The 123,006-nt window shown below is 38.2% G+C and overlaps 4 protein-coding genes across 5 annotated transcripts; 2 read left to right on the top strand and 2 right to left on the bottom strand.

Annotated features, from left to right (window-relative positions):
- Positions 1 to 4,518: 4,518 nt before the first annotated feature.
- LOC148855253 (uncharacterized) lies at positions 4,519 to 5,232 on the top strand. The gene has a single exon (XM_088984891.1). It carries the CDS (start codon positions 4,519 to 4,521, stop codon positions 5,230 to 5,232), a length of 714 nt encoding a protein of 237 aa, XP_088841017.1.
- A 30,677-nt stretch (positions 5,233 to 35,909) lies between these two features.
- LOC148855252 (adagio protein 3-like) lies at positions 35,910 to 41,063 on the top strand. Its single transcript, XM_088986343.1, has 2 exons — positions 35,910 to 36,223; positions 39,274 to 41,063. The coding sequence occupies exons 1-2, from the start codon at positions 36,000 to 36,002 to the stop codon at positions 40,856 to 40,858; spliced, it is 1,809 nt and encodes a 602-aa protein (XP_088842469.1). The 5' UTR covers positions 35,910 to 35,999; the 3' UTR covers positions 40,859 to 41,063.
- A 12,260-nt stretch (positions 41,064 to 53,323) lies between these two features.
- LOC148855251 (uncharacterized) lies at positions 53,324 to 71,898 on the bottom strand. Its single transcript, XM_088986342.1, has 6 exons — positions 71,173 to 71,898; positions 70,480 to 70,614; positions 70,132 to 70,219; positions 69,677 to 69,771; positions 53,947 to 54,114; positions 53,324 to 53,834 (listed from the first exon to the last, which is right to left on the bottom strand). Exons 1-6 carry the CDS (start codon positions 71,543 to 71,545, stop codon positions 53,674 to 53,676), a joined length of 1,020 nt encoding a protein of 339 aa, XP_088842468.1. The 5' UTR covers positions 71,546 to 71,898; the 3' UTR covers positions 53,324 to 53,673.
- A 24,714-nt stretch (positions 71,899 to 96,612) lies between these two features.
- Positions 96,613 to 108,071, bottom strand: LOC148855250 (microtubule-associated protein 70-2-like). Of its 2 annotated transcripts, none has more exons than XM_088985388.1 (11): positions 107,316 to 108,071; positions 107,114 to 107,199; positions 106,043 to 106,108; positions 105,754 to 105,924; positions 105,507 to 105,677; positions 105,243 to 105,398; positions 104,965 to 105,111; positions 104,751 to 104,822; positions 104,015 to 104,644; positions 103,633 to 103,820; positions 96,613 to 97,083 (listed from the first exon to the last, which is right to left on the bottom strand). In XM_088985388.1, the coding sequence occupies exons 1-11, from the start codon at positions 107,608 to 107,610 to the stop codon at positions 97,044 to 97,046; spliced, it is 2,022 nt and encodes a 673-aa protein (XP_088841514.1). In that variant the 5' UTR covers positions 107,611 to 108,071; the 3' UTR covers positions 96,613 to 97,043. The 2 variants fall into 2 exon arrangements, with proteins under 2 accessions (XP_088841514.1, XP_088841513.1); XM_088985387.1 differs by having other exon boundaries at positions 103,624 to 103,820; positions 107,316 to 108,060.
- Positions 108,072 to 123,006: the final 14,935 nt, after the last annotated feature.

The raw sequence follows: 123,006 nt of genomic DNA, 5'->3' as shown, positions 1-123,006 counted from the left end.
AAGGGATGCATTGGGGACTATTCTATAGCCGCAAAGGGAACATGCCTACCACCTTCGAAGAGTTAGTTACTCGAGTTCATGATTTGGAGATCCAGATAGCCAAGCATGGGAATCCCCAACGAAATGATCATTGTGAAAAGAAAAAAGGTAAGAAAGAAGTCCAGGACCTTAAGACCTCCTCCTCCAAAGGAAAGGAAATCATGAATACTACCACTGCACTAGTTAAGATCTTTGGTAAGAAGAAGACGAAGACCAAAGTGAATTCTTTTACAAACCAAGGCCAAGAGAAGTCTAGGCCTACTCTAAAGGAACTAGAAGAGGAGTATCCATTCCCTGACTCCGATGTTCTAGAAATGCTCAACCATGAGCTTCTACCGCTCAAGCGACCTAAAGAGTAAGGACGTGTGACAGACCCCAAGTATTGTAAGTACTGTTGAATGATAAGTCATCCAACTAAAAAGTATTTTGTCTTGAGGGACAACTCACAAAACAAGGAAAGATCGAGTTAGATCTTGGTTTTCACTACTATTATTGTCACCATGGTGACTTTTGGGTCTTTTAACCTAGTACCACTGCAACCCTTTACAAGTTCTTCCTCCTCTACTTAAGCTACAGTGAGTGTCCAGACCTCAAGGAACTCTGCACTTGCAAAAGGGAAGTCAACAACATAGCACAACTCAGTGGATTCTCTTCAAATTATGGAGATTGGGGGCAAAGTAGTTGGACCCTCAATGACATCTTTTCCTATGGTATCCCTCCCACAAGGGGCAGTTCCTGTCCAATTTATTGTTGATCAAGAGGTGACCACTATCTATGCCTATCCTGACATGCCAATGTTCAGGAATCCCAATATCCCAACTCTCTATGAGTTGATGACTGATGACTTGGACTATTGGGAAGAGTCATTTGTTTCAAAAGATGAGATAGAAGATGGGTGGTCCACCTTCACCAGCAAGAAACCCAAGGAGAAGGTATACCACCAACATGAAGGAATCATTTCGAATGGGGGTAAGGCTATCCCTGTCTACTCTAGTGACTCAAAAACATCTCCTCAAGACAAGATCAGATGGACCATTGTCTCTCAGCATAAGATCAAGGCTCTTCGTCCCGTCGTCCCTACGCTAACCAGTCCAAAGCAAACTAGAAGATGGAAAGTACACAATGCCTCTAAAAGAAGAAAGTTTCAAAGAATAAAGCACCTCAGGTATAACTAGCTAGTGAGGAGGAAGTGCTTCAACAGGCTCATCTAACTCTAATAACCCTTTGGGAGTTCATGCCAAGAGAACTTTTTCCAGAAGAGTGTGTAACAACATACATGGTGACAGTTGATGAAGAGAAAACATCATCATTAGTAGAAGAAGCTTCGTCCGACGAGGACAAAGACATGACAAAGCTTCTTCAAGAGCACCCAATGTGTGACGACGAAGCAACAAAGCAATTGAAGGAAGTGCCATCCCACTTGAGCCTTATCCAAGCACTAAAACTACCACAGAAGGTTCGCTTTGCAATGGCGAAGACCCTGATTCTCCCCAACAAGTACCAAAGCAAAGTACCAAAGGGGGTGACTGCGTGGATTGCATGGCACAATTACCTTCACAGATGAGGATTTACAACTTAGGTCACATCCACATAACAAACCCTTGTATGTTGTTGGCTATGTTTGTGAATAGAAGATGCCACACATTCTCATTGATTGTGGATCTGCCATCAACATCATGTTAGTGTCCACTATGAAACAACTTGGGATTGACAAGGATGAATTGCTAAAGAGCAAGTCAACAATCCAAGGCTTCAATCAAAAGGGACAATGTGTCGTGGGCATGGTGCGTCTCGAGATAGAAATAGGGGACTTAACATCTTTGGCCCTTCTACATTTCTTTAATGCCAAGACATCCTACCAACTACTTTTGGGACGTCCTTGGTTGCATGAGACAGGATTGGTTCCTTTAACATGACACCAATGCTTCAAATACTACCACAATGGAACACAGAGGAAAGTAGTTGTCGAGCCAGAACCTTTCAATAAAGCCAAAGCACATTTTGTTGATACAAAGTTCTATGCTGACAAGGTCATTTCAGAAGCTCTTCCAGTCTCTATGCCGAAATCTTCCACAATGAAGGCTTGGAAGGAAAAGGAAGACATAACACATGAAGAAGAAAATGCACCTTCAACTGGTGACAAGAAGCATCTACAAAACTAGCATGCATCTGCTACCTTTCTAATAACAACACCATCAACTTCCTCTTCTTGTAACCAACTAGCCCCCGTGCTTCGTTACACACCAAAGTTAAAGAAAAGGGAAGGGAAACTACCTTTTGAGGTCATGGCTGCACAAAGCATTCAACCAATATTAAGGAGTGATATTGGAGTTCTTGAGAAGGATCTAGTGCTTCCAATCTAAAAGGATTTGTTAGAGCTTCATCAGCTAGTAAAGTAGGACAACATCAAGAAGTGTAGTTTGACCCCAACGCTGAGGAGCTCCTCGAGAAGGTAGGTTACAAAGAAGGTGAAAATTGTCAATTAGGGAACCTTGAGCCAGTCCTTACAAGTGAACAAGTTTATGGCCTAACAAAGACGCAAAGAGCTTTACAAAGTGGAGGCTCCCACATCCCTCAGCAAAATGTTGGCTTAGGATACCATCGGATTCCACCAACTCAAATTTCATGAAGGAAAGCGTTATCCAACCACATCACTATAAAAGTGGTGGACAAGAAAGAAAAAAAGTATAGACAATAGAGTTTAGTCTTCAGTCGGCTAGGAGAACCGAGAGAAAGACAATTAGTGTTCAACAGGCTTGGAGGACAACATGCTACTCCAGTGTCATCTGCTCAACTATAAAGGACAACATGCTATTCCCGCATAGGACCACAAAACACCATTGCTATAAAGGAGAAGTTAGAGCCTGAAGTGTTGCTCCTTCTCAGATGAAGAGGGTGGCCAACTTGGAAGTTTCCTCTAATGAGACCTTGACAGTTAGACAATAGACTATTGTCATTACATCTCCATCATCTTCTCAATCAAAGTTCAACCTTCAACCAAGACGAATAATGAAAGAACAAAGTGAAGAGATAACTAAAGATGAAGACATTGTCTTAGTTAATCATATCACCATCAAGGAAGATGATGAAGATCTATCAAACTCTTCTTCAGATGAAGAACTTGAGCCTGCCCCACCTACCTTTAAAGGAGGCCAAGCTATAGTGGATGACTAGAATGAGTTGAACCTTGGCATTGAAGAATAACATAGACCTATTTACATCAGTGCACTCCTTAGCCCTGAAGAAGAAGCCAAACATTTCAAACTACTTTAGGAGCACAAGGATGTCTTTATTTGGACATACAAGGAAATGCTTGGGTTAGACCCAAAGGTTGCTGTCCACCAACTCTCTATTAGGCATGGGTATGACCGATCAAGCAATCACAATGTAAATTCTGGCCCAAGTTGATTCCACAAATTGAAGTAGAAATCAACAAGCTCATTGAAGGTAGTTTCATTCGAGAAGTTAAGTATCCAACTTGGATTGCAAATAGCCCCTGTGAGGAAGAAGAATGGTCAAATTTGGGTCTGTGATGACTTTCGAGACCTAAATCAAGCTTGCACAAAAGATGAATTTCCTTTGCCTATCACTGAACTTATGGTAGATGCAACTACAAGTCACAAGACATTATCCTTCATTGACGGTTCATCTGGATACAATAAAATTTGCATGGTGCCTAAGAATGAAGAACTCATGGCCTTCCGAACACCAAAGGGGATCTACTGTTACAAAGTGATGCCTTTTGGGCTTAAGAATGCCAGTGCCACGTACCATCACGTGATGCAACAAATCTTCAATGACATTCTTTACAAGAAGGTCGAGCGCTACGTCAATGACTTGGTTGTCAAGTCTAAGAAGAGAGAAGACCATCTCGATGATTTGCATAGCATCTTTAGTAAGTTAAGGAAATATCAACTAAAGATGAATCCTCTCAAGTGTGCATATAGAGTCACCTCAGGCAAGTTCCTCAGGTTCATTGTTTGCCAATGAGGCATTGAGATTGACAAGTCAAAGACTGACGCCATCCAAAACATGCCAGAGCCGCAGAATCTATAAGAGTTTAAGAGTCTCCAAGGATGACTGACTTATATTTGATGGTTCATCTCCAACTTGGCAGGACATTGTCAACCATTCAATAAGCTAATGGAAAAGGATGTTCCATTTGAGTGGGATGAGGCTTGCAAAAATGCCTTAGAGAGAATAAAATAATACCTCCTCAAACCCCAGTACTTGTTGCACCAATCCTTAAGAAGCCACTCATCTTATACATCACTGCACAAGACCAGTCATTGGGAGCCTTGTTGGCACAAGTCAATGAGGAAGGGAAAGAAAATGCACTCTATTACCTTAATCAGACACTAATACTCACCCATAGAGAAGACTTGTCTTGCTCTCATCTTTGTTATGAAGAAATTATGACATTACATGTTGGCACATTCTATCCACCTCATCTCAAGGACAAACCTCCTAAAGTACATCATGACACGGCTTGTACTTTCAGAGAGACTGGCTAAATGGGCTCTCTTCTTGTTAGAATTTGACATCACCTATGTCTCACAGAAGGCTATAAAAGGACATACACTAGCAGACTTTCTTGTAGATCACCCCATTCCAGTAGATTGGGAACTCTCTGAAGACCTTCCTGATGAAGAGATTTTCTACATGGACATCTTACCAGCATGGGTGATGTTTTTTGATGGAGCAACATGCAAAGATGGTGCAGGTGCTGGTGTTGTATTTGTCTCGCTACAAAGAGAAATCCTCTCATTCTTATTTGTCTTAACTGAGCTTTGCTCTAACAACATGGCAGAGTACCAAGCTTTAATCATTGGCTTAGAAATGACTCTTGACTTGGAAATCCACGACCTCACAGTCTATGGGGACTCGAAATTGGTAATCAACCAATTGAAGATAGAGCATGAGGTGCACAAGGACGACTTAGTTCCCTATTACCATTATGCAATCCAATTACAGAAGGAGTTCAAGCATGTTACCATTGAACATGTACGTAGAAGCGAAAACAAGCAAGCAGATGCCTTTGCTAATCTAGCAGTGGTCTTAGCACTCACGAGTGATGAAGCAATAGCAATACCTATTTGTGCAAAAAGGGTTCTCCCCCTTAAGTCACCTCGGGAAGAGATAGAGCAAGAAAGCAATGTGGCTTTTGTATTTTCTATAGATGTTAAGGACTAGAGACAACCCTTCATCAACTATTTGCAGCATGGGAAGTTGCCCGAAGATCCCAAGCATAGAGATGAGATACGGCATTGAGCACCTCGTTTCCTATACTACAATGACAGCTTCTATAGACACTCCTTCAATGATGTCTACATGAGGTGTATCCATGGAGACGAAGTCCATAGTGCACTCGAATAAGCACACTCTAGAGTTTGTGGTGCTCATTAATTAGGACCTAAGCTCCATGATCGCCTTAAGCGAATGGGCTTCTATTGGCCAACAATGGTACAAGACTCAATTGAATATACCAAAAGATGTTAGGCATGTCAAATTCATGGAGATTTTATTCGCCAACCACCAAAATCTTTATATCCTACAGTTGCATCATGGCCATTTGATGCATGGGAACTTGATGTGGTTGGTCCCTTGCCTAATTCATCATAACAGCAATGGATTACTTTTTCAAATGGGTTGAAGTGGTTCCTCTTTGAAAAGTAAATAAGAAGATGTTGTCAACTTTCTCTGGACTCACATTGTTTACTGCTAAGGTGTTTCATGTTACATAATCACGGATAACGTGAAGCCATTCTCAGCAGCATTGGTAACACAATTTTGTAATAAGTTTGGCATTAAATAGAGGTTTTCAACCATGTATAATGCAGTGGTCAATGAACTTACAGAGGTTTTTAACAAAACTCTGTGTAAATTACTTGAGAAAATTGTGTCCAAGTCCAAGAGAGATTGGCATGAATGCTTGGATGATGCCTTATGGGCATATCAGACATCTTACCGCACCACTACAAATGTAACTCCTTTTGCTTTAGTATATGGTGTAGAAACTGTACTTCCCCTAGAGAGACAAATGGACTCCCTAAGGATGGCTATCCAAGAGGGATTACATAAGATGTGAATGAAAAGCTACGACTAGTTGAGCTCAAAGCGCTAGACGAGAAAATGTTAGAAGTTCAACAAAGAATAGAGTGCTACCAAGCTTGTTTGGTTTGTACATTCAACAAGACGGTTCATCTTCGCTCATTTTAGAAAGGAGATCTTGTCCTTGTTGTTCGATGACCTATCATTCTCTCACACCGTTCAAGGAGGAAAGTTGACCTCAAATGGGATGGGCCTCACGTGGTGGAAGAAGTCTACACTAATGGTGCTTGTTTCCTTTTCATGCCAGAGGGTTTACGTCTTGCGCCCATTAATGGAAAGTACGTTAAGACGTACTACCCCTAATCTTTTGCATTGTAATGCTCTTGGCCTGCATGAGCCTAAAACTATGAACGACAAAACAAAAAAAAAACAAGTCTTTTTCATTGTAACACTCTTAACCTGCATGAGCCTAAACTCTAAATGATAAAACAAAAAAATAGGACTTTTTCATTTTAATGTTCCTGGTCCGCATGAGCCTAAACTCTAAATGATAAAAAAAAAAAAAAGGTCCTTTTCATTTTAATGCTCCTGGCCTGCATGAGCCTAAACTATGAACGAAAAAAAAAACAAGTCTTTTGTATTGTAACACTCCTTGCCCACATGAGCCAAATTATGAATGGCAAAACAAAAATTTCAAATGTGAGAATTTATTTCTCGGAAGAAAAAGAAGGAAATATCAAAGCCATTTCCAACATCATTTGATTACAATGTAGAATTTGTTTCATTTACAAGAGAAAGACCACTTCTTAGAGTTTTACATAATTAAATACACTCTTACAAAGAGCAATGGACGCTTCTACAAGTTGTATTGTCACTTAACATTGGCTTGCATTCCTACTTGTTGGTTGCCTTCAATTGTTTCAACTCATCATGCTGAGCCTTTCCACTACAAGTGCTTTACTATCTTCATATTACTTCTTGCTAGAGTATTGTCTATGGAGGTTAAGGAAAATTGTTGTTCCACATGCTTTTATTATTGCTCCTCTATTTCTTGCCGTTTCTCCTCAAATGTACAAGACATTACATCAATGTGGAGTTTCTTATTGTCAATGGAAGACATGTCAACTGATCTTTACCCATTTGTTTGTGTGGGTAAAGATCTTAACAACAAGCTTCCTTAGAAGGGGTACAAAGAATCTTCTCCCTCCCATGTAAAAGGAATACTCTCATCCCATATGATCTCATAGAAGTCAAACAAACTCTCTAAAAGCAACAGAGGACTCTAGCACTATGTGAACCATGACAACTCCTCTATGTTGAAGAGGTAGAGATGAATCTAGAGAAATTAAAAAGCCGATACTATGAGAATAGCGAATGATTGTTCCTCAAGTGACGCATGCCCAAGCATCACATAATATAGGAGAGAAATTATCATTGTTGTCTTTCGACACATATTTTATACCTTCATGAGGTTCAAAGAGTTACTCCTACTCAACTTTGTGTTGACAATAAGAACTTGTCAAAAGTTCATCAATTACAACCATAAGTATGTTGATCATTCTGCAAGGAAAGTAGAGATATCACCCCTTCATAGTTAGGTCTTTAGGCTTTTCTATTCTTCTTTCTTGAGGCAATTTCTTCTTTGGTAGAGGATGTATCAAAGATGGTGATGAAGCTTCAAAACCAAATGAACCAGAGGAAGACATCACCTGCATAAGCAAAAGAGAAGTATTAATACAATGAAAAAAATAAAAATACATTACCTCAAAGAAGATAAAGCTTTGTGCATCAAGTCCTCTGGTGAAAAAACCTTTTGCAAGCCAATCCCTAGATCCAAGAGACCTCAGACTCAAAAGTCTATGAAGCCTTGGACCTAGGGACTTGGACTATTGAAAGTCTGTGGGGGCTTGCTATCGATGAAGATCCGCATGTTGTGACTCTCTGTGGAAGAAGAAAGTTGTGTTCATCATGCTTTCCAGTGGAGAATCTTTGTGCAAGATAATCCTTAAATCCAAGAGGCTTCAAAAAGTCTATGAAGCTCTGGACTTAGGGGCCCCGGACCAATGAAGGTCTGTGAGGGCCTATTGCTAATGAAGCTCTACATACTATGCTCTCTGGTGAAGAAGGAAGCTCTGCGCACCATGCTCTATAGTGAAAAAGATTTGTGCAAGATAACCCCTAAATTCAAGAAGCCTCAAACCTAAAAGTCTACAAAGCTCTGGACGTAGGGACCCCGAACCATAAAAGGTTTGCAAGGGCCAGTTATTGATGAATCTCCGCATGTTGTGCTCTCTGGTGAAGAAGGAAGCTTTATGCACCGTGCTCTCGGGTGAAAAATCTCTATGCATCATGTTCTCTGGTGAAAAAGCTCCATGCAAGCTAATCCTTAAATCCAAGAAGCTCTGGACCCAAAAGTCTATGAAGCTCTGGACCTAGGGACCCCTGACCATTGAAGGTCTATGAGGGCCTACTACTGATGAATCTATGCATGATGCAACTCTTTGGTGAAGAAGCTTTGTGCAAGCTAATCCCTAAATCCAAGAGACCTCAGACCCAAAAGTCTATGAAGCTCTGGACCTAGGGACCCCGGACCATTGAAGGTCTGTGAGGTCCTGTTGCTGATGAAGCTCTGCATGCTATAACTCTCTGGTGAAGAAGCTCTATGGAAGGTAATCCCTAAATCTAAAAGACTTCGGACCCGAAATCCTACGAAATTCTGGAACTAGGGACCCTCGACCATTGAAGGTCTACGAAGGCCTGCTGTTGATGAAGCCATACAAATGTTCCAAGTTGTGAAGCTCTGACTCAACATGTTCTGTGGAAACAAATGAATTTCATGAGTACCAGGAATGAATTGTGTCTCTCCACCAAATAGAGTGCTCTCCAAGTATCTGTGCAACAAAACATGTCAAATTAATTACAGCCATGACATGATAGAAATTTAAGAGAAAAAGTAATCACAATGATACGCCATTGTATACGGAGCCCGAGAAAATCCATAGCCTCATTTTCAATTGTTTGGTTGTTATTGATAAGCAAATAAGTGCATAGGAAAGGTCGTCTTATTTGTCTCCAAACGCATACAGAAACAACTTTTGAATTGACTTAAAAAAAGGGGCGTCACAACCATTCGGTCATTGGTTAGAGCTATCACAATATTGGATTTTATTAAAATCATGACAATCCTCTCTCTCGAAATTCTTGGACATGGAAGCCACGACATAATAAAAAATTCAGATTACTACAAAATGATCATGGCATTTAACCCAAATCAAAGCTGTGAATCCATCGAAACTAGGCTTCACTACAAGTGTTACCATGGAATTTAACCCAAAAGTCGTGTGTTTCGATTAATTGAGTGAAAGTTTCATGAAGAATTATTTGATTGTACTTCTTTGAATGAACTCATTAAATATTAAAGGCTACCTCTATACCAATGAAGAGTTTCAAGCTTTGCAATGTCTGCGGGGCGACAACAAAAGTAACAAGAACCATACAACTATTTGAATATTTGGTGCTGTCTTCAACACAGCCAAGTGGTCCTGGCTCTCGATGCAATTGTGGTCGAACCATAGAAAGCAGCTTCTTAATGTCACCTTATATGCTGAAATGATAAAGAGTTGCAATCCATGCATGAAGACAAGCAAATTGATGTTTTGGCAAGGAGTGTCAAGACCCGATTTCAGCATCCATGGGCTTATTAATGATGAAAAAGATTGGATTCAAGAAAAAAAAAAGGAAAAAACGAATTCACATACCTGAGTTTGTGGGCTTGTTAATCTTCTCAAGGTTCATGAGTTATGCAGAAGTCTTCTCCAATGATTAAGTTAGAAATCGGTAGCATTGAGGACATTTACACTGTATGAAAGCAAGGTTGCAAGTCCCACTACAGGGTTGCAAGAGGTTTGTGAGTCATATGAAAATCATCCTAAATGGCCATGAACAATCATCCATTTTGGAAATCAATATCGTCGAGGATATCAGCATCGTACGGAGCTTCGTCATCTCATCCTCAAGGGGGCATTTGTAGATATATGAATTTTTTAAGCCAAATAAATGAGCTTAATTTACATGACAGCCTCTAAATAGTATGGGCCTCCATGGGCCCAAGACCCAAGTCTACATAAATATGTCTTGGTGGCCTAAGGATCCAAGTGTATTAAGTCCAATTTGGCCCATTTTTTATTGTAATAGGGTAGTCCCATTGGTAAGATCACTAACTCCTACATAATGGTGCATGTATAGGAGTTAATGCTAACTTAACACCCCACTCACATGAAATTGGTTAGCTAAGTGGGTTGAGGTGGCAGCCTTAACCCTTGGTTATAAATAATATTGCCTAGGAAGAAAGATGGTTCATCTTCCTTTTGGAGAATCACATTGCAACAAGCTCTCACACACTAATACTTGAGAATTGCAAGCAACTACAAGCTCATGCAAATTCAAGATCAAGAGAGAAGAAGAAGGACAAAGTTTCTTAGTTCTCTACAATTCACTTGGATTCAAGCTTTCCAAAGAAGATCAAACCACCACAAAAGGGCCATTCTTAGAGAAGCATCTTTCATAGTCGATTAAGCGCGAAGCTCGGAGTGAAGAAATCTACATCAAATTTTTCAAAGCACCAAAATCAAGGGAATTTACATCAACACTTCAAAAAGTACAAGAAACATGCCAATAGCCCTCGTGTTCACCAAATTCGATCGTTAATTAGAAGTTGCTCACATCATTGAGTAGAAATCAAAGAGAATTCATTCTCTTGTTTATTTTTCTTTATTACAAATTTATTTTTGTAAGTTGTCTCCATACTTTAAGTGGGTAGCAGATCCAGAGTGCTCAAACGGTTACCACCCACCAAGTGAAGCAAAAGAAACTCCAACTCTTTAATAAAATAATAAAAAATATAAAAGTTATACAATGTAATTTTTTATGGTTAAATACTTAAAGTACCCCTATGATTTAGCAAATTAACAATAAATTACCCTACTATTTGAAGAATTACATAAAGTATCCTTAAATTTTTTGACAATTAATATTGATTAAAACATTAACAAGGAAATGTCAAAATTTCCCTCCATTATTCCTCAAATTGTCAAAATAAAACCCAACTAACGAAACAAACAATAGCAACATAAGTGAATAAATAATATCAAACCATGTTTTATGTGCATTTTTTTCTTTCAATTCTTGGTGTATGAAAAAAAGTCGCCCTTGGTCAAACCTGATACTGAAATGGTTACAAGCATTTGCTATCGATCACAACCCCTCTCTTTGTTTCTCATGCACCATCTTCCTCTCGTTGATTTCTCAGTTTTCCCAATTAGTAAATAAATCCCCTAACCTAGAGTGATAGTAATAGTCCAACTTCCAACTGCAATGAGCTCACCCAACCCACAAAAACATCTTTTTTGTATGCAGTACCAATACTAGTTATTAAGTAAATAAATCCCCATTCCAAAATGATAGTAATTGTTCAACTGCAACGAGCTCACCCAACCGACAAGTACATCTTTTTTTATGTAGTACTAATACTAGTTATGAAGTCTTAAGCTACATTATCAAACACAATGAATGCCTTAGCCTCCATCCCATCGTCTTTTTTCTTGTCTCCCACCAAATAATTTCCTCTCTTCCTCTCATTTCAACAGGGACATGCTTCATATAACAATAAACTCACTCTACTTATAGCTCTAACATTTTCTTCATTTATTTGTCTAAAATTACCATGAATTTGCATCCATCTCATCTAAAAGAAATCCTAATGCCATTGTAATTTCTTCGTTTGGATATATACAACTTTCCATAGAACCGATCAATCCTCCGCTAGTCCCATTTACCCTTGTTAAGGTCCTTTACTTCCACCGGCATATATCATCATTGTAGCTGAATCATGAAGCCAAGCTCCAATGTGTGTTTGTGTCTATATATATATATATATATATATATAAATAAATTAACTAATGCACAAAACGCATACTTTCCTCCATGATATAACCAAATAAGACTCCGACTTTGAACTATATATATATATATATATATATATATAAATAAATTAACTAATGCACAAAACGCATACTTTCCTCCATGATATAACCAAATAAGACTCCGACTTTGAACTGTGCACAGAACCTCTAAGTTTAAGATTCTAATTTGGATGCTTAATTGGTAGGCTTTAACATCTAGACTTTTAGATTTTTTTTTAATAAATATGTAGACTTCTAGTTATTGTGTCTATACATGCATTTCCACAATAATTTTTACAAACATAGAAAACCTAGCTTCATGAATGTTTATTCCAACTAAAATCCACTATCATCAAGTTCTCCAAACCTGCTAATTATATAGGTTCATCAATATATAGGAGAAATATGAAATGAAAGGTAATAAAAAAGTAGAAAACTTGACTTTATAAATTATATGGTTGAGAGTAAAAGGCAAAAATTGAACATTCCTATAGCAAAAAGTTTCCTTGCATATGACCTTAAGTAGAAGATAGATTCTTAAGGGATTTAAGGGATTACCTCTTTGAATGTTGTAGTTTTGGTGAACTGAATATGACTCAAATCTAACATTGAACATGACAACCCAGAACCTATAGGAATCGACCCAAATAAGCAAATACAAAGCCCTGTTTGATCTCACTTGTAATAAGTACTTCTTTTTATAAGTACTTAATATAAGTGTTGTGACCACAAATTAAGTGGAAAATAAGCACTTATGGGTGTTTGGTAAAAAGTAAGAAAAAAGTGTTTATTTGAAAAAGAAGTGCTTATTGAGAAAGCAACTTGAAAGTGGCTTTTTTTAAGCACTTGTTAAATAAGTGGATATTCAAAATTTTTGGGATGGATCAGTCCTTGGTTATTTTCAAATGACCAAAATACCCTTGCATGTTGTCAAAACCCATTTTCCTCATTAGAACAGGGTCGAGTATACCAACAGTGGCACCTGTTTTGGGAGTGATTGGTGACTGTTGGACAAGCTAGAAACTCACCGGAAACCATATCGGTTTCACTTTTGGATTGATTTTGCACTTGTTTTCATGCATATTTTTGTTTTTTTTGGGTTTTAGTGCCCGAAACCCTCTGCATTGTTCATTACCAGATATAGTTTTTTGGGGGAATTTCATGCCGTTCCTACCGTACAATCACTGGCAACATCAGGTCGGTCATCCTCTTCCTTTGTCTTTGATTTATTATTATTTTTAGAGCAATATTTTTCTCAAAACTGATTTTTTTATCTTTAGAAATAAAAATGACAATGCTATGATTTTTTGAAGTGTATGTGGTTGTGTTAATTAATTTATGTTGGTTATTTTGCATCATCTGAATAATGGTGATGGAATTTTGTGTTAATTATTGTTATTAGTGTTGTTGTTGTTGTTGTTGTTGTTATTATTATTTATCATCATCCTCATCATCTCATTACTATTGTTATAATTCATTATTATTATTTTTTATTTGGGTCCATGTGGGCTCTCATGTGTCACGACGTGGTGATGTGGTGAGTTTCCTTGAAATATATAATATAATATGTGAAAAGCATTGTCTATATGCGTGGGTGACATGATGGTTAAAATTGTCATTTATGTTAAAATAAACACTTGTGGAGAAAGTAGCCCACTAAACATCCTTACCCCAATACGTGGTTAAAAAAACCCAATAAGTGATTTGGCAAATGGGTTACCAAGCAACATTAAGTGGTTGTTAAAATAAGTACTTAGAATAAGCACTTGTGCAACACGTGCTTATTTCTCAAACCACTTAATCACCAATCATAGCCTAAGAATGATAAAAAAACCTGAGGAAAAGTGAAATTGATAGTAAATAGCTTTTCAATGTTCTATGCCTCTTTTGTCTTTATAATATTATTTTATGTTGAGCCAAAGCTTTGCTCACCTGCCCTTGGTGTTTCACATCCTACAATCTATGTAGGTAAAATAGCTCCCCCAATACAAATTATCCATGTTTGTCCCTTCAATAACCAATGCATCTGCTAGTGCATTTGCAGATTATTCTGACCCATGAACAAGTTCACCCTTTTTGAGTTAGAGATTTTGCCTCTTTAAGTGAATACATTGTTGGGCCTTATTATTCAACATCAACCTAATGACTATGAATATCCATTTTCTACATTGCCGTATTCTAAAGGAACAATGGAATCTAAGCCCTTTGAGAAGTGAGCATAGCTCTACTCTTACATGTAGTCTCTGACTCCTATCTAAATCCACAACTATGAAGACCAACCAATTTTTGACTCACTTTAGCTACATATGACCTCTCATCTATCACCTCTCACTCAGGTTGGTTAAAGTTGCCATCAATATTAACTATTATTGGTTTGTCATTTTTAATATTGTGTGGTTTCATTTTATTGTATTTAAGCATTTTTAACTTTTATCTCCTAAGGAAGTAACTTTCACTGTATTTAAACATATCAAAGCTATTTTCTATTTCCACCTGTCTACCATATCCTGAGTAAGGCACTTATAAATCTTAAATGCCAACAGTCATGTATCTTATAATTTCAAATTGTCCCATATCGTTTTCTTGGTGGCTGATGTAAATTTCAATAGCCATACCAACACTTTTATGGAAATAATGATAATAATTACACAAATCAATACAAAAACATAAATTGGCATATTTGACTCACACCCATAACATATGAAAAATGTTGTTTAATCTAATTATAATCTTTCTTCTGTACAGTAGGTAGCATATTATGAAGTTGTTATTAAAGGATTTATTGTTTTCCACGTTTCTTCATCTATGAACAAATTTGGACCATTAAGTTTTCATAGTAAGAGTTTAATTCACAAACACTTACTGAATTATTAAGAATGTCGTAATTCAGAAATTATACAAGAAAATAAAATATTGAACTTTTAATCTTAAAATTTCCTACATTTCATCAAGTTAAATCCCAAAATAGCTTATAACTATACAAAACTTAGCAATCCAAGAGAATAAAATGTTGTTTGAGTTGGTTGGGCTCCATGGGCCTTATTGGGCCTTTGTTTTGTTTTGAGGTAGGATTATCAATTGGTGGTTTTATGGGCCCTTTTATTTTGCTTAACTAGGCCTTTTTTGTTGTGATGTGTTGGGCTGTATGCTGCTTGGATGTCATGGTCGATTTCGTTTTGCGCTATTGACAAGCTGGTTTGGAAGTAGGCAGTTAGACCGGTTTGAATGCTGGAAGCTCGACCATGTTTGGTATTTATCTCTTCTTCTTTGTTTGGTTTGTTTTCCGTTTTCTCTCTTACTCGTTTTTCCTTACCAACCCTGCTAGTAAAGTATAACAAAAATTACAAGAAAACCATGTGAATATAACTAGGTAAATTATATATCCCTTTAATTTAGGGGTAGTGACACTTAGCCTCCTGAACTTTTAATTCCAGCTCTTTGCCTCCACTGTTGGCATTAACTTCAAAGGATAATTCATGAAATATTTCTAACACTCCAAATTACCCTTGCATTATTTTATGAGACCATTTGTCCTTTTACCTTCGTTATTTTAATCCTAACTCTCGCATGTTTTTCTAAACTTCCTTCCAGCAAAACTCATCTTAAGAATGCCTTGAGAACGATTGGTTCTTCAATGCCTCGAAAGCGATTTAAGCTTTAGTGTTCCATCATTTTGATATTTGTTGTTGCCAGCCCATAGAATCTCAAATGGGGTAACTTAGTAATTTTATTTTAACGGTTAACTCCATTAATAAAGGGTGAGGGGGCGATGTATTGAAATTTAGAAATTTAAGGAGCCTTTGTCACTAAACAAAGTTCAGGGAACAAAATGTTACCGCCTCGTAAATACAGGGTGGTTTCTGTAATCTATCCTATTAATCATATAATTTGTTTGTTTGGAACAACAACATCCATTCTCAACCCAATGAATTGGGATGCAAACCACGGACCAGAACCAACATAATCGGTTTGGTCTCAATTCTATTGGGTATATCTGATCCATTGATAGTGGTACATAGTAAATGTTCGGGTTATGGTTGAATTGGTTCTAGATGCCATGTGTCGTCTACATGGTCGTCTTATCTCTTCGGTCATGTCAGTATCATGTCACCTCTGTAACCCAGTTTATCTCTTCGGCCACGTCAGTACGCGTTACTTCCGCGGTCATATCCTATCTCTTCAGCCACGTCGACGCCACGCCATGTGGATAAGCGCAACCAAAACAAGAGATCATTATATGGATGGGGACAATTCCGCTGGGTATTAGGTCTTACCCCAAAGACCTCAGCGGTTAACCTCATCCTGACAATCCTAGAAGCCTCCTCTGACTAGGACATGGATCGTTGACTATAAAAAGGTACCTCCCACTCAAGGTAAATGATCCAACTTTTAACTCCCATACTGTTACGTTGCTCAGACTTGCATCGTTCTCTAACTACTTGCCCCAATCGCTCACTTCTTTCTACTAACTTGAGCGTCAGAGTATCTATCCGGGGATAACTCCTCGGGCCTTTGACCTTTTCTTGGTTTTAGATCCCATTGCGCGGCTTCGTCCTTCCACCTTCGGCTCTACCCAATTGGCAAGGACTATCTGACTATGACCTCGGTTCTTGCGAGTAGCATCAGATTGGCATTGTCTATGGGAAACACACAAAAAGCCTTTCCTGAACATTCTCTTTACTGCACAATCAAGAAAGATGCCAAGAAATACCTCCAAAAGATCGACAAGTTGATTCCCATCTCAGGGATCTCGTTCTCATCGTAGCCCTCTGTGTCACAAAACCCAGCAACCCCAGCAACAAGCTGCGGTCGACCTTGTTCAATTCCAAGTGCAAGAAAAGGTCGACAAGATCTTGGTGATGATGTAGTCACTGGGGTCTACGGCGCCACCCACTCAGACTGTCCTCCCTCTTGCCCCGACTTGTACCACATTCGATCCTCGCCTGGAGGACCCCAAAACACGCCAATCGGACAAAGACAAGGTGTGGCTTGAGAAAGAAAAATCAAGACATCTCAAGAAGATCGAGCTTGTTTGCCAAGTCCCACGAACGCGACAACCACAATAGAACTCATCAGTCTGCTCGGTTTCCAGCCAAAGAATGGCTTGGCAAATGGACACTACACTAGCCAGTCTCCATTGCTAAGTCCAGTTCGGTCAAGGACCGCCCGACATAGCCCAAGAAGGAGAGGGCCACGCATGCTGCAACTCTAAACGACAAGGATGCCAAGATCCAAGAACTTCGACGATGCCTGACCGAGTTGGAGCGTAGCCAAACTCAAAGAAGTACTACCCCTCCTGTGATCTACCTAGTGGAGCTAAACAGTTAGCCCGCCAAGGCGCCCCCCCTTTGCCCAAGAGATCGTGGACAAGCTCCCTCCAGCCACCTGGCGAGCACCGCAGTTTGAGACGTACGATGAGACTGTGGACCCCGGGGACCATGTTGCAGCCTTTAAAGCCCAAATGATGTTGCACGACTCGTCCGAAGGATTGATGTGTAAAGCTTTCGTGGTGACACTCAAAGGAGTAGCCCTAACCTAGTATTCCTCCCTCCCCTTGTGCTCCATATCCTCTTGGGAGCAATTGGAGAAACTCGTATTCCTCCCTCCCCCCCGTGCTCCCTAACTTGGTATTCCTCATTGTGGACCTCAAGGCCTACAGATGCTTAGCCGGATGAGCATCTATGGGCCTCTCACCATCCCTCATACAGCTCAGCTCGTATTAGTCGGGGATGTAATACAAAGTCCAGAATCAAGCCATGTCCCCAGGGTTCAGACAACATGGAGTGGTCCAAAATCAGTGACCAGCCCACACCGAAAACTCAACCTCCATAGTCGACAACCCCGCCTCAACTTCCTCGACCTCAGCAACCCTAGTGGAATCTACCCCCTCAAAGTCTTCGACCTCAGCCCCTGGCCATCAGCCTTAGGAACATCGAGCATGGTAGCCTTGGTGAAAGACCTCGGCTTGGATTCAAAATAGGAAAAAGGGAAGGACGAGACCTGCATTGAACCAACCGGTTCATCTAGAAAAACCGGTCCAACCTTGAGCCATGTAGTCCGAATCAAATGCTCAACCAAACTTCAACTTCAAGTTTCTCTACCGAGAACTAAAGAACTCTTCCACTCCACACCGCGACCAAGCACTTCACTCCTCGACTTGGAACTAGGGGAGTGGTGTTTGGATTATGGTTAAATTGGCTCTGGACACCACGTGTCATCTACGTGGCCGCCTTATCTCTTCGGCCATGTTAATGCTGCATCACCTCGGCAGCCCTACCCTATCTCTTCAGCCACATCGGCACCATGCCATGTGGATAAGCGAGACCAAAATAGGGGATTATCATGTAGATAGGGACAACTCCGCTGGGGATTAGGTCTTATCCCAAAGACCTCGACAGTTAATCTCATCCTAACAACCCTAGAAGCCTCATCTGACCAAGACATGGATCATCGACTATGAAAAGGTACCTCCTGTTCAAGGCAAAGGATCCAGCTTTTGACTCTCATACTGTTATTTTACTTAGACTAGCATCATTTTCTAACTACTCGGCCTGATCGCCCACTTCTTTTTATTAACTTGAGCGTCGGAATATTTACTCAGGGATAACTCCTCGAGCCTTTGACTTTTTCTTGGTTTCAAATCTTATTGCATGGCTTCATCCTTTTAATTGGCAATGACTATCTGACTGTGACCTTTATTTTTGCATTACCTAGAATTGAGCAGCATCAGTAATATCTCATCGACACCAATGTATTTTTACATTGAGATATAAGCAAGTTTAAGTCTTACCAAGTTACCAGCTAACCAAACCTGTACTAAGAACGTGCAAAAATTGCCAATCTTAGCTTTGACAACAAAAGCATTGATATCAACAAGCTAAAATTAGAAAGAAGAATAAAGAGTATAAAGGCTTTCTCTCATTTGTCTTTTGTTCTTCGTTATTTGAAGAATGCTCGTTATTAGTTCTTCATTTTAATTGGGGCTTGGATCTACATCCCACACGCTGTTCCCACATCGGTACATCCAGTCGGGATGTGATGTGGGCCTTTATCCTTAACGACAAAGATATTTTAAACAGTAATGACTGTTGACACCAATTGTGTGAACCAATCCTTCGTGACCAGATATTTTCCATATGTAACTGCCAAGTCTGCAATTGCTGTTGACACCGATTGTTGGGACCAGATCAGGGATTCTATTGTTTAGTGCAGGGTTGGTTATGAAATTTCGACTTTGTAGCAAGAATCCACCCTTCAAGGCTTTCAATAGGAGAAATCTGCTACACCCATTGTTTTCGCCTAAATCATGGCCTTCCATATATTGACGTGGTCCCACCTTAACGTCACATCATCCAACCCAACGTGGTGCCACAGTAATATATCTTGAAAGCCGTGAACGTGATTAACAGTTTTAATCCAAGGTAGCTGATTTGAGTATCGGTTGCTTCTCTTACAACACTCCCCACACCGAGCTCACTGGCACATCCCACTATAACATTTTTTGTAATTTTGTTTAAGAATGGCAATGGGGTGGGGTGGGTCGGGGAGCCTCTCCCATCCTGTTCCCACGAAAATCCCCATCCCCATCCCCGATAAGGTAATCCCCATTCCATCTTTATGGGGATTTCATCTCTGTGGGATCTCAATTCTTCGTGATTTTTCATAATGTTAATCATTTTGTTTTTATTTTTTATTTTATTTAAAAAAATAAAAATTAAATAATTAAAATTTATAATTCTATTAGAAAAGATTCAATCATATTTTTAAAAATATTAATATATAGATGTATGTGAACGTATGCATATATATACATATATATTGAAGAGTGCTCTCCTCGTCCCAGCCCTATCCTCGCTAACGGGGATGAAAATTTCCCCATCCCCGTCCCTACGAGGAGAAATCATCCCCATCCTCGCCCCATTCAAGGTGGATCCCCAGATCCCAAGGATCGGGGAAATGGAGAAATTTGTCATCCCTACTTTTGTGTTATTATTCATGGGAGATGTTTCTAATGCATGGTGGGATGTGCCTATGAGGTCAGTGTGAGGTGCACTCTGTGAGGAGCAGATCCTAATTCGGATAATTTAAATATGGATAAAAATTTTTTGATGATTTTATTTGAAATTTTAAAATGTTATTAAAAAAATTACAGAATAATAATATAAAGATATAAATAATTTATGCCCATATAAATAAGAAATATTGATAAAATAATCAAATTTTAATGAAAAATTTCATATAATTTTTGGAACCATTTTGATCAGGGGTGATTTGACCCTCTAGTGACATCATAACACATGACATTCTAAAACCGATGCATGATACATCAACACCACGTAGGCAACGACCCAACGACTTCGGATACACCTTGGGCACACCTTGCATGCCTTGACTATCCCGGTTGGTGACTTGCATGATGTGGTGGCCGACCTCCATTACGTGTGGGCTATTGTCTCCAAATCCTTCAGGATCACGATGCCTCATCGATGGAGTTGACTCCCGCACCACCAGCTTTGGAGGCAACTGGATAAGCTCTATTGCTTTACACAGAAGTTGTCTCTGAGTGTGAAAGCACCTCCGAATGAGGCGGATTGGTAAGCTATGTCCTCTTGGAGACCTCAGACACACTACGTCATGTCCATGACAATCTACACCTATATAAAGGCGTCCCATTGATCAGAGAAGGTACGCATAATTTAGTTCTTTAAATCCTCTAGCCATTTTGTATTCACAAAACTCTTTACTAACTTAAGCATCAGAGTGCCCACATCAGGTAAAGCATCCTGGGTACTCTGATTATTACCTTCTTACAATTTGGCTAGCCGACCTCGTCTGCTAAACATTCGAGTTATCCTCTAATAGGGAGCACCTAATTGCGCACCATTACATTTCATCTAAAATTTCAAAATCGCAAGGTACCGACCAATGGGTTGGTAAGGTCTCCTACTGATTATAGTAGAGACTTGGAATCGAATCTTGCCTGCACCTGAATTAGGGGATGGAACTAATCTGACCAGCCTGAAGCAAATCACTATGGAACTAATCTGACCCATCCATTCAACCAAGCCTATCTATACTATATTCTAGAATGCAGTTGTATATATCAGATTTCTAATATTATTTCTCAACAGATTTGTTACTTAATAATAATTCTATTCAAGATTCAAATATCAATACGATGCATCCAATAAAGGATTTATCCATAAAGGAAATTGCTATTTTATATTATATAATGATTTATTAGAAAAATAAGTTGCCATCCTTATTTTAAACTAACCTTGGTCTCAGAAAAACCAATTCAAGAGTGGATGCATATTCTAAAAAGGTGCAAGTTATGGAGTTTGAAACAAGCCTTGAGATGCCGTTTAATATCTCTATCAGGGGTTGGGCTGGCCAGGTCGGTTTGGTTTATTATAATCAAATAAATATTATTTTTCTAAAATGGAAAATCATTTAAAAATATTAGACTAGGAAACTAGAAATTTAGCACATCTTTGATTGTACTTTTATTAAATTAATTCTAATATTTTTTTTTGTGCTTAGAGAACGAAATTTAAGTTTAAATATCTAAAAATTAATTTATCCATTTGGGGCATTGTAACTCTACCCACAAACTTTTTATATCCCAACATTATAGTCACACATTGGGAATATTTCCCTTGTAGCATTAACAAAGAGATCTGTCCAATAAGTATAGTAAGTGTATTATCGGTAAGGATGTGGGTAGGAGACCTGGGTCAGGGCGATTTTAACTCTACCCATGTCAACCCACAACACACTATTCCTATGTATTGAAAACATCTTCCCGTACATAATACTATATAGGAGAATGATATATTCTTCATGTATGACTGCGATGCTATATGAATAGATGTATGCAAGAGATCTGAACTCCTTCAGCATAACAAGAAAGAAATCAAGAATACAGGATTAAACTTATCCTTTGTCCCCGTTTAGGATTTAGGCATATAAATTATATTTGGTATTTGGTAAAGCAATTCAGAGAACCCAACTGGTCAGTCATTTGAACTGAAATACCAATTCATTTTACCGTGTGCTTTAATTTCTCTGGCCACTGAGAGACCAACGTGGTATGATCTCTCCCACACGATCATCCATATTTTTTAGGCCAAAGGTGCTTTTCGTATGAAAGTTTTTTCATCTAGCCCGGCTGAAATTGGGAAATAAATAGTCTTATATGTCAAATTCTATGCATGGTCTGTGAAGAAAGATCATAATAACCACATTATTATAAGTACAATTCTGCCTCTCTGAGTTTATCTTACATCCCAAGCCCCCTCAAAAGAAGGTTGCTTTAGATTGGCAGCTGGCATTTAAAACTTCTATCAAACTTTATGATCATGGATGAAAAGATTTATGCAGTTGATTCATAACCACCTCAATTTGTTGAGATTTGAGATTGGTGTGTTAATTGGGTGGGTATGGGTCCAATTGATAATACAAGGGGTGCCATGTCAAAAAATAATGTTGCCCCAGAAAACGATTTCAAGTTTTTTCAGAAAAACATTGCTCCGTATAATGCTTTAGAAATCAGAAAAGTATGATCTGAGGAAACATCAAATTTTACGTTTTTTGATATTCTAACCCATTATTGTCAACAATATAATGATGTGTTATCAATGTGGCATCATCTGAAGCATTGGATAATGTAGACCAATGTTGAAAATGATCATACAGCACTAATATCAAATAAAACCAACGTTTTTCCAAAAAACATCCTATATGGCAGCATCAATACCAAACAAAAAAAGGAATTGTTTTTTGAGAAAACAATGCAATAGACCTTCATTCATACAACACCTTTTTCTCAAAAAATTGCTCTAAAGCAACCACATTAATGCCAAACACCTACGCTTCCTTACATTAGCCCATCTCTCAGCTACCATGTCTTTTTTGCAACGAGGATGCACACTCAGTATTAATAGGTATTGTCTCAGTCATAGAAAAAACCCCACTTGAACAATCAGGAAAAAAGAGAAAATTCTTTAACCATTACGTTTGGAATGACAAGTTAAAGTATAAAGCATAAACCACTATACTTGTCTTAATCCAACTCATCATTCTGTTACTTCTAAAATGTCTTGGAAAGCAAGACATAATACCAATATACATCACTGGTATTTATTAGAAACAGGTACCCAAAAACACTATAGATATTTCTCTTTCTCTCTCTTGCTTTTTCCATTTTCTCTTTAATGGAATGTTATTGAGTGGTGTCACTCAGAAGTTGAGGACCTGGTTCTTCTTTCTTACTTTAGTTTCTCTTATCAAAGCTTTTGTTACCAAAACCCGATTTAGCAATTTACATGTTGTCAATACAGGGTAGGTTGGCTGGCCACTTGACCTTGAAATATTGTGTGGTTAGAACTGATACAGAAACATATTTATTAGTGCTAGAAACTCATATATGCATGGATCATAACTTGGAAATGTGGAACACTTTGGATCAGATCCTTTTTCTTTTTTATTTTTTATTTTTTTATTTTTTAAGATCCTTAAGTTTTACTGTGGATAGAAAAGCGATTGTCTTAAAATTTTATTGACGATTATAAAAAAAGAGGTAAAATAATATAGGGGAGGACGCTGCCCACCTTGTCCCAAAACCCAACAATAAAGCACACCGGACCTTTCCACTAGGATATTCCTATGCGAAAATATCCTATTGGCATGTACGTTTCAACTTTATATAATTTTGGTAGCCATAATTATTAATTTGAAAATTATAAAATAACAAAGTTAATACAACCTTGTTGAATATATAAGAACTATCCCACTATAAGTATTGCTTTTTAACATGTTTGTGACTTGTGTGGATGTGTTGAGTTCTGATCAATTAATCTATAATTCATAGCAGACCCAATTCATAGTGGATTGCTCTAATAGGAGGATAGAGATCTGGGTCAAGGTTGATTGGGAGTACTTTCATTGAATTAATTAATTCCAGTGTTGCTTTTGCCTTCAAGAACGAGATTTAAGCTTGGATCGATATATCTGAAAACCAAGTTTTCATACAGAATTTGTCTTCGTATGAATTAGAATTTATACCAAATAAAACAAACAAACAAAAAACATGATGATCTAAATCTCTAGCTAGTGGATATAAACAATCAAAGGTAATGGATTTTCTGCATGTGCTAGGTAATAACTTTTGTATTTTACATATAAAATTCTAATTTGTATACAAGTTTATTAGCAAGAACAGCCAAAGTTGGACTAAATTTTGAAGATAAAAGATAAATAAATAAATAAGTTTTATTGCGTTTATTAATGGTCCCATTTGGATAAATTTTGCTTTTGAGCTTTGGGCTACAAGAAACAAAGACCAGCAAAAAAAAATGTTATAAGCATTTGATAAGAGATGCTTTGAAAATATAGTGATATAAAAAAATAACACTTTTAAGTTTCAAAGTACAAAAACCTAAAAATTAAGATTTTGTGCTTTTGGGCATTGAAAACACAAATTCGATCTGAAGCTTATCCAAGCACAACATTAGTTTCCATACAAATATGTACAGTACAAATACATACAAGATAATACAAAATACAAGGTTTTGCCCTCTACATATTTGTATTTGTACTCCTTCCGAATGGAGCTTGAATAAACCCAAATGCAGCCATATATATATATATATATATATATATATATATATATATATATATATATATCTATATATATATATGTATGTATGTATGTAGCGGGCCCTCGTGCGATGCATGGGAAAATATGTTTAGGGCTTATAGGGCTTAAAAACTTATTGCTCTACGGGGCTACATAAACCGGGGGTAGGGATGCAATTTTCCCCATCCCTACCATGTACCCGACCATGCGGAGATGGAGGGAGATTACCTTAGCAAGAACAGGGTGGGGATGGGATTAATAGGAATACTCGATTGGAGATAGGGAGTGAAGTCTATGCACTGCCTCGACCCCAATTATATATATTAAATATATGTGTATATATATTATATTAAATAGATAATATTGTTTATGTTATTTATAATAGTATATATATATGTATATATTAAAATATATTTAAAATATTATTTTCATTTTAATTTTTCTTTATTTTAAATAAATACCCTTTTCAAAGCAAACTTTTAATTAAAAAATTTGGGGATTCAGGTCCTTGATGGGGAACTTGTCTTCATCGGGGACTGGGAATGCAGGGTAATTTTTTTTTATAGGTATTAATTTAAAACTCAAGGTCAGGGATGGGGAGTATGATCCCCACCCTGAATCCGTCCATTGCCATTTCTATCTTGGGGTCATCCCCTAGACCATAACACCCCTAAATCCATTAGTATAGTTCTAATAATTATCGAAACAATAATCATTAAAAATTTCCAATTATTTATTTGAATAATTGAAAGTTTTATAATTTAACTTTCACCAAGTTAAATTACCAAAATGAGTAATTTTTAGTAATTAAATTACCAAAGTCACTAATTTGCTAAAAAATTATAGTAAATATCAAAATTACTGAAAATGTAAAAAATAAATTTATATTTATTGAAAATAATTTTCCACTAAAAATTACTGAAGATTTTAATTATTATCTGATAATATCATTACATATTAGTAAATTGACTACAATTACTGAAACTATCAATAACTAATTATTGTTAAAAAATTATTGATAATATCAAAATTACTAAAAATTTAAAAAACTAAGTTTGTATTTATTGAAATAAAATTTCCAATGAAAAATTACTGATAATTTTCAATTATTAAAAATTTAATTAATTATTTTCAAAATTTATTTTTCAAAAATTAAATTACCAAGATCAGTAATTTTCAGCAAGTAAAATTTAGTAATTAAAATTTCCAATTTACCAAAATTATGGAAAATTATAGTTTAGGTATTGATATTTACTGAATAATATTCAATGATATCAGTAATTGTTTAAAATATAAAAAAATATTTCACCAATTAATTTAACTATCCAAATTAATTTAACAACATTTTGGGTTTTCAAATGGTTTATTGGGCATGTAAGATAAATTAAGAGGTACTTTAGGAGGATTAATTTTAGGTGGGAGAAATAGTTTATGAGAAATTTTAGGAGGGAGTTGGCTAAGTGATTGGGAACATGAGAGAGAGGGAGTTAGAGTACCGGGACTCTAGTGAAGAGGAAAGGGCTGGGAAGGGATAGGGGAGAAAGAAGAGAGTGTTAAAGCTATGTTTGGTTTGAAGGAAAATGTAGGGAAACCTTTACAAACCTTGTATTGGTTTACTTGTCTTTCCCTTCCTTTGCCTACCTTTTCCTTCAAACTAAACATAGCCTAAGGAGAAATGAAAGAAGGGAAAATGGGAGAAGGAGAGGGCTGCTAACATGGACCATTTCGCTATAATATAAAAATATATGCTAAATCCTATATAGTAGCAAGTCTACTAAGTCATATGAGTTGAATTAAAATTTGAATCTCCACTATGTTTCTAGAAAAACACTTGACTCTCACCTATATATTGATATATGCAAAAATCATGTTTCAAAAAAAAAAAAAAAAGAAAAAGCCATACACAAACGTTGACAATGGACAATATGGGTCCAAATGACAAGAAGGATGAAGATGTGAATTCTAAGCTAGAATGTTAGGGGGCCGGATGACCCCGACTTAGGTGGCATGTGAAAGAACTTATAAACTACGTATCTGTTTTTTAATAGAAACTAGCGTGTGTCCAACCAATGCAAAGAAAATAGTCGTCTTTCTCTTTTAATGGTGCACATATCGTGGATTCCATAACATTTTATGGGGGCTTGTGGATTCTATGGGATTCTAGTAAGTATAATATGAATATTAAGAGGCTTGTTCGTACAAAAATTACAGAACTTGCATCAAACCAATCTTATTTTTGCACCTTTATTTATGCGCCTCCTATTAAACAAGAACAACTATTTGTTTGGAATAAAATCAGAGACATTCTTGCTAATACCAGTGAAGCATGGTGCCGTACTGGCGATTAAACCTGTTCATGGGTTAGGCCGGGTCGGGTTTGGGTTGGGCTTTCATTCTGTATTAATAGAAATTTTTAAAGCTCGAGCCCGAGCCCGGCCTGTCCATCGGGTCTACAACTTGGGTTCGAGCCTGAAATTTAGCCCATACTGTTAGTGACTGAATAGAGAGAGAGAGATTATAAATAAAAGAATAAAAAATGTATATATTAAATTAAAATATATATTTTAATGAATATTATATTATTTATATAATATATAAAATACATATTATATATTTTATAAAATATATAATGCTGAGTCGGGCCGAGCCGAATTTTTTTGACAAATCCTGAACCCGGCCCGAAACACAATTGGGCTTACTGTGTTAGGCCCAAGGTCAAAACCGCAGGCCTAATTAGATGACCAAGCCCGACTGAGGTGCGAGCCGGGCTGGGCCATCGGGCTACCCGGCCCATGAAGAGTTCTACTGGCGACTTCAATTCCATGACTGAGGGAGTCTAATAAAAGTGGTAGGAGAAAAGTCCGCCCTATCAAATCACGACTTAATGATTGTAACCTGATGGAGCTGAATGTGACGAAAGAGCAATTGGCTGGACACTTGTCAATGACATGTGGAAGTGTGAATTCCCTAAGGGAAAACTTTCGAATCTCCCTTTTCTATCCTCAAATCACACTCCATTATTGCTTGAAACCAATCCCTTCCAAGGATTGTGAAGCAAATGACTCAAGGGCCATGCAATTTGTAAAAAAAAAAAAAAAAAGGAAATAATGTTGTTCTTAAGCTTAAGGTTTGGAATATTCATCAGTTTGGTAATATTAAAAATTGAAGATATCATGAGCCGTGCATGTGAAGATCCCAATAATCGAACCCTCTTAAATTTGGAAACCTTCAAAAACAATTGGGCAGCATCCTCTATAGAGAGAGAGGAAATAGTCTGGGCTAAAAAATCAATCGAATGACTAAAATGAGGAGATAAGAATAGCAAATTTTTTTAAACTAGCACTTTGATAAGGATGGACAATAACAGAATTGTAAATATTAAAAATAATGAGGGGGGAGTGGATCCAAGATAAAGATGAGATTGCTAATCTTTTGCGTAGAGCTTGAGACCAGATTTAAAACCGAAGGTACCAGAGGAGTTGAGGAATTTATCAGTGATGTCTCTCAATGCATATCTGAGAATATCAATCAAAACTAGAGATGTTACTGACAGAGAAATCTGGAAGGTGGTTAAATTTATGCAGGATCTTAAGGGATGGCCTTAATGTTCCATTTTTTTAAGAATAATCGAATATAGTGGCCTGGTGAATCCTTGTGCAGAACTGTAAAAGCATTTTCCCATTCAGAAAATTTTGAATAAAACCTTTATCACTCTCATCCCCAAAACTAAAAATTCGGAGAGCCAACAATTTCAGGCCTACTAGACTCTGCAATGTGAGTATAAAATTATTGTCAAAATCCTTGTTAACAGAATCGAATCATACTTCCTTTTTTTTTTTCTTTTCTTTTTTTTTTTTCATTTAGGCAAATTATGGATAATATCCTCATTGCCCATGAGATGTATTATACAATGAAAAAGGAAAAAAAAGGAAGTAAGAGTATGTTAGCATGTAAAGTTGATATGGAAAAGGCTTACGATAAAATTGAATGGACATTTATTGAATACGTTTTAAAAATATTTGGATTCAATCATAAATGAATTGCTTGAGTTATGGAATGCATTAAATCTGTATCCCTCCAAATTCTCATAAATGGATCTCCTTTTAGGGAAATTACTATCTCGGAGATATTAGGCAAAGAGATTTTCTATCTCCCTATATTTTTTGTTATGTATGTGCTGAAGCCCTAGCCAGAAAGCTGAATAAAGAGGCTTCTAATGTGGAAGAAGAAATTGGTTGCAAAGCATCTAAAATTGGGTCCACCATTCCCTTCCTGCAATTTTCAGATGACTGCATTATTTTTGTCAAAATATCAATTAATGTTTTCCTAAAAATCAAAGATATTTTGGACAATTTTGTTGCGGCTTCGGGACAATGCCTTAATTACTCAAAGTCAACTTTGGGTTTCTCTAAGAATGTTCCCCCCAAACTATAAAAAAATCATGTCTAGAATGCTCAAAATTCCTCTAGGCAACAAAATAGATACATATCTTAGATTGTTCCTATGCTAAACAAATTTGTAATATCATCGGGTCAAACTTGGTCTGCTCAGGGAGTGAGGATGATTCGATGTGGGATTGGTGGTATAGGCTTGGAAATCACAAAGATAGATTGGGAGATGATGGTTCTAAGCTTCTCAGTGAAAAAAGTATAGTTGTTCAATGGTTTATTTAGAAAAATAAAAATGATAAAGTCTTCAATGACAAAGTAACCCCTCCTCCCATCTTATTGGAGAAAGCTCTCCATCTGTTTATGGAAATTAAAAAGACCTCCTCTTCTAGTGGCAATAACAAGAGGAATAAATCCATAATTCATATTCGATGGAAATGCCCCTAGTGGGGAGTTATTAAGATAAATTCCGGTGCTTCTAGTGGCCCTAATGGTGTTTGCTCTATAGCCTATATAGCCAGAAATCACCATGGGGAGGTTCTTGAATTGAAGGCTATTTATTGGGATACACTTCTATAAATTTTGCTGAAGTGTGGGCAGCATAGGAGGCTCACAACCTTGCTCTATCTATTTATGTAGTCATCCTATCATCATTGAGGGAGATTCGAAACTGGTTAATTAACTGTCTTAAGAACCTAGTAGTGCCGCTGCCGTGGAGATTGAAGAGTGTGATTGAGGATTGCTGGTGGATTGGGAGTCTTTTGGATTGCGGGATCTGCTATTAATTGTCATGTTTATCGTGAAGTAAACCAAGCTACCAACTGGTTATCTCACCTACCTTCTAGTGGAGATGGTTCCGGTTCTCTTTCTATGGATTTGCCAAGAGAACTTTCTGTAATTTGTTTTTTTTTTTTTATTATTATTCTTGGGGTTGTACCACGCCTTGCCTTGTGCAACACACTTCGGATTCACCAAATAAATGCTTTGAACTTTTAAAATCTTTTACATTTCTTAGAAAGGCAGAATTTAGTCCGGAACTCCTACACTCGTTGTCAGGACTGTCAATGGATTGGCTCTACTCAGTCAGTTGAATCAAACCAAATCGATTACATTGATTCTAGTTTTGTGATTTTTGTCCCGATTGATAATTGGGTCAGTTCTGGTTCTTATCTATATATTTTGAACTGATTATTTTGTTAACGATATATGAAGGTTTCCAATTTTTCTGGGATAAATCTAATAGATAATCCGAGAAGACCCTTTTACCCAATGTTGAGGCAAACTGTCAACGGTGTAAAACCCTCTAGCCAGTGGAACACCCTTGTGAATAAAATGGGTTTCTCCACCAAAATGTTTTGCTTTTTTTTTTTGTTGTTTCAATGTATTTTGTTTTATTTTACAATTTAAATATACAAATGAAAAAAAAGGGGAATCTCTCGTTTCATTTGTTTGCATTAGGGGTGGATTCAAGCTGAGCTGAGCCGAATAGTTAGCTATTTGAGCTCGGATCGCTAAGATAGTACAAGGCTCAAGCTCAAGTTCGATTCGAGCTAGAACCTTGAGCTCAAGCTCGGCTTGAGAAAAATGTTTTATAAAAATAAAAAAATTATATATAAAAATATTTTTTATTTGATATTTAAAAAATTAAGAATTATAATAATTAATTATTATTATATATAAAAATACAAATATTATATATATGTATGATATATATAGTATAAAATAAACATATTATATGTTATATATACGATATGTATAATATTTTTATTATATATATTATTTTCTATAATAATAATAATAATAATAATAATAATAATTTATTATTATTATTATTATTATTATTATTATTATGTATGCATGCATGCATGCATGCCTGTATGTAGTTATTCGAGCCGGCTCGTGAACCTCATGAGCCAAACTTTATTATGCTCGAGCTCGGCTTGAAGCTCGATCGAATTCAAGACAAGCTGAACTTTTCACAAGCTGAGCTCGAATAACTCGTGAAGAGCTCGACTTGTGGCCACCCCTAGTTTGTATGAATAAATTGTTCAACTTGAATGATATTGATGTGTAACATTTTAATTGGGCGTGTAATAACAACATACAATTAGAAATACGTTCGAGATGTATATGGGATGTATATGGGAAGATGATTATCTCTTTTACTCATGTGTTGTATCATTAACATGGGACGATGCTATATAGTAGAGTACGTAACTAGACCCTGTGTCAGATTGCATTGACAGGCACTCGAAGAGTCTCCGTCTCTCTCCCCCGTCACTTATAGTTATTCTCTGGGTTTACATAGGTTCCCTCTCTCTTCTCTGAGAGAGTTTTCATCTCGGGGTTATCCTCGGGTTCTCTTCTTTCCATTTCAGTCATTCCTTTTCTTTCCACTCTCTCATTTTCTTCTCAGTTTTCTTCTTCCCTTCTCCCTTTTCCTCACTCATCTCTCTTTTTTTTTATTAACTCGGTCCAATCCTTCACTCTCTTTTGTTCCTTCTCCTTTTTTCTTTTTCCTTGTTTTTTCTTTTGTTTTTTGTTTTGTTTTGTTTTGTTCTGTTTTTCTTTGCAGGGATTTTAGTACAAGAGGCGGAGTGATGGACGGTGGGCCTTAGTTGCTACTTTGATTCACCGTGGGTGACTATTTTCCTTAGTTTACTTCACTAGCACTTACAGTTCCGGGTGGATCTAGTTCCAATGATAACAAATCCAAGGGTTGTATCGGGTCAGACCACAGTTCAGAGGGTAGTCGGGCTTAAACAACCCCTTTAAACTGGTTTTGAAAAAAATAAATAAAACAAAAAAAAGTACCGGTATAGGATAATACCAACGTATCGACCTATGCTGATACTTTGAACCTTGCTGGCAACAACAGTTCCGACAGCTTATGTTCTGAGTGGTTAAAGTTCTAGTTGATTCCACTTCCAGCGGTAACAGTTCCAGGTGATTAAAGTTTCAGTTGGATCCAGTTCTGGTGATAACAGTTCTAGCAAATACTTTTTTCGAGTGGTTAAACTTCCAATTGGTTATAGTTTCGGTGATAACAGTTCTAGCGGTTATGGTTCTAGACTTTTAAAGTTCTAGTTAGTTCCAATTCGTTAAGGTTCTGGATGGTTAAAGTTATGATGAATTGCTGTTGTATTTATCCCTCTCTTTCGATGGTTGGAGATACACTTATTTATCTCTTCTGTTGGTGATTCTGCCTCACCTTTTATCTCTTGTAGAAATTTCTTCATTTTCTCCTTTAATATTTTGTTCTTTTAGAGATTTGTATTCTTGCTTGATACCGTTACCACTTCTCTATTTTCATACAATGTTTCTGTACTTTTTGTTTGGTATTCCTACTATTATACAAATTTCATAGTTGAATAAAATATTGTGTTTTGCCTTAAAAACTACAGAGAAATACGGACAGACCCAATGTAGATTTATGATTTTCATTGCAGAGCTATAAACATCCAAAATGTCAAAAACGCCACTCTATACACCAATCCATACCTATGAATTGGCATTAATTCCGAGTTGGCACCCACCTCAATTGTACTTTGGGCCTAAAAATTCTGATCCTAGGCTGAACCGTCATTCTCCCAAAAAAATAAGATGGGATGATGTTGGGGTTGGTATAGCTGTACATGGGCCGCTATTCATTAAGAATGGCAATGGGGGAGGGATTACATTCCCCATCCCTGACCTCGACCCCCAAATCACACCCCGTCCCCATCCCTGATCCCCGTCGGGGAAAGAAATCCCCCTCCATCCCCGACCCCGATGAGGATTGGAGACCCGAATCCCTGAGAAAGTTGATGGCTTTTCAGCAAAGGAGTTGAAACCTTGTAAGCCGGAGATGGCTTTTCAAGGCGCTAGGAACCTTTTCCCATATGAATTCATGGAGTTGTTGTTTTTACAAAATACTAGAAAGTTCCCAAGATTAAACCGAAAATGAAATTAAAAAAGAGAAGAAAGCAGAAACCCTAATTACCTCGCAAGCTTCTCCTTCTTCAACTCCATGCTGTCGTACCCAAAAGAAGAACTACAGTGGCGACAGATGTCCGATGTTTGTCAAGCAAGTGGCGACAGTGATGGCGGTCGGCGAATTGGCGACGAAGACAAAGGAAGAAGAAGACTAGGGTAGGGATTGCATTTCCCATTCCCGTCCCCGTTGGGTCGGGGAGCCCGAGTACCCATCGGGGACGGGAAAAATTGCCACCCCTACCATTCATAACGGGTTAGGATGTAGTAGGCACATTACGTAAGCACTATGAGTGAACACCTAATAACTGTATGACACCTGTCCAATCTAATGCTCCTTCTATCTTAACGTTTTTGTGCCATTTAGGAATTACCTATTATTTTATTATTTGCATAAAAAAACCTATCCCAACGCCTTTCTCTCCAACTTTCTACCGTTTACGTTTCTCTTTCCAATTCCGACTTTCAATTAGAAAGAGGGTTTATCTCTCATTGAAATCATCTTCTTTCACATTTGTTGTATTTGCAATTATAATAGTTTATGTCTTTCTCATTAAACAAAAAATGAGAAGACAAATATACCATAAGCATTAAAATTCTTCTATGCTAATTATATCATAAAATAAACAATTTATGCAAAAACTAGTAATTTACTCAAAAGTTTTTTATTTTTATTGAATGCTCTAATTTTAGAGAATTAATATATAATAAAGCATTACATGTTATAATCTTAGAGAATATTTCTTATGCCTAGACTGAATTCTCTAATTTGCCATTCTTCCTCAACGTAGAGGTGTAAATCAGGCCGTGTTTGGACCAGCTTGGCATGGCATGACACGATGGCACACAGGTCGTGCCAGGCCCAACCAAATGGTCTGTGTCGTACTGGGCTTAGGGTTTTAGGTCCGTGGGTCGGGTCGGCATGGCATGACCAAGCTGGTCATGCCTTCCGCAGCCCTCGTACCATCACGACCCATATATATTATTTATATGTATAATATTTATATATAAAATATAATATATTATATAAATTTATAATTATATATTAATATATTAATAAAACAATTATTTTCAATTTTATTATACTAACTTATTTAATTATTGTATATATAAGCAATTGTATACATCAAAATTCATATTTCAATTTTTTAAATAAATAGGCAAAAGTAGCTTTGACTTGGTGGGCCGTGCCGGGCTAACCCCCTGAGTTATCCTAGGGGAGGGTTGCACGACCCAAGATGGACCATGGGTTGTGTCGTGCTGGCTCGACACAACCCGTTTTACACCTCTATCTCAACATAACTGACATAATGATAAAACCAATTTTTACTTTATATCATACTTATTAAACTATGTACTTGAATTTATAATTTTCAAACAAAATGTTCAAGAAAAAACATTCCCATAGTAGTCTAGACTGAATTCTCTAATTTGCCATTAGTCCTTAACGTAGAGGTGTAAATCGGGTTGAATTTGGATTAGCACGGCACGACACGATGGCACGCGGGTCGTGCCAGGCCCAACCAGATGGTCCATGTCGTGCTGGGCTTGGGGTTTTAGGTCCGTAGGCTGCGGAAGACACGACCCGCTCGGGTCATGCTAGGCCCGACCAAAAAATGTTGATTTTGGTCAATGAACCGTTGAATCGGGCGGTTAATCGTTTGAACCATTCAAACCATTCTTATGGTTTTGACCATTTTTTATTTTATTTTTATTTTTTTAAAATATTCATTTTTTTGTTAAAACGATCCAAGCATTCGGTTTGAACGATCAGACCATTCGACCTGGTAACCGAACCCCTGATCGGTTCGGTCACTAGGTCGGTTTTAAAAACCATGATAATTAGCATAAAAGATTTTTAATGCCTATTGTATATTTGTAGGGGTGTCAACGATATTGGAAAATTTGATTTTGAATTCGATATTCGACATAATCAAATCGAATTCAGATAATTCAAATATCTAATCGGTAAAATTCAGATATCCTATTCTTATCGAATAGTTAATCGGATTCAAATTCGGATATGACTTAATTCGATTCGATAAATATTAGAATTCGACCGATTATTTAATTATTATATAAAATATTTTATATAAATTATATATAATAATAAAGTTATATAAATAGTTTATATATTTATATACTTTATATTAATAAAATATTTATTTTATATATTTATTAATTATCTAATAATTAATTAACCGAATTGGAATTGAATTGAATATTTAAATATTTAATCAAATTTGAATTCGGATATTAATTTTCAATACTCGTAGGATATCGAATTGAATTCGAATATCAGATTTTCTAATTGGATTTGAATTCGAATATTGCCTGATTCGATTCGAATTCGATCCGTTTACACCTTTATATATTTGTCTTGTCGTTTTCGTTTATTGAGAAAGACATAAACTATTATAATTGCAAATACAACAAAGAAAGAAGATGATTTCAATAAGACATAAACCCTCTTGTGGGACAGGTTTTCCTTTTTTGTTGTTTTTTATTTTTAATTATTTTAATACAAATAATAAAATAATAATTAATTCCTAAACGGCACATTCGACACAAAAACGTTAAAATGAAACATTAGCTGTGACAGGTGTCACACGGCTAGCTATTACGTGCTTACTTATATTAGTTATCTAACGTGCCTACTACATCCGGATCCATTCATAACTCGTAACTAAAAATAGTATACACTTTTTTTTTTTCTTTTCTTGTCAAAAACGAACAAAAACGAAATACATTTATTTTTCCTCCATGCATACATGATTCGTATTTTTGTAAATTTACAAAAAACTTACAAAAATTTCGCCTTTTTTTTCTCTATATATACATGACTCCCATAGTACCAACTTCAGGCAGTTTCATATTTCCATCTTCTGTTAGCGAGAGAGAGAGAGAGAGAGAGAGAGAGAGAGAGGTGAATTTGTTTCAGTAGTTCCCATGGACGAGGAGCATCAAAGCTGTGTGCAGGGGGTAAAATGCACTGAGGCGGAGAAAAAGCAAAGCGAGCTTCAATTGAAGCCAGACAGATTCTTCTATCCCGGGACTCCGCCCTCCATTGTCGTATCAGACGCTCTGGAAGCCGACTTTCCGATCATTTACGTCAACACCGTCTTTGAGAGCTCCACCGGCTACTATGCCAACGAAGTCATTGGCAGAAACTGGTACCAACCCATTTACTTGTCCAAATACCATTTCTTTACTTCATGCATTTCTGTATTACTCTTCGTACTCAACACCATTGCACGATTTCTTCTGTTTAATCCGTTGTTTTCCTCGTTTATTTTATTGGGTTCATCAGTAAACCAGTCTCGGGTTTCATGAAATTGTGAAAGCTCTGCTTCAAATTATAAGCGTAAATTCTTTCCATTAGTTGGTTCTGAATGCCAATTTTCGTTTGTGGAATAAATAATAAGGAAGCTTTAATTTACAGAATTAGAGGTATAAGTAGAATCTATACTTAAATAATATCTAAAGACGAAACCTTTGTACGTTGAAGTTCAATTGGATTGCAAACACTAAAATGTATAAACAGAAAAGAAGAAACAAAACAGAGGCAATGAAGCAGAAGGTAAAATCAAATTTAATGACATCAAGTTAATATTTTCTGATTATAAGTTGTGCCTGTTGATTTTGGTTGAGTTTCTGAAAGTTTACCTCTGGGTATATAGAAGGCTATGCATGTCTTTGTAGCAGTTAATTGTTCTGCTATCTTTTATGCTGTTTTCTTTGGTTTGAATCCCGTCAATTGGAATATTGGCAGAGCATACGAGTTGAATGGTTTTTGCAGAGGTTTCACAGTATTTGAAAGATAATTCATTATCTGAAAAGGAATTAAAAAAGAACAGAAATTAGTGGGTGGCTTCATCAAAGTGTAAAAAATGACTACAGCAAATTATTTTTCTTGCATGCGGTTTCTCAGAAACCCTATTATTGTTTGAATACAAGTAATTAGCACAACTCCTGCTTGTTATTCTTTTTCCCCTCTCTTTCACTAGTGGCTCTAACCGGGTAATTGTATGATTGGACTGAATTAAGGCTCAGTTTGGAAGGACTACAAATACAAATATGTAGAGAGCAAAACCTTATATTTTGTATTGTCTTGTATGTATTTGCACGGTACATATTTGTATTTGTACTCTTTCCAAAGGAAGGAGTACAAATACAAATATGTAGAGTTTAAAACCTTGTGTTTTGTATTATTTTGAATGTATTTGCACTCTACATATTTGTATTTGTACTCCTTCCAAACTGAGCTTAAATAATCATCCATACCACTCTGGTTGCTGAAGAAAGGGAGGATGAGAGGGGTGTTTCTTCAAAAAACAAAACAAAGCAGAGTACTGCTAGAAGAGTGAGGAAGGGTAAGAGAGGTTTTCTTGATGTCTTTTGGGAGTAAGATGTCCTGTTAATGGGTGTTTGCAAATTGATTTGTGTAAGCATGGGTAGAAAGTAAATCAATTAGATGTATATCCAGTGGGAGTAAGATGTCCTGCTTTCTATATGTCTAGGTTGATTTCCTTGTTTATAATTCAATTAGATGCATAAACTAGAAAGGATAGGTATAAAAATGAACTTATTCCAAGGATCCTACAGAGTAGCGCGCATAAATGATAAAATGAGGGAATGTAGACTAAGATGGTTTGATCACATGTAGAGAAGACCATCTACCATACCAGAAAGAAAAAGTGATCAGTAATGTTGAAGAGTCTAGAAGAGCCGGGGGCAGATAAAAAAAGGCATGAGCTGAAGTAGTGAGAAATGATTTTAGGGCCAATGAAACAATAAGTATGGCACTGATCAGAGTGTAATTGTGAAGCAGTATTTGCGTAGCTAATCTGACATTGTTGGAACAAGTTTTAGTTAAGTTGAGTTTGGCTGTATGCATATGAACTGCAAAAGTAGCAATGCTCATATATGTCTTGGGAGGAGTAAAATTTGTTTTGATATATCATCTAAACATACCTTGAATATTTTATCTGTCTTGGTTTTTTCCCCCCTTTCTATGGGAAAGGTGGATTAATGTATGTAATGCAGTTGCTTCTTCGTTGTTGATAGTTGCATATTGTCCAAGTATCATAGTTTGCAGCAACCTTGTTCTCAGTTCTTTACTTTGCCCTGTTTATATATGTAATATATAGGCTGCCTTTATTGTATCCCACATTGTAAAAACTCATATTATGTTCTGCTTAGTGATCTGTCCTTTGGCTCAGTTTGGAAAGGGTACAAATACATAGAAAGTTATACAAAATACAAGGTTTTACACTCTACATATTTGTATTTGTACTCCTTCCAAACTGAGCCTTCATGACAAAGTAGTTCAGAGTGTTACTAGAATTCTGTATTGGTAGATTGAAAGATAGTGTGACAAATAAATCAACTGTCTTTACCTAGTCCACTGGTTAAACTTCAATGGAAACCTTGGATGAGCCTAATGAGAGTAAAGCTGGAGTGCATTATGTGCTTCTCCCCAATACACTCTACACAATCAATTGTTTGTGAAGAAAGCCTATATGCTACTTGCAGTAGTGCGCTCTGTAGTGCTCTTGCCATAATCTCATTGACAACTTATCAAAATTCTCCTTTGCTTGATCCTCACCAAAATCAAGTGTGTATTTCTTTTATTTTTTTTTTTTGGTATTTTTTTGAAGAGCTCATTCAATAACTGATAAAGTGTCACACTAAGTCTTTGTCATGCAATTTCAGGTATTTCAAATTTTCAACAGCTGTGAGAAGGTTTCTTTATTCGTTTTTATTTTTCTGGATTTAATAAGCTAGTCTTAATGACATATACCTTTCTTTAAGATTTTCATGATATATATTAATGTTAAAATGAAGTTTGATCATTTGTAACTTGTACTAGTTAATTTTGTGATGCCATATTATTAGTTTCGCCTGAAGTTGAGCTGATGGGACGACATAATATGACACAAAAACTATTATTTGTCTGTACAAATTTAAGTCCTTTTGGAGAAAACTTGAGATCAATGTCTTCATAAAGATTGTTTTTATGTATTAATCTCAAGTAATAGAATTTTACTTATTTATAATATTGAAAATCTGTTTGTTGAGTTATCCAACCTGGTATGACTTCCTCTGTACTTCCACCATGGAGAGTAATTTGTCTGGTATGATTCTAATGAACATCTTAGTTAGATATTCATTTTATTCGAATCCACCTTTGCTGGCTCATTATGGAAACCTTCCTTTTCAGCCGGTTCTTACAGAATAGGATACCACGTGTACAAAGGCCGCATCTTATGGTGGATCCTGTAGTTTCAGAAATTCATAGATGTCTTGAGGAAAGAGTGGAATTCCAAGGTGAGCTCCTCAATTTCAGGAAGGATGGTACTCCCTTGATTAACAAGCTACAGCTGAAGTTCATACATGATGATGATGGCATTGTAACACACATAATGGGCATTCAGTTCTTTTCTGAAGCAAATATGGATCTTAATCGTGTACCATATCCACTTTTCAAAAAGACTACCACCCAGAAGAGTGGCCAGCCATTTCTTAAGTCTTCTATGAATGGGCATACACTGGCTATAACATGTGCGATTCTTCAGCTCTCTGATGAAGTTTTAACCCATGGTATCTTATCACGCTTGACACCAAGAGATGTTGCATCCTTAGGGTCTGTCTGTAGAAGGTTCAGACAACTGACAAAGAATGAGCATGTGGGTAAAATGGTTTGTCAAAATGCATGGGGAAGAGAAGTCACAAGTACTTTGGAGTCGATGACAAAGAAATTAGGATGGGATCGTCTAGCTAGGGAGCTGACCACACTTGAGGCAGGTCATTGGAAAATACTCAAGGTTGGGGGTTCTGTGGAACCTTCACGTTGCAATTTTAGTGCTTGTGCTGCAGGGAATCGACTTGTTCTTTTTGGAGGGGAAGGAGTTAATATGCAGCCTATGAATGATACATTTATCCTCAATCTTGATGTAGAAAACCCTGAGTGGCTCCGGTTGAGTATGGCATCGTCCCCACCTGGGCGTTGGGGACACACTCTCTCATGCCTTAATGGGTCTTTGATGGTGGTGTTTGGTGGATGTGGTCGACAAGGATTACTTAATGATGTATTTGTGCTTGATTTAGATGCCCAAAAGCCAAATTGGAAACAAGTTTCAGCTGAAAATCCTCCCCTCCCCAGATCTTGGCACAGCTCTTGTACAGTGGAAGGCACAAAATTGGTAGTCACAGGTGGATGCACGGATGGAGGTGTACTTCTAATTGACACGTGTCTACTGGATTTCACTACAGACAAGCCTATGTGGAAGGAGATTACTACATTGTGGGCTCCTCCCCCTAGTTTGGGACATTCACTTTCAGTCTATGGAAGGACTAAGATTCTTATGCTTGGTGGACTTGCCGAGAGAGGCAGTCATCTACGATTACGATCAGGTGAAGCTTACACAATTGATTTGGAGGATGATGAGCCACAGTGGATGCAACTGGATTGTAGTAATGTTGGCAACGAAAGAGCGGTGGCTCCTCCAGCTAGACTTGATCATGTTGCCGTAAGCATGCCTTGTGGGAGGATCATTATCTTTGGCGGATCGATTAGTGGTCTGCACTCTCCTTGTCAGACATTCCTTCTGGATCCTTATGAAGAGAAACCATCGTGGAAAGTTCTTAACGTTCCTGGGCAACCTCCCAAATTTTCTTGGGGTCACAGCACTTGTGTAGTTGGAGGGACTAGAGTGCTGGTGTTGGGTGGGCAAACTGACGAGGAGTCGATACTGCAGGAATTGCATGAACTGTGCTTGACAAGCATTCCGGGCTATGATACATGATTAATAAAATCTGTAACAGCCAAAATAATATGCAAAAGTTTTTGCATCAACTGTGAATCTGTTATTATGCGCACTTCCAGTTCCAGGGTTCGTGCTTTGTGCTACTTAAGGTTCTTTGTACTTTTTAGAATTCCTTGGCTGGTTCTTCTGTGTGTTTTATTGAGTTGGAAGTGTTTTGTAATGCTTGATTATGCTATTTGGACTCTCTTTCTCTCTCTCTCTATATATATATATATCGGCCGGCAGGGCTTTGCATCTGTGAAAACCCAGGCAAATTCGCACAACTTTTGGGCTGGGCCAGGCTGAAAATGATCACCGCTACAGGGGGGGTGTTAAGAAATTTAGAAATTTAAAAAATAACTGTGCTAATTACTTAAACTACCCTTGAACTATCTGATAATTATTTAAAGTATCCCTAAAGTTTAAAATCCTACTTAAAGTACCCCTGATGCTTTGGAAATATGACATACTATCCCTCTGTTAATTGGCCCTTGGTGGTTCTAACGTCGGTTCTAGCGTCTACTTTTGGAACCTATTCTTTCTTTACTCTCCCTCTTCAAGAAAAAAAATGAAATATGTCCTTCAAAAACTTAATTTTCAATAATGATGATATATATTTTAAAATTTATTTTATCTTTATCAATTAAAATGAGTAATTTAATAAGTAGATTATATTAATATATGGTTCAAAATTTGTCATTATAATTTAAATTTTGTAAATATTACTTTTTACATTATTTAGTATATACAAATATTAAAATCAAAACAAATGATCAAATCACTTAAATAACTTGATGGTTAAAAGAGATCATGGTTTTTGTAACCATGAGTGCTTCGGTTCAAATCTTCACATCCTTAAAAATATTTTGAGGTTTACTTCAAGACAAGTTTGATTTCATGACTGGTTCCACCAAGGTCAGTTCATCAGGTTGGTTCGGGTAGGGTAAAGCCCAGGACCTTGGAACCAACCTGGGTGGGGGGGTCAGTTCCAATAATTTGAAACCAGACCCTACCTTGTAATAGGTCAGATAGGGTCAGTTCAAGGTCGATTCCATTCGGTTCCTAGTTTGCTCACCCCCTAACCGTGAGACTGTTTAAATAACTAAGGTAAATTGCTAAAATCTCCCCGGAAGTTTCTCGTTGTTGCTGAAACCTTTTCTGAACTTTTTAACATAGTTGCAAGAAATGTTCAAAGTATCGGAAACGCAAGGTGTATCAGAAAGGTAATTTTAAGTGACGTATTGAGATACACTTTGGAAACGTATAAATATAGACGAAAAATCAAGATACACATGTATACACTAGAAAATCTAAAAAAATCCTTAAAAATATAAACAATAATAAAAATGAGTTTTATGTGAGTATAACCAATTTATTTAAACATAAAAACCATTCTTTAATGATTTATATAAAGTATTGGGATATAATTAGTAACTATTGAAAAATAATAGAAGAACTAAAATGTTTGTATATATACTAATATTTATTAGTTAATATTTTTTTGAAATCATTTATTAGTTAATATATATAGAATTAGATAATATTTATTATGTATACAAGTTAATATATACCTTAATTTTTAATGAATCAATATAACTTGTATTCATCTTATTATTATATAAATATTAATAATCAAATTTATAGCATTTGTCGGGAAACATCCACCAAGTCAATAAAGATTACTTTAAGTATAAAAAAGCATGTCTTTCTAAAAAGTAATTAATGTTGGCATAATGGTCAATTAATTATTGTTATAAGCAAATGACTTGGGTTAGAAACTTGTTACATTTGGTTTGTGATTTTTAACAAGTTATTTCACTTAAATAACATTTAATGACATTATTAAATGCTACAATCAAATGTAACTTAAATGATCATTTAATTAAATTATATTAGCATTTAGTGGTGTCTCAAACTTTAAGACAATTAAAATTGATATTTATGAGAGAGAAGAACTTAAATTTGATATAAATGAGAGAGAGGAGATAAATTAAATTTAAATTTAAAAAGAAGAGGGAAATTAAATTCAACTGATACATAATGCGTATCAGTCCGTTTCGGGTATGTATTGGCGCATTTTGGATTGTATCGGCCGATACATACCCGAAACGGCCCGATACAAAGTCGATATGGACTCGTATTGGTCCGATACAGACGAAAAAATACGAAACCCTGTAATTAGACATGTTCCATGTATCGGAACCTTTCTGAAACGATACGTATCGGGTCATATCAGCTGATATGTTGCGAAATTTAAAACCTTGGTTGCAAGTAGAATCCTCTAAAAAGAAGCATGAAAATGCCCAAAATACCCATACAATTGGTAAGACCAAAATGTTTATTTTTCAAGTTTTCTCTACATATGAATTGCTACCCCAAACCCTTCCAATCTCATACCAAAAAAAATCTTCCAATCTCTTTCTAAAATTGATTTATTTTCCAAATTTTCCCTTCATATCAATCACTCACATCTAAAGCTACAACTTTAAATTCTCTCTCTGTTTTTTTTTTTCATAAAGTTTGTATTATTTTTTTTTCCTGAAGAAACTAGCCTCAATAGTAACTGCATGAGTATTTTGGACACTTCATGCCTCTTTTTAGAGGATTCTAATAAAGGGGTCTATTTGCAACTGAGTCAGAAAATTCAGGGAAAGTGATTGCACTTACCAAACTTCAAGGAAGGTTTTAGCAATGGTCCTAAACTTTAGGAGAGCCCTTTGTCTCTGACATGCATGCGTAGCTTCCAGTGGTTGGGTTCCGCTATAAAACAGAGGACATCACTGTCATGCTTGTGACTTTTGCTCCTAAGATAGCGTTTAGTTGCAATGCAAATTTTGACTAGTTGCAAAATATGTACCCGGTTCAAGTTTGCACCTGTTTGTTTGGTAATATCATTTACCATCCTTTCAAAAGCAAAATTCGTTTCCTATCGATTTTTGTATTCCATTCGGATGCAAAGTTAGTTTAAAAAAATCTAATGAACATGGATTAATTGTTTGTTAATCTATCGATTTTTCCGTCAAAATTATATTTTGTTTCGGTTTTGTATTTTCTTCTTTTTTAGTTGGTGTATAGATTGCATGTACATGTAAGGATTAATTGTTTGTTTTATTGTTGGTTTCTATTGTCCAAAATTTTTCTTATGCCATGCTAATCAGATTTCATCAAAGGCATACCTTTTTTTGTAACAGGAAGAAAATTTATTAAACCAAAAACAGAATACAGAGAAAGAGAGTTTTAGCAATAGCAATAAGAAAATCCATGTGTTTGATGGAGTCATCTCCCTGTTCTTGCTCCGGATTCCTTCTGAACTTGTGTGATCAACTTTTAGCGTTTTCTATGTTTTCTAGCCATGATAACATGCCAAGAGCCGAGCTATTAGAGCCCACTTGTTGCCATGAATTCAATGAGCTGCAAGTAGTCTTTCTTCTTCTGAAAATGGCCTTCTGTTAATTCTTGGGTCAAGTTAGTTAAACCGTCTTAATCTACACCTCTTACCTGCAAATAGAGAGAAAGTATGATTTAGAAGATACAATTAAAACCCATCTGTAACTGTATGTGATCTTCATAATTTATCATGTAAATTGATTAATAAAAGACAAAACAAACTATAATTACCTGTTGTATCATGGTGCAATTTCAATTCTACCAGATTGATCTTCAGAGCTCATCTGAAAAAGTTGAAATTATGTTCAAGTTAGCCTAAGAGAAATTATAATTTCTAATTTGGAATTCCAATTTAACATCAACGTTTCAGCTTTCTAGAAATAGATTAGAGGGGGAGAGGACCATCTTTATCCCATATCTTACCTGTTCTCCCTTGATGTTTCTTTGCAATAGAGTTCCAATTCTTGGGGACATATTGCTCAACAAGCTGCTGGAGTTTCTCATCCTCAACAGGTGATAGAATCTTACATAGGAGAAACAAGTGGGTGTTCTCATAGACGAGTGAGTCTTAAATAACCCAACATAGCATACTAGGATATTCTTGTGTGGATTGAATATTCAAAGTCTTAGGGTAAGGATGAACAAAAGCATTGATCCACTAGCATGGAAAATCTGAAGGAGTGTTTGAGGAGTTTTCTCATTTTCCTACAATGCTTATTCTTCAAGTTGGTTTTTTTTTTTTTTTTGTAACTTAGTGCCCTTTTGGGACAGCTGAAGTGCATATGAAAAAGGGCAGAAAGAAGATTATACCTGCTCAATCGATATATACTATAAAATCTTGAAACCATAATTGGATGGTTGAAATGGTTTATTTATTTATTTTTAGAATTGTTGCCTTCTCTGCTATTACTAATTTTCTTTTATTGGTTATGTTAGGAGGTTTCTAATTAGGTCCACCCAAGTTTCTTTCCAACAAGTGAGAATCGCTAGTAGAAGATATTTGATTCTTTTGATACGCTCAAGTTATCTAACAAGAGGGAGAAGGATCTAGAATAAGGAGAAGAGAGAGAGAGAGAGTTTGTTTGTAGAAAAGCCAATGCCAACTCCATTCATTCAGGCTATATTTATAGCCTTATGGTGCTACAAACTGGGAGTAGAAATAGGAACTACTGCCCCTTAATCTTAGGAGCTTATCAACAAAAAAACAGAATGCACTTATATAGGAACAGAAATTGAAGACTTATCTAGGAAACAGAATGCACTTATCTAGGAGCAGAATTGAAGACTTATCTATTCTAACAGAATTAAAACTGAATGGATAAGGCTTATCCCAACTAAGAGCTAACATGACCGGGTCTTCTGCTGCTATCCACTTTGACCGGGTCTTCGGCTGCTGCATGCATGCACGTATCATTCTCCTCCCCCCCTGAAGGACCCTTGTCCGAAAGGAAGTCGGGATAAGCTTTTCTGAAGCGCCATTCATTCTCCCAGGTTTCATCCTCAGCTGGCGCCCCAATCCATTTGACCAAGACTTCGGATTTTGGGCAGTATTTGCCCTTGTGAATAATACGGCGATCCAGGATTGCTTCCGGTTGGGGTAGGATGGTCGAAGTATCCGAGATTGGAGGAAGCTGAGTGGAAGTAGGGGTGATGGGTCCCAAGTGCTTCCGCAGCAAACTGACATGAAACATTGTGGATTTGAGAGCCGGGGGGCAAGGCTAAGCGGTAGGCTACTGGACCAATCTTCTCAATGATTGGGTACGGCCCAAAATAACGTGGGGCGAGCTTCATGGAACGCCGAAACGCCACCGAGGTCTGCCGGTAAGGCTGTAGCTTCACATACACGAAGTCACCTGCTACGAACGAGACTTCTCGTTGGTGCTGGTCCGCTTGACATTTCATCCGGTTCTGGGCTACCTGGAGGTTATGTTGTAGCTCACGTAGGATGATGTCCCGGTCACGCAAGTATTCGTCAACTGCCCCTACTCGAGCTGTACCCGGTACATAGGTCAGGAGACTAGGGGGTGGGACTCCGTAGACTGCTTCGAAGGGTGTCATTTTGGTGGAAGAGTGAGTGGAGGTGTTGTAGCTGTATTCTGCCCAAGGAACCCACTCTACCCATTTTCGCGGCTGGTCACCTGCAAAGCACCGTAGATATTGCTCCAACGTCTGGTTAACAACTTCGGTTTGCCCATCGGTTTGGGGGTGGTAACTGGAGCTCATACACAATTTCGTCCCATGCATCTGAAAAAGTGTCTGCCAGAATGAGCTGATGAATACCTTGTCACGGTCGCTAACAATGGATGTTGGTACTCCGTGTAGGCGGACAACGTTGGCAACAAATGCCTTCGCGACTGTGGTGGCAGTGAATGGGTGTTTTAAGGGAATGAAGTGGGCATATTTTGTCAACCGATCCACAATTACCATGATAACCGTGTACCCATTGGAGGAAGGCAATCCTTCGATGAAGTCCATGGAGATGTCTGTCCACATTTGAGTAGGAATTGGTAATGGCTGAAGCAATCCCGTTGGTCTCTTGCAATCTGTTTTGAAGCGCTGACATACGTCACATTGTTGCAAGAACTCCTTCACCGTCCGACGCATGTGGGGCCAAAGGAAGCTGTGCTTGATGCGAGAGAGGGTCTTATGAAACCCAAAGTGTCCCCCTACAGGGGATGAGTGGCAGTCCGCCACCACCTTTGAAATCAAGGTGGAGGTGGGGCTCAAATAAATCTTGTCCCCCTTGAACCATACCCCATCCCGTTGAAGCAACTTGTGGGAGGGTCGCTTTTTCATCAATTCCCCATAAAAGGTGTCTTGTTTGACCTCTTCTTGTAGCGTCGGCCACCAGTCTGCGTGTGGTATAGAGATGGAAAGAAACTGAAATTCAGCCATACGTGACAAGGAATCCGCACCTTGGTTCTCAGCCCCTTTTTTATACTCGATCTCATAGTCGTAGCCCAGTATCTTTGGCAGCCACCGCGTTTGTGCCGGTGTGGTTATCCTCTGCTCGAGTAAATATTTAAAACTTTTTTGGTCGGTGCGGACTGTGAATGGTTTCCCAAGCAGATATGGGCGCCATTTCTTAACGGCTTTGACAATAGCTAACATCTCCTTCTCATAGGTGGATAATGCCAAGGCTGAACCTTTCAATGCTTCACTGAAGTAGGCCACCGGTCGGTTTTGCTGGATGAGGATGGCGCCAATCCCGGTTCCACTCGCATCGCATTCAATCACAAACCGTTGGGAGAAATCTGGTAGACGTAGGATTGGCGGTGAAGTGAGTGCCTTCTCCAATTGCTGAAAGGCCAGCTCTGCTGCCTCGTTCCATTGAAATCCCCCTTTGGTCAACAGTTGGGTTAAGGGAGCTGCAATGCTTTCGAAGTCACGGATGAACTTCCGGTAATATCCTGCTAACCCGAGGAAGCCACGGACCCCCTTTGCTGATGTCGGTGTAGGCCATGCGAGAACAGCTTGTATTTTGGCTGGATCAACGGACACGCCTTGTTCTGAAATCACATGACCCAAGTACTCGACCTGCGAAACCCCAAATTGACATTTTGACATTTTTGCAAATAATTTGTTAGAGGATAATACAGTTAGAACAACTCTCAAATGAGATAGGTGGTCTTCCCATGATTTAGAATAAACCAGAATGTCGTCGAAGAAGACCAAAATAAATTTCCGGAGGTATGGGCGGAAGAGGTCGTTCATGAGGCTTTGAAAAGTTGCAGGTGCATTCGTCAAGCCGAACGGCATCACTAAGAACTCGTAATGCCCTTCATGTGTTCGGAAAGCCGTTTTAGGAACGTCTTCTTCTTGCACTCAAATCTGATGGTATCCCGACCGTAGATCTAGTTTGGAGTAAAATTTGGTGCCATAGAGCTCATCTAATAATTCATCAATCACGGGAATGGGATACTTGTTTTTAATAGTGATTTCGTTCAGTGCTCGGTAATCCACGCAAAACCGCCAAGCTCCATCAGCCTTCTTCACTAGCAAAACCGGCGATAAGAATGGGCTATTGCTTGGTCTTATCAGCCCTGTCTGCAAAAGCTCCTTCACCATCTTCTCTATTTCGGTCTTCTGGTAATACGGGTATCGATATGGCCTCACACTCACCGGTCCTTTGTCGGGAAGCAGTGCAATCCGGTGGTCATGTGGTCGTTTAGGAGGCAGGCTTGTGGGCGGCTCAAACACATGGGAAAATTCGGTGAGAAGGTGGTCCATCTCGGGTGGAAGAAAACCTGGTTGGCCGCTGCTATGTGAAGGAACTATTTGAAAAAAAAATCCCGTACCTTGTAACCCATTGCATTCCTTGTTGGTTAAGGCTTCGATGCTGGCTCGTCCCAATCCTTGGAAGGTGCAAGAGAGTCCCTCCTTTTTGAACGTCAAGGTTAGTTGTTTGTAATCCATCTCGACGGGTCCAAGCGTCTCTAACCACTGTACTCCCAACACCAACTGGCATGTTGCGACGGGAAGAACATAATAGTCAGCGGTAACGGGGTGTCCTTGAATGGCGAGGGTGAGAGATCAGCACTGCCCCATACACTCGATCTTTTCACGGTTGGCCACCATAACTTGAAATTTCTTGTCTTGGTTCACTAGCAACCTGAGCTTGGAGACGATGGCTTGGTCAATGAAGTTGTGGGTGCTGCCGCCATCAATTAATACGGTCACGTTCTTGTTTTTCAGTTTCCCAAGAACACGTATGGTTTGCGGGTGCTCAACTCCTGCAATAGCGTGGAAGGAGATTTCAGGGATGGCTTCTTGGTTTTCCTCCTCTGATTCGACAGTCTCCGTGTCCGCCGGTTCCGGATCCTCAATCATGAACAGTTGTGAACGTGCACAACGGTGGTCGGAGGTGAACTTCTCATCACAGTAGTAACACAGCCCCTTCTCACGACGTTCTCGCGCCTCTTGGTTGGTGAGTCGCCGGAATGTTGAGGAAGGAGCACTGGAAACCTGGTTCGCGCGCGAGCTTGGTGGAGGCCCAAGTACACCGGCCATGGGGTTGGGCGACGCTTTCTGGGTTGTCATGGCTGATGGGGATCGAATCGGTTGGCTAGCTCTCCGCTGTAAGTGATTTCATTCCTCAATTAACCGGGCCACTCCAATCGCCTCTATCAAAGTTCGAGGCTGCTTGATCTTCACATCTAAACGAACGTCATCACGAAGTCCTGCAATGAAACAGCCAATGAGAAAGCTCTCGGGCAGGCTGTCAACTTGGTGAGAGAGCCTCTCGAAGGCTTCTTGATAAGCCGTCACAGTGGTGGTTTGCTTTAGGCGGGTTAATGCCTCTGATGGGTCCTCGTAGTCGGTGGGGCCGAACCGTTGTAACACCGCTTTGGAGAGTTCTTCCCATGTGAGCGGTCCGCGATGCTTGGTCAACCACCTGTGCCACTGTAAGGCGATGCCTTCCAAATGGAAGGAAGCTAGCTGCACCTGTTGGTCCGGAACAATATTTTGAAATTCAAAATACTGCTCCGCCTTGTAAATCCAACCGCTCGGATCATCCCCATTAAATTTTGGGAATGACAACTTGACGTGTTGATGAGGGTGGTCATGGGTGGAGCTTGAACGGGAAGTATGGGGCTGTGAGGATTCTTCATGGGCGAAGGGGTTGGTCTCGGGAGTGGTATTGGGAGTGGTTCGTGAGGCTCGAAGGGCATGGAGTTCAGTTAACACTGCTTGCAAGACAGTGTTCATTTGGTCAAAGCTCGACTCATGTCGTGCTAAGGTTTCATTGACCTCATTGCGGAACTCCGCGTTCGTCTTTCCACGGGTGTCCATGGTCGAACCGGCTCTGATACCAATGATACGCTCAAGTTATCTAACAAGAGGGAGAAAGATCTAGAATAAGGAGAAGAGAGAGAGAGAGAGTTTGTTTGTAGAAAAGCCAATTCAACTCCATTCATTCAGGCTATATTTATAGCCTTATGGTGCTACAAACTGGGAGTAGAAATAGGAACTACTGCCCCTTAATCTTAGGAGCTTATCAACAAAAAAACAGAATGCACTTATCTAGGAACAGAAATTGAAGACTTATCTAATGCACTTATCTAGGAGCAAAATTGAAGACTTATCTATTCTAACAGAATTAAAACTGAATGGATAAGGCTTATCCCAACTAAGAGCTAACATGACCGGGTCTTCTGCTGCTATCCACTTTGACCGGGTCTTCGGCTGCTGCATGCATGCACGTATCATCTTTTTCCTCTAAAGACAATAGATAGGGGGGTGGGATCATCTTTGTCCCCCAATTCAAAAATTCTGTATTTCAATCAACAATTGAATAAAATGAAATTCAGAGAATTTCATCCACACTAAAACCATGTTGTCTATAAGTTCTTTGGATTTACAGGTGGGGCCCACATTGAAATGTTATCGTGAATCAATGCTTTGATGCCTATGTAAGTTCTAGACATGGTACATATGCATATGTCAATTTATATCTTGGTAGAGCAAAAAAAATTAATAAGAATCTAAGCTTTGCATTTTATTTGCTACATTTATTTTTTATAACTCAAACAAACAAATGAAAAATTGTTTTATTGATTGTACCACCTTCAACCAAACAAGAAAAGTGCAAATGCCAATGCAAAACTAAACCAGATTTGCACTACCATACATTTGCGTTAGTGCAAATATGATTTGCACTGCAACCAAACGCAGCCCAAAGGATTATTATCTATTACAATCTTGTTACTGCCAAGAAGACATAGTTTAGTAGCTACTAATTAGCTATTCAATACAGCTAACATAATTTTTTGACAAATCATTCAAAGCGAAAGAAGAGGAGTTCGCGAGCTGTAAGCTTCAAGGTGCTCCGAATTTCGACCACGGTGATAGAAAAACTGGTTGGGTTGGAAAGTGTCAGTTCTCGTTGTGACAAGATTGGGGGATGTAGTTGTGGATCTGCACTCGGACCGGTGCCCCTTAACCACCAAAAACTTTTTGAAGCTTTGCAAGTAAATAGTCATGTTCCCTTGGGTCTCTTCTTTTGTTTTTCTCTATTGCGGTTTCTTCATTTTGTCTAAACTTTGATATCTAGCTACTGCTATTTGAAATAGTTGGGTTTGGTTCAATGTTGTTGCTGAAGAAAAGGCTAGATGTTGAGGATTTTTGTTATTTACTGGTGTTTTAAGTATGTCTTAAAACTGTCTTTTAATTTAGTATCCTGATATGTACGTCGAGCTCATTAAAGTTAGCTTCCAATCTTTAAAATCATGGGATTTGTATGCATTGTGATATTTTCTATGATGAGTTAGATGTTCTTGGACCAGGGGTCCCTTTTCTCTTCTCTTTAAACAATCATAACATGGCTTATAACATGCTAATGGCTTATGATCAATGCACAGTTTACTTGGTCCAAATATTTTTGGATGAAAAGTAGATAACATAATAAAATTAATGACGCTTGGATGATAAGTATTTGGGGGGTTAAGGAATAAGGATTGGGTTTTCACCCTCTCTGTTGACACTTCGGGCTGCACTTTGGTAGTTTGGGAGGAGAGTCAGGTAGAGTTTGTTGAGGAAAAGAGGGTAATTTTATGTTGACAGTGAAATTTAGAGAAAAAAAGATGGTTTTGAATGGTGGCTGACTCTTCTCATTGATCCTTTCTAACTCCTACTGCATTAATCTCAGTACTCTGGTCTGCAACCACCTCTCCGCCTTTTTTGTCAACATCCCTACAGCTCCAACTGACCACCGTCCATCTTGTGCATCTTCAGCCCATAACTTAAGACCATCCTCTTCTAAATTCACTTTATCACAAGTACTCCATATACTATACTTAAGACCATCCCTACAGCCGCAGCCACCTCTCTGTTTTCAATGGTTTGTCTGAGTTAGTAGCAGAAAGTTAATTAACGGGCTAGTGTTAGTTGCCTTTGTACAAGTGCTTGTTAAAGTTATCGATCCAAGTCCATATATTATACTTGTTTTTGAGTATCAATAAGCCTAATACAATTACAAATGATAAAGGTAATCAATCCATATAGGTTCTCACAGATTTACAATAAACAAAAGCAAATCGATCTTCACTATAAATTAGAAAATAAAGAAAAAAAAGAATGCAGATCAGTAAATATAAATTGAAAGAAAAAAAAAAACACAAATCTACAAAACATACAGTATATACAAGAAAGTAGGAAAAACAGCATAAATAAAAAAAATATTGATTTATTCACAGATTGATCTGCACGAAAGGTATTAACAACCAAAGTTAATAAAATATTGATTTATTCACCTACCCTAGACCCTGGGCTGAACCGTCATTTTCCCAAAAAAAAGAATCACTGAAGCAAGCTATTCACCGACCTAGTCTTTAACTTTCAACGAGACTAACGGAGCAAATGCTAGAGATCCGACCGCTGGGACATGTAAAGGTCGATGGAGACATTCCCTCGAGGCTCAGCTCTGACAAGCCCGATAAGTTTTCTCAAGAGAATCTTTATTTTCCTTTTCTCAATGAAGTCGCATAAAACCCGCTTGCCTGTTTTTGAGATCCCGCATCCCACGATTTTTTCGTCCCAAAACACTGTATTCTTACAAACAAACGCTAAAAAGAGGGAATTATTCGGAAACATTCCATTTTCTCATCAGCAATCAAATAGACCCCAAGAGTCAAAACCATATCAGTTGTTATGTTCTTAATGATAGGAATACTCGTATTATTCCAATTATTTGAATAAATACTTAGTTGCGTTTTCCCAATAAGCCCAAAATAAGAACTTATTTTTAAGTACTTAAAAAATAAACAAGACTTAGTTGAACTAACAGGGGTAAAAGTGTCCCTAAAACTGTACATTATTTCCAAAACATCTTCATGCCTGCAGTTGCGACAAATGTGCTGTTTCTCTCCCTTTCAAGTTCAATCTTACCCCATATTCTCTCTTTTTTTTTCTTTCTTTTTCGTTTTTTTTTTATTTATCACCAAACACATATAGTTAGGGCTATAATTATCATTTTCACAAAAATAAATACACCAAACACTTTAACACAAATAAATACTTATTTTAAGTTAACTAAGGGGTTGGTAAAAAAAACTCCCAAACATTAATAAATAATTAAAATACTTAAAAATACTTATTGAATAAATATTTATTCCACCAACCACTTATGTCCCAAAACATAACGTAAGAAATTCAAACAAGTTAGAACATATTGTCGAGTAATAAATTGTTATAGCACAACTTAAAACATATCTAGGAAAAACATTACCTCAATCAATCGATCGAAACATTTGTTTTATTGAGGGGGGGGGGGGAGAGAGAGAGAGAGAGAGAGAGAGAGAGAGACAGAGAGAGGGAGAGAGAACAAAATTTCTTTATTCCCCTGTTCTGGGGTTCTTAAGAGGACACCATTAATGCTACTCAAAGTTGGAACAAATGACAGCCATGGATGCAATGGGAAGATTCTCTAATCAGGCATTTATCCTTGAAGACTCTCCAACAGTTTCTTCCATTTTTGTATACCAATCACCAATGCGTGTATTCTCCATCATATCTCTACCTGACCTCAAGTGTCTGATGGGTCTTAGGACACCAAAGACGGCAAGATCTGCTAAATTAGGTTTGGAACCCCCTGTAGGCATGAGGAACACCCAGGTTAACTAAGCTGGATCTAGAGCAAGAAGATTTTTGTATTTATCTGCATCCCAACAGAAAAACTAAATGGTGAGATTAAGTACACATACCAAGAAAATCCCGGCCATCTAAAGCATCCACCCATGTTTCAGCAGCTTCATATAATGCTGCACGTTCATCAGTTATGTTATATTTCTTCTTCAGATTCTTAGAAACAAAGTACATAGCTGCAGCTCCTGCATATTTAACTGACAATCTTTCTGTGAAGCTGAAATTTCCTGCATGTGATGGGCAACATTAAAGCAATTAGTCTTTTTTTTTAATTGTCAAACTCAAGTATTAGCAAATAGTCTAATTAGCTTGGTGTATGATATGCACGATACACAACAAAAACATTCTTCTTAATGTATGCTAAGGATCTTTCATCAAGTACATCAATAAATACACAACAACCTCACAACATATGACAAATGGTATTGTCACAATTGTCTGACTGGGATGGTAGAACCCCAAAATGGAGCACTTCAGAGTGCAGGTTATTTTGGACTAATAGGAAAGAGACCCCATGCCATGTCATTTTCACCTTATACCAATGTTGTTAAAATCATACGATTTATGATAGATTCATGATTTGAATCATGAATCCCAAGAGTTCCGATTCAAATCTTATGTCTGAATCCTTTTCTGCAAAAATCTTATGATTTTTTGTTTAAATCCTACAGTTTGATTCATAAATCATACGATTTATACAATTCATTGTGGTCCAAATCAAATCAATTAAAAATTAGTTCTCTGCTTTTTCATTTTGTTTTGTCAAGGATGACTTGCTTTAAAGACCTTACTAGAAACTGATATATTTATGTTATTTAAGATATATTGAGTTTATTTTCTATCATGTGTTGGATAAAGAGCCATTGTATGCGGATAATTTGAGTTTCAAGCCAAACTAGATTACATCATCTTAGACTTCTATTGCATAAGTGGTAAGCTCTATTGTTTTAGGTACATACATATATGGTAAGTATGACTTAAAATAACACTTTTCTAATATATATATATATATATATTTAATCTTTTAGCATATGCATATTTAATTATTGACAAGTTTGTGAAAAGTAGAAATAATCTTATGATTTACGATAGGATTCACATATACTAACTACCATTGCTGAGTGGCCAACCAGTCTGACTTAACCATCAAAAAACTATCTCCACTAACAGAAAAAAAAAAATGAAAAGAAAAGAAATCAGACAACCCTGCCCAGTTGGCCTCTCCTGGAGTCCCAGACCATGTGGCAATCAAGGCCTCTTCAAATTATAAAATCAAAGAAATTTTTCCAAAAACTTCTCTCCCCCACCCCCTCTTTAAGGATTTGCACATTTTCTGACAAGTGCATAAAACAAAAATAAGCCTTACAGTGCTTTGTCATGCCATATTGCAGCAATGCGACAAAAACAGCCTGGCAGAAGGAATATTGGGCAGGTAAAAGCAAATGTAGATCAAATAAATGTAGGCTGACATTAGATGAACAGGTGACAGTACTAAGGATTGATTGCATTCGTTGGATCTGTTGGGTTAGGAAGTTTGTACTTGCCTATAGCTTCTTGAGGAGTGCCTGGCATTTTCTTTGCATACCATACCATTCTTTCTAATGAGTGCCTTCTTGTGAACCTAGGCTTGCATTGAATAGAATTATAATGTTGTTTAAGGTGGTTTTAGCGTACCAATGGCTTCAACAAGTTAAAGGCTTTTAAAGGACATAGAGAAGACTGAAGTAACATATGTTGTAGTAGCAGGAAAGAGTTGAGGAACTGCAACTCAACAGAAAACAGAGTCCCAGATGGAGGGGTATGGCAAAGCAGAATAGCTAAAACAATTATTCTGAAGGCTGATAAGACCCATCCTGTATCTCCAGGTAACAAATCCAATCCCTCAGTTTAGCTATGTATCCTATGGAATGCAAAAGATGAAGAAGATTCACATAGTCAATAGATTTATAATGTTGATAATGCAGGAAGTCTGGAGTAATTGGTAATCTTGAACAGATTTCAAGCATATAAAGCAAACCATAATGCAGACAAAGTGTAGCCCCATTCTGGATTTATCAAAAAAAAAAAAAAAGTGAGAGGTCTCCACACCATAATGGAAGATATCAACCCTAAAGAGCCAATTTCCTTCAGACTATATTGGTCCCATAATAGCTCCAGCTGTTAACTGGACCAGTAGGGAAGACTTCAATATATTACTAACTACTACTCTAAATCAGTGCTATCAATGCAGTGAAGTGGTTACTAGTCGTTTTGGCCTCTCTACTCAGTGCAATGACTAGTCAGTGCCTAGGCACTAATTGCACTGACTAGCCAACCAGAAAAAAAAAAAAAAAAAGATATGTTCTAAATTCAATGTGCAACCAGAAAAATTAAAAAAAAAAAAGATATGTTCTAAATTCAAGACAATGATGCTATCCAATAAACAAATTAATATGAGTTGCAAATATACAATAAAAAATGATACTAAGCATGTTGTTTGTTATCTTTGTTTTGCAAACATAAAAAGTTAGACTAGATAGGCTAGGATAGGGAGTTACAGCTATTATTTTTTCAAGTAATGAGTGCAACCTTTGACTAGTTTCACCCCTTGTTTGTGGCAACTCAGTTCTGGGGCACCACTTATTGTAAGAAAACTTAAAGAAACTCTTCTCCATTTTCATTTGTGTGCCCCATTTCTGTTTCACATACCACCAGTCAACATTGTTCCATTACAAATACTTGACACAACATGGATAAAAAATATGAAAGCATATACTATATTATTTTAAATAATTAGAGATAAACACAAACAAAAAATGAATGAATGAACTTACAATAGCTAAAACGAAATAGCCAAAGATTCACAAGCAGGCTTAAAATATTGACAGCAATAACAGAGATCACAACTACCATGTCCTAAGAGGTAACCCTGAAGTACCAAGACTCAGATGTGCACAACTCGAGTCTCAGATGCAGATGCTTCATGCAGATTCCACAAGTCTAAAAAAAAATCAGTTTAACACAGATTATTTAACTCAAATAAAAAATGTCCTATTCCAACATAACAGTCATTTAACCAGACAATGTTTTAACACACAGAAGCATGATTTGAGGTGTTCCACTACCTAGAGGCATGAGACGCTGTTCAAAACGCAAGAGGTGTAAGCCTCTTGAGTGCAAGGAGGCAAAAACCTCTACTAATCAAAAAAGGAGGTATAAACCTCCTCAAGAGGAGGAGGTATCAAAGGCATATGCTTCGGAGTAGGGGTGTTCAAATTTGGTTATCAAACCAAAAACCAAACCGAATAAACCAATTTGGTTTGGTTATTTCAGTTTTCAGTTCAGTCTAGTTTTAAGATTTTGGAAATTTCAGTTTTCGGTTCGGTTTGAGAAAAAAATTCAACCAAACTGAACCGAAAACCGAATTAACCAGATAAATATATATATATTTATATTTAATTATAAAAATCCATATTAATATCAACATTAATATATATTAACATTAGTATTTATATTAATAATATATAATATGTATTTTAATTATAAATGTTGATATATTTTAATAATAATCATTGACATAAATATAAAATACATTTATATTTTAACTAACCGAATTAAAACCAAACAGAACTGATTTAAATCTGGTTCAGTCTGGTTTCAAGTCTAATTTGGTTTGGTTTGGTTCATGAAAATGACCTAACTGAAATGTCGGTTAGGTTCTATTTCCGAACCAAATTGACTGAATGAACAACCCTACTTCTAGAGATTCCAATTTCACTTGTCCCTGTGGGGCTCCGCCCCACCCCGATCGGGGCGTGCTTTTTGACCACTGATCGGGGTTTAGGGAAAGCCCGAAACTCTAGGGTCAGGGACAGGGCGGGGACGGTATTTGTCCACCCCGCCCAACTATATTATAAAGCATATATATAATATATCATACTATATTATATTACATAATATAAAATAGTTCTAGGCATGTTTCAAAAAATAAAAAATTAATAAATTAATAAGTATACGAGTAAGAATGATCGTGGCGGGCAGGGCAAAGTCGGGGATCTCCATTCCCTGTGGGGATGGGATGGGGTTAGGATTTTTAGCCTCGTTGGGGTTCGAGGCGGGGACAGGTAGGGAATTTGAATTTAGGGCCGGGTACAAAGTAGGCAAAACATGGCCCTGCCTCGCCTCGTTGCCATTCCTACCTACTTCAAAGGTATCCACATCTCCAGCTTATGCCTCAGAGTATTTTGAGTACACCTCCAGGCATACACCTCAAATGCCTTTCAAAACATTGTAACCAAATTAGAACATCACCGGATTACGATGAGTATGAGGGAGTTTAATCTCTTCATAGAGACCTTTGAGTTGCAGGACTTACCTATTCAAGGGGCAAATTATACTTGGTCAAATTTGCAAGAGGTTCCCACTTGTTGTAAGTTAGATAGATTCCAGTTCACAACTAATTGGGAAGTGGCATGGTGGGGATGAGTAGTTACACCATTGCCAAGACATGTTTCAAGCCATTGCCCAATAAGTCTGGCCCAAGAGAGGGTGGGGGTGGCCCTTGTCCTTTCAAATTTGAGAATATGTGGCTACTGCACCTTGATTTCTTGCCAAAGGTGAAAGAGTGGTGGAAGGAAGATCAAGTGGAATTTAGATGGAAGGGTTATAGATTCTATAAGAAATTAAAATTGATGAAAACAAGAATTAAGGTTTGGAATAAAGAGATTCTTTGAAAGATTGAAGAAAGGAAATGGGAAATTCTCAATAGACTAGAGGAGCTAGGTGGTGAGGAAGCTAATAGAAGTTTGAGTTCAAAAGAAAGGAAAGAGAGATGGAGGTTGAAAAAGGATCTGGAAGGCTTTCTAAGAAAAGAGGAGGTTACTTGGAGACAAAAATCTAGATGTCAAATGGCTTAGGGAAGGGGATGGAAATACCATTTTTTTTCCATATGTATACTACCTATAAAAGAGTGAATTCCTCTTTTTTCTGGAATTTTCATTGGACGTTTTCTACCGCTTTTATCTAAGCACACAATGGGCATAAAGAGGGTATATATATCCTTTACTCTCACTTCAGAAACTGCCCACTCATAACTGTTCAGAAACTACCCACTTATAAGTTATAACCGTTCAGAAATTGCCCATGAATTATAAATAAGTTTGTCTTAGAGATACTGCCACATGCAAATGCACGTACATGTCTACTAGTGTTGGAAAATGGGAAGTAGAGAAAACTCAGTGCTGAAATTGGAATGGAATGGGTAAGTATTAACAAGAGATGAGGACATAGGTCAAGCCTTTGTGAATCATTTCAAAACACTCTATGAGGGCCTGAGGAGTTCAAGAGAAGATTTAGAGGGCTTGGAATGGAGGGATGGAAATAGAGAGTTGCTGAATTCCTTGGAAAAGAAATTTGAGGTTCAACAAGTGAAAAGTGCAATCTTCTCGATGAAGAGATCAAAATCTTAAGCCCCAGGACCTGATGGTTTTACGATGGCTTTCTATCAAGATTGTTAGGAGATAATTAGGTGTGACTTTTTCTTTTTTTGGAAAAGGTAAAGTAATATTTATTGAGAAAGAAATACACACCAGAGGCTGAGATCAGCCCCTGAACAGGCAGACTGATCTATTCAGCAATTACATAGGCCATTAAGACAAAGAAAAAAGTACATCTGACACATTACAGTTTCTAAAATCTGCCACCACAGACAACCAAGAAATCAACTTGCCCACCAACTTCTGAGTAAAGTCCTCTAGACTTAGAAACTTATTACTGAACACCCTTCTATTCCTCTCGGTCCAGATACACCAAATTACAGCACTTGGAATCATCTTCCATAAAGTCTTCTTTTTCTTGCTCAAGCCCACAATATGCCAGCCGCATAACAGCTCTTTTACCGACCTCGGCATCACCCAACAAACATTCAAGGAGCTGAGGAAGTGGTTCCACAGCTGAGCAGAGAATGGGCAGTGAATACACAAATGATCAGTAAATTCAGCACTGCACCCACAAAAGCTGCAAGATAGGTCCGAAATCTAAATTCCCCTGCTCACAAGGTTCTCCTTGGAAAATCATTTGTTAAGAGCCATAGTCCAAACCAGGAAGCTGGCTTTAGTCGGACTAATGGGATTCCACACTTGCTGAACTGGGAAATCAGGAACACCCCTCCTACAAAGCATAGCAGCCAAAGATTTAACTGAAAACATCCCACCAGAATTCCACTTCCGAAGCCACTTATCCTCCAAGCTATAATCCAACTCTTGAAACTGGAGACAGGTCAGGAGATTCACTGCCTCATCCACCTCCCAATCAAAGAGATTTCTTCGGAAAGGAGGAGTCCAAAGAACTGAACCACCAGAAGTACTATAGCACTCAGCAACTGAAGCCTCTTGGTCTGAAGCACACTGGAAGAGGAGTGAAAAGGACTCAGCAAGAGGAGCATCAGTACACCAAGAGTCCTTCCAGATTTTGATCCTATTACCATTACCAGCAGCCCTGATTGAGATCCCCCTGGCCAGATCTGTAAAATGCTTCATTATCCCTTTCCACAGAGAGATGCCCCAGTTAGGAGGGGGATCCCTAGTTCTCCAATTTCCCCAACTCACACCATTTTTGCTGGCAATAAGAGACCTCCACCAAGCATCAGGTTCTACAGAAAATCTCCAAATCCATTTACATAGAAGGGCAGAGTTAAATTGTTTCAGCTTCCTAATACCTAACCCCCCTTTAGATTTGGGGAGATAGACTTGATCCCAACTCACCAAGTGCACTTTTGTCTCCTCCTCCCATCCTCTCCAAAGAAAATTCCTTTGAATCTTTTCAATCTGATTTGCAATCTTCCTAGTAATGGAAAACAAAGATAGAAAGTAGGTAGGCAGATTGGAGAGGGTACTCTTAATTAGAGTCACCCTCCCCCCAAAAGATAGATATTTAGCCTTCCAAGAAGCCAGCTTCCTTTCCAATCTCTCAATAATTGGGTCCCAGATAGCAGAGGAACCACCACTCACCCAAGCAGGAGACCCAAATATTTGACTGGAAGGGATGCAATCTGACAAGCCAGAATACCAGCACACTTAGCTAAATTGTATACTTGTCCAATTGGGATAATTTGGCTCTTATTCCAATTAACTTTCAGACTTGTAATCACTTCAAACAAGAGAGAATCCCAAGGATTAACTCCACCTGAGAGGGGGACACCTCCACAAAACATAATGTATCATCTGCAAATTGAAGAATATTCACTTTCTCTCCCCCCCGGCACCATTGCAAAACCTTCCCATTCCCCTGACACATCAGCCTTCTTACAGAAAAGAGTGAGGATCTCCATAACACATATAAATAGGAGAGGAGATAGAGGGTCTCCCTGCCTAAGACCCCTGGAATTATCAAATAAACCTATAGACTGTCCATTTACCAAGATTGAGAACTTTGGGGAAGAGATACAGACTGTAATCCTATTCCTCCATTTCTTCCCAAAATTCATCTGAAGAAGCACAAGGTCTACACATCTCCAGTTAACACGATCATAGGCCTTCTCAATATCAAGTTTACAAATCAAACCCAGAGAACCTTCTTTTTTCCTGGAATGAATGAGCTCATTTGCAATAAGAACTGAATCCAGCATCTGCCTACCTAGAATAAAAGCACTTTGGTTATTTGAGATAACACTACCAAGAATTGCTTTCAATCTTTCAGCAAGAACTTTAGCTAGGATTTTGTAGAAGCTATGCAATAGACTAATCGGCCTGAAATCCTTAATATTCACTGCATCCTCAATCTTTGGAATGAGGGTAATAAAGGTAGTGTTCAGACTTCTCTGCAATGAGCCCCTCTCAAAAAAGTCCTGGAAAACATTCAGGATATCCTGTCTCACCACATCCTAACATTTAATGTAGAAAAGGTTTGTAAGACCATCAGACCTTGGAGACTTCTCATCAGCCAACAACTTGATAGCTTCTTTAATTTCCTCCTCAGAAAAAGGTCTCTCAATGAATGAAGACTGCTCATCACTCAACTGATTAAAAGAAAGGGATCTAGGAAAAGGTCTGAAGGACCAAGATTCCTTATACTGCTTCTTGTAAAAGCTAGTTACCACAAGCTTCATATCAGTCTCAGTAATACCCACCCTACCCTCTCCCTCTAGCCTGGTAATTATAGAAGCTCTAGCTTTGGCATTTGCCATTTTGTGGAAATAATGTGTATTCCTATCCCCCTCTTTCAGCCAAGCCACTTTGACTCTTTGCCTCCAGTTAATTTCTTCTGCCATTGCCAATTTGTCAAACTTCAACTTAGCTTGGAATCTTTTCAATCTGAGCTCCTAAGCAATAGGGCCTAATTCTTCAGCTGTGTCAATCTCCTTTATGGTAATCAGGAGAGCCTTCTTCTTAGTATCTAGACTCAAACTTTTCTCTAATTTCTAAATCTTTAGTCTTGCTTTAATGGCCTCCAATTTCTTTGCTAAGATGAATGAACTGGTACCCTCCACCTGTAGATCCTCCCAAATAGACTTCAACAAAGGAACAAGAGAATCGTCCTCAAACCAAGCATTCTCTAATTTGAAAGGAACTTTTGCTCTCACTCTAACACCACAAGCCAGCTAAATAGGAATATGGTCTTACACTGGTCTTGGAAGGGCAATCTGCTTGAACTCTGGGGAAATATCTTCCTAGTTAGAAGTAACCAAAAACCAATCAAGTCTCACCAGAGTAGGAAAGGTCTTGATTATTGGTCCAAGTAAACCTGTTGCCATGAAGGGGTAAATCTTGAAGTTCAAATCTGTTGATAAAATCAGCAAATTGCACCATATCTCTCAATCTTCTCCCACCCGAGCTTCTCTTGTCCCCAGAAAGTGACATTTGTGAACAAACCCTAGTTTTTTCTAGGTCAAAGTAGAGAAGAAGAAAGAAAAGAGAATGAAGAAGAAGGAGAGGAGAAGAGTGTTCGGCCAGACTAGAAGAGAGGATGTTCGAAAGTCCCTCTCCTAGCCGACCCACTTGACTTTTATTCATGAAAAACTTGAGTTACAAGAAAGACAATTTTGTCCCTCATAGAAGATGGGACACATAACTTAAACTCAGATACAATAGACATTTCACTTTTAATAAAATACACCAGAATGACCAAAATACCCCTGACTCGAGCATTATAACACTCCCCCTCAAGCTGGAGAGTATATATCATATAGTCCCAGCTTGTTACAAATGTAATCTAATCTTCCCCCGAGACAATCCTTTTGTGAAGATATCTGCCCACTGATTTCCTGAGCTCACATGAGATGTAGTTATTACCCCACTTATCACTTTCTCTCTCACAAAGTGACAATCCACCTCAATATGTTCAGTTCTTTCATAGAAAACAGGATTGGATGAGATGTGAACAGCAGCTTGGTTATCACAGTATAGTTTCATGGGTTTGTCAATTGAGAAACCCATCTCCTGTAGTAGGTTCTTCATCCATACTAGTTCACATGTGGTATGGGCCATAGCCCTGTACTCTGCTTCTGCACTACTTCTTGCCACCACTGTTTGCTTCTTGCTCTTCCAAGTTACAAGATTGCCACCTAGGATGGTACAATACCCTATGGTTGACCTCTTGTCTGATATAGAGCCAGCCCAATCAGCATCTGTGCACCCTACTATCTCAAGAGGTCCTCCTTTTGGTATAACAAACCATGACCTGGAGCACCCTTTAGGTACCTAACAATTCTCAGAATAGCTTCCCAGTGAGGAACCCAGGGATGTTGCATAAACTGACTCACCACACTCACAACAAATGATATATCTGGTCGGGTAATGTTCAGGTAGTTCAACTTTCCCACCAACCTTCTGTATCTTCCAGGATCATCAAACTCTTCACCTGCATCCACACTTAACTTGGCATTGAGTTCCTTAGGAGTCTCTGCTGATTTAGCACCTAACAACCCTGTTTCTTCAAGTAGATCAAGAACATATTTCCTCTGACATAGGTTGATCCCCTGTTTTGACCTTGCAACTTCTATTCCTAAGAAATACTTTAGCTTCCCCAGATCTTTCGTATTGAAGTGGCCTTGTAAGAATTTTTTCAGCCAGTCAATTCCATTGTTGTCACTTCCAATTATGACAATATCATCCACATACATGACTAGCAAGATTTTTCCATCTTTTGAGTTATAGCTAAACACAGAATGATCAACCTGACACTGTTTCATCCCGAAGGCCTTCACCACTTCACTGAACCTTCCGAACCATGCACGAGGAGATTGTTTCAGTCCATAGATTGCCTTTTTGAACCTGCACACCTTACCAGCCTCCCCCTGAGCAACAAACCCTGGTGGTTGCTCCATATACACCTCCTCAACAAGATCACCATATAGGAAGGCATTTTTGATGTCAAGTTGTAGGAGAGGCCAATCATACATAGTAGCCAATGAGATCAACACCCGAACTGAACCAATTTTAGCCACAGGAGAGAATGTCTCCATATAGTCCACACCATATAACTGAGAATAGCCCTTGGCCACTAACCGTGCCTTCAATCGTTCCACACTGCCATCAGGAAGATGCTTCACTGTATAGACCCATTTACACCCAACAGTGTGCTTACCAAGAGGAAGGGTGATGAGTTCCCACGTATGATTATGTTGTAGAGCAGAGAGTTCTTCTTCCATGGCTTGCCGCCACCCTGGAGAGGCAAGGGCTTCCTATACAGTCTTGGGAATGGGAACCGATGAGAGTAATGATATAAACTTGCAATGAGAAGCAGAAAGGTGAGCAATGGAAACATAGTCTGAAATGGGATGAGAAGTACAAGTACGCTTACCTTTCCGCAAAGCAATAGGGACATGAAGATCTGAGGGAGAAGGAGCAGTAGCAGGATCTATTGACGGGTGCTGAAGTGGAGGAGGAGCCGAAGCACTTCTACTAGTATACACTTGAGTAATTGGCGGCCTCTCTGTAGTAACCGGCACATGATGTGCATCTGTAGTAGGAGTGGGAGCTACGGGAAGGGGGTCCACAACCGGAACAAGAAGAGAAACCACAGAGGGAGAAGAAGAGACCCCGACATTGGAGAAAAAAGGAACTGATTCAAAGAAGGTGACATCAGGGCACACAAACAAATTATGAAACTTAGGGTTATAACACTTGTACCCTTTTTGAGTCCTTGAATAGCAAAGAAAAATACACTTCGTAGCCCGAGCATCTAGCTTGTCTACTCTAGGCCCCAAGTGTTGAACAAAACAAACACAACCATAGACTCTTGGGTGAGAGGAAAGGGAGACAAAGTGGAGAACAACACGGAGAAAGGGGATTGATTTCCAGGGATTGACATGGGCATCCGATTTATCAAAAAACAGGATGTAAGAACAGCACCACTCCGATTTATCAACCTTGTGGATCTTCGTTCTTACCCACTCATAGGTCGCAATCTCCAACAGGGAATCATCCGTCTCTATGAAACCCCCGCAAGCATTCCCTATAGCCCTTATGACACTTGGGCACCAGAGCAAGGGTGGAAGGCCGAAAACCCTAATCCAACATGACTCTAGGTCCTCTCTAACTTCAAATGGGTCAGGGTAATGACACCCCGCACTCGCCCCCCACCAGTCCAGCAAAAAGGGGTTCCTCCCCAACTACCAAGGACCTTGCCTTAGAACCCATTCTGCACTAGCTCTCGACAGATAGATAAAGAGAAAAAAGTCTGTCCACCATTTTCTTCACTCTCACACACCCCACCTCCCACTAGAATCTGTTTTCCCACCTCTCTACCTCCCTAATCTCCTCCCCCTAACGGAACCTGCCCACCAAGCAGTTCCTCAAAAACTCTCTTCTCGCAGTCACCCCCTGAGGATCTGTAGCAACCACCCTTTTACCATTAACCCACTTCACCTCCGACCCCCCACGAGCATGCCAAATCCCCGTAGCCACCACTTCATTGTAAGAAAGATTGCACCTAGCCCCTCCTTCCATCTCCAGTCTGCGGTACAAGTTGGAGGCTTCCCATCTTCGCTTCCCTCCACCTAATCTATTGTAAGAGATTCTACGCTCCATCAAAACTTCAGACAAAATACCCTTCACCGACGAGACAAAGGAGTTACAGGAACCCACCAATTATTCTCCAATTAAATAAGAAAAAAAAAGGTTTTCAAGAAAAGGCGGCAACCAAATTGATGAATTCTATGAGAGGAGCAAATTTAACTTAGGTGCAAATGCAACTTTCATCGCTTTGATACCAAAGAAAGTGGATGCAATCCAACCGAAGGACTTTAGGCCCATAAGTCTAATAGGAAGCATGTGGAAAATCATTTTCCAAGGTTTTAGCCCTAAGAATAAAATATGTACTCCCCTCGATGATTTCTCCAAATCAAGGGGCTTTTGTGTTTGGGAGACAAATAATGGATCAAATTGTCATTGCCAATGAATGTGTAGAGTTTAGAAGAAGGAAGAAGCAAAAGGGACTGGTTTGTAAGTTGGACTTAGAAAAGGCTTATGACATCGTAGACTGGGAGTTTCTGTTGGGTATTCTTAAGTGGAGGGGTTTTGGAGCAAGATGGTGTAAATGGGTGAAGGGTTGCATTTCTTCATGTCACTTCTCAATTCTGGTAATTGGAGTAGCAAGAGATTTTTTTCCTGCCAAAAGGGGCCTTAGACAAGGAGACCCTCTCTCCCCCTTCCCTTTTACTCTGGTAACTGATGTGCTGAGTGAATTAATCATAAGGGCAAATGCTAACAATATGTTTAGAGGCTGGAGAGTTGGAAGGGATGAAGTGGTGGTTGCACATCTACAGTTTGTAGATGATATTATCTTGTTTTGTGAGGGGAAAGCAGAACTTATGAACCAAAAAAGGATGATAGTCCATAAATTTGAAAGGATCTCCAACCTTAAAATTAAATGGGGAAAGAATTGTGTGGCAGGAGTAAATTTAGGGAGTGAAAAGGTGACTTTGCTAGCTGGACTCTTGGGTGTGGAGTAGGGGATTGGCCATTGCAACATTTAGGACTGCCATCGGGAGGAAATCCAAATACAAATGGTTTCTAGTACCTAGTGATTGAGAGATTTACAAAGAGACTTGCGAATTGGAAGAGAAACTACATTTCTTTGGGAGGTAGGATAACCCTAATAAAGTCAACTTTGGCTAACTTACCAATGTACTTCCTATCTACCTTTAGAATACCGAAGAAAGTGGCAAACAAGCTAGAGAAGATTATGAGGGACTTCCTTTGGGAACCAAGAGACACCAAAAAAGACCATCTAGTGAAGTGGGAGGTGGTTTCTAGAAGTAGAGATGGAGGCCTAGGAATAGGAAATATTAGGCTAAGAAACACAACATTCTTGGGGAAATGGTTATGGAGATTGTCATTGTAATAGGACAAACTTCGTCATAGAGTGATTATTAGTATTCAAGGATTGACAGACAATGATTGGGATGCAAGAGTTGACCCTAGGGTTTCCTGATGCTCTCCTTGGAAAGCTATTCATGGTATATTACCTTCCATCCTTCCTTCAAATTTGATGCCTATGTAGGAAACAAAGTGTTGTTTTGGGAAGATATTTGGGTTGGAGAGGTTCCCCTTAGTGAAAGGTTCCGTAGTATTTATTCACTATCAAAAAATAAAAGAAAAGTGATCTCTTCAATTTTTATTGATAATTCTTGGGACCTAAGTTTGAGGAGAGGTCTAAGGAAGTTGGAAATTGGCAATGGTGGATGAATTAGTTAACCTTTTAGGGTCAACCTATCTGGATCAATCTTTTTTGGACAGTAGAATTTGGAAACCTTCTCCATCTAACGTGTTCACTTCTTCCTCCTTTGATGTCCTAATTCAGTCAACAAACCCTACAAGGAGCTTTCCTTCAAAGGAGGTTTGGTGTCGGCTTGTACCCTCAAAAATTCAGGCTTTTTGTTAGGAGGTGGATCTCCAAAAAAATCAATAGTCTAGATATGTTGCAAAGAAAAAGGTCAAATTTATGCTTATCACCCCCTGTTTGTAGCCTTTGTTTGGTCTCTAGTGAGACAACCACACACCTATTGATTTCTTATCCATTTGTGTGCTTTATTTGGGCATGGTTCTCTTCTATCTTTGGTTGCAAGTGGACACCTACCCCGGACGTGGCAAGCCTTTTTAACCCAAGCTTTTTTAGGAAACTGAAGAGACGTGGAAGATTAATGTGGAGAGCCACAAGAGCAGCTATCTTATGATCAGTTTGGGAAGAAAGGAACAATAGGATCTTTAAAGGAATGGAGAAATCCAAGGAGGAAATTGTAGAAAGAATAACCATTATGACTATTCAATGGTTGAAAACTTTAGATTTGTTTGAAGACTTCTCAGCAGGAATTGGGAAGTGGTGGCATCTACAACTTCCATAAAACCGACTATGCAGGAATTATAGTCCCCACCAACACAACAAAGAGTGAAACTGAACTTTGACAGGAGTTCTAGAGGTAACTTGGGCCCTTCAGGTATAGGAGGAGTATTCAGACATGAAAGTGGCAGAATCATGGCTATGTTTTCAGGGCCAATAGGAGTGGGGGACTCATTGAGACTTGAGAGGAAAGGTGATGGCCTTGCTTCAAGGTGTAAGGTATGCCAAACAGTTGAGGCTACACCAAATTGAGATAAAGGAAGTCTCTAAATTGTTGATTGAGTGGCTGCAATCTGGTAAGTTGGGAGCCTAGATTTATAGACAGCCCATAAGGGAAATCCTCAACACAACAAGGGAGATTGGTGCGTGCTTCAAATGGACAAGGAGATCAACTAATGGTTTAGTTGACACGTTGGCTAAACAAGGGACTATGAGGGATAGAATGTTATGGGTAGTTTTGTAAGAAAGATTACTGGGGGCTCAACACCTGTTTAGGGGTTGACATTTGTACTTAATTCTAGAAAGTTATGCTTAAGCTGTATTAATGAAGTGTTTCCAATCAAAAAAATAAAAATCAGAACATCATCATCATCATCATCCAAGCCTTATCCCAACTATCTGGGGGCTGGTATATGAATCCTATTTTGCCATTTCGCACTATTTAATGCCATATCCATCGTTAAATAATTGGCGCTTAAATCATTTTACTACTATCCATGTCCTTTTTAGTCTACCCCTAGCCCTTCTAGCCCCTTCAGCTAGCAACAAACCACTTCTTCTTACAAGTGATATTGATGGTGTTCTGTGCATGTAACCAAATCATCCAAGTCTACTTTCTATCATTTTATCACCTATTGGAGCTACTCCTAGGTTCCTTGGAATATGACTTTATTTCTGATCTTATCCCTTCTATTTTTTCCACTCATCTATCTCAGCATACACATTTTTGCTGCACACATCTTTTGGACATGTTGTCTCTTGACTGCCCAACACTTTGCTCCATACAGCATAGCTGGCGTTACAACTTTTCAATAGATTTTTCCTTCAGCCCTCCATTTTTCCCAGCATACTCTAATTCTATGGATGGTATCTTCCTCAATCTCTCCCTTGCTATGAACCAAATTAGCACATAACTGATCAAAAGCTTATTGTATTGCAAACTAATAATTTCATTTAATTATGTAATTTTTTTCCAACAAAGATATTCCATTTAATGGGTTCACTCACTGAATCATGCTTCTATTCAGTAATAATTCAAACTCCTTGGCATAGTGTCAAAAACAAAATAAGCATCTCCGAAGAGTGGAACAACCTGAACATTATTTTCTACAATTTTGAATGTTTACTGATACATCTTTTAATTTGTGAGATATATCACGGAGACAGCAGAAATAAGAAGAAAAGGAAAACACAAAGCCCTTTTGCAGTATCATCTGAGAAACAAGGACCATAAGACCATGATATTTTTCTTACCATTGCTTGTGATATAGTCAAAGGACTCAAGGGCCTCAGAAGTAGTCCTGTATATATTTGGTGACAAGATATGCACCAAGTGATTATCAACCCACCTGCATTGTGGAAACATGAATTATCAGCTTCCCAGTGTCATAAGGTGTTAGGTTTATTGTTTAGACCTTAAATGATAAGCTTCAAAAAACACTTAAACACACAGTGGAAAGAGTAAACCCAATCAGAGCCATTGATTGGTAATGTTACTAAAAAATATGAAGTGCACCCAAAAAACATGAAATGAGTTTATATTTATCAACTAAAAGCATTTAGAAGGTTTAAGTCATAACCACTCTCAGTTTCCAAATGTGAACATTAAATGACTACAAATTGTAGGGATAGACTCTGAGAAAAAGAGTAAGTTCTATTTCTATAAAACTCTAAGCAATTTTCACCCTGAAGAAACAGAAGAACCACACCTGCACCATTTTTTCTCTTCATCGTCATCAGGAAGAGAACTAACAGACTTCTGGGGGTCAATCTTATGGGCCAATTTGTCAATTATATCTGCACAAACATCAACATCAAGTTTTAGAGGCAATGGCATTATGGCAAAAGAAAAACAAATCTTTAGATCTGAATGTGTTATTGATAAAAATTGAATGTGCTTTTACTGAGCTTTCTGCCTGATACCTTGGAAAGCCAAAACTGATTAAATAAAACCTTGGAAATATAAACTGTATTACCATCTAAATTCCTACCAAAAATCAAAGAATCAAAGTTTGGGTAAGAAAGAAGTAAAAGGGAAGGGAAATACAAAGCAAAACCTGATGAATCAACCAGCTGCTCGCTATCAACTGTCAATATGGGCACCTTCTTATAATCCGACCATTTGATCTCTTTCTTATTGAGGGGGTTCACTTCCACAACTTTGTATGGTATGTCGTGATAGTCCAAAAATGCTGGAAGAAAGTAAAAAAGAAAAGGAAACATTACCAAAGAACTGATAATCCAATTAACAAAAAGAAAAATTTTTTAAAGCTGCTAAAAAGGAAATTGCCAACCTACATATATTACATTAAGGCATTTATGTCAGCACCCTCCGCACTTCATAGCTAAAATCCAGTGAATGTTAAATTACTAAATTCATTCCAATTCTCTATACATGTAGCCCCTAACTCCTCTATGTGCACTTCAATCAAACGGTTAGAGATCATATTACCATGGATATAAATTCACCATCTATTTACTACTCAAGTGTCAACCCATGATTCCTGGTCGTATTGGAAAATACAACATTTACTTATTGATAACATATATGTAGCAAAGCGCCATTAATTCCTACCGAGACAATATAATGCTTGAAGTTATACAACCAAAATTACTTAATAAAAAAACCCTGAAAAAGAAGGTAAAAATAGCTTTGCCCTATTATTCCATTGTCACGGCGCATGCATAACAATTCATGACTTCAACGAAATAACATGAATGGCAGTTGATGGTGGAAGAAAAGGAAGTACCTTTGACCTTGTTGCAGAAAGGGCAAGCTTCATATTGGTAAAGGACAACGTCCTTGGGACGGAACCCAGATGAGAGTTGTTCTTTGGCGTACACCTCCGGTACGACTGTAGAAGCAGCGACAGAGAATGAGACAGCTCCGGCAAGGCCGAGAGATATGGCTCGAGTGGATCGCCCGAGGCAGGCGGCTATGCTTTGCGACAACAACCTCGAGGGACCAGATGAGTTGCTACTACTGTTGTACAGAGACGCCTGGAGAAGCCTGTGTTGAACGCCTGCAGTGGCAGAGGAAGAGGAGGTGGCGCCCCAGGCTTCATGGGCTGGAACCAGGGCTCGTCCGACTACATAAGAGGCCAGACTCTGAGCCCTTCTCATTGTATCGCAATGTCAACAGAGAAACAAACAGAATGCGTCGAGTCACAAATGCAGAATCTGCAGATCAATCCCTCAATCAGCTCTGATTCAGAGACTCAAGGAAAGAGCTACCCACTAAGAACACAGTTTATGTCGGTTCCGATTTTTGGACTTCCGGGCTTCCGAGGGGACCTATTTAGCCGAAATGTCGAAATAACGTAATGATGCTCGTAAGGTTTGGGTGGCAAGTTCTGGACCAGCCGTTAAGGAATTTTAGCATGGGCTTGGGCTAAGGAATTTTGCCACGTGCCACCAAAGTTTCCCAGCCAAACTAGGATAGCCGCCATTGATCGATACCTGGCCCCGGCCTACCAAGAAAATGAGACCGAGTTTGAGACAACTAAATTATAATAGGGTGCCCTTTTGCCTTGCGTTGCACTTTGGTTGGCAACACAACGCTACTATACCATGCATCCTCACAAATCGGCGCCTCACGGGTATATCTACTGTGTATTAGGAATATTTTCCGTGAATATTCATTAGTATGTAGGAAAGATGAGTGTGTGTGAAGTGTTAGTGAGGCGCCAGGTGTGAAGAGCAGATTCGGTCTCTGCATGCAAGAGTGGAACCAAGATTTTTTATTGAGAGGGGCCAAAATGTAATAATATGGACAGGGGGGCCAAAAAATAAAAAAAGGATAAAATAGATGTGAAATTTAAATAACTAGTATAAGGATTTTCAAGGCAGGGGGGGGCATGGCTCCCCTCTGCCTGCTTGCATGCAGTTGAGCCAAGCCATTTAAACTCGATCGGTGGTCTAGGTATCATGAATCTCATGGCAGGGAAAAGGCGTCGTGGTAGACCGAAAACTTACCATATGGACATGCCATCCAACATGTTGCTGGCAGTCCGCAATAAACAAATGTTTGGCCATTGCATCCCACCGGAAAGGGTCTTGTCACAAACAGTAGTTACATTGCCACATCTCTCATGGTTGCCTACAAAAGACCAGTCCTTGGAGCACCCCCTCCCGTAGAGCCAGCTGAATCAACTTGCTGCTAATTCACAGATTCAGATGGCTGCCACTATATTCCCGGTGGACCATTGTGGTACGGACCAATCAACCTTGTTCCTCGCAGACACTTCCAACTTTCTACCTCAACCGCCACCCTAGCACCAGTGTTCACAGGTACGCCTCTCAAATTCTCACATTCAATTGTGATTATTTTGCCCTCTAATTCATTGGTCCATTACCATGAAAATCATCGCATGGAACACACCAAGAGCCTATTAGGGTACATAAAATAGGGGTATTTTGGTCATTTGGGTTTATTTATTTGAGAGTGAAAGATCCGTTTTATTTAAATTATGTGTTTCATCACTTATGAGAGATAATATGGTCTTTCTTGTAACTATGTTATTGGAGATAAATACAAGTGGGTTGAATAGAGAGGACTGATTTTTCTCTATTGGCCCAACCTTTCTTCTTCTTCTTCTCCTTCTTCTCTTATTGTAACCTAGGACTAAATAAGGTTTTCACAGAATGTGTGTAATGGTATTGTTGCTACATTGTTGAATATAAAGGACAAAACAAAGGATAATGCAAAGGCTCGATCTACAGGATATGGGTATAAGACAATCACTTCACCCAATACCTTCTCCAAGCGGAAAGTTGTATTTGTCTCTAGCATGCTTTACAGTGACACCAAGTGAGAAAGAAGTCTTTTGCACGGTGTTACGGGATGTCAAAGTCCTTGATGGATATTCATCTAGCATTTCAGTGAAAGAGCACAATATTTCAGGGCTTAAAAGCCATGATTGTCATATCTTGATGCAGCAACTTCTTCCCTTGGCCATTAGGAGAATATTGCCTAAAAATGTAAGCTCAGTTTTGATTGAACTGTGCCATTTCTTTAGAGGGTTGTGTTCAAAAGTCGGGCATATAAAAGAGTTCAATCGACTAGAATCTCAGATTATACTTACACTTGACCATTTGGAGAAGATTTTTCCACCAGCATTTTTTTTTTATGTAATGATGTATTATCCCATACACTTAATTAACGAGGTGAGGATTGCTGGTCCTGTACAGTATCATTGGATGTATCCCTTTGAAAGGTGTGTGTTATTATTTTAATAATTATATAATATCCACCAAGGGATGACTCATTTCCGAACTAATCACATTTTGCAATTGTAGGTACTTACTCTCGTTGAAATCTTACGTGCATAATAGAAGTCAGCCTGAGTGTTCAATTGCAGAAGGATATTTGGCAAAAGAGTGTTTGACATTCTGCTCAAGGTATTTAAATGGTGTAGAACCAAGATTAAATTGGCCTTTCACAATGACGACCAAAGCAATCTTGTTGTTCAAGGACAACCATCTATCTTTTTACAAAGAGGTCGTGCTCTAGGGAAGGCTGAGGTAGATGAACTAGATAATGCTTCATTAATACAGGATCACCGATGTGTTATTTAATTATGAATCACTTCAGCCCTTCTATGAGTAAGATGTCACATCTTGTTCATTTTGTCAAGTTACAAGAAAATATAGCCTTAGTCTAATTATTCATAGTTATTTATATGTAGGGAACACATGAAAGTAATTAAGTAGCAGTTCCGTCATGTACGACCAAGGGAAGTAGAATGCATTCATAATAACACATTTCATGCATGGTTTAGGGACTATGTAAATGTTTTATGTTTTACCATGTTACTTTGTACATAGATCAAATGTTTGAATTAATTCATCTTGTATCTAAATAGGTTGATCAGTTGCATCGACGTGGTGAGCAAGTGTCAAAGGAAATAGGATCGCTTGCAAGAGGTCCAAATAGGGTTGTGAGGAGATTCAAGGGTTATATTATAAATGGTTTTAGGTTCCATATAGAGGATCGAGAGAAGAAAAGAATAACACAAAACAGTAGGGTTGTTTTAGTTGCCAAGACATCAAGCTTTTCAAGTGCAAACGATATAAATCCTATTTCTGGGGATGTAGTTTATTATGGTGCCTTAACTGATATCATTGAATTAGACTATAATGGAGGATAGAAGGTTGTAATGTTCAAATACAATTGGGTAGATGTTTTATCCTAAGGTAGAGGAATCAAGACAGATGAATTGGGGTTCACTCTTGTGAACTTAATACGACTTTTCCAATACTGATCAACATTTGTCAGAAGAACCCTTTCTGTTTGCATCTCAAGTTGAACAAGTGTTCTATGTTCAAGATCCCATCGATACAAATTGGCATATTGTTATTAGGACAAAACCTAGAGACTTGTTTTATATGCATGAGGAATTACCAATGGATGATGTTGAGAATTACTTGCAGAGTCAACCTTGTGACAATCAATCTATTGAAGACTCTATAGGTGATGATGATGATGTTGATAGTTGGTCCAGGGAAAATGTAGACAGGCTAATAGTTGATGCACCTTTACCATCTAATGTGGGAGGGGATGTGAACATTAATGATATTGAGCTTGGTAGCGATCATGATGATGATGTTGGGTCCGATGATAGCTACGAAGAAGACATCGAGTGGAGTACTAGTAATGAAGATGACACCAATGATGAGGATGACACTGAGCTGGGTGAAGGAAATGATGAAGATGATGAATCTGACAGTATTAGTGGAGAAGATTAAACAAATAAGATAATAGACATAGTGGAGTTCTTTAATGAATTTTTTGGATTGTTAAGTTTTCTTATCTTTGTCATTGTCTAATTGGTCTTTATCTAAATCAAGTTTTCTTTTTTTTTTTTTATTGCTGCATGAAGACATCAATATCAAAATGAAATATCAAATTCAATTTTCTCTTCAAATAACTTGTGGTGTATTTGCTTTTTGAAGTTTTAAAGGGGACTGATTTGAGTGCATCCTACTTTTTTACAAACCAGACACGGCCCCAGTGGCAACTGAGAACACAAAAGAAAGAATTTTAACATTTTGGTTTCTGAAATGGGTGTTGGGTTCAGAAATTGGTTATGCATGTGATGTTGTACCAAGATCTGTTCTGCCACAGTTAAGGGCTTCAAGATTCCAAGATCTCTTCTTCTTCTTCTTCTTCTTCTTTGGTAAGTTTCAAACAAGCTTCACTTATTTTAGCCAAATTACTTGATCTTTCACTAGACTGAGTGGCTTTATCTTCTGATTGTTTTTGGAGAAGAGATATATATCTCTGAAGATCACTGATTGCTCAAATGAAAGTATACACCAAAGAAATCAACATGGCCAACCTTTCCTAATCTACTACATATACAAATTTGCACACGTGTCATGAATAAATGAAATACCAAGCAGTACCACTATTTTCCAATCAGAAAATAGAATCAACATTTACAATATTGCTATTGGCAACTAATCCAAACTAATGTTCTAGAAGCACTCACTCTAAGAGCAACAACCCCTACAAAAACTAGGTTACCTTCAATGGAGTAGTAGTTAACAGGACCAAGCAGCTTCTTGTGTGCAGGATGGCTCTCTTCATAGTAGTCTGAGAACTCTCCTAAGTCATCCTTATATGCCAAACCCAAGCAACACAATCCCTTTGAACTCATTTCTATTAGTCGTAACAATAATAGTTGCCTACATGGATCATCAATTTGAACAATTGATCCATCTGCTAGCTGCACATGTGTACTGCGTTCCAGAACACTCTCAACAACACCCTGCAAGTCCAAACCATTAATTTTATAGTTCAAAACTTGTCCTTGATCAAATCAGTAATCATTAATTACTTTTATACCATTTAACTACACCAAGACTTACAGATAGGTTCTATTTGATATTCTAGAAGGTTTAATGGGGAAGATGTAAATCCAATTGCATCACAAGTTGGCCAGCTTCCTACAAGGCCATTGGACACTATCAGAGATCTGTTATATGTCAGAGTAAGTGTGCTCAAGGAGAGACAATTAGTTTAATCCATGTTCAGAGAAATGATTGGGTAAGGAAGTTGGCAAGAAATCCAGATGTCTGAAAAGGAGTTGAACAAATTAACTAAGGGTGGTTGATTCAGAAGTATCTGTTTGACCAAAATTCTTCTATGTGTCACATATTTAGTAGGTTATCTATATTTTTCAGCAGTATTTCAGTCTCCAAGATAAACTCTATCATATGGCTTAGAGGTTCAATTAAACAAAAGCTTCAAATTTATTATGTCGATTTTTGTAAGGGAGGTGATGGAACTGGTTGAATTAAACAATCTGAAGGATGCCTTGATTGGCATTCCAGGTGTTATTGGACTCTCAATGCAACAAAGAAAGCATCTTACTATAGCTATTGAACTCATAGCCAAGCCCTCCATTATTTTCATGGATGAACCTACTACAGGTCTTGATGCTCGATCTGTAGCAATTGGATGAACCTACTACACCAACTTTCAACTACTATGCCTCCTTATTTGTTAGCGAATTTGTTTTCTGCAACAACTATTACTTATAAAATAGGGAGAACAAGTAATATGCCTCCTGGATATCACCCAGCAACATGGATGCTGGAAGTAACTTCAATAGCTTCTGAAAATCATCTTGGAGTAGATTTTGCAGAAATTTACCTTCACTCTCTATCCCTAAAGCAAGGTTTGGCATTATTGAGTTTTGGCCCTTGCACATCATTGTTTGACATTTCCCAAGAAGGAATCACCATCTTCTGTTTGTCCCTCTTGCAGGCATACAAGAAGCCCTAGATTTTGTCTTAGAATGTTTTCTCATCTACTTTCTTTTTTATAAACAAAGCTTGGGCTGACTCTAGCCTTTTGATTATCATTGCTTTACAGAGACCTGCCCTGTACCTGGGGGGTGAGTGAGAAATTGCCAAATTGCGCACATATCATCTTTGGGTTGATTGGTGCCTCACTTAGATGGACTAGATTATTGAAGTATTGGTACATTACTTGGATGTCTGATACTAATTAACTAAGTTTAGGAAGCCATTTTGATGGTCCAGACATTCAATTTATTTGGTACATTAGTTATTGGTGATGCACCACAATGTCATTAAAAAATCAAGTACAGTTTTATGTTTATGAAACTTCAAAGGCAAGCAATTGGTGTTCTTAGTTTCATTTCAAGGAGCTCTAGTTATAAAGGCATTTACAAGAATTGGGCGGTGAAGCAAAAGAAGACACTTGCACATTTGTAGAAAGCTCTGCTACACATGAACAAGCAGTAAAGAAATCTAACTAATTTACTTCCACTGATTTAACTAACAACAATTTCATCCAAGAACAAATGACACAACCAAAATGACTTATATGGAAAACCACTTGTTACTATATCCCCCCTGTCAATTCCTTTCAAGATAACCTACTCGAACAGAAACTCTAAAGCCTTAAGACTCATCAGATTAGTCGATTGAGAGGTAACAAGAAATTACCAACATATTAGACCCTTGAGCTGATTTGACAAGAACATGCGTCAAATCACAAAGTAGGGTCCAAAAGCTTACTTTTTTCCATTTATTATGATTTTAAGTTAAATATATGAATATTGATAACACCCTTTCCTAGTCTGAATGTCTTTAACTAATCACAGATGTGTAGTTTATAGTACACAACCTCTTTAAACCTTTTCAAAATGAAGGTGTTCCATCTACTTAGAATTTCAAAATGAGGCGTAGAGTAGTACGCAAGCTACAAATATCAAATTCAGATGATGTTCACCCTCATTCAACCCAGCCTCAATTACCCCACTAGGGCGACTTAAATGCACAACATGATGGGCCACCACAATCGAGTCAATAGTTTCCTCACCTAGGCTCTATCCATTCAGATATTCCTAAAGAAGACCAAATGAGTGTGCCACAACCTCAAGAAAACTCTAGCCATGCACAACCTCCTTAAACTGATTCTCAGGATACTTCAGAGACTAGTAATAGTATGATGAATGTCTCTTCTATATTTATTTTTTACCCATATGATATGAACATTTATGCTTGTTTTTTTTTTTTTTAATAGGTTGTGACAAAAAGACTCGTGGGCCAACAAGATATAAAGATGTTTGGGCACTTCCCTCCGAACAACGTATTCAAGTAAGTTTTAATAAGGAAGGACAGCCTACTAGTGAGGAAGGAGGCTCACTATCTAAGTTTATGGGCATATTGGCTAGAAATGGAGATTATGCCCCATTAAACTATAATGATTGGAGGTTGGTGCCACAAATTAAAAAGGAAGACATATGGAGTGTCATATTGGTAAGTTTGAACATTCTTTTTGTTCCCTATAGTTTAATTCTTTGACAAAGTATGCAAAATAAGTAAGATTTTGTTTATGGACACATGTAGGGTAAGTATGACATAGAACCAATTTACAAGGAAGTGTGTCTTCAATCTCTTAGTAAAAAATGGAGAGATTGGAAATGTAAGTTGAAGAGAAAACACTTCGATGCTTACTCAACTAATGAAGAAAGAAATGCTCATCTAAATTGAGTTTTGGAGTTCAGAAAAGGGGAAGGTATTATTTAAGTTAGAGATATTGATTTATTTTTGTTTACATATTTATTATATTTTTAATCAATATTTGCAAGAATACATGAAGAAGAGGTAAATTATGTATTTTTACTATTTATTAATATAAAGTTATATATTCATTGGCTAATAATTGTTTATAGTAAATGGTTATATGAGGATAGAGACAAAAAAGTGTTGAAGGGAAGGAGCCAACAAGAGTTGATATCTTTATGAAAACTTATACTTGTAAAGATGGGAGTGCGATGGATGAGGAATCCCCACATATCATTGTATGAATAAGCATCCATTTCATATTATTTAAAATATTTCTATTTTCCAATTCTTTCATCTATGATTGCTATGCTCATTAAATAACCATATAATCTAACTTATTTTATTTAATAATTGCAGTTATTACTTAATGAACGGGCATCTCAACAAGATGAAGCTGCAAAAGACTACATTGGTAGAGATGATATTTTTTCCCAAGTAATGGGAGAAGATCGGCATGGCTGTGTTCATACATATGGTTTAGGTCCCACCCCTAATGATTTGTGGGGCACATCACATACACGGTCTCATAATCGAAGCACAGAACCAAAAGATTTCAGACTTAGAGACAACAATTGCAACCATGCTATCTTCATTAAATGCTTCTAATAATCTTACAACCCATAATGTGGCACCTTCCCCTCAAATGCATTCTTCATCATCAAGCCATGGTAATTAAATAAAGTGTATAAGATGGTTTTATCATTACCTATGCTATTATTATTCATTCTAACATTATTTCTTTAAATATTGCATTAATAGGCCAACCTTAGGTGGCCAAACCGATCAACTGAAACATTAACACAAGTATGGATTAGACAAGCAATAATAAATGTTTTTACCACAACACAAATGCATTAATTTAATTTATATTCTAATTTGTAGATGCCGTCAAGGAAAAAAGCCAAGACTGTTACTCCATCAAGTTGTAATCATGTGGTATGCCATATTCATCAATTTATATTCTGATGTGTATAAACTAGTTATTAAAATTATGTTTTCATGTAGGTAAGTGTCTACTTGAAGAGTATTAGGATGCCCAAGCAAATTGTGGCACATGAAAGTCTTCTAAATAAAGACCCTACCATGAAAGTAGGGGGGTTGAATTAGGATCGGGATTTTGGGAAGTTTCTATCAATATACGGAAGTCTTGCTTCGACCATATGAACGTTTTAAGACAATAGGCAATGCGATTTGAGCAAATGTTGCATGGCCATCAATTTATGCAAGTTTCCATGCTTGCTTTTTACATGAACTACTAGTCGAACAAACCCAATGTTTCTTCAAATATGGATATTGTTCCTTATCTTCTCTCTCTCTCTCTCTTTCTCTCACCTTTAATAATCTAACTAGAAGTGGCTTCTTGAATCCTAGGGCTGTCAATAGGTTTGGTGGATCCAACAGAACTAAAACAAACTGATCTAAATCCTAGGGTGGTTAGTTGTTTATAGACCCTATAAGCTTTGCATTGCATATTTAAACTGGATGATGGATCTATCTTGATCCTAACCTCAATCAACTTTCTCACAATGTCTACAAATAGCACTACCTTTATCTTTCTTTTTTCAGTTTTAGTTTAATTCCTCGTTATTACCTTTCATCCTTATTTCCGTGAACTCTTTTATAGACATGCTATTTCTTGATTGCCTAACCTTTAGTTCTTTAAAGCACATTAACTTTGTAGGTGCCTTATAAATAATTCCCTTCACTTCTTCCTTTTCCATAGATAACTCATAGTTTTATATCCTCCACCTAATTTCCCTTTAGTATCTACTCCACATGCAATATGCTTAATTCAAATTCTGTGGGCGGCATCTTCAATTGCTTTCCTCAGTTTGGATAATTGAACCAAGTTAAAACAATAGCCTTGACGAATCTCTTAATACAATTGCTTTAATTTACCACTCGTATATTTGAAAATGCTAAGACTTCACTTTCTAAACTAGAAACAAAGTTTTTATGCAGATATTGAAGCAAGGAAAGAATCCATAGAGAATTAAATTAGTTTTCTTCCTACGATTAGACCAACATCAGAATTTTAGGTGATAGAGATAGGAGTTTTTTTTTTTTAGTTTTCAAAATTCATTTTCTAGTTTTTTGGTGTATTAAGAATAAGGTTAAGTTTTGATCTTCTAAAAATTTAGTATTCTTACTAGAAAAACAAAAATGTTCAAATAGAACCTTGCAATCCTTTGGCCCACCTAACCCTATGTGAGAAAGAATTAAGGGAATCATTGACTTCATACCTCCCTACCCTAAAATCCCCACAAGTTTTGAAAAAAAAAAACACAACCTACCCAATTTAGTGGGCCTAGCTCACTATTGGTTTTAGAGTTCAGCCAACTATCCCTCATCTTGAATGGATTCAAAGATATCGCAATATGAATCATGGAATAATAACGAGGCATCCCATCATCATCATCATATGCAGCCCATACCTAGTTTTCTCCAAAGGATCTTACAGACCTATCCTTCTCAAAATCATGAAAATTAGGATCATGTACAAAGAGAAAGACCATCCTTGTCAAAATCATTGTCACTATAAGAATTTCTTCTTGAATTGTAATTGTTCTTGTTTGTTAAATGATGGCTAGAATTCTAAGACTTATGAGAAAAAGACTATGGTGTTGATTAATTAAAACCATTCGGCGGTGGGGGTGTTATCTCTATAGCTGAAAAAGGCTCATGGAAATAGGGGGAAAGGAGATTGTGATATTTTCAATAAACTTTACCATTGTGGGTTCAGAAAAAATATTTAAACACCTTACCATCACATTATAGTCTTCAAAAAAGAAAAAAAAAAAGTATGTCTTCAAAACTAGTTTTGTGAAATTTAGGCCCTGTTTGATGATTAAGTGGTTGTTAAAAGTACTTCTTAGAAATACTTATTTTAATAACCACTTAAGGTTGTTTGGTAACCTACTTATCATATCACTTATTATGTTTTTAAGCACTTATTGGGGTGGAGATGTTTGGTAAGCTATTTTCCTCATAAGCGCTTATATTGACACAAATGACAATTTTAACTCTCACTTCACTCATACATATATACAATATTGCTTTTCACATGTTATACTATAAATTTCAACTAAGAGCCCACATGAACCCACATGTGAATCACCATGTGGACCCAAATAATAATAATAATAATAATAATAATAATAATAATAATAATAAAAGGGAGGAGATTTCCTTCACTCCCAATTGTTATATAGATAGGTATGTCATAAAAAATGAAACCAGAGAACCGAAAGTTTATAGAAAACCTAGTGAGCAGCAAGTATTGGCATCAGACACAAAACCTGATAATCACTATGGAACTAGTGGCTATTGGTGGATATGGTGACAATAGAGCTAATCAGTGGAATAAACCAAGTGGCAACACCATACATCAGCCATAGTTTGGTGGCTCCTATGCACAAAGTGAGAGACTACCAAACATTGAGAGGAGTCTTGCCATGATCACTTCAAGTGGCTGGAATAGGCCCAGTCATGCAGGGTGGGCAACATCACCCAGTTACAATGGGCCACTCACTAGAGTAACAAATGATATAGGCACTACCATCGATTACTTGAGAGAAACAAGATCTCCATTTAGATACACTCTTTTGTTACTGGTACTACGTGATGTTTTCAGTAATGAAACTTTGCATTTTTCTTGTGGTGCTCTGTAATATTAAAGAAGTTGGTCTAGCATGCAATCACCATTGCATAAAAACAATGGTTAAAATCCTATACATAACAATCTCCTGTAGCATATTTATTTGGAAAATCTTGCAGTAATAAGGGGCCTTCTAATTTCCCCCTTTTTTTTTATTATAGCCACACCCTCCTATTGCTGGTTTCATCACTCAAATTACTTCAATTCGTAATAGGGCTTCACAAGAAAACTTGGTATTAAAAGTAACAAGTTGTAATTCATCAAATTCTTAAATCAATGGTATGAGTAAACCTAGCAGATTCCACCATCGAAAGTAAGAAGGTAGATGGAGGGAATTTTTTTTGCTCTGGTATTTCTCTAGATTCAGTCTAACATGTAATAAATGATGCAGACCCAAATTTAGAGTAACGTAGCAACACTGTTAATGTGCCAAGGGATGAAGCGTTCTTGGAAGTGAAGCAATTAAGCTTCTCAGCAGACTGTAAAATCAGTGCTACATGCTTTGGTTCCTGAGGTTGAGATGTCGATCATTGATACCAACCTTGGCTTTCCATACTTCACAGAAATAGACTCTCTCTTCAATGATGGGATTACAAAAATAGACTCCATACTAGAGTAAGAAGTTATGGAGAGTTTTCTCAGCAAAGACTCCATACTAGACTCCATGCCATATTTCAACATCAATGTTTGCATAAAAAATAATTCGAACATTGTCAAAAAATATACAAAAATCAAGAAAAACAAGGGAGTTTCAAGTTACTTGTAATTGGGTGCGCCACTACCTGGTAGATATGTTCGAATGAGAGGAGATGGAGGTATAACCCTCAAGTGGGGGTAGTTTAGGTATTATAAGAAAATATTAGAGACCGATTTGTCCCACTATATTGGAAAAGTTTAAGAAGTACTGAAAAGAAAGTCAATTTCAGGTCACTTTTTCAAGAAGTACTTCTTTTAACAAAAAATACTTCTTTCCCACTTTTTTACCAAACACATAAACTTAATGTGTGGTCCCAACTCTTAAAAGAAGTACTTGTTAAAAGTACTTCTTAAATTATATCAAATAGGGGCTTAATTGAATCGAATCAATGATAGATGTGGTGAGTGGTGATTGGTTTTGGGGGAACCCACATATCCACTTGTATAAGTTCTATGTGTTGGTAGGGCCCACATATTAGTATTGTTTAGTTTTTGTACTTGTGGAACCCATACATTAGCACACTTATATATGTTCTTCATTTATATGTATTTTGACTCTCGATTACTTTAAAATAAAATATGTAGCTTCTTTTTATATCTTTAACTAGTCTTTAAACATATAAACCTTGATGTATATCATGCACAGTCTAATTCTTATATTTGTTTTCCTTGTTTTTCAAGTTGAACCAATACAAGAATGATAGAAGTCCTTGTTGAAGATACATTTTTTTTGTGATTTATTATTATATGTAACAAGATTTTTGTACCTTTTTCCATATCATTAATGTATGCAACTCACATTACGATGTACCTTTGTTTTTAATATGTTAGCTTTTATTAAATTGTATTTGAAATTTTGGTGTGATGTTATAGGTGCTCATCAGGTTTTGGTGGCGGATATATGGTACCCATTACAAATATATTTAATTCTCTTTTAGCGGCAGAGCTGGCCCATGCAGGCCTGTGCTGTGTTGCGGGTCGAGCTAGCCCATGGACTGAGCCATAGCTATTTATTTAAAATTTTGAAAAAACTTAAAATTTTAACTTTATATGAATTTTGATGTATACAATTGGTTATATATACAATAATTAAATAAATTAGTATAATAAAATTGAAAACAATTATTTATTTTATTAACATATTATATACTATATTATTATATAATTATAATTTATATAATATAATATGTTATCTATATAAATATATAAAATATATAAAAATATTATATATATATATATATAAATAATATATATGGGTCGTGCTGGGCCATGCCACGTGTCACGGTGATAGTTCTACAACAGAAGAAACCTGTGCGGCGTCCAGGCCAAGGTAGGCCAGGACAAGCCTTATGTGTGCTCGGAGGCTAGGAGTTGCCTGATGAGATGGCTCCACCAAGGCCAGTAGCACTAGATCATGACCTCAAGTCGCATGGCCGGGACACTCGGCTGGCTCTGGCCGGTCCATGGGAGGCGCCTTTTATGTGCTAAAGGGGGAAGGCCATGATGTGAAGCGATTGTGCGCCGAAGAGAGGTGACTGGGCACCGATGTAAAAGGTCTCTTGTATGTCGATGATGTGGGCACCTGTGTGCCATGATGAGAGGCAACCACTTAGGTCGTAACACACCCGTGCGCTAGGGGCAACAGGATAGCTCATTCAGTTTGGGCAAGGGACTAGCGTGGTGAAGGGTCATGCTTGAGCCAGGCATGCATGCCAAGCCTCCCTTGAGTGTCGGTATCGTAGTGTTGGTCCATGCACTATCCCCATGAGCATGTGTGCGCCCATGAGGAACCCTGGTAGCCATGCTAGCCATTAACCAGGGCCGCCCCGCAAGGGATGATGGTCTAGGAGTGCCAAGGTTAGGCACCCAAGGAGGTCGACCACCCCTCCTCAAAGAGTACGTTAAGCTTTTAGAGGTCTTTCTGAAGATGACATAAATTCTCCCAAAAATCTTAGAGGAAAAAATGGCGATGGTGTCCCTTAACGTAAGCCCTCCAAGCGTCGGCAAGGCTAAGCCTGTGTCAGACCGTGACAGACTCCCCTACTCAATCCATTATCATCCTCAACAATGGTTCTTCTATGAATGGGCGTCTGTGTCCCACGCAATCCACTCTTGTGCCAATTCCAGGGCTCACCTGGCCAACCCGGGTCTTGCCTATGTTGGCATCCATTTATGGGGACGGAACCATTTCACCATGCCGGCCTGCCTGGACTTCACCCCTAGTGTTGAGGTTACTTAAACCGCGCAATGGCTATGCCATTGAAAGTGTGAAAGAAGGGTCCTCGAAGAAATTGGGTGTGTGTGCTTCGCAGAGGTCTGCCCCATGTATCATCTTTACCTCAAGGCTCGACCGTCTTCTTGGTAGCTTTTCGGTGGTGCTACCGAATACGCTGTGATAGGTCTACTCCTGTTGTTGGCGATGTGTCCTGGGTACCCTTTCACCATGTTGGCCTACAGACTTCACATCGTCGTGTTCAGGTTACTCAAACCTAGTCCATGGCTTATGCTCTCTTGGCCCTTGAAACTACACTTCACCTCACCGGTTTGGGCTACATCTTCACTTCGAGGGGGCCCCAATGTGCGGCTGCTTCAAGAGATCTGATTGCAATGTGTGCGAGTGTGGCAACTTTTACCCATGATGTTTCCGAACATGCACTCGCCTTGTGATGTGCGCTGTTGCTGCGAATGTTTTGCCTTGTTGTTGAGCTGAGCATGTCCTCCGATACCTTGGCGATGTAGGGCCGCCATGCTCCAACTGCCAGTGTACCCACATTCCTATCATTCCAATATTGTGGCTTCAACCAAGGACCCATGATGCAAAACGGCAACCTTAGTGATATTCCTTGACCAACTATCGACACCAACCAATTTCGAACTATTGTCCCCGCTTTAGTAGTGCCTCAGACAAAGTTACGGAACAATGGCTCATCCGTCATGAAACCAAGATGTAGGCGCACTGCCTACAACTCACTAAAATGAACAGCAACCGATGTCCATGAGGAAGCATGGCACTCCCCCACTCAAACCACCACAATATGCCTTCCAAGAAAAAGCTCACGCGTCTGCCCCGCATGAGCACAACAACCAACGTGTCTGCCCCTACAAGGGCATTGATTTAGGGTCATTGGAATGGGGACACGAACAATGGCCTCTTTCCAGGCCTGATGTGAATTCTTGCTTGAACCTGAGTGGAAGTGCCTAGGGACCGCACCCCACGATGTGCTGCTTGTTGTAATGACCGCTTCAACTAGCTCTGGGCTAATCTGCTTTGATACCAACTGCGGCAATAGTTGGCTAGCTTGCTCTAATACCAACTGTCATGGGGGTAGTTCTATAGCGGAAGAAACCCGTGCGGCATCCAGGCCAAGGTAGGCCAGGACAAGCCTTATGTGTGCTTGGAGGCTAGGAGTTGCCCGATGAGATGGTTCCACCAAGGTCAATAGCATTGGATCATGACCTCAAGTCACATGGCCAGGGCACTCGGCTGGCTCTTGCTAGTCCATGAGAGGTGCCTCTTACGTGCTAAAGGGGGAAGGCCATGATGTGAGGCAACTGTGCACCAAAGAGAGGTGACTGGGCACCAATGTGAAGGGTCTCCTGTATGCCGATGATGTGGGCACCTGTATGCCATGATGAGAGGCAACCGCTTGGGCCGGAACACACCCGTGCGCTAGGGGCAACATGATAGCTCATTCAGCTTGGGCAAGGGGCTGGTGTGGTGAATGGTCATACTTGAGCCAGGCCCGCATGCCAAGCCTCCCTTGAGTGTTTGTAGCGCAGTGCTGATCCATGCACTATCCCCATGAGCATGTGTGCGCCCATGAGGAACCCTGGTAGCCATGCTAGCCATTAACCAGGGCCGCCCCGCAAGGGATGATGGTCTAGGAGTGCCAAGGTTAGGCACCCAAGGAGGTCGACCACCCCTCATCAAAGAGTACATTAAGCTTTTAGAGGTCTTTCTGAAGATGACATCAATTCTCCTAAAATTCTTATAGGTGAAAATGACGATGGTGTTCCTTAACGTAAGCCCGCCAAGCGTAGGCAAGGCTAAGCCTATGTCAAACCGTGACACACGGGCGGCACAACCCGCTCGATCGTGCCATGTCGGCCTGACTTGCGGACCTAAAACCCCAAGCTCAACATGACCTACACGATTGTGTCGGGCCTAGCACAGCTTGCATGTCGTCATGCCAGGCCAGTGGCCCGATTTACACCTCTAATCATTGGCTCCCCTATAAGGCTCTAATTTAAAAGAAGATATCTTTTTTTTTTTGTTTCAGGTTGTGTTTGGAATCAGTGTAAAACGTTATTGGTGTAAAATATCGATGGATGGAAGAGTGTAAAGTTTTACACTGATGACGTTTTACACTGAACCATGAAAGTGACCGTTGCTTTTTGAAAATAGCGATGGGTAGAAGAGTGCAAAGTTTTATATCGATAAAATTGATGTAAAACTTTAGAGCTGATGGGGTTTTACATCAATTATAGGCGTAAAACTCCACTCCATCCAAATGTACACAAAACTGAACCGGAGTGGAGTTTTATATCGATAATAATTACACCCTTTTTCCAAATGCCTACAAAACCGAATCGATGTAAAATTTATATCGGTTCTTGATTAACATTGCATCCAAGTGCAGCCTCAAATGAAGAACTATAAAGATTTGTTTTCTTTTGTTTTTTATAATACATGGAGAATGTTCACATCTTTGAAGTTTGTATTACTGTTTGTACAATGCTTCTATTGCAAGTTTAGATAGCGTTCAACCCTGGTAATTAAGGTTTTGTTTGGTACCATTACCACTTATAGTTGCAACGTTTTAGGTTGCCCTTTGAATATCATTATGTGATGGATCCTGGTACATATTGTGAAGAGCAGAAACATGACCAATTGCATTAGACGAAATTAGGACCAACATTGACAGAACTTAGTTTAGATTTCAATCTTATTTTATTTGAATTGCCACAGTAGCTGTAGGTTTGAAAAGGCAAAAATGGGTTTATCAGAAGTGTCACACGACTCAAATCAGTGTTAATAGTCTGTGTCATTCTTATTTTGGTAACTTCACTCTTTTCTCTTTTGAAATTAGGATAAACACTAGTGCATGCTTTGTGGATTCTTCATGATACCAAATTCCCTATATTATTTTTTCAGCCTTAAGGGATTCAACAAGAGCCAAACTATTTTATCATTCATACAGGGCCTTAGGTCATCAATCACCATGGGCTACTTGAGGGTATAAATTGAGGAAAATCATGGATTGGAATAGGGTGGATGACAGAAAGGCACGTGTCCAGCTGGTCAGGAGGAGACTTGAGATACAAGCACAAGAAATGAAAGAAAGAAACTTCCCACACTGAGCATTGTTAATGAAAGCTTAAGGTTGGAGAGGTGGCATTGGTTTCAAGGGTAGAGGTGGTGTATGCAACAATGAAAAAGGTGGACCTGTCAGCTGCTGTTAAGTGGCAGTGGTGGTATTTTCTCTATCTTGATTATGTGATCATATAATTCTGTTATGGGTTGTTTGGGCTCCATTGTCTATTGACTATATGGAGTTCACTTCGTTCTATTATATATTTAACTTTTTACTTAGTGTAACTGTATTAAAGAATTTTGTTTCTGTTCTCTCTTTTCTTTGATTATTTGTTATCTGAATATATTATTGGATATACTTATAAAAGAAAAAGATCTATTACTGGATAGACTATTTAAATTCTATTTTTTGCTAAATTGCTCTACCAAATATTGGGTTTCCTTTGCATAATTCATTAACTTAACATGTTCTGCGTATGTCATGTTATCTTTTGGAGAAATATGCGCATAGGTGTATAAATGTTTTGTGTATACAATTTAGGTGTAGGGGGTTTCTATGATGATGTGTCCATCTCATTTACTAAATAGCAATTATATTTCATTTTTGGGGTTTTGAGATGAAACCCAAATTGATATATTTGCCATTAAGACAGTAGAGAGCTTACCATCTTATCCTATGTCTTATTTGCAAAATATTTCATTTTAATTTTGTTTTCTTATTCCAAGGGTTCATTCCTTGTTTTATTATATGATGCTAACAATTTCCTTTTCTTTGAATTCTCTGTATCTAAGCTTCCTTTTTAGTTGCATCCCATTATTTAATATGGCCATCTCAAATCTTTTGTCTATGTTTTCTGTCTATACACTTTGTAGTTTACTTAAATCACTAGAATCAATGATTACAAATTAGTATGTCGGTGTCCTATCATTTTAGGTATCTATTTGAAGGCCTTCCTGAGCCTGTATTTCCACATTAACTTTATCAATCAGTCATAATATATTCAATCATAATATTCATAACCCTTCTTCAGTTCTTTCACCTTATAATTAATTGTATTTTTTATCCCATTCTCCTATATAGGATTAATCAGAATCTCTAGTGAGAAGTTTGGATAGGATTTGGTGGGTAAGATATTCCTTATAATCAATTTAAAATTTATTTTCTTTGTTTGGGACCTGTGGGTTATATATTTATAAGAGAATGGGACTGGATAGGATTTGGTCATAGGGATAAGGGAAAGGGGACAATGGAAAAAAGGGAAACAAGAAAAGAAAAAGGCTTGGTTTTAGAGAGGCCCATGCCATGAATAAAGCACTACTTGCTCTCCAAATCTGGAGATTGTTGAGAGAAGATCAAAGCATGTGGGGCAACATCATCAAGGTGAAGTATGTGAAAAAGAAAATTTTCTTTGAATGTAGACCTTAAGAATTATCAATCAACTTGGTGGAGAAATGTACAAGTTTGATGGGCATGTGCATTTTTAATTTCCTAAGTTGATCACTAAACATTCCATAAATTGCATTTAAGATTTGTTTCATTACAAGATCTAATTACGACATTACTCACAGGAACAGCAGCATACTTTGCTTCTTTGGATGTTCCCAAAGTACTGTTTTCTACATTTCAAAATTAGGTAGTTTTCCAGATTATATGGTTTTTGATGCTGCTCGGCTCGGCAGGCAAGGAGAGAGATGGAAATTCACCCAAGGATCATAGTTGTGGGATCACCTGTAGTGACAAAAAGCTGTCAGAGGTCCTGGGGTGGCTTCCCAAGGGCAGAGACTCCAATGGTTAAGTTAGCACAGTGCTAGAGATGGGTCAAGTGGAGGAGTTTGGTAAGTAACCAAAGGTCCAAGTGTGCCAAGGTGACTAGAAAATAAGAGAATGGAGAGTATTTGGTATGTGTAGAGAGTCATACCTTGGAGAGGCTCGCTTATTTATAAGGGAGGAAAGCCATTAGATGTGGGAGTGATGGATCCAATAACGACTCCCCGGGTTGGCCCACTTTCTCCACCTGTAATGTGAGTTCACATCAGCCCCCCACAATGTCCCATAGCACATCCCCGCGTGTATTGGGAATATCTCTCGATGATAATACTAAGAATGATGATGTCATCATCGAGATATGTTCCTAATACATGGTGGGAATGTGCTGTGCGAGATTGTGGGGGGCTGATTCAATCTCCTGTAATTTAACACTTACATCATGCCCGCGTGGTTGGCTGTTGGCCCACGTTAAGTGTGTTGGCAATGATGATCCAATAAGATTGGCCTACATGTACTGCTATGACAACACAATACATTTCACCCAGGTTATTTAGCGAAGTTATCAAATTGTCCTCCAAAATGATGTGAATTGACCAGACTGCTCTCCAAGGTGATAGACTTGGCGATTTCCCATTGGCGTAGGTCATTCAACCGAAGTGTTTCATAATTTTATTTTATTTTTGATGGTTTGAATTGTGCATGGTTAATCAATTAGAATCATGTAGAATAATGTACACCTATGTTCTTCAAAATTTGCGTACTGGTTGGTTGGCAAGGCCTCTTGCTGGTTGTAGCAAAGGTTTGGGATCAAGTCGTGCATGCACCAGGGTTTGGGGGGTTATGGGTTGGGGATCAGGGATGAGCTACCCCCTGTTGTGTAGCCCCTTGAGTATGGATGTCAATGGATTCGTTTTGGATTGGACCCCATCCAACCTAAAATCAATTTGGATGGATTGGATAGACAAACAATACATTGGATTGGATAAATCCAGTTCAAAATATTTATCATATTGGATTGGACCTGGTCCGTTCATAACAAATTTATATTGGATTGGGTTGGATTAAGCCCACTATTAATATAAGATAAGAATATATATATGTCAATGGACCAGATTTGGGTTGAAACCAATCTAAATTAAAATGAATTTGAACAGATTGGACGGTCCAAACATTGAATTGAACCGGTCCAAATTGGTCTAAAACATTCATTGAATTGGATTGAACCTGATTCATTTATAAAGGACTCACACTGGGCTGGATCGGTTTGGACCAAATGCAGTCAAATTGACAGCCCTACCCTTGAGAATCAATACCTTTCGATCTTTCTTTGGATCGGGCCCTTTCCTTTGAAGATATAAGTTTTGTTATTATAGGAAGCTAATTATTAATTAGGAGCAACTTGTCAAGCAATCAACATTCCTCAAATACATCTATTTAGTTTGAAGTGAAAAACAAAAAGAACGACTACTGTGTACTGATGGCGTTGGATTCGCGACTCCAATGGCCAATTTTGTTTTGGACGGGCATTTAAAATTCGTTAAGGCTCTCCTTTGGAAATAGAAGCCAGGGCAGCCCTGGGCCCTAGCCGCTATTTGGATCTGGGTGTCTCTTCATTCTTTTTTAGAAGGTACTTCTCAAACTGTAATTTCAAATTTATTGGAAGTTGATTTTTGAATGGATGAGATATTCAACGTATGGACGTTAAAATTTTGCAGAATAGAATGGACGAATTTCAAAAATTTCTCTTCATCCTATTGGGAATCGTATTCCCTATTTTAGAAAATTTATATTTTTCAATGATCAATCTTGAACCACGAACTGAACCAGATCTGAACAAAAACAGTAGGAGAGGGATATATCTGATACGGAGAAATAATATCTCCCAATGGAGGTGTTCAGGCCCAAGGAAGGAACCAAAAACTGTTCCTACTAAAAACGACGCAGTGTAGGGTGGAGTAGAATCAACAACGTTCTTCACAAGAACTGGATCATTCGCAAGAATCAACTGGATGGCACGTGAGCACTACTTCCAATCAGTCATTCCACAAAGAACTGATATCAAGATCTGATCTTGATCACTCCCACTGAGAACAAAAGATTGAACTGGCAGATATGGCGATAGCAGGAAGGAGGTGACAAGAGAGATTTAGCACAGTGAAGCTGAATTCTCTCTTTTGTGATTTCAGCTCTGAAGACAGGATGTGAAGTCTCAAAAGGCTGTTGCCCCCTCCTCCTTTTATAGCCTTAAAGGGATCAGTTCCTAATCCCATTAGGAGTTGCTGATCCAAATCATATTTGGATCAGAATTCCCTTTAAGTGATAAGGGTAAACCCTTATCTTATTTACAGATCAGATCAGCATTCTCCTAATCTCATTAGGAGGTTTCCAGATCTGAATCTGGACTCTCTAAGTGGATAGGGTTAAGACCCAATCCTATCTGCTAATCTAATATCAGAATTCGCCCATTATTTAACTGATCAAATCAGCCCAGTTCAAAATGGGCTTTAGGCCCAATAAGGTTATGTGCTCACTTAGCCTTCCAAACTACTGCCTAGTTGGGTTTCCTTGTATGGCATGGGACCCAAACATTGATCTACACATCAGCCACATGGGTTCAGCCCAACCTTTGTTACAAAGCCTGGCCGAATACTCTTTTATGGACAGTGCACCCCTGAAACCCATCACATGGGCTCTATGGGCCCAACACTTACCCTAAGTGATCCTTGGGCCAAGCCACCTTGTAACACCCAGGGACTGTGGGTAGATGCAAGATTAGCTCATCAGGTATTACCCTCAATGATCGTACACTTAACCTCTCAGCCCATAATGATCAAACACTACCCGACAAGAGAAGACCTCCCCCTCGGCTGCAAGGAACAGTGCTACACTCTTTACTCACATGGATCCCGAGAATTAAAACATTCTACAAACATTTAGAAACCGTAATATATATACTTTTATATCTCATATAAAATATATTTTGCAAAACAAATCTTAACGATTGAAATCGGTTGCCAACAGTCTTGGTTTCCATCAAAGAGACTGCATTCCTGATCATTACCTTTGTCCGACAAAGGGGCTGATCCTGTCACTATGATCACCCACTCAGATGAATTCTCAAACTGTCCCAACATACCTAGGTTTTGACCCTCGCTAAGGATCTCACTGATTAGCATATCAAAGACAGCCCAATCCGACACCTAGTGTAGTATCATAATCGAGTCTAGGGGTCAGGTGGAACTTTCCAGTTTTGCCCATCAATCTCCAAGGTCCAGGGCAATACTGAAAATCTGGTCCGATTCAAAGATTCAATTAATCCTACACTGCATGTGCATTGGGTCTCACCCTGGCAACTGAGACAGACCACCCCAACATTTGGCAGCATACCAGTGTCAGCCTTGGGAGGATAAATCTCCCCAGACTTATCTAATGGCTGTGAATATTCTAAACTAACACGAGTCTCATAAATGTCCAGTTTAAGGGTATTACAGAGAAACACACCACAAGAACATGAATCAAATATGTTCTTTATTCATTTACAATAAATTCATAATGTACATCATTCTTATTGGAGCTAAGGACATACAAATGTCTAACAATTCTATCCCTCCATGGAGAATCAAGACCGTTGTTACTGATTGCAAATTCCTCGCCTCTCGTACCTTTTGGCCAAGCCGCCCCCCCCCCCCATCTTTTTTTCTTCAAACTTTATTAGACTATTGTCCAAGCAGATCCAGCTTTCTGCTGGAAGGCCTTTAAAGTGAAGTTGCAACCCTTTTTCATTGGTATTTGTGTTACTTTATAATATGGTACAATGACCCAACTACCCCTGCTGCCTATTACAACAAAAGAAAAAAAAAAGAGTAACGGAACAATAATGAAATAAACAAAAAATGACTAGAAACTATATTTCAATGAATTCGGATTTAGTTCTCACAAGATCGTCCTCACACCTGGAAAATATCTCCTATGAATAAACACATGTAAAGGCTATGAGTAGACCTATTCATGGACTGGGCTGGGATTTGGCTTTTGCCAAAATTTGAATAGTGTGGCCCAAAGCCCGAGCCCAGTATAATGTAAAGTCAGGCCCGAAACCTAGTCTGTGAACAATCCTACGGTCTACCTGTGAGGACAGTGTGAGGAGTTCTATTTCAATAAGTTTTAAGTTGCGGTCCATGTAACTCAAATGCAGTCAATGTGTGTATACAAACTAGGGTCAATGGAATAGGTTTTATGAATCCCATGATCTCTACTTTATTTTCTTACCCATTTCCATTTGTTAGAGCACTTGAATCCAAGGTTCAAAGTATCGACACGTATCAACCTGTATTGACTTATACATATCGGTTTGGGACCCCTCCAATACGCCCCTATTGACCGGTTCAGGGGGTGGAGGAGCCCTAAACTGGTCCCCCTGAACCGGTTTCAAAAAAAAAAAAAAAAAGTCAAAAAACGGTATCGATTCACCCAATACAGGCATATTAGGCATATCAATATTTTAAACCTTGCTTGAATCTCCTTACTATCTCTATAAGGAATGATATATATTAAATTTAGTTCTAAATTAACTTTAGGTTCTATCAGTTTTCTTATCTCATCATTCTCATGGTAATTGATGCATGATGATGTGATGCCATTGTATAGACCCTGTACTTGATGTATTCAAAAGAGGGCTTGCTTTGTGTGGTGAGCAAATTACTATGAGGAGGCACATATGGGTATAAACGTACAGCAATTGAAGGAAATAGAGTGTCATGAGATTTTCAAATGGTGACAAAATAATCACCCCGATCATAAAACCATGGTTTTTAAAACCGGATTGAACTGGACGGTCGGACTAGAAAAACTAAGAATTGGTCAGATGATCGGTTTCGTTTTTTTCAAAACCGGATTTTTGCCAAAAATCATTGATTTTAGTCACTAAACCGCTGATCCGGACGGTTAACCGTTCAAACTATTAGAACAATCGGACCATTTGACCTGAAAACCAAACCCTTGACTGTTCATTCTCCAAATCGATTTTAAAAACCTTGATAAAAACCACGAAACAGGAATACACGTAAGGATAAATTTGTGGTCATTATACAGCTGATATAGGATAAAAGAAATTACCTCATCTAAAGAGGAAGAAATCCCGTTGCATGTGATTCAAAGACTAAACTCCTTTCCCAATAATCTTAATGAAACTGAGCAAGAATCAAATGACCAAGGAATACAACTGTTAAGGCTGCATTTGGTTTTTTTTTTTTTTTTTAAGACTATCTCCTTTTTGCAATTAAAAAACTCAATGCTCATAATGACATTTTAAGTGCAAAAAGGAGATGTTTGAAATGTGAATACGTCAATGTTTAAAGTGAAAATACAATAAACGTGATGTATTGAATTTATTGCAAACACAGATGTTTTCACATTTCACTGGAGGTTGCAGAGGTGTTTTGCGACCACGGTCACAAATAATGCAATCTTGTTCAATTGCTCACCCTTGCGACAATTGTGTTTTCACATTTCACTGGAGGTTGCTGAGGTATTCTGTGACCACGGTCACAAATAATGCAATCTTGTTCAATTGCTCACCCTTGCGACAATGGGGGGAGGAGAGTTTGGAGTTTGGGCCTTCTTTGGGGAGGCATGCCCCCTGTCGTGTAGCCCACTCAAATGAGTCTGGATCTCCTGTCCACAAAAACTCTGCCCAAATCTATCCACATAGCATCGCAGCTACACATGAGAAACATCTCCTACATAATATTATACACAGGGAAATGCTCCCAATGTATGGAGGTAGTGTGTTGTGAGTAGACACGGGAGAGTTCTTGTGGGCAGAAAATCCAGAGTACACTCAAATAGGTTCAATTGCTTTCCCTCCCACTTTCTGGTTCTGGATGGATGACAATACCAATCACATAATCCTTTTATAACAGGCCACCTCAATGAGTTCATTGAAAATATTTCCATTGGAATCGAATGTCGTCATGTTAGATATATACCATGTGATGTTTTGACTTGATTTTCAACCTCTCCTGTCATGAAGCCATTATATGTTGTAACACAATCAGGACATCATCTAATGAATACAAAGTTATCGTTTATAAATACGTCTTTCCCAACAGCTAGCGATGGCCTGTAAAATTACTAACACCAACAAATACTTTGGTAAGAATAACAACACAACCTTGAAAACTCTGATCTTGATCTGATTACAAGAATATTCACAACCTTGAAGCAACAATAATAATATTAACTGCAAATTACAAATATAAGAAGAAAATAAAGAAAACCCCAATAACATATACAAAAACCACACAAGCACTGTTTCTCAACGTAAACCTGCCAAAAGGTTAGCTGACTTTAACATTTCTTGCTACTTCTAAGTACAGGGACAACGGTCAAGTCAGAAGCAGGCCGACTTCATTCGATTTTCCTATTTTTTCCCTCTTCCAACTCACTGATCGCAGGATCATCGGCATGCTGGTTATATAATCTTAGAATCAATCATGAAACAAAATAGAAAGGAAAAAACAAGGGGAATTGGGGAACAAGGCCTATGCGGATTACTCCGTGATGCTCAGCCTCAGCACTGTTATTGGATGTTACGCATCAGCCCACTTCGTGATATGTTTCTGCACAGATCAATTGCTTATTCACACAAGGAAAAACCCCATAATTATGCATAAGAACAAGCAGAAAATTTTTATAAGGCATTGTTCCACATATAATTGTTCGTGTTTGTTCCATGACTGTTATGGTTACCAAGAAACCTGCACTTCACTTTCATCTAAATGCATTGAAAATTTATTAAATGAAAACTTCATAAGGCAAAGTAACGTATTAAATTTCTCAAATTGTTCTGTACCCATCCTAGTTTGGAAATTAGAATGGCACTATATCTGCAAATGATATCTGATAATACCTTGGGACCACCCATCTTAGGTATTTAAGGTTTGTTTTAGAGTTTTAAGTCCTTATGCGAGTCTCCTAAAGTGTATGTTAGGTTTGCCTTAGTTCTGAAGAAGTTCGGAGTTGTTTTGGCTCCACAGTTTTTAAGGCGCCAAGGCAAGGCTAGGCGATGGATTTTTTTTTTATGTAGAAACATAGATCCTATGGCAGTTCCCTAGGTATCATAACCATATTTCCTAAATAATAATTCATAATTTTCATAAGAAAAGTTAAGAGTTCATGTTAAGTATAGAAAATCAACATATTCATGAGAAGAAAAAGAAGGAAAAGAAAATTGAAAAAATATAGGGGCTGAACCCTTATTTTTGTAGTAGTAGTAGTACTAGTAGAAAATGTGTTGATTAAACAAAATTTTATGTTCTTCCTTGTTGGTTCAAGTTTTAAAGTCTTTAGGGTTCAACACAGCATTTAGCAATGTTTGTATTGATTAAACCCTAATAAATAAGAAAATAATAAAAAGAAATTAGTATATAATAGTGCCTATTTTATAATTATAATGTCAAAAAATAAAGAATAAAAAAGTATTTTATAATACATTGTACAAAACTGCTTGGCGATTAGGCAAAGTGAGCCTCAAAGGGTGCCTTGTCGCCTAGGCATCACCTTGACAGCTATGTTTGGCTCACTTTTCTCTGGTCCAATTTGAAGTCTATAAAAGAAGATCCAAAGCCCTATGTTGAGTTTATAAATATAGTCATTGTAAATATGAGAATTAATATAATAAGAAGTTTGTTTGATGTTGCTTATGGGTAAAACTGTATCTTCTGATACAGCACGGTTAAACCCAAGCATGCAACTTGAGAATGGTTGGACGGGAAAGTCTATGATGCCAGAAAGACATGATATGTCACAAGCAGTAGACTGTGACTTCGTGACTGGTTTTTTGATGGTAGAAAGATGGGCTGGTTACCACCGTCGGTGGGGGAAAAACTTCCTTCTTCTTCCCTATCTTGACCAAGTTGTAGATAGCGGGTTAGTTCGAGGAAATCCAGACCTCCTAATTCAGATATTTTGAGATGTAAGTGTTTCATTTAACTTTCACTGGAAATTTAAAGGATTACAATAATGGTGAAAAAATTTGGAGAGTGAACAACTACACGGAGAGGGTAACGGTTATGTGGAGAGTCATCACCTTATTTACAACTAATAGAGCTAGTCTAAGGGAAATACACGTAACAAACTAAGAGCTGGCATAAAGACTATAACGACTGGTTGGGCCAGTTAGACCTTACCTTAGGTGCCGTGACATGATACCAAAAAGGCTTTGACCAATCACAACCCCCCCCCCCATGAATTTTAATGCAAAACTCACCTGATCAGTTTACCACTTTTATGATGCCAGTTGATTGGTTGTAAGTTTTCCCAGTATCAAGTCTTTTTGGCATCATAGTCAAACCCTGGTTGGACATTTGAATAAAATTTTAGAAGCGAGTAGGCTGAGCCACAGCCTTGAATCAGAGTCCTTGGCATCTCACCATAGAGGAGTCAAACCAATCAGTTAGAGGAGTCACACCATCAAGGCACAAAGTGCTCCCAGGAAATGGTTCAATTCATTCACTGCTGAAAACAGATAAGTACATCCCATCATCTAGGCAAGCTTTCTTGATAGTGAAGAAAACTAGCATTAAAACTTAATTACTAATTTCTAACTAATTCTCCTAGAAAACTGCAGCTTTAACTCCCCACACATTTCTTAATGACTAGGACTTCTTAATCTTCAAGATTCATTGATTTTGCAATAAACCCCAACACCAAGGTTCATTGATTTTGCATTAACTCCTAATTCATGTGTCTGCAAACCATGGATCTGAATTTTGGGTATGGGTATAGGCTAGAGGCATGGATTTGGAAATACGTAATGGGTATGGATAATAGACATTGAGTTTAGGTATGGGTATGCTCCAACACCAAGGTTCATTGATTTTGCATTAATTCCTAATTCATGTGTCTGCAAACCATGGATCTGAATTTTGGGTATGGGTATAGGCTAGAGGCATGGATTTGGAAATACTTAATGGGTATGGATAATAGACATTGAGTTTAGGTATGGGTAAAGGTATATGGATGTGGATTTCGATATAGGTGCAGGCATATACATAGGTATGGGCCAAATATAAGTTAGGTCTTGGCTATAAGCTTGGGCTTTGGTATGTGTTTGAATTTCTTTTTTTTTTTTTTTTTTGAAAAAGGTAAAGTAATGAATTAGACAGCAAAAAGTATGAAGATATACAATCAGCCTTCTTCCCTGTACAATGAGAAAACTGTACTAAAGGAAACCCCTGAAACTCAAAAACACAAAAGCTGAGCCAGCAGGCTTTACAGACAAAAAACTATCCAAAAATAATCTCTTTGTCGACAAAAGGACTTGTATGTCTAGATTTGAAAAGCGAGTGATTAGCCAACCATGAACACAGCATGCTCATAATATTTTTAAGAACTTCCTCTTTTGAATTTTGGCGACCTTCAAAGATTCTCTGGTTCCTTTCACTCCAAACTGCCCGGAACACAGCTGCAGGAATAGTGTTCCAAGCAACTCTTCCAGCCTTGCTTAGACTCTTTAGCCACCAAGAAAACAGAGAACTCTTCACACCAGATGGAAAACACACCTTCACCACAAACAGGTCCAGAATTCTCCCCCCAAATCCAGTAGGTGTTTGAATTTCTTTTCTTCTTGCAACTGTGAACTTCCAGCCCATCAAATCCAACATCACTGCAAATGGTATCTCATAATCCCTTGGAAGCACCCATCTAAGGTATTTGAAGTTGTTTTTGGAGTTGAATCCTTATTTGAGTTGGAAGCACCTATCCAGTTGGGAGTTGTTTTGGCTCACTTTTCCCTGGTCCAATTAGTAGTCTATAGAGGAAGATCCAAGCCTTATGTTTGAGTTTATAAATATGGTAATTGTAAAAATGAGAATTAATAGAATAAGAAGTTTGTTTTAAGTTACTTATAGACAAGATTGTGAGCTTGCTTCTCTCCTTTTCTATCTCTAAATATGTAAATTATTCTCTTTCTCCTCATTCTCTACTCTACTTTAGATATTAAACTCTTTCACAATTTAAATTCTTAATTCCCATTCCTTAGCCACCACATACACCTCTGTAGAACCTTTCTCCTTCTCATCCAATATTTGAAGCTTACATCTTGATGCTTTCCCCAAGACAATGCTCAAGAAAAATGCCTTGATGCTCATGTTGGAAAGTAAAAAAGTAGATCCTTCATACTTTGACATGCCTATAGTGCGTGTCTGTATACATCTATGCTTAAACATATTTAAAGCCATTTTGAGGCATATTACTTAAACGTTTTTTTTTTTAATAAATGAGTGGTATTTTATTAAGCATAGAATAGAAAAAGTGTACAATCAGCCTAAAAGGAGGCTCGAGATGTTACCCCCCATTAGAGTTAAACAATTAAGCATATTATTTAACATTTAGAGCCTATTAATAGTTACTAAATGATTTGTAAGAATGTGTATGCTTTCCCTGAAGCTCTAATATCCTCAACTCTGTTTTTACAATTTTTTTTTTTTTTTTGCATTATCAACAGTAAGAACTAAGAAACATATTGTATTCAATGTAAAATCAGATCAGAATGCTTCCGAAGTTAGACAGCAGGGATGATATGATATCAAAACTACTTTTCTCTCCGTTTGTTGCCCTCTGGTCCCTATTTTCTTCCCCTAAACACAGAAGGGAGGACATTGTAGAGATGCACATGGCCAGTGATTTTGTAGAGTGTTAGATGAGGAGAAAGGTCTTACTTTGGCATCCAGTGGATAAAAAGGAAAATAAAGAATTGGAATTATAAGAGAAAGAAGTTTAGATCCATATAGAGGAGAAAGAAGAAAAAAAGAGAAATATTGCACCTTTAGACAGAGAGAGAGATCACATTAAAACCAGGAGGTAGCTTCAAAAGAAACTTTTTATTTCACCACTTTTCTTGAGCTTCATAGAGCACTTGAATCAACTCTAAAATTCCAGTTACAATGAATATTTAAGGGTTGGTATCTCCCTTACAGATTCCAAACTGAACAAGGAAACTAGCCCAAAACAACCTTTAACTACTTCAAAACTAAGGCAACCCAACAGCTACACCAAGGGAACACTCAAATATAGACACTGGCTCCTAAAAACTTTAATAACCCATTACTAATCCTGCTAAAACTAAACAAACCAAAAAACAACTCCAAGGTAGACCTTAAAAAGTAAAAAATATTAAAATCCCATAAAACACTGATACTCTATTGGTAAAATGATTATAATTTGCTCAAAACATGTCGGATTCACAAGATCATTGTTGGATAAATTACTCAAGAACCTATCAAATGACACTAGAATTTCACAAAAGAAGCAGTGGCGTGATTACATCCACCTTTCAAAATGCTAAAGAAAGAACTTCAACAAAATATTTTAAATTAATTTGACCCTCCAAGACAATTACCCCTATTCCTAAGACACCAACAAACTAGATAATAACTCTTAAAAAATTAAAAACCAAAATATAAGGGGAAAAAAATCACCCAGGTCTATAAAATTATCACGGGTTTAAAAATAACTAGAAACTTGATTTCTTCTACAGTTCTTTTTTTTTTCTTTGATAAGTGATTTCTTCTACTGTTTCTTTCCTTGCTTTCATGAGTGCACCATCCAATCTACATACTTCCAGTGTTGCAAGGGTTAAAGTTGGCTTGTAACTGAGGCTTGAATTATTTAATTATTTAAAGTAATTGTAGTATACCGACTGGATGACTATCAGCTGCTTCAGAAAGATCTCTGGCACCAAAACAGAGAATCTAAGCGTTGTCTTCAATATTCAACAGCTAGTTCAGGTAATTACCCAGATCAGTCAATTCACTTGTTGACTCACTAGAAAGGTAAGGTATAGAAAGATCTGAACTTGTGTCGAGGGCTCCACAGCTAGAGGTGGTAATTGTAATTTTATTGATAACATGATGTTTATATTCGTCGTTAATCAGCTAGAAGCTATGAATTTGTTCCTTTCATTCAATGATACAATTTAATAAAGGGTTCTAAAGTATCTAGTATGAACATAACTCCTTTTTATCCATGTAACGCTTAAACATAATGACAACCATGTGTTTTTTGCTATTATCTTGTAAAGCAATAAAAAAAAACATTTATTCAAATTTCATTAAAAACATGAAAGAGGGCCCTCTCCAGTCTCTCAGTCCCTTTCTCTGTGTTGACAGTTTCCATTTAGGTAGGATTTTATTTTTTTGATTATGTCACAGGTAGAAAGAGGGCCCTCTCCAGTCTCTCAGTCCCTTTCTCTGTGTTGACAGTTTCCATTTAGGTAGGATTTTATTTTTTTGATTATGTCACAGGTAGAACTGTGTCCAGATGGACAAACCAGTGAACTATCACCTGGAAAGGAAAGTAGGTTCCCCACTATTCTAGTTTTTAAAAACTGTTTCAGGAGGTGTGAGTTTGTCATGATTCCAGGAGAAGGTTGGGAACATACACTGGATCTGTGTTAAGCATTTACATTTGTCTACGTATAGAAATGCAAACAAGCACATATATAATCAAACCAAATGCAAACCAACTAAATACTACTATAACCCTAACTTTGAAATTCAACAAGGTGCATGCTAGTTGATTAACAGGACAGATGATGGGTTACGTGGTATTTGTAACAACTTCCCAGATTCCAACCTTTTTCTAAACTATCTTGTCATATTACCTCAGGGTTCAACCATTTTGCAACAAGCACTTGTGACACCATTCCTCTAATATAATTTTTGTAGTACAAAATGACAGGAAAATGACACAGAACATGATTAGCAAAATATTTCAGGAAAAACAAAGTAACCAGGTCAACTGATCAATAAAGCATATAGGAAATATGGAAGTCAAAAATAACATGATGTTTTGGACTCGTTCCAACAACAATCATTTGAAAAACAAAAATCCAATATATCTTACAATTTGAACAACAAAATCTAGACATAAGACATATGTAGAAACTAGAAATATCAAATGGATGGATCACATAAATTATGTCAAAATCAATCATTAAAAGAAAGCCATTAAAATGAAACATTTTACTATAGTTGCTATCTCAATATGAATTAGGCATGGGGCATACCATAAAAAAAATGGTTACCATTAATTCCATTAACTAATTAGTACAGTAAGATAGCTGATAAAAAAAGCAACGGTGGGATAGAAGACTTTACTCTAAATACCTTCCAGGAAGCAGCTGAGAACTATTTACAGGACCCTTGGAACTACCAAGTCGCTTAGCCCTATTATCGTGCTCTTTTTCAATACGCATCGCAGCTACTTCTTTCTCCATGGCAGCTACTTCCCTTCTCATCTTCTTGGCCTCAACCTCCATTGCTTTGGTCAATGTGTCTACCTTCTTTGCTAACATCTGCACCACAAGCAGTTGCAACCTACAATTAGCATGTGAGTTGAGAGAGAGAGAGAGAGAGAAAGAGAGAGCATTCTATGCCAGACAGCAGACAATAATGGCATTTTCTTTGAGAATAGATAACCGAATGTATATATCACATATGAAGAACAAAAGAAGGTACAAATGAGGACAGGAAGTAAAAGAATATTGACCTCAATTGCATCATCCTTGTCTTTAAGGCTTTGATCTTTCTCATGGCAGGCTTTCCTCAAAGAAATGACCTCTTTTTGTAGCATGTCATATAATAATCCAGAGACAGAATCTTCTGTATCAACAGTTGGGAACTCATTGGGTTTTTCATCTGGATTCCCTTTCCAATCACGGACTGTCTCACTGTCTCTGGTTGTTCTTCCATCAGAAGATTTGCTAGGTTCATTGAGCTTTTCAGCTGCATTACCTTTCCAATAACGGACTGTCTCACTATCTCTGGTTGTTCCATCAGAAGATTTACTAAGTGAAAAATTTGAACCAGTTCCATTTGAGAGGAGTCTGCCCCTGTCTAGTGACCTTGTCCCTCCATCAAATGACTTTGAAGTTCCTTTGGCATGCTTCAATATTGCAGTGGTACCAGAAGAAATAGAAGACCTCAACTGAGAGGATGATGTTCTCTTGGATAAAAAGCCATTGGAGGTTAATTTTAAGATATTATCAGCTCCACCCAAGGATTGGCGCCGTGAAGGTCCATTGCTTGAACCTCTCCCTTCTGAACTAGGGCGACTACCTGCATTTGAGGATGCTCTCAAGCTCTCCTCTAGTACTCTGAGGCGCAATTGATATTTTTCCTGCACAGTACAAGAAAGATACACCTCAAAATTTTTGTCAGGACCAGTTGAAAAAAAGACTACTGGCGAGCAAAAGGAAACTATGTCTGCATGACAAAACTATTACTTTCAACTGTGCTTCAGATTTTGCAGTTCTCTCAGCAATGGCAAGTTTATCTCGAAGTTGTTGCATTTCCCCCTGTAACAATAGTTTTTACATACAGAAAAAGGTGTCAAAAACAAAGAAAACCACAAACAAGTTGGTGAAGGACGGAAAGAACAATGAACATTGAACATGGAAAAAAGATAAATGAAACAAAACATTAGTATATGACACATACTTGCAAGAATCTCCGATCTTCAAGCCATTGTTTTACAGGCATCACCTTGTCATTGGAATCTTTCCATTCATTTGCTACCACAACTGCCACCCTATTTGCTGTGACCTTTGCACGGGCCAGTTCCCTGTCCAGGGTTTTTCTCTCCTCCTGTACAACACAAAAACAATCTACTCATAATTGAAGGTACTTCACAGACCATATCTACCACAGATGTAAATATTTTTCACTCTATAGTAAATCTGAACACTTCACATTCAAATTGAAAACAAGCACATTACATTCATCTCCTGAACTTTCCGTTGGTAATCCCTCACAGCATTTGCTGCTGCACCACCAGCAAGAACAGCTTCCTCTAGCTCCCTTACAGTTTGGCTGAGCTTTTCAACCTCTGCAACCTTTTGGCGATGCAGTTTGTCCAAGATCTTATTTTCCTCCTAACATATGCCAGAAATGCACTTAAATTACATCATGAGCATTAATTTAAATTGACAAAAAACTAAAAACGGTTTTGAAGAACACATGACAAATATCGTTCTTCATACCTGACAGATTTCAATCTGTTTCATTAACTCTTGATTCTTGTTTTGGAGATCATCAACCATAGAGGCCTTAGCCAAGGCAACCTGAACAGTTCTCTCAGCTTCAAGTAAAGCTGCTTCTTTGGATTTCGTAAGGCGATCTAATGCCTTGTTATCATCCTGCAGCTTAGAAATCTGCAAAATATTATGTATTAGGAGCATCGTTTCCATAATGAAATTGCACCATATGTCAAACACAAAGACAAAATACCTCCTGCCGAGCAAGCTTGAGCTCTGCCTCCAGTGGTGCAAGAATGGCTTCAATTGGTGGCATGTCATCATCTTTTTGAGCAGCATGAACCCTTCGAAGGGTCGCTTCTGCTGCAAATTGAGCAGCCATAGATGCCTTCTTTTCGTCATTGATTTTCTTAATTTCAAGATTCTGCATAGGGATTTTTACCAAATATCAAAGAAAGTGTACAATAATAATAATAATAATAATAATAATAATAATAATAATAATAATAATAATAATAAATACAAGATTTTAAATGCAATACCTTGCTTTCTAGAAGAGATTCAGTTAGTTTGAGCTTCTCTTCCACTTTCGACAATTCTTCAGTGAGCTAAGAATTTACAGCAAAAAAATGGCAACAAAAAGTCATTACACAATTTCACATGTTGAAATCACCAAGAATTAAATGAATATACAAAGGGATTGCAAAACTAACACGAATCCATATTATACTTGGAAGAAGACTCAAATTCTAGGCAATGACAAATCAAAGCACTTTAATGATTTTTGGCATGAATAACCAACAAAACATGGAAAACAAAGCCAGTAAACATTCTTACAACACACTGAGGTTGCCCAAGAAAAACTGCTACCAAATTTAAAAGAATGTCCAGATTCTAGAGAACTACATTTCAATAACCTCTCAAAAGATTGACCACTGACAACAGAAGCTCCTCTTTTTTTCTTTTTCTTCTTTTTTTCTTTTTCTGCTGAAAAAGGCAGGCAATTGAATTAAAGGTAAAAAACTGTGGAAAATGACAGTTGATTGATTGATTCAGTAGAAACAATACAAGGATAGATTGACTAAAGGAAAATGTAAGGAAGATTTTATCCTAAATCTCAGTTTGTTTCTGGGTAAAATAGGCAGAAAAGTTCCAATGTCTAAAATTTTTTTTTCTATCTCATTTTCCACCTTGTTTACAAATTACGACGAAATAAATGCAGCCTAAAGAAATTATTAAATAGTTTCACCATTTAAAACATGTAGAACTAGAAACTGCTGAAGAACAAGAATAACAAAAACAATTGGATAGTTTATTCAGAGGGATAATGATCCCAAAGCATTAGTAACTATGTTACTGCCACGAAAAGATAACACCAACAGAAAATTTTAATTAAAATTAATTATAACAAAACATCAAAATAATTTTTTTTATGTTTCAAAAATTAGATGTGAAAGCTAATATGCTGGACAGCACTGAAATAATAAATCGGAATATAAGAGTTCAAGTAGCACTCCAAATATAAACTGGCACTCCAAATATAAACTGATAAATGGAGGTATTGATTCATACAAAATTTAAACAATAAAAAAAGGAACTACAGACGAAATAACCTCTTCAACGGCCTTTTCTCTCAGGCGTTCTGACAATTTCAATGCCTTGATCTCCGCCTGAGCCTCCCCTAGTTCTCGATCCTTGTCTGCAAAAAGCAAGTAAAAAAACGACACTCAACACAAAAGCCACATAAACACAGGAATCGCCCTAAAAACACCTCCAAATCTCCCCAGAAACCACCGGATCAAATCGCATTCCCACCTCTAACTTCATTCTCCAACCGATTGAGCTCAACCTTCACCGGATCCGACCCGTGCAACAGATTTATAAACTCATCCGCGTCCAAACTCGGCCTCACCGACGTCCGCCTCCTTGACGTCTTCCCTTCCTTAAACGATCCTGAAACCGTCAATGGTGGCGTCGGCACCGACGCTGGCGCCACCTCATTCCCCGCCGAACGGCTATTCCCTCCGCCGACGCCACTCCCGCTGCCACTCAACTCCGAAGCCGTTGTAGCTGATGAAACACCTTCCCCACCCCCTGCAAGATCGGCCATGACAGATCTGAGGCTCTCACATTCGAATGCCACAAAATCCCCAAATCCTCAGCTTCCCGGTTTCCAATTCTAGGGTTTCCCAGCACAATCTCTTCCTTCTCCAAGGATTTCCAGCTCTAGAGATAGAAAGGAGCCGTTGAGTCGTTAGTTGCTTCTCTCTCTTCTCTTCAACGGACAATATAAGAATAGGAAGCTTTCCAGAGAGAGAGAAGAGAAATGCTTTTATTTTTCTCAGTTTCTCTCTCTAAATTACTACTCTAATCTGCTTATGTCTCTCTAATCTAATGTTTCCAACTTTCCATCTTTTGTTTTTCCTTCTTTGTATAGAGAGAGAGAGGGCGCGAATGTGAAAGCGGCTGTTTGATTAAAAAACTGGTTTGAAGCAGAGAAGCTTTGCTGTTGAGCAGAGAACACTGCGTGAGAGCTCTAGTGTATTAGTAGTTCCTTGCTATTTTTTTATTAAAAATTATTAAAGTATTATTAATGTCCTCTATTACTGTAAGCAGTGTGCGGTGCTCAAACCCTATGCACATGATGGGAGGATGTGATGCGTAACACACACGAGTGTGCGTTGTCACACGTTTTCTTTTCTTCGTTTCGGGTCGGATCCTTGGCTATTTATCTGGACGATGGGTCGTCTAGTCTCGATGCTGGTCCAATCACAAACGAGTTCGGATCTGTTCCTCTCAGGGCGCGTCTCACAACGATCTCACACCACGTATCAGCCGTGTATATGGAACATATCCCATGAATTAAAAATTTTCAAATAGGAGATGTTCAAGGTGCACGGCTGATATGTCATGTGAGGTCGGTGTGAGGAGCAGATTCTATCTCATCACAATATGCCATATCATTCTGAGAGCTGACGTGGCGTACTACGATTGATCCAGTATTACAAGTAAAACCGTAGAATCGTAGATGATTATTCGAGCAACATCTCTTCCAAGCTGAATTTTTATAAGTAGTGTTTGACTGTTTGGTAAATGGTTCGAACTTAAAATGAAGATTACGGTAAATATTCCAAATGGTCAAATTACAAAAATGCCACTGCCTTTAAAATTAAAATGTGAACTCAATGACTGAAAGATTGTTTGGGACCATTGCATTTGTATGGATGATGATTCGTTTCGCCGAGAATCAGGATCGCCTGCTCCATCATTGTGCATCATTCGGCGGAGATGGGGGCTGATTGGGCGTTTAAAGTACTTTAGCTTTATTTTTAAATTATTTTCACCATAACAACTGTATGATATCTCAAAAAAAAGAAAGCTGTTGGCTTTTTCAAATTTCAACGTGATACGTCATATTAGTGTTTGGACAAATATCATTTTGATGGTTGAAGAAACCCAACATAGAATCATCGCAGCAACATTTTTCTAAAAAATGATTTTCCAAATGCAATTAATTAATCGATGTTTCCATGAAATGAAAAAACTCAATGAAGTGCATGGTGCCCACAAGGCCAGAACCTTATGAATGTGCGCCATTTATCAAAAATGGGATGTGCCCGAATCACTCTCCTTTTGCAATTGCTTATAGCATGGTTTTGAAAATTGGATTGGATCGGACGGTCGGATCAGTTGATTCGAGACTCAATCAGGCAACTAATTCTATTTCATCTAAAAAACTATTCCTAAACCAAAACCATTGATTTGGTCAGTAACTCATTGACCCAAATGATCGAACTGCCGATCCATTAATCTAGATAACAGTTTTTTATTTTATTTATCTTTTATTTTTTAAGTCAGAATGGTCATTCATCCAAACCAGATGATTAGACCGTTTGACCCAAGAACCAATCCCCAAATTGGTTCCATGTTTGGTCTCATTTTAAAACCTTGGCTTATATGGTCTCTTAACTTGCCAATTGTTGGTATGTTGTTTTTGTTTTTAATGACGTAACTAATTACAAAAAAAAAAAAAGAGAAAAATGAAAAAATATATATCCACTAGTACATGGACTCCACCTATATATAAACTGAATTTGGAAAGAATGCAAATGCAAATATGTACCGTATAAATACATACAAAATAATGCAAAATATAAAATTTTGCACTCCACATATTTGTATTTACACTCCTTCCAAACTGAGCATAAAGTCAATAGGTTTGATCCTACATCTTCAATTCATATTTGGAGGGACGCCAGTGACCATCTTAACTACGGGGATATTAACAATTTATACCTTATTTTTTGAGTTTCTTAAAAGGCCATTTTAATGGATAAATTAATTAAATAATAAAATATTTAACTGTTTAGTAATCAACCTCAACTTCAATTTCATCCATATAGGAATTAATAATGTTTTTTTTTTCGCAAAGGGGTTTTGTATATGAGCTAAAGTTTCTTACCTGAGGACCCGTTTGGTGTCTCTTTTGCAGGGTCTTTTGGCTGTTTACAAGTCGGGAAGACTGAAAATCGGTCTATTTCCATTTGACAAATGGAAGATCTAATTGTCAAAAGACGGGAGGCCAAAAAGATGCGAAAAACCCATTTTGGGCTGATTTCGGGAAGTTTAAAATGAAACTTCTAGGGTCTTTTGCGTTTTAATCTCGCAAGAAAAGACGTGGAACAATACACGGAAAAACATGCATCTACCAAACAGTCTTCGGGCTGCCCAAATCTTATGTCAAAAGCTCAATACGTCTTTTAATTGTCAGAACTACAAGAAGATCTTTTCAAAATACTTGCCAAACGGGCCCTGAATTACCTATAAGCTTTTGTCTTTTGCTAAACAAAATAATTAAATGATGAAATATTAACGGGAATACATCCAACTACGACTTCACTTGTTTAATTAGGAGACAACAAACTCCTCGAAGAGGCATTCCCTAAGGTTATGTTTGGTTTGAAGAAAAATGTGAGAAAAGGAAAGGAAAGCAAGGGAAACATGTAACAAACTTTTATAGGTTAATTTCTCTGTCTTTCTCTTCCTTTCCCTACCTTTTCCTCTAAACCAAACACTGCCTAAAAGATAAAACAATAAGCTTTGCACTTCAGCTGTTGCCAAATGGCCTTAAGAGTGGAAACATAATTATTAATATATCACAAAAATATATCAAAAGAAAATCAAGTTGAAATAATATTCCATTCATATTGGTAAGGGTTCCCTTAATCTTCATTGCTAGATCCAGCCAATGACTGGCCCTAGTCCCAAACATTCCAGACCGGTTTTATGGGCTCATTGACCTTGGATGTAAAGGTGCAAAAATTAATAAAACACTTCGGCTTTGTTTGTTCACATTCTAATTTTATTTGCACTTGTACAAATCTTACTTCTTTTTTTTTTTTGCTCAGTTTTATTTTATTCTTCTTTTAAGGCTCAGTTTAGAAAGAATACAAACGCAAATATGTATAACGTAAATGCATAAAAAATAATACAAAATATAAGATTTTGCGCTCTACATATTTGCATTTGTACTCCTTCCAAACTCTGCCCAAATTTATTTTACTTTGTTTACATGGCAAACAAATAAAACAAATTTGAACATAAAACAAAAGTAAACTAAAATTTGGACTTTGACTCATTTGCACTCCCATACAATAGTGCAAATAAACAAGGCCCAAGAGGATCATGATCCACCCCCAACTGTGATCAAATATCACTTGTGATCATTTAACTGAATCATTTATATTCTAAACTTCACATGAATCTAAACTGTGTTTGGCTGAAGGTGGAAATGTGGAATTAAGAAGGCCAACTGATATATAAATGAGTGTACCATACCAGCTAGACTCTAGTTGTGATATATATTGATAGGTAAGGCAACATACAAACAACTTGAAATCATGCTTCAAAGTGAAGATGCTGCATGTGAAAGGGCCAAAGAAATAATAATAATAAAAAAAAGTAATAACAAGCAAAGTTACAAGGAGGAAAATGACAAGGTTTATATAAGTTGGTTTATTGTATTGAGCCTCTATGTATGGTTGGGGGGACTATCTCCCAAAAGCATCTACATCCTACAGTAAAGGCCCCCCTCTCTCTCTCTAACTATTAGAGTATATAGGGAAGTAATATTCTTCAAGAAAAATGTCTTCATATGTTCTTGGAATTATATATGAAACCATGTGAAATGAATTGAAACAGTTAGTTATAGTACTCAAAAAAAATTGAAAATGAAATATATACAAAATATAGCAGATAAACAGAAATCTTATATCTTTGAAATTTGAAAAGAAACTTTTATATAATTTCAAAAATGAAGTTGGGCAAAATTTTCGTAACTCAATGGACTGGAGACAAAATCATGCACCCCAAGCTGCAATCTATTATAAATTCATAAGCGAACGCGCCAGTGGCCCGCTGTGGGACCCACACCTTATGCGTATAGAACACTAGAATGTTGCTCGTGATAGCTGATAGGTTTCGCAGCCCGGTACGCATGATTTTGCCTTCAACCAATCCAGACTCAACATTTTCTTTTAAGATATTAATAATTCCCATATTTTGTAGGGAAGTTTTTGCCTCCCCTTACGAAACTGTAATGCATATGCTAATGGTGCAAAACAATGAATGAATTGATGCGAATGCAAACTTTTTTATATAAAAGGATGCAAATCTGATTTGGCTTTGTGCTCATAAATTTATAGTATCTTGTTTGGTTGCAGTGGACGTTGACACAAATCTGAAGGCTGGAATCAATCTCTTTTACATTGACCAACTTTGGGTGCAAAAACAGTTGAAAAACACAATTTGCTATAATTGTGTACAGTAAAAATACAAATGTGTACAGTAAAAATAAAATATATTAGATTTTGCAATATATATATATATATATATATTCATATTTGTATCCCATAATTAGGGCTTTGTATGTATTTGCACTCTACATATTTGTATTTATATTCTTTTTATACTGAGCATAAAAAAGAAAATGTGAATTCCTATTACTATTAATTACTCAATTGAAACCCATTAGCTCAACCTAAAATTGCAAAATTTTACATGACATGAGTGATGAGCCCAAATGGTAAAACACTACGGCTCAATTTGGAAGAAGTACATACAGAATACATACAAAATAATACAAAATGAAAGGTTTTGCAATCTCCATATTTACATTTGTACTCCTTCCAAACTGAGCCTAATGAATGAAAAAAAACGTCGATATTTTTAGATAACCACGTAAGTCTCATTTAGCAGAGAAAGGGTTTATTTCTATTGATAATAAATCTCAATTCTCAAAGAATTGGCAGCTATGGACCCAATCTAACATGCTTCCCCAAAATGGAAAAGATTAATGTTCATTCAATAAAACAAAGGGTTGATGAATGAGGACTTGAAATACACTATTACATGTGCGACACATTGCTGCAGCAAAATTGCTCAGAATTTCAATACTTTTATGGAGCATGTTTACTGTGTTGTTCATTCTAAGCTTCAGCTGAGAGAAGGGGACGAATTTCAAAAATTTTTCTCTCCCTTCAATTGGGAATCGAATTCCCTATTTAAAAAATCATATTTTCAATGATCATTCTTGAACCATAAACTGAACCAGATCTGAACCAAAAGGAGTAGGGAGAGATGAAACCTGATACAGAGAAATAATATCTCTCAATGAAGGTGTTCACGCCCAAAGAATGATCCAAAAACTACTCCCACTGAAGATGGCGCAGTGCAGGGTGGAGCAGAATCAGCAGTATTCTTCCAAAAGAACTTGATCCTTCTCAATAATCACCTAGACGGCTTGTGAATACAACTCCCACCAATCTTTTCTCCAAAAGATTGGAATCAAGATCCAATCTTGATTTCTCCCCAAGCAATGGAGATTGAACTGGTATAGGCGGCGGCTGCAGGAAGGAGGCGGCTAGAGAGTATTTGCAGGGAGCAAAATTCTCTCTTCTATGATTTCAGCTCTGAAGACAAGACTATCTGTTGCTGATGATTGTGTTTCTAAAGGCTGCCGCCCCCTCTTCCTTTTATAGACTTAAAGGGATCAACTCCTAATCCCATTAGGAGTTGCTAACCCAAATCATATATGGATTAAAAGTCCCTTTAAGATAAGGGATAACCCTTATCTTATATGCAGATTAGATCAGTCATCTCCTAATCTAATTAGGAAGTTTCCAGATCTAAATCTCATTTAGATCTTGGACTCTCTGAGTGGAAAGGGTGTGAGCTCAATCCTATCAACTGATCTTATCTCAGATTTCACCCCTTAATGACTAATCAAATTAGCCCAGTTCGAAATGGGCTTAAGGCCCATTTGAGGTTATGTATTCATTTAGCCTTTCAAACTGTTGCCCAGTTCGGCTTCCTTGTATGGCGTGGGACCCAAACATTGATCTACACATCAGCCACATGGGTTCAGCCCAGCCTTTGTTACAAGGCCTGGCCGAATACACTGTTATGGACAGTGCACCCCCTGAAACCCATCAGATGGGCTCTATGGGCCCAACACTTACCCTAAGTGGTCCCTGGGCCAAGCCACCTTGTAACAACAAGGGACTGTGGGCAGATGCAAGATTAGCCCATCAGGTATTATCCACAATGGTCTTACACTTAACCTCTCAGCCCATAATGATCATACACTGCCCGGCAAGAGAGGACATCTCCCTCGGCTGCAAGGAACAGTGTTGCACTCTCTCTTGTATGGATCCCGAGAATTAAAACCTTTTACAAATCATTTCGAAACCATAATTTATATATTTTTATATCTCATATAAAATATATTTTGCAAAACAAATCTCAACGATTGAAATCGGCTGCCGGTAGTCTTGGTTTCCATCAGTGAGAGTGCATCCCCGATCATTACCTTTGTCCGACAAAGGGGCTGATCCTGTCACTATGATTACCCACTCAAATGAATTCTCAGACTGTCCCAACATACCCAGGTTTTGACCCCCACTAAGGATTTCACTGATTGGTACATCAAAGACAGCCCAATCTGATACCTAATGCAGTATCATAATCGAGTCTAGAGGTCGGGTGTAACTTTCCAGTTTTGTCCATCAATCTCCAAGGTCTAGGGCAATACTGAAAATCTGGTCCAGTTCAAATATTCAAATAATCCTACACTGTATGTGCCTAGGGTCTCACCCCAGTAGCTGAGACAAGCCACCCCAACCGACTTGGTGGCACCACAGTGTCAGCTTTGTTAGGATAAGTCCCCCCAGACCGACACACTGGCTGTGAACATTCTAAACTAACACGAGTCTCATTAAGTATCCAGTTTAAGGGTATTACATAGAAACATACCAAGGGAACATGAATCAAATATGCACTTTTATTCATTTACAATAAACTCATAAAGTACATCATTTTGATTGAAGCTAAGGGCATATAAAATTGTCTAACAGCTCCCACTTGCACTTAGATCCAATCAGGTACTAGCCAAAGTCCCATGCTTTCCACATGTTTCTCAAACACTTTCTGTGATAGTGGCTTAGTCAATGGGTCTACCACATTCTCCGTTGATGATACCTCTTAACATCATCCTCTCATAGGTCCAGTGTCGTCATACAATAGTGGAATGGGTGATGTGCTGAATTCCAAATTCAGGAATGAACACCTTCATTCATAAGGCAGCCTCACTTACGGAAATGCGTTCGACTTGGGTTGTGGACTACTAATTTGCTACTCAGGATCCCTGTTTGCTGACATTCAGGAAACAACACACGATCCTATCGTGAAAACATATCCAAATGTAGACTTTCTATTATTTGGATCCGATTGGAAATCGACATCTGTATGCCCTTAGATCTATAGTGAATTACCATCGAATACTAGACAAAACTCTTTTGTCCTTCGAAGGTACTTTAGTATGTTTTTCACAGCAGTCCAGTGCTCCTGCCCTGGGTTGGCCGGAAATCTGCTAACGACACTCACTGCCTGAGCAATGTCAGGACGAGTGCACAGCATGACATACATGATGCTCCCTATGGCAGATACATAGGGAACGTCTTTCATGCCATCAATCTCCTCAGAAGTCTTGGGAGACATTTTCTTGAAAAGAGTGACTCCGTGTATGAAATGAACATTTCCTTTCTTGGAGTTTTCCATATTGTATCTTTTGACTATTTTGTCAATGTAAGCAGATTGGGATAATCCTATTATCTGCTTCGATCTATCTCTATAGAGTCGAAGACCCAGTATATAGGAGGCTTCTCCAAGATCTTTCATGGAGAATTGCTGTGAAAGCCATACTTTTACCATAGTCAACATTCCTACATCATTCCCAATGAGTAGAATGTCATCTACATACAGAACCAAGAAGGTAACCTTATCACCACTGTACTTCCTATAAACACAGGGTTCATCTGGATTTTGCTCGAAGTCAAACGATTTGACAGCAGAGCCAAAACGGATGTTCCAACTTCTAGAAGCTTGCTTAAGTCCATAAGTGGATCTATTGAGTTTACATACCATGTTTTCCTGACTTGCAGCTATGAAGCCTTGCGGCGGCTGCATATAGATATCTTCAGTAAGATCTCCATTCAGGAATGTAGTTTTGACATCCATCTGCTAAATCATGGTATGCTGCTACAGCTAGCAGGATCCTAATGGATTTAAGCATGGCCACAACCGAAAAGGTTTCCTCATAATCGATGCCCTCTTTCTAAGCGTACCCTTTCGCCACCAGACGAGCTTTGAAGGTCTCAACTCTACCATCGGGGCCCTTCTTCCTCTTGTAAATCCATTTGCAACCGATTGCTTTTACCTCGAAGGGCGGATCTACTAGAGTCTAGACTCCATTGGTCTCCATTGAGTCCATCTCTGCTCTCATGGCCTCCACCCACTTCTGGAAATCTATGTCCAACATAGCTTCCGCGTAAGTCACGGGATCCTCCTCACTAGTCAAGGTTTCTATCAGGTAACTATCCTGGTCATAACCATAACGGACCGGTGGCCTAGATACCTGAGTGGATCTTCTAGGTTGGTCACTACCTGGAACTTGTGGGACATCTCCCATTGCTCCTGAGCTCTCCTCATCAAGAATAATTTCCTGACGATGGGTGTCCAGGATGTAATCTGTCTCCAAGAATTGGGCATTTCGACTACAGAACACTTTCTGCTCACTTGGGTCATAGAATAGGTAACCTATAGAGCCTTTTGGGTAGCCTACAAATAGGCAACGGCTGGTCTTGGATTCCAACTTGTCTGCACTCGTTCTTTTAACGTGTGCTAGACAACCCCAAATCTTTAAGTGTCTGACACTTGGTTTCTTTCCGATCCAAAGTTCATATGGAGTGTTCGGAACCGATTTGGTTGGAACCCGATCCAGCATGTAAATCGTAGTCTCTAATGCGTAACCTCAAAAGGATGTGGGTAACTCTGAGTGTATGAGAAGTGACCGGACCATATCCAATAAGGTCCTATTCCTCCTCTTTGAAACACCGTTAAGTTGTGGTGTGGTAGGAGGAGCTAATTGTGATACTATCTCATTGTCCTTTAACCCTGAATTCGTCAAAGAGATACTCGCCACCTTGATCAGATCGAAGGGCTTTAATTTCTCTCCCTAACTATTTCTCGACCTCTTGTCTAAACTCTTTGAACTTTTCAAAGGATTCAGACTTGTGTCTCATTAGGTACATGTAACCATATCATGAGAAATCATCTGTGAAGGTGATGAAATACACGTGTTGATTCCGTGTCCTAATACTCAGGGAACCACATATATCAGTATGTATTAGGTCAAGTGTGCTTGTACATCTTTTAGGCTTACCGTTAAACGACCGTTTTGTCATCTTGCCTTGTAGGCAAGGCTCACAGGTGGGAAGATCTTCTACAGTTAGAAAATCCAAAGGACCATCCTTTACCAACCTTGTGATTCGGTCAACACCGATGTGGCCAAGTCGGTAATGCCACAGACACGTGGGATTTACTGTATCACAGGCTCTCTTCTTGGGGATTTCAGCCGACGTAGTTTCGGTTATGTTAGTTTCTAGAGAATGATGTAGAACATAGAGACCGTTCTCCAGTTCCCCGTATGCGATGAATCTGTTATTTCTTTTAATAGTAATCGTATTACTAAAGAAGACAGAATAGCCATCTGCACACAGTTTTGAAACAGAAATCAAATTTCTTCTTAATTTTTGTACATAAAGACACTCTTTCAATACAAAATTTCCTTCTCTAAAAAATAACTCCACGGTTCCTATTGCCGTGGCTGCAATAGTTGTAATAGTCCCCAAGTAGAGAGTGACTTCTCCTTCACTCAGCCTTCTACTTACCTTGAACCCCTGCAATGAGTTACACGCATGAGTTAAAGCCCGGAGTCAATACACCAGGACGCAGAAACTACCAATAAACTGGTTTCTATAACACAAGTTTCGAAATTACCTTTCTTTGATTCCAGGTAGGCAGGACAATTCCTTTTCCAGTGGCCGGTCTTCTTGCAGAAGTGACGGGCATCCGATGTTTTATCTTTCTTCTGCATCTTGCCCTTAGTGCTTTCTTCTGAGGCTTCTTTGCCTTCCTCTTTCTCTTGCCCGTTTTGCTAGCTTGAACAAACATAGCTACAGGCTCATCCTTTTTAATCAGTTCTTCAGCTCTTGCAAGCTGACATTCAGCTTGTTTATGTTATAATTCATGATGAACGGATTAAAGGAATGAGGCAAAGAATTAAGGATAGCATCTATCTGGGGTGCAAGATCCAGCCCGGATCCAAGATCCTCCAGTTCATTGATGTAACCCATCATCCAAAGACAATGGTCGTGAACTTGTTGGCCCTTGGACATTTGTGTGGTCATGAACTGTTTCAAAATATTTTGTCGAGTAGAACGATTCTGCTCTTCATACATCGTCCTCAGGCTGTCCAATATGTCCTTGGCAAGTTCGATCTAATCGAACTGCCTCTGTATTGGGTTGTCCAAGGAAGCAATGATGTAATACCGGGCTAGGGAGTTTTTCTCCTCCCATTCCTGATAGTCTCTCCTTCGAGCCTTAGAAGCCCTATCACCCGAACGCTCCGGGGCAGGATTCTTTGCCACTTTGTCCAGCTTTTCAGACACTAGGACCAGCATAAGGTTCCTATACCAGTCAGCATAGATTGGGCCCTTAAGCTTGTTGTCATCAAGAAGCTTTGCAAAAGATCCGTTTGCCATTTTCTGATAAAAGAACAAACATCAGTCCACAACCTAATTTGATTCATGTTCATTTCATAAATATGGATTTTAATCTACGATCCATTTCCATTTATTCATCTCTGGGATTTCACTCCTTTCTCAGTGACGGAGACTACGGGTTGTCTCTGGAAATGTGGGAAATCACATAGGATGCATGGAGCCAACTGTTTCAGCTGCATAACCCCACCATCTTTCTATGAAGGAACATATCCACTCATCATATGAGTTTTTCCTTTGGCCTCTGTCAGACAAGGTTTAGAGCCATTTTCAGGTAAACCTTTCTGTCCAGTGAGTGCTTACCCATCATATTCGTGAACGCCAAGGTACCGTGAGAGAGTTCCCATTTTCTAGTGAAGCCCCTCCCACATCAGTCTATGACGCCCCTATCATCTTATGAAACACTTAGACAAGCCCAACAGCAAATGGATAGCCCATTTTCTAGTGTGTTTCCTCATTACTGAAGGACACATCTCATGCTAATGATGGAAGGCCTTTAGAGAGTTCATCACATGAATCTCCCTATCACTTGCACTCATATTAGCTGGAGGGAACAAATAATTACGCCCTAGTTTGATTTAGGTCAAACCAAAGTGGCTCCCACTGACTTTCATAAAGTCAGATTTCGGTGGGCCTTTAATCGGCTAGGGTTCCGCATGTAACCTCTTGATGAGGTATGGGGCCCACCACTGAGGGAGGTCATCCAATGACCAAAAGGGACACCATGGCAATGATGTGCATTCAGCCATGGTGTGCGCAAGAGCCACTGTCGAATGAGCATGGGCCAAGTACTTATGGCCCATGTGCGCAGCACATCACACATCCATACATCTCATGCAGGAATAAATTGATCCAATCAATTAATTATCTGTAAGGCCCATTGGAAGCCCGTTAAAAATCCATAATATTAACCATTAATATTATCTAGGTATATGGGCTGAATTAGGGTTACCCAGTTCGGCCCATATAGCTTTATTCTTTAAAATGGGCTTTTAGCAGTTTTAACTATTTAAAACTGGGCCTTTACAGGTTGGGCCGAATTAACCATTCAATTAAATATCAATCCACAGGCCCATTAGTGGGAAAATCAGGGCTGACTTTCAACCTTGATTAGACCCTAGATTTGGTCCAAACAATTTGGACCAATCTTGGTTCGAATGGGTCTGGGGTTTGATTTTTAATTAAATCCTTAATTCAAGAAAATAATCTGAAATTAAATAATTAATAAAAGAGAAACAAGAATTAGTTAATCAGGGTTGCTCGCACACTCCATCCTGCAAAACATAGGTTAGATCACAGATTGCAGTTTCACAAACTGCAAATCGCAGATATCGAATCTCCCATCTGCGAAATCTCCTTCTTCACGCTGCCATCTTCGATCCAAAATTAAAATTAAATAGAAATCCTATTTCTATTAATAATTACATCAGATCAAATGCCTATACATTGAGTCTAAAAAAAATTACTTAAGACCAAATGTAATAAATAAATTCAATAAACTGCAAATCTTGTAGTTCTCCCTGCGCAAACCAAGAATTCAATCTCCTCTTGTACGAACAACTCATAAATCAAGAAAATTATAAAGAACTATTCTAAATAATAATTAGATTTATATAAAATTAATTTCGGATTATTTGCCCATCTGTTTTGGGAACAAATTTCCCAAAACCCATATCTGCGCAAATTGGGTAGAACGCCATCTCCCTATTTGCGCAGGTTCAGATCTAAAACATAATGGTTCAAGATTTGAACCTACCTCTGATACCAGTAAAGGAATAGGAAATCCATCACATGGACGCCGAAAGATTGCGGAATAAAGGGGGCGAATTTCAAAAATTTTTCTCTCCCTTCAACTGGGAATCAAATTCCCTATTTAGAAAATCATATTTTCAATGATCATTCTTGAACCATAAACTGAACCAGATCTGAACCAAAAGGAGTAGGGAGAGATGAAACCTGATACAGAGAAATAATATCTCTCAATGAAGGTGTTCACGCCCAAAGAATGATCCAAAAACTACTCCCACTGAAGATGGCGCAGTGCAGGGTGGAGCAGAATCAACAGTATTCTTCCAAAAGAACTTGATCCTTCTCAATAATCACCTAGATGGTTTGTGAATACAACTCCCACCAATCTTTTCTCCAAAAGATTGGAATCAAGATCCAATCTTGATTTCTCCCCAAGCAATGGAGATTGAACTGGTATAGGCGGCGGCTGCAGGAAGGAGGCAGCTAGAGAGTATTTGCAGGGAGCAGAATTCTCTCTTCTATGATTTCAGCTCTGAAGACAAGACTATCTGTTGCTGATGATTGTGTTTCTAAAGGCTGCCGCCCCCTCTTCCTTTTATAGACTTAAAGGGATCAACTCCTAATCCCATTAGGAGTTGCTAACCCAAATCATATATGGATTAAAAGTCCCTTTAAGATAAGGGATAACCCTTATCTTATATGCAGATTAGATCAGTCATCTCCTAATCTAATTAGGAAGTTTCCAGATCTAAATCTCATTTAGATCTTGGACTCTCTGAGTGGAAAGGGTGTGAGCTCAATCCTATCAACTGATCTTATCTCAGATTTCGCCCCTTAATGACTAATCAAATTAGCCCAGTTCGAAATGAGCTTAAGGCCCATTTGAGGTTATGTATTCATTTAGCCTTTCAAACTGCTGCCCAGTTCGGCTTCCTTGTATGGCGTGGGACCTAAACATTGATCTACACATCAGCCACATGGGTTCAGCCCAGCCTTTGTTACAAGGCCTGGCCGAATACACTGTTATGGACAGTGCACCCCCTGAAACCCATCAGATGGGCTCTATGGGCCCAACACTTACCCTAAGTGGTCCCTGGGCCAAGCACCTTGTAACACCAAGGGACTGTGGGCAGATGCAAGATTAGCCCATCAGATATTATCCTCAATGGTCTTACACTTAACCTCTCAGCCCATAATGATCATACACTACCCGACAAGAGAGGACCTCTCCCTCGGCTGCAAGGAACAGTGTTGCACTCTCTCTTGTATGGATCCCGGGAATTAAAACCTTTTACAAATTATTTCGAAACCATAATTTATATACTTTTATATCTCATATAAAATATATTTTGCAAAACAAATCTCAACGATTGAAATCGGCTGCCGGTAGTCTTGGTTTCCATTAGTGAGAGTGCATCCCCGATCATTACCTTTGTCCGACAAAGGGGCTGATCCTGTCACTATGATCACCAACTCAGATGAATTCTCAGGCTGTCCCAACATACCCAGGTTTTGACCCCCACTAAGGATTTCACTGATTGGTACATCAAAGACAGCCCAATCTGATACCTAGTGCAATATCATAATCGAGTTTAGGGGTCGGGTGTATCTTTCCAGTTTTGCCCATCAATCTCCAAGGTCTAGGGCAATACTGAAAATCTGGTCCAGTTCAAAGATTCAAATAATCCTACATTATATGTGCCTAGGGTTTCACCCCGGTAGTTGAGACAAGCCACCCCAACCGACTTGATGGCACCACAGTGTCGACCTTGTTAGGATAGGTCTCCCTAGACCGACCCACTGGCTGTGAACATTCTAAACTAACACGAGTCTCATTAAGTGTCCAGTTTAAGGGTATTACATAGAAACATACCAAGGGAACATGAATCAAATATGCACTTTTATTCATTTACAATAAACTCATAAAGTACATCATTTTGATTGAAGCTAAGGGCATATAAAACTGTCTAACAGAGTTTTCACTGGTTTTCAGTCCTAGAGACTAGTTTGGATCCACTAACCCTAAAGATGCTACCCACACCCTACCCACAAGACACTACAGCAGCACATTGGAAATATATCTTGGATTGTATGTTGCCATCCGCGTGGGAGATGTTCAAGTATGGCTGTAGTGTCTTGTGCACAAGGTGTGTAGTATCTTGTGGATGGAAGACCCCATCTAGACTCTAGAGAGAGTGGGATGACTACCGTTCAGCCACTTAAGGGTTCTCTTCTTAAGCTTCCTTTGTAGCTTAAGCCCAGTTAATTGAGTTTTCTATTAGGCTCTGTTTGTTTGTAATACAAACATCAAATTGAGGTATTTTATGTACCCTGGTTAATATTTGCAAGTGTTTGTTTGATATGTAAAATAGTAATGATTAAGAGATTAAAAATGTATTTTCTAACAATTTTTGTACTCTCAGAAGAAAGCATTATTGTACCTATTTTTTGGATGCAATTTTGTGCTCTTTGAGAGTTTTTCTTTTTGATCAAAGCTTAAGGAATTGGAGAATTTAATGACGGGGCCCACACTTTGCACCGATTTCAAACAAACAAGATGAGTACAAAAACAATTTAAA

This window comes from Nelumbo lutea, chromosome 4, assembly GCF_056320005.1.
Source record: "Nelumbo lutea isolate HS-2025 chromosome 4, American lotus-T2T, whole genome shotgun sequence".
NCBI classification, from domain to species: domain Eukaryota; kingdom Viridiplantae; phylum Streptophyta; class Magnoliopsida; order Proteales; family Nelumbonaceae; genus Nelumbo; species Nelumbo lutea.
This window is presented reverse-complemented; position numbering and strand designations above follow the sequence as displayed.

Excerpts from the sequence above, each read along its gene's own strand:
- LOC148855253 (XM_088984891.1), top strand. The coding sequence starts at position 4,519 with ATGACACGGCTTGTACTTTCAGAGAGACTGGCTAAATGGGCTCTCTTC.
- LOC148855252 (XM_088986343.1), top strand. The coding sequence starts at position 36,000 with ATGGACGAGGAGCATCAAAGCTGTGTGCAGGGGGTAAAATGCACTGAG. Across the intron at positions 36,224-39,273 it reads GAAGTCATTGGCAGAAACTG|CCGGTTCTTACAGAATAGGA; the intron begins GTACCAACCCAT and ends CTTCCTTTTCAG.
- LOC148855251 (XM_088986342.1), bottom strand. The coding sequence starts at position 71,545 with ATGAGAAGGGCTCAGAGTCTGGCCTCTTATGTAGTCGGACGAGCCCTG. Across the intron at positions 70,615-71,172 it reads TTTCTGCAACAAGGTCAAAG|CATTTTTGGACTATCACGAC; the intron begins GTACTTCCTTTT and ends ACTTTCTTCCAG. Across the intron at positions 69,772-70,131 it reads GAAGAGAAAAAATGGTGCAG|GTGGGTTGATAATCACTTGG; the intron begins GTGTGGTTCTTC and ends TCCACAATGCAG.
- LOC148855250 (XM_088985387.1), bottom strand. The coding sequence starts at position 107,610 with ATGGCCGATCTTGCAGGGGGTGGGGAAGGTGTTTCATCAGCTACAACG. Across the intron at positions 105,925-106,042 it reads AATCTCTTCTAGAAAGCAAG|AATCTTGAAATTAAGAAAAT; the intron begins GTATTGCATTTA and ends ATCCCTATGCAG. Across the intron at positions 105,399-105,506 it reads AACAGATTGAAATCTGTCAG|GAGGAAAATAAGATCTTGGA; the intron begins GTATGAAGAACG and ends GGCATATGTTAG.